The 122,399-nt window shown below is 37.8% G+C and overlaps 1 protein-coding gene across 4 annotated transcripts; it reads left to right on the top strand.

Annotated features, from left to right (window-relative positions):
• Window positions 1-1,342: 1,342 nt before the first annotated feature.
• TMEM65 (transmembrane protein 65) lies at window positions 1,343-65,520 on the top strand. Of its 4 annotated transcripts, none has more exons than XM_063079824.1 (8): window positions 1,343-2,144; window positions 19,529-19,609; window positions 45,426-45,470; window positions 48,694-48,761; window positions 54,236-54,290; window positions 55,151-55,193; window positions 57,221-57,326; window positions 62,891-65,520. In XM_063079824.1, the coding sequence occupies exons 1-8, from the start codon at window positions 1,859-1,861 to the stop codon at window positions 62,990-62,992; spliced, it is 786 nt and encodes a 261-aa protein (XP_062935894.1). In that variant the 5' UTR covers window positions 1,343-1,858; the 3' UTR covers window positions 62,993-65,520. The 4 variants fall into 4 exon arrangements, with proteins under 4 accessions (XP_062935894.1, XP_062935896.1, XP_062935895.1 ...); XM_063079826.1 differs by lacking the exon at window positions 62,891-65,520 and adding an exon at window positions 55,557-55,673 and having other exon boundaries at window positions 57,221-57,294; XM_063079825.1 differs by lacking the exon at window positions 19,529-19,609.
• The last annotated feature ends 56,879 nt before the right edge of the window (window positions 65,521-122,399 follow it).

The following is a 122,399-nucleotide window of genomic DNA, read 5'->3' as shown; positions in this document are numbered from 1 at the left end:
ACAAAAAAAAAAAAAAAAAAAAAAAATGCTTTCCACAGAGAGCATTCTTAATTGTCATTATTACACCACAGAGGCATTGCCCTGAAATTAAGAAACAAAATTGCTTTCCACATTCCTTTTAAATTAGAGCAGTGGTTCTTGAACTTTCATGTGCATCAGTATTAACTTGGAAGGCTTATGAAAACACAGATGACTGGGCCCAATGCCCAAGTTCTGTTTCAGGAGGTCTGGGGTGGAATCCACAACTTCGCATGCTCAGGGACTCACTTTGAGAACCTGAGTTAGAGCACTAGGAGGTTTTAGTGATAACATTCTTCCTTTTATTCAGTTATATATATTGCACTTATTTATAACATATCTAATACATACAAGGTTCTGTGCTGGGTGCAACTCTGGGTATAATGAGGATGGGAATTAGATCTTGATTACACTTAAGCAGATTTATTCTCTAAGTGGATTTATTCTCTAAGACAGGGTGCCTAAGTTCATTAGATAGTTTCAGGTAAAGCAGGGATCTCCTCCCTTAGCAAGAGATAAGGGAAACACCTTCATGGGCAGTAGACCCTTTGACCTGGGCCTAGAAAGATGCTTAGGGCTTGGACACGTGGAAATCGTGGAGAATCGCAGAATTCTTTCCGCCTTGGAGAGGAAAAAAATCCACAAGCAACCACCAGAAATAGTCTGTGGCATTCTTGCTTCTGGCTCCAGCATTAACAATCTGCAAGCACGCTGCTGGCATCAGAACGGGGAAAGGTGTTCTCCGTGTGGAGGTCTCAGTCTCAAACCCTCCTTCTTGGGAAGGGGTAGAACCGGCCTCGCCTTCTCTTTGGAGCACCCAGGGTGTGTGCCTCCGAGCCAGACTGTCTGGCCGAGGCCGCGGTGGGCGCTGATTTGGCAAAGGGCGCAGCTCGGGCGCTTAGTTCCCCAAAGGCCTGAGCAGGGCGCTGTGACCCCGCGAGGCCCCGGGTGGCAGCGCGCTCTCGGCCTGGCTAGTGCCGGGCGCGTGGGGCACATGATGAGCCCCAGATTTCGGCGTGGCTCTGGGGTGGGACTGATGACAGCTGCACTACCCGGCCGGACGAGGGGTCCAAAACCCTTTCTCCCTACTCGGGGTGGATCTAGCGATGGCAGATGCTAGCACAGGAGGTACACGTCCCCTCCTTCCACCTTCACGCACTGAAGGGGGTGGGGACGCGTGTGCGCGATCCTCCCCGGGGCGGGAGCATCGCCTGCGAGGCTGCGGACTGCGCCGGCGCGGCCCCGCCCCGCCCCGCCCCTTTCCCTTCGCCCCTCCCCTTTCCCTTCGCCCCGCCCCGTTACCCCTCACACGGCCACTAGGGGTAGCGGCGGCGGCTGAGGTCTAAGAACGCGGTTGCTTTGAGGGGCAGGACCCCTACAGAGTGCGAACGTGGGGAGGCAAGAGGGTGGGAAAGCCGGCGGGAAGGGAGGGCGGCGCCGGAGAGGGCAGCGCGTGGCTGACTCATCCCTCTGGAAGATCTGACTGACAGACATCCACTCGCCGAACCTGCCCGCCCGCGCCGCTCCTTCTCAGCCGGGAGGCGCCCGCCCGCACCACCCGCCCGCCCTCTCCGGGAGCTCTCCGGCCCGGCCGCCTCAGAGAAAGTTTTTCTCGTCGGAGGGGCCCGAACCGTCGCGGGCCTTTTGGAAGGGAAGGGGAGACGTAAGAGGAGGCGACAGCCACGCGGGCCCGCAGAGTGCATGGTGCCCGGCGCCTCGGCTGCCGGTCAAGAGGACCTCGGGGCGGGGTCAGGCTGAGCCCAGCTCCTTCCTCTCCGCTCCGGCTCGCCAGACATCGCCCTCCCGGACTGCCGCGGGGGTCCTCGCTCCTCAGCCCGCCATGTCCCGGCTGCTGCCGCTCCTGAGGAGCCGGACCGCACGCAGCCTGAGGCCGGGCCCGGCCGCCGCGCCCCGCCCGCCGTCCTGGTGCTGCTGCGGGCGGGGGCTGCTGGCGCTCGCGGCCCCCGGCGGCTCCCGGCAGCTGGGCACCCACCCCAAGAAGGAGCCCATGGAGGCGCTGAACACGGCGCAGGGCGCGCGCGACTTCATCTACAGCCTGCACTCCACCGAGAGGAGCTGCCTGCTCAGGGAGCTGCACCGCTTCGAGTCCATTGCCATCGCCCAAGGTACGGGGGGCGCGACGCCCTCTCCTTCCCCGCCGGTCCCCCGGAGCCCTCTTGGACCCTTGGCCTTGGACCCCCTCCGCCGCCGCCTCCGGCCCCCCGCCCGCCTGGCCCCGCGCTTGGGACGGCCAGGGGGCGGGGGGCGGGCGGGGAACTTTCCGCCTCTTGAGTGTCCCCAAGGCAGGTAGGACAGGCGCGGATCATGCCAGGCAGCCGGAGCCAACTTCTGGCTGGTTCCTCCCCAGCCTCAGAAGCCCGGGCTTCAATCTAAAATGCCAGGCGCCACTGTTGGGATTTTGTTTTGATTTGCCCTGTTTCCCCCTCCCCAGCCCTCCTGTTCCTAAGCCCTTGATGCTTTGGGGCGAACGTGCACCCTTGCAGGTGGCATGTCGTGCCTGCTTGGAGAAAGTGCTACAACTCCAACGAGCAGGAAGAAACTTTCTTGAACGGTTATCAAAGAAAGATGTATGGGTGCCCAAAAGAAGGGGTGTAGCTTCATAAGTCAGGGATGCTCTCAGCTGCTTGTTTCCACATACATCTAGTTGTTAAGCAGCTGAAGGAAACATTTTCTTGGGAGGCTGAAAGAATGGATCCGACCAGCAACTGCATGTACATACTAGCAAGCCCAAATAGGTTCAAGTTAAACTCCAGGTTTTGTTTCCCCGGAGGTTGAAGGAATGAAGTAAATAAGATACTGGGGGGGGGGGGGGGGGGGGTGGAACCTGGCTCTACGATAAAAAGCAGAATTCTGCTCAAAAGTAATTTAGAAAGATGAAAGCAAAGCTATTTTTAAGCTAATATGCTAAAATAGGATATTTTTAAAACAAGTGCAGAATGTGGTAGGTCAGAATTTGAGTCTAGGCGAAAAGGCTAAAAGTTCAGAAAATCAAGAGAATGAAAGGAGTGAACGACTAAAATGGATTCAGTCTTAAAGTATTTTTACTTTTTAAATACTGTTTATAGACAAAACACTTTGCTTCAATTTTATATTACATTCTGATATGTTTGAAAGTTTACTTTTTCTTCCCTAAAGTTAGTACCTACTTATAGGTACCTAAATGTCCTGTAGATTCCTAAATTTAGAGCACATCGATTTGAACGTGGCATTTGATTTGCCAGAGGTACTTGAAAGTGTGTCTTTGGCCTGTGTGCATGAACGGAGGAAAGGATCAGCCACCTCATATAAGCATGACTTAACCCCTACTGCTTCAGAAACTTTTTATTAGTTGTGCCTTTTGGCCACCTTTTTTTTTTTTCCCCCCTTAGTTCAGGAAATTGTGGACCAATTCATAGTGTTGGATGATTCTAGACACCGTTTCCCCACAATGCTTCTACAAGAAAATGTAACATCCTATCAGTTATTAAATGTGTAATCATGACATTATATGAAATCATAATCACATACTAGCATATTTGTAATCTGTATGTGGACTCAGGATGTGGTTTTAAAATACTCAATTCTGAAAATGTGCTCCTTGGAAAATCATATAGACAGTTGTATACTAGAACATTAATTTTTGGAATCTTTCTTAGTAGGCAAGACTTTTTGTACACACATTTTTGCCTTTTCTAAGTAATTTCTTGGCAATTCTGTATTGTCAACATGTTACAAGATTGGAGGGCCCTGTGAATATAATTTTATGGCAGTTCTTGAAAAGCATGCCCTGCAATATGATTGGAAACATTTTATCTTACTTACAATATTGTTTTTGCACCTGCCAGCAATATTGCAGTAGCAATGAAGATATTTTTTAATTTAACATATTTAATTTAACATAAATATTCTGGAAAGGACCCCAAAACTTCAGTCAAGGAAAATCATTATCATCAATTAGACTTAATTATGTAAGTTATATGAGAGAGAGGTCAGTAATTTAAATTGTCTTCTTTGTTTAGAAGAAACGGGCAAGGATATAAGAAACAATGTGGTAGTCAAATGATTATCTCTTGTTTATGAGGTGAAGATTTAAAAGCTTTAATCAGATATTTTTGCTGAAGTTAATGACTAAATTATTGCCCTTTGAATCAAAGGGACACTTAGAGGTGCTACTAATTTTTAGTACAGTCTTGGTGTTCACTCATTATTTTCAATATCAATACCTATAGTTATTATGGAGATAACTAGAATCATCACTTAGTAAATTACCTATTCATTAATCATTTAAAGTAAAAAGGGTTTTGCTATGTTAGAAATGTGTACAGCTCATTTCATTACTGAAATTAGCATTTTTTTCCCCAGTTAGACTAATGAAAAACTCCCGTGTTTTTCTTTTATTGTTGCTTTTTTGAATAATGTTTCTTTTTTTTTTTTTTTTCCTGGAAACTGCTCTGAATAATGTTTTGAAATACCCAACTAATGTACTAAATGTGTGTGTACCACATGCACTTTTTTTTTTTACTCCTTACCCCCATGCAGGTTTTACTATGTGCACTCTCTAATGAAATAAATTCTCTGATAAAAGGGCTGTTTCTTATTATAGAAAATCTTTTGTGTCCCTGGAAAGGGTGCTCATACAATCTAATGAAGAGTTTGGCTTTGGTGTGGGAAAAAGATTATTCATGCTTTGACATGGGAGTGGAATCTACTGAAATTTGGTACATTTACCCTCATCTTTCTTGTGTGTTTATCAGTAGGCATATGATGTAATCTGTGACGAGATAAAGCTTTAGAATCAATTTGTAATAGATAAGGCTGACTTCGTGGGATGTCTTATCATAGTAAAATAGCATATTATGATTTTTAAATTACAAACTGATTTCCTCAGTTTGTAATTTTAAAAAAGTGGATATTATGTTCTCAACTTACCTGCTCAATCTGATGTCTCTTCCAGAAACAGGCCATATTCTGCTGATAGTACATTGTTGGTTCATGTTTTTACATGTAGTACTGGCAAGCTGACGTTGTTACAGTTGCCTTTCAATATTAGCAAAGATTTTTAAAACAAATTTTCTTCCCAGTTACTGTAATTAATATTTCTATTTAAAATGATTTTTTAAATCTTTTAAAATATAGCAGTTTGGTTTTGAAAGGTGAGCAATGCTCATTGTATTAGTTATCCATTGCCATATAACAAATTATCCTATAACACAGTGGTTTAAAACAAGCCTGTATTCTCTCACAAGTTCAGAGGCTCAGGAATCCTGGAGCAGTTTAGTTGGGTATTTCTGTCTCAGGGTCTCTCATGAAGTTGAAATCAAGCTTTCTGCTAGGGCTGCATCAGTCATCTGAAGTCTTGACTGGAGCTGGATGATCCATTTCCAAGAAGACTCAATCACATTGATGTTGGCTGGAAGTCTCAATTCCCTGCCATATGGGCTTCTTCACAGGGCTGCCTGAGTGTTCTCAAAACGTGGTAGTGGGTTTCCTCTAGAACAAGTGATGAGAGAGAGAGTGCATGCGCATGCATGAGCACACATGAGTGCACATGCCTAAGCTGGAAGTCACAGTCTTTTATAATTCAGTCTTAGAAGTGACAGTCCATCTTTTTTATCCTGATACATTGTGGGGAGGGTACTACACGGGGCAAGAATACCAGGAGGTGGGAATTATTGGGGCCATCTATATATTGTGGAGATTGGCTTCCACACTTATTTAGGGGGTTGTAACTAATGCTCATCAGAGAGTTATGCAGAGTGACGAGCTGGCTATTACAGAGGTACAATGAAAGATAATGATTTGAAAAAAAAGGAGCTCCTTAGGGAATATTTTTGTTAAATGTGTACTTAACATATTTTAAAAATGATATTCTTTTTACATATGGCTAATAGGAGATATGTAGAGGTTAACAGAGCAGTTTTTCTATTAATGTTAGATCTTAATTAGCTTGCGTTTTTTGTTTCTCTAAGTAGTAATTGTATATTTTTTTCTTCTTTTTTTGGTAGCCGACCAGTACAGGGATCCAAACCCTTAATTATGTATTTTAAAATTTCCTTTTTACCATTTATCTACATCCGTACATGTTAACCATATAATTCAAAACTTTACTCTTGTAGCCCTCCACTTCTTGAGATTGTTTATTTAAAGTAGGATGAGGAGCTCTGTTTTAAGAACTTGCCATAAGGCGGGAGGGGCCTTTGGCAAAATGAAAGGCTGAGAAATAAAAAACTGATATTAAATTGGATATCTAGAATACTTAAATAAGATACATTATGGAGTCCCGATCACTAGGGATCTTGGACCTTTAACAAGAGTCTCCCCATTTTTCTCAGCCCACTGCTAGGGATGATCTGAGAGAGTAGCCATTTTGTTACGCTACTAGCCTCTGGAATGGATTGGGGATAATCTTGGTTTTTTGCTCAAAGCGAGTAAGAAGGCAAGAAAAATATTTTATACTCCAAATTAAGATACATGAATGAATATATTTCAGTGCCTTGATTGAGACAGTAAAGGAGAAATAAGGGAGGTATAGCCCCAGCTAGGCCCGGCAGGAGGGGAAGAACCAGTATGATGATATGAAGTATGAACAGAGGAAGGAGGTGTGAGAGATCTCTTATAAATCAAGAGCTTCTATACCTTGGCCTATGGAAGTTAAATGAAACTTCGTTACAATCAGTTTTTTTTTTACCAATATAGAAAGAACCTAATTATAGCAGTATATTCCAACAAACTTAATTCTGAATTCTTTAGAGTTACTGGGTATGTTGGAATGGCCTTATTACTAGGGATTACTGCCAGTAGAAAACAGATAATCAAATAGGATTTTTTCTTCCATTATAAATTGAATATATGCTATTTTAATTATCACTCACATATAACTTGATGTTCAGAGTTATGTGTGACTTAAAATAATAATCATTCTATTATATCTCATGATTTGGGGGATCAGGAATATAGGCAGGGCTTAGCTAGATGATTTTGTTTCATGTAGTATCTGTTGAGGTCGTTTCATAAACTTCAGCTGACAGATGGGCTGTTAGAAGGTCTGCACTTTGGTGGACATTGATAGAAGGCTAGGCTCAGCTGGAACTGTTGACCCAAGCAGATGTACATGGGCTCATCAGCATGACAGTCTTAGGGTGGTTGTGATACTTAGATGATAGGGTTCTCAGAAAAATGTTCCAAGAGGGCTAGAAAGAAGCTATAAGACTTTGTATTAGTTTCTTATTGCTACTGTAACAAATTACCACAAATTTAGTGGCTTACAACAACACAGACATATTGTCTTAACATTCTGAAGATCTCAAGTCCAAAATGAGTCTTAAGGAGCTAAAATCAAAGTGTCAGCAAGTCTCTGTCGTCCTGGAGGCCGAACGGGAGAATATGTTCCTTCGAGCTTTTGGCAGTTCTTGGTTCCTGGCCACATCATTTGAATCTCTGCTTTAGTTGTCACATCATCTTCTCCCTCACTGACCTTTTTGCCTCTCTCTTATATGGACCGTCATGATTACATTTAGGACCCGCTTGGATAATCCAGGGTAATCTCACTTTCTCAAAATCCTTAAATTAATCACACTTGCAAAGTCCCTTTTGCTATATAAAGTAGTATATTCACAGGTTGGGGGATTAGGATATGGATATCTTTGGGAGCATTTATTCACTCTACAACAGACTTGTTATGACGTAGCCTTGGAAGTCCCATTATGTCATTTCTGCTGCATATTGTTGGTCAAGCAAGCCGCTGATGCTAGTCCAGATTCAAGGGAAAGGAAATTAGGAGGTATTACAATTATTAGGTGACCATATCTAATAATTGTTGTTTGTTCCTTTATATCAGTACATTAAAAAAAAAAAAAGATTTTGTTGGAAATTTTTTATTACATCTTTATTAATTCAGACCATTGACATATTAAGGTTTTTTTTTTTTTTTTTCCTTTTTTAATACTTAAGCCCTTATTTTGAACATTTGCTCTTATACTGGGTGCTAGTACAATGATTCCTTTTATATATTGAGATGTATAGGATTCTTTCTTCTGTATTAGGATTTCTCACCTTTGGCAATATTAACATTTTGGGCTGGATAATTCTTTGTTGTGGGGGCTGTCCCCCACACAGGGTATTTAGCCATATCCCTGTCCTCTGCTCACTAAACCCTCCCACTTGTCCCACCCCAGTTGTGTCAACCAAAAATGTCCCCAGACATTGGTAAATGTTCCTTGGAGAAGATGGGATGGGAAGTGTTGGAGAGAGGGGGTAGTAAAACATTCCTGGTTGAGAGCCATTGCTTTATATGAAATGCTGTGGGCTGTTTTCCTTTAGATGCTCTGCCTTGTCGCTCCTCTTTTCCTATCATCCATTGATACTTGTAATTATCAGTGTATTCTCTTTGCTTCTAGTTCATTGCTTCGTTTTACAAATATTTGTCTCTGGATCAGGGCAAAAGGGTAATTCCTTATGTATCTATCAGACTTCTCACCTCTAGCAAATAAATGGACTTTGTGGTAACTGTTTTCCTTGATTGTGTTATCTCTTCACTTTGAAGCTCGTGACTAAATTCTAAATATTAGAAACCTCGAAAATATGGCTCCCAGGTGTTAAATAAAAATTATCATAGGCCTTTGTTATGGACTAAGTTCTTACACTAGGCCCCAACAGACCAGACTGAAAAACCAAAATGGAGTCACCCCTGCTAAGTTCTATATAACTTAGGTTGTGGTAAGAGATAACTGCCAATCCAACAGGCCAGTTTAAGTCTTAAGTAGGTATGATAATGAAATTTCCTCTGCTTTAATCCTTACATGAAAGAGTTAGCCTGAAGTGACCCGATATTAACTAATCATTTATTTTTCTATTGTTCTGTCTCCTGTCCCCACCTTATAAGGAAAATAACTTTGAAATAAGCAGTCTGCTTTTTGTTCTTTGTTTCTGCTTTTTTCATCCTTTTCTGTCTATAAAGCCTTTGTTGTTTGTAATAAACTTGGGAGCACTTCTCTGACTCTGTCAGATGGTTTTTCCCAGGTTGATCCTCACAATTGGTTCCCACTAAACTTTACAAAATTATTTCTGCCTTGATATCCTTAATTGTGGTCAAGACAGAGAAGTCAAACATTGCTATAGTTTAACTCACTTATAATTAATTTGATGTTTTCCATCTCAGTAGTCACTTATTGCTTATTTTTTATAGCACTTATAACAAGCAAGTTTTCATAAACAAATTTGTGGATAGGAAAATTTCAATAATATAAAGTCAGTAATTTATAGGGTCATATAGAGGGTGGGATGGAATAAAAGGTAATGGATGATTCTGAATGTTGGTGATGATCTGATATTGAACCATTATTAGTGGAGATTGTTTTAGTTTTTCCAAAAATAGTGATACGTTTGCATAACCATGTTTTTGTCTGGTTTCCTTTTGTCTGAATATAAAATAACTGGAACAAAGAGAAACTAAATCCCTGAGTGCAGATTTTATTAGCATCTTGTTCAAGTCAGCTGAATTAATTAGTATGTAGCTTTATAGGAATCAAGACTTGTCTTTGACTCACAGGTTTGTGACTACTTTAAGCTGATGAAAACAATCACGTAAAAACAGGTAGTTACAGGTTAAAATTACCTCAAATGATCTGGTAAATGAGAAGCTCTTGTAGACAAAAGACTTTGCAGGTAACAAAATGTCATTCCTCTTAAGCTCTGAAACATTTACTTTTTTTGTTCTGTTTTGTTTTGCTTTTTGGTGGCTGGCTGGTACAGAGATTGAACCCCAGACCTTGGTGTTTTATCAGCACCATGCTCTGACCAACTGAACTAACCGGTAGCATATTTGATGGTAGCATATTTGAACATATTGCATTTTTTTCTTGCCTTAGTGAAAGTATAATGAGCACAATTTAGCTTCTACCAGATGTCAGAATCCTTACATACAATATTTTAACACAATAATTTTCTTTGGGGCTATTTCTATTTGTAGACATACTAGTCATTACACCACATGCCTTCAGAACACTGTGCTGTTTCAGTTGGCATGCTTGTTAGACTCTGTCATAGTAGTAGTGAAATGTGTTGGGCTTAGTCTGCCCCTCTCCCCTTCATCGCTCTCATACTATTCTATTCTCATTCATTGCTTGTGGTTGTGGAAAACTTTTCTGCTTCATTGCATTCTGGCTTTTTTTCTAATGTCTGCTTTCTGCTATTTGCCACTCTTCATAATGTTTTTAATTTTCTTCTTTTTCTTGTGTTTTTTCTCTTTTTTAAACCCCCACTCCTACCCACACCCTCTCTGTTCTTCTCAGTAGGGTTTAATCTTGATAGACATTTCAAGGACCACGATTCTCTTTTGTCTTTCCAGTTAACCAGTTGCATCTGTCACATTACAATCAATCTTTGACTCTTCAGCTGTCACTCTGAAGATCTTCCTTATGAGTAGTTTTGTTAACATCTGGATTATGGCTATTCAAAGAATCATTGTTTTCAGCTCCTAAAAGGTAATTGACTGAGGCATTACTACTTATGGATCTTAAAGTTTAAGGGAAATTTAAGGTAGAGTGATGTTCTTACTTGGTTTAGTTTAGATTTTCTATCTTTTTTTCTGAGTTTTAGGGTATTATTTAGTATAGTGTATTTGTAGTTTTAAAATTTAAAAAACATTTGTAGTTTTAAAATGAAACTGGTATTTTGTAACATATCTATGAATTTCTATTGTATAATCTTATGAATTTCTATTGTATAATGGTTTTTATATTTTATGGAAGACATACTACTGCTATGCTTTTGCTGCTGCTAACACCATCTTTCCCACTATTACTTACCAATTATTGAGTATTTGCTGTGTGCCAGACATACCGAGCTGAGTTTTCATGTAATTATTTTGTTTACGTCTCTTGGAGGGTGAAGGAATTATCTCTATTTATAAATTAAGAAACTGAGGCTGAGAGTAGCTTACCCCGGATCCTTCAACCTATGTGTCAGAGTAGAGTTAATGACTTAGCATTGTCTGACTCTAAAATCTCTGTTCTTACTATTGTGTCTTTCTGGATATCCATACCTGGGATTTTTAACACATGTTGGGAAAAAAAGCACCTCAAATGTGCAATAAAAGTAAAATGTTCTGGTTACACACAGATATCTTAGTTTATCTTCTGTATGTTTGCACAATATACAACATTCAATACAAAAACAAATATGGCATTGTTACTTTGAAAATGAGGGAAATCAATGTGCAAACAAGTTAATATACTGTGTAAAAAGTTTGGAAGAGTCAGAAAACTAGTATTTGGGACTTGTAGCTGTCGTAAATCTCTAACCTTGATTCTAATTTTCCTTTAGATCTTTGAGTGAGATATTTATTTATTTATTTATTTATTTATTTATTTATTTTTTATTTTTTTACTATCTAACATATAATCCTTTGGAAGGCTTTCCAAACTTTGAGTTGATTTTTAGCTTTCTGGGTATTAGGTACTCGTAAGATAACTGTATAATGATATCCAATGGTTAATTGGATATATGGACTTGAGCTCCAGAGTAAGATTCAAGTTTGGGAATCTGTCCCAAATAGGTAGTAACTAAGGCCAGTCAGAGTAAGTAAAGTGAAAGGAGAAGATCCCAAGAAAGAACTCTGAAAAATGCCAATGCTTATTAGAGGGGAACAGGACAAAGAACCAGAACTAGAAGAGTGGCCACAGAGACAGGAAAAGTAACAGGAACAATGTCTTCCAGAAGCTAAGCTAAGAAGAGAGCATTTCAAGAAAGAGGGAGTGATCTGATGTTTTAGAGGGGTCAAGTAAGAGGAATATGGGCGGTAGTCCATTTTAATAACACAAGAGATTGATGTCTTTGTCAGAAGCAGTTTCATGATAACAAAATGGGGAGAAGCCAGATTTTAGTTGGGTGATAAGGGAGTATCATTAAGCAAGGATTCAACCTCTCTAAAGGGAACTTTGGATATAGAAGGGAGGTGTTGGGCAGCAGCTTGATTTTATCAGAGACTCTCTTTTTACTCATAGGCCAGAAGTCTATGGTACTAGTATACTCATTCTTTACAGATGGTCCTGTGTAGAATTCTAGTTCATCGGAGGCATTATTCTTTTTTTTTTTATAATTATTATTTATTATTTTTTATTGTAACACAGTTGATTGTATATATCTGTGGGGTACAGAGTTGAATATCATTACCAGTGTGCAATATGTGATGCTCAAATTAGGATAATTAGTATATTCAGCATTGTACAGTGACATCATATTTCATGGCCCTTTACTAATTTCTCCCTTCCCCTACCCCTTCCCCTTTCACACCTCTGGTAACCTCAGTTCTGTTCTTTCTTTTTGAATGGAAATCATCATGTTGAAGGGATACTTGCACCCCCATGTTTATTGTAGCTCTATGTACAGTAGCCAAGAGTTGGAACCAACCTTAAAGTCCATTGTTGGATGACTGGGTAAGGAAAATGTGGTATATATACACAATGGGATACTACTCTGCCAAAAAAAGGAATGAAATACTGTCATTCACAGCAGCATGGATGAACTTAGAGAAAATTATGTTAAGTGAAATAACCCAGGCACAAAAAGAGAAATACCATATGTCTTCACTCATAAGTGGGAGCTAAAAAATAAACAAATACATAAAAAAAGAGAGAGAGAGAGAGAGATACAGCAATCACAATAATACATTGAACTTTCAAAAGGAGAGAACAGTGGCATTATTCTCACGCTGTATGACTTCAGATTTCCAGCCTTCTACTTCCATTCTGATCCTCAAAGCATTTACAAATAGAGAATTCTTCTTGTTCTATACTTTGAGATGTTTTATAGCAGGCTGACATTTTAACATCTTTTCTGTAGCAAGCAACAGTTAACCATCTTATAGTCATACATCTGAGGAGGTAATCTTATTCCATTTCTGTAACATCAAAAATCTCCTTAAGTGCTTTCACATAGTTTGAGGAAACTTAAAAGTGATAACAATTCATTATGAAAGCTTCAGTATCACAGGTAAGCAGATCATACCCCTAGTTAGCAGCTTGTGTAGAAAATGTGCAGGACATTTAGAGGTAAAATCTTTTCATGGTAAGCTTTTTTGATAAGAAGCTTATAGATGAAATGAAATTTAAATAGAATATGCCAAAATTTACGTTTGCACTATCTGTCAAATATATAGATAAATGAGCAAAATCTAGTTTATATTTAGATAAATTATCAACCACCTTTTGTTTTTCTGCAGTTTCATTAAAATTTTCATTGAAATTAACAAGGTGATTTGAAGCTTCATTTTTTAAAGTAAAGTACTTAAGAGGTAGAGAACAATTTTGTTGTTGTTGCCGCAATTTAGGTGCATTCCTTTATGTACTATAGGAAACATGACTGGCAAGATCTGACAGAATCAACTGTACACTGTAAGGGACTAACACATTCGTTATAAAATTTTCCCCTTTTGCTTACTCACTTGACATTTTAGTTGCAACCTCTGAATCAGAAAATGTAACCTTACTCAGTTTCATAGAGAAATCAAGTTAACAATACAATAATGCATGTTTGATTGTATGGTATGCCTAAGCTAATTCAGTGGTCACTATTGGAGCATTACCTTTAGGGAGACAAAAAACATTTAATTGATTTAGAAGTATTTACCTGTCTTATCCTGGACTTGTAATATTTAGTCTCCGTATGTGCTTTCACATCCTCTTTTCCACATTCCCAATCCCAAATTCTTTTCTGCATATTGTATAGTATGCGCTGCTCAAAATCCAGTTGTATGAGTTCTTCCATTGGTCATTAAAATAACACAGTTGTTTCACTTTATGTTTCAGTGCTTTCCGGGTCATGCTGGCATTTGTATTATCATTCTTTTCATTTTCATTATCTAATCTTGTAGAAAACATGGTTACCATATTCAATGATAAAAAATAAACTAGTACTATCTCAATACACAGTACAACAGTTATTCCCCAACCAAAGTCAAAGATGGATGGTTAGTGTTCACAATTACAATGCACTTACACTGTACATTTAAGTGGCATCACAAGGAGTGATGTAACAACAGATGATCCATAACCATGAACTGCAAATCATGGTTGCCAACATCAGTGGTCAAGGAAAAAAACACAGGTCAGTGATAGCAACTGAGGAAGGAAGATGAATCTATGCCAGGTCCATTTAATATTAAAAACTGTATTAGGGCTGGCCTGTGGCTCACTTGGTAGAGTGTGGTGCTGATAACACCAAAGCTACGGGTTCAGATCCTTATATAGGGATGTCCGGTTATCTCACTTGGGAGAGCGTGATGCTGACAACACCTAGTCAAGGGTTAAGATCCCTTACCGGTCATCTTTTAAAAAACAAACAAACAAAAACCAGTATTGATTTCAGCCCATATTTGTGAGGCCACTGTAGGGGGTTTGTACTTTCCCCTCAACTTTCTGCACCTGTCATCTAAGAAGGAAATTTTTGTATTTCAGGGAGGGATTTCCTGAGATGCAGGACCTTCAAGTGCTAAAACTTAAGTCCTTCCAGGTCATTCTTCATGCTGTACAGAGGACAGTATTTTTACCCTTCTCACAGACTAAGGCTTTTTATTCATAGGAGAGATTGGGAAAAGGATCCAGGTAGAGTTTCGTGTCCCTCCTGCATAAGTGCTGTTTCCCTCCTCTATGTCCCCACCACAGTGGACATTTTCTTAGGGCTCTCTCCTGTCTTCGTGTATGGTGAGATTTGCAGTGAGAGAACCTGCAAGAAGGTGGGGATTCCCCCAATTTATGCATCCTCTAGTGTCTTCATACTGTCTCACCAACCCTCATTCTGCCTTCATCTGTTCCCCTACCATTCTCGCTATGCTCTTCTTAGGGGGTCCAGTTGCATGTATCCCAAGTAAGCAAGTGCTAATGTCTACACTGTCCTTGCAGGTGCCTGCCTCTCTTTTGATTTAGGGGCAGTTGTTTGCTCTGTGACTTCAGTTCTCCAATGGGTTCGAAATGTCATGATTTGAATTGAGTTTGACTTTATTTCATTGTAAGGATGGGACAACACTCCTTGTAGCTCTAGACATCCCATAGTGAAAACCAGAACCCTGCTTACCAAAGTTTAATGTACGTACATCATCTAGGAATCTTACTGAAATGCAAATTCTATTTTAGTAGATTAGACATGGGGCCTGAGATCCTACATTTCTGACAAGTTCTGAGGGTCTCAATGCTGTAGGTCCAGGGACTATTTTTGAGTAGCAAGGTTATAGAAGGTGTTTTTTGTTTTTAGGGTGGGAAAGAGTTGAAGTCATATAGATAGACAAATTTAAATTGTGAAGGGAAACAGGCAGACATTTAAAAGTGATAATGTAAGATGGGGCACATTTTGTGAATTGGTGGAATTTAATGTTAGAGTGTGAGTAAGATCTTATGGTTTAAAAAAATGATACCCTAGAATTTTTTTTTTTTTCTGTTGAAGATGTCTTAAAGATCATCTTCTTAAAGATGTTAGGAAATAAGTGAATTATTAACACCGATTTTATAGTTATACAGCAATCACTTTTGAGAAATAAAGGCTGTGTAATAGATGTATTCCTTTTTGTTCATCTTCTTCTACTGTCCATTGGTTAATCTAATTTCTCTAGTGAACTCTGCCCTCAGTCATACTTTCTTCTCTCTGCTTTTCTTTGTGCTGTGCTTTCCCCCATTTAATTTTTTTTATTACTTTAAAAATTTTGAAACAGTCTCAAATTTACAGAGAAGTTTCAAGTTTAGTATAAGTTTTTTTCTTTTTTTCTCTCCTGAATCAGAGAATAAGTTTCTGATACGATATCTTGTCATCCCTGTCATAGGTGCAATTCCTTGGGAAGCAGTCTCTGAGACAAAGATTAATATGCAAGAAATTTATTGGGTAGTGCTATTGAAATCCTTATTTTAGAAAGGGAAGAAAGGAAGCAGGATTGGGCAGAGGTAGAAGTAAAGTTGTGATAGAGTCTCAGTGAAAGCATCAGCTGACCTTGTGGGGAGTTCTGGAGATGGGATGACCCTTCTGCACTGTCCTGAATTGAGCAATAGGGCTGGGCCTCTACCTCTGTGAAAAAGAGCTATTGGATGATTGGATGTGGACTGCCCTGGGCAGGGTGCAGAGCCTTGGGGAGGCAGCATTCTTCACTATGGCAATCCCCCCAAATGACTGACCACTGAAGGTCTTAACAGGACTTCTGGGGTAGCTAAGGATCTGATTGTGCACCACAGTGTCCACCACAACTGGACTAAATTGGTGTGTATTTCATACAAACAAGAATATTGTCCTGAATAGCCACAACATGGATAAATTAGTACCATCTAATACTCTGATGTCATTCAGGTTTCACCAGTTGTCCCAATAATGCTCCTTTAAAGCAAAAAGATCCAGACCAGATTCACATGTTGCATTTAATTTTTACATATTTTTAATTTCCTTCCATCTGGAACAGTTCTTCAGTTTTTCCCTTGAGTTGCATGGCCCTGACAGTTTTGGGGATTACAGACCAGTTATTTTGTAGCATGTTCTTCAGTTTGGGTTAGTCTCTTTCCTCATGAATAGATTTCAGTTATGCATCTTTGGCAGGAATATCGCAGAAGTGATTTTACGTTCTTTTTCATTTTATCATTTGGCTTAGGATTTCAGTTTGTCCCTGGCAATTAACTTTGAATATCTGACTGAAATGGTGTTTGTCTGACTTGTCTACTCTAAGGCTACTATTTCCTTTTTGTAATTGGTAAGTATTTTGTGAGGTGGTACTTTGGGTCTATGAAATGTCCTATTCATCAATCATTCAATTTATTTATATTGATATTTACTCATGGTTTTCTGTTCTTTTCAATGGGTTATAATTCATTACTGTAATTTTTGATCTTCCAGCTGTTCCATATTTGGTCAGTAGCAACCCCTTCAGGCTGGCTTCTGTGTCTTTTTGACATATCCCCATTATTCTGGGAGTATTTCCTGGCCTCACAAGATGTTCCAGGATAATCTTGAACTTTTCCTGTGCTAGCCCTAGAATCAGCCATTTATACAAGGATCTCAATTCCATGTAGAATTGTATTTAGAAATGAAGATCTGGGCATTAGGTGTGCTCATAGCTATTAGGATGTTGCTGTTCCCAAGCTCCTACAGTGGACAGACCTAGTAAATAAATGAATATATATACTTATACATAATATGTATCATTTATATACCTGACTCTGTGTATTATAAAATGAGAGTTCATAACAATCTCTCCAGTACTAATCCAACAACATACAGGGCACATTCTACTTTTCTCAGTTTCTGTTTTTCTAACTCCATTCTCTGATGTAGAAATACCTGGCTCCTGTTATCCTTAATATATTTATTTTTTTAGTCACTACTCCTATATGTCACCAATGTTCCATCACCACCACTGCCAATATAGTCCTATACAGATGACCTTCTCACTCTAATGTTGGGCACTGACACCCTGAGCCACGATCACCTCTCCCCTGCCATGTGGAAGCCTTTCTCACCTCAGTTGCATTCTGACACCTTGTGCCAGACTGACCTCCCCTGCCCCCCATGTGTATACTCCCTTACTCTGCTTAAGCTCTGAAACCCTATTCTAGGCCATTGTCTCCTGCAGAGATACCTACCTCACTCAATCCTACCTCATGGTTTTTGAAATGAATTTTATGGGAAGGAGTCTGTGAGACAAAAATTAATATGTAAGAAGTTTAGTGGGGAGTGCTCTTGGAATCCTCACCTTAGGAAGGTAAGGTAAGGAAGCAGGTTTGGGTAGAGGTATAAGCAAAGTTGTCATACAGTCTCAATGGAAGCCTTAGCTGACCCTGTGTACTTACTTAAATCTTCCAATGCTTTAAGGCCAAACCCAAACCATGCATCTTTTTGGAGGCTGTCTTCCACTTCTTAGGGACATAATTTCTCCTTTCTGGAAATTTATGCCGTATTTTTTAGTTCTCTAATCATTTCATGTCTGTTTGTTCATCCTACCGAACCATGTGACCCTTTGAGATCAAGGGCTATTTTCTGCAAGTTTTTTTTAAAAAAAATAGCCTTTAAGAAGTTGTTTTTGTTGTTGTTGTTCAGTGATGGATGCAAAGGCAGATTTAAAAAAACCTGCTAGCCAATTTATGTTCTCTTTGTTTTTAAACACAAGATTTGATCATTGAACCCTGCTTTTTTATAGATTAGCTACTCTTTGGCTGATAGTTGAATGATAGTAAATTCAAGAAATTCAAGGGGCAAACATTTAACTTCTAAGGGAAAGAATGTTATTCCCTTTTATTTTCCATTAATTTGTATATGTGGAAAAAATAATGTATATCAAATTCTAATGCCCTAATTTTTGTCTGGATTTATTTCTTTAAATAATTGATTTTTCATTATTACTGGCAGTTCCGGCTTTGCATGATTCCCCTATGCATCAATTTCAGTAACCATGTTTTAGTTAAATAACATCAGCCCCCAAAAATATGGTTCAAATTTCATTGCACAGTATACTAACTTTTGAATAATTGTATAAAGTACAAACTTTATTGCTGTTCCCCACTCCACAAATCACTGTATAGAAAAAGATGTGCATTATTATCATGACCAAATCACATCACTTCTTTTAGAGTCCATTGGTCATTGTGCATCTGTTGTTCAGTTCACACACAGCTTGCCAAGCTTGTGGTTGTGTTTCCTCCTGGTCTCCCAGTGACAAGCCCATGCAGTGTTTTACAAAAATGGATAATCAAAAGAGAATTGACGAAAAATGATGAAAGTGCAGCCAAGAAACAAAGTAATAATGCTGAAGTAAGTTCCGATCAAATGTAAATGGAGTATAGAAGAAATAGCTGATTCTAGGAATGTTGACACTGCCTTTGAACTGCTGCCTTTTGAGAGACTCCAGATATGCAGCCAGAGGAGCTTAGGGAACGTGAACTTATGGATGTAAATGAGGAAAGTGAGCAGGTTGTGATGAAGTTTATATTATCAAAAAGTTTACATTAAAGGAACTCTCAGAGATATTTTATGACATTGAAAATGTAAAGGATAAATGTAAACTAATCCAGACTTAGAAAGGAGTGTGACAGTTCACCAAGGTATAGCAAAGATACTTGCTCCGTATTGAGAAATTATACTAGAAGAAAAAGACTAGCACTGTTCAAACTACTTTTGATAAGTTTTTACAAAGAAATGAAACAATTTAATTATCAGTGTTTCTAATTGTTTTAAATTGTAGTATACTAAATTTAGTTTTACTATTTTCATAATTTTCCTTAGTATTTATACATGTCAGTAAAAGAGAGTTTTTAATGTTTTGACAAAAACTTTTAAAAGTTATAGAACAAATGTAATTTTTCCTTTTGGTTATTAACATTGCTTTGCACAGTTTTAGCTTGCATTGTCAGTTTTACAGCACACACTACTGTGCAAAGCATGGACTGCCTATATACTAGCATGTGGCACTTCCAAAATTTCATGTACTTTTTAAAATTTGTACGTATTTTATTTATTGCTTGAATATCCTTTGATTTAAAAATATTTTTAGCATGCAGATATCCCAAACCTGAGATTGCCATTGTGAAGCGTGCGAAGGAGGTATCATCAGCAGAGACCCCTGATAGTTTTGGTATAGTATAATCTTACGGTATTGTTTGTCAGATGTTTACTAGAAGTAGTAAAGCCATCTATTTGATATAACTTCTTGCTTGTTTGAAATAGAATGCTTTTTTAAAAAATTTTTTTGCACTAGTGTTTTTAGGCTGTCTATAGAATATTTCTGTTATCTAATCCTAGACTTTATGGATATGGTGGAATAATAACTGTATGCTTAACTAACTGAAGGATTAAATTTATGATATTAAGAAAAGACAAAATCATTTACATTTAATTATATTTAAGTGTAGTGTATTTTACAAATTGTTGAAATAACCATAGCAAGTACAGCATAAGAAAGAACAAAAACAAAGACTTTCTTTAGGATGAATGAGTAGGAAAAAAGGACCACACAGAGGGAAACCTTTAGAATATTGCAAAGAGAAACTGTATTTAACTAATTGAACTTAAGTAAACATTCAGTATATTAAAAATACATTCTTGACTAGTTTGAAAGCCTTATGTAAGTTCATTTAAAGGCCACTCTTCAAAGTTTTTTAGATTTAGCTTCCAAACAGCTTGATATCTAACTTTGGTTGCATGCTGTGGTGGTGGTTGTGGAACTCTGTGTGTGTGTTAGAGAGAAAGAGAGAGAGAAATAAAGATTAAAATAAATATTTATCAGTACCTATTTATTTATGATTACTATTTAATTGAGATACTTTGCCTAAAAGTATAACATAATGTATGAAAAATAATCCAAAATATTTTATGGACTCCTTGTAATTTTGTAAGGATAAACATTAAATACAACTTAGACTGTGTATATGGTGTCAGGAGCAAAAACCAAGCTGTAAGAACTTCAGGGAAATACAGAGGCATAGCGTGTGTGTCAGACACACACACACAAACACACATACATTACACTGTTTGCAAAAACTCCCCAGTACACTCTACTTTGCCAGTTATAATTCTAAAATTAAAATTAAATTTCAGTTTCCATGTAGAAGTTAAATATTTAATATAAATGTGTTTTGAAGAATAATGTTTTAATTTTGAGTTATTAGCCCTCATTTTTAGGATGATTTAGGGAAAAATAAATGATACTTATTCTATACATGATGGCAAATGATATCACTAGGAGGTAAGGTACTTCTGAATGATAACTAAACTAATAGTAGGACTTACCTGTCAGTGCTCACCTTTTGAGACCCAGTCTTTAGTTGTATCCTTCTTTATTGTAGTATGCTTCTTCATGAATGTTTAGATAGTACACCTATATTTTTTAAAAAATTTAGTATGGAATAAAGAGAAATATGGAATCAGAATTTTAGAGCTTGAAGGGATTGCAGAGACTTAAACCCTGCATTTTGTGTAACATGAAACTGAAACCTAGAGGGTCTCTGACATGTTCACGATTTGTTGACTAGTTGTATTTCAGAGTAGGGATTCATGTGAAGTCCTTTGGATTTTTAGTTCATTGCTCTTTTCAGTATAATAAATTTCTTCAGTGTTAGCAGTAGAGAGTAGCTCTAGACTTCTAGGGTATCCAATTATTCTGAAGCCCACAGAAACCATGTAATACTCCCATTCAAAAAAACATTTCACTTGGAGGGCCAGCCCATGGCTCACTTGGGAGAGTGTGGTGCTGATAACACCAAGGCCATGGGTTCGGAACCCTATAAAGGGATGGCCGGTTGCTCACTTGGGAGAGCGTGGTGCTGATAACACCAAGTCAAGGGTTATGATCCCCTTACCGGTCATCTTTAAAAAAAAAAAAAAGTTTCATTTGATAACCATGATGAGTCATTTGATTTCCTTCTCTTTCTTTTAACTTTCATGGATTTTTGAAAATGATGTATCTGAAAGGGATTTATTTCTTAGGAAAGAAAAAAGGCAGTTTGAAAAGGATATTAGTGTTAAAAGTTAATTGCCGTTTTACTTCAGTTTCAAATATTAGTCCATGACCAACGTTTTGACAATGTTTTATCTATTCTCGTGTGATTCTTGGTTCTTATGTGTTTTTATATTGAGAATTTATTAATTGAAAGAGAAGTAGAACAAGAGAATGAGAATGTGGGTTCTGCACCCATCTGTGTGTTGTTGAGTAAGTCACAATATCTCTGTGCCTAAGTGGCTACCTCTTCACAGTGAAGAATTAAGTTAGAATTTCTCAGTGGGCATGCTACTGGCGTTTGGGCCAGATAACTCTTTATGAAGGATTCTCTTGTGCATTGTAGGAAGTTTAGAATCCCTAATTCTTGTAGCATTTCCCCATTGTTATTACATCCAAAACAACCCTGCATTTCTGAGTGTCTTCTAGGAGGAGGTAACACCACATGTTGAGAACCACTGGCAGATGGTTTCTAAGAATCCTTTCAGCTGTAACATTCTATGCAAGAACTCTTACTGGTGAATAAATGAAAGGCAAAAGAGTAATGTATTGACTGAAAAATCTCTGCTGCTTCCTAGATATTAAGCAATTTTGTTTTTAAATGAATGCCTTTGGGGGATCTGTGTAGCCATACTCACAGATAGATCTGTCATTTATAATGTTCCAATATAAATTATTTTCCAGTTCATGTTAAGCTTTCCATCTATAACATTATACATACCTATATGATTTTTTAAACTAAAAGGTATAAAGTACTATTTCTATACCTAATAAGTAAAAGAAACAAGATCTGACTAGTTTTTAAAAGTTGTATGTTGTTTTAATATCTTAAGCCTTAAAAAAAGGAATATTATTATATATTAATTATTTTCTATGTCTATCTTCCATAAGCATGAAAGAAGGAATATAGTCTTTGTGTTAAGTAGTATATATAATTGTTCCAAGTCAACAAGATAGACATGTAAAAGCAACCACACATCAATAGTATGTTTGATTATCCTAAAAAAAAAAAAAAAAAAAAAACCATGAAATGAAAGATATAAGAAAAATAAGTTATCATACTGCAGTATTTACTATAACTTAAACCAGAGTTAAGTAATGGGTTAGTACATTAACATGGTTGATAAAAGTGGTGATTAATTGAGCACTATAGCTTTCCTCATTATTACTACTGGCCAGCTCCTGTCCTCAGATGTTATGCCACTGGCCTGCACTAGTACATGAATCTATTAGTTGCCTCTAGATACCAGTCTAGGTTGCAGTGAAGCCCCAGGTCTCATAATAAATTCTCCAGAAGGTTAATGAGGTGACAGAATTAGTTCTTATAAGATTTAAGTAGAATTTCTTCTCTACATAATATATATGTGGCAGAAATCATTTTTTAAAATTTAATTTAATTTTATTTTATTTTTCAGGAATTTTAACATTGATACACTGTTATATAATGCAGAGTCCATACTCAGATTTCTTCAACTGTCCCAGCAATGTCCTTTATAGTAGCCTCCCTCCTCCCCACCATGATCTAATCCAAAATCCCACCGTGCCTTTAGTTGTCTTGTCTCTTCCATCTCCTTTAATCTGGAGTGGTTCCGCAGTCATTCTTTATCTTCCTTGACCTTCACATTTTTGAAGAATGATATCTGGCCCTTTTGCAGTATGTTCCTCAGTTGGTTCATTTGATATTTCTTCATGATTAGATTCAGGTTAAACATTTTTGGCAGGAATACCACTGAAGTGTTCTTCCATAATTTACTTAACAATCTGTTATCACACAGATATTTTAACTGCTCTCACTGGCAAAACCAGGCAGAACCAAGGTATCTGAAGCCATTAATCCAGATTCTTCCTCCTTTTTTTTTTTTTTTTTAAATTTTATTTTGTCGATATACAATGTGGTTGTTATTGTGGCCCATTACCAAAACCTCCCTCCCTCCTCCCTCTCCTCCCTCCCACCCAACAATGTCCTCTCTGTTTGCTTGTCGTATCAACTTCAAGGAATTGTAGTTGTTATATCCTCTCCCCCCACCCCCCGGCATTTTTTTTTTCTGTGTGTGTGTGTGTGAATTTATATATTAATTTTTAGCTCCCACCAATAAGTGAGAACATGTGGTATTTCTCTTCCTGTGCCTGACTCGTTTCACTTAATATAATTCTCTCAAGGTCCATCCATGTTGTTGCAAATGGCAGTATTTCATTCGTTTTTATAGCTGAGTAGTATTCCATTGTGTAGATGTACCACATTTTCCGTATCGACTCATCCGATGATGGACATTTGGGCTGGTTCCAACTCTCGGCTATTGTAAAGAGTGCTGCAGTGAACATTGGGGAACAGGTATACCTTCGACTTGATGATTTGCATTCCTCTGGGTATATTCCCAGCAGTGGGATAGCTGGGTCATATGGTAGATCTATCTGCAATTGTTTGAGGAACCTCCATACCATTTTCCATAGAGGCTGCACCATTTTGCAGTCCCACCAACAATGGATGAGAGTTCCTTTTTCTCCGCAACCTCACCAGCATTTATCGTTCAGAGTCTTTTGGATTTTAGCCATTCTAACTGAGGTTAGATGGTATCTCAGTGTGGCTTTGATTTGCATTTCCCGGATGCTGAGTGATGTTGAGCATTTTTTCATATGTCTGTTGGCCATTTGTATATCTTCCTTAGAGAAATGCCTACTTAGCTCTTTTGCCCATTTTTTAATCGGGTTGCTTGTTTATTTCTTGTAAAGTTGTTTGAGTTCCTTATGTATTCTGGATATTAATTCTTTGTCAGATGTATATTTTGCAAATATTTTCTCCCACTCTTTTGGTTGTCTTTTAACTCTGTTAATTGTTTCTTTTGCTGTGCAGAAGCTTTTTAGTTTGATATAATCCCATTTGTTTATTTTTCCTTTGGTTGCCCGTGCTTTTGGGGTCGTATTCATGAAGTCTGTGTCCAGTCCTATTTCCTGAAGTGTTTGTCCTATGTTTTCTTTAAGAAGTTTTATTGTTTCAGGGTGTATATTTAAATCCTTAATCCATTTTGAGTTGATTTTAGTATATGGTGAGAGGTAGGGGTCTAGTTTCATTCTCCTGCATATGGATATCCAGTTATCCCAGCACCATTTGCTGAAGAGGCAGTCCCTTCCCCAGTGAATAGGCCTGGTGCCTTTGTCAAAGATCAGATGGCAGTAAGTGTGTGGGTTGATTTCTGGATTCTCTATTCTGTTCCATTGGTCAGTGTGTCTGTTTTTATGCCAGTACCATACTGTTTTGGTTATTATAGCTTTGTAGTATAGCTTAAAATCAGGTAGTGTTATGCCTCCAACTTTATTTTTTTTGTTCAGCATTGCTTTGGGTATGCGTGGTCTTTTATTATTCCATATAAATGTCTGGATAGTTCTTTCCATTTCTGAGAAAAATGTCTTTGGAATTTTGATGGGGATTGCATTGAATTTGTATATCACTTTGGGTAGTATGGACATTTTCACTACGTTGATTCTTGCAATCCAAGAGCATGGGATATCTTTCCATCTTCTTGTATCCTCTCTAATTTCTCTCAGCAGTGGTTTGTAGTTCTCATTATAGAGATTTTTCACATCCTTGGTTAACTCAATTCCTAAGTATTTTATTTTTTTGGTGGCTATTGTAAATGGGCAGGCTTTCTTGATTTCTTGTTCTGCATGTTCACTATTGGAGAAAAGAAATGCTACTGATTTTTGTGTGTTGATTTTGTATCCTGCTACTGTGCTGAAGTCATTTATCAATTCCAAGAGTTTTTTTGTAGAGGTTTTAGGTTGTTCGATATATAGGATCATGTCATCTGCAAACAGGGACAGTTTGACTTCATCTTTTCCAATCTGGATGCCCTTTATTTCCTTCTCTTCTCTGATTGCTCTGGCTAGGACTTCCAACACTATGTTGAATAGGAGTGGTGAGAGTGGGCATCCTTGTCTAGCTCCTGTTCTTAAAGGAAAAGCTTTCAGCTTTTCCCCATTCAGGATGATATTGGCAGTGGGTTTGTCATATATGGCTTTAATTATGTTGAGATACTTTCCCTCTATACCTAACTTATAGAGGGTCTTTGTCATGAATGAGTGCTGAACTTTATCAAATGCTTTTTCAGCATCTATAGAGATGATCATATGGTCCTTGTGTTTGAGTTTATTAATATGGTGTATCACATTTATTGATTTGCGTATGTTGAACCAACCTTACATCCCTAGGATGAATCCCACTTGATCGTGGTGAATAATTTTACGTATGTGTTGCTGTATTCTGTTTGCTAGTATTTTAGTGAGGATTTTTGCATCTATATTCATCAAGGATATCGGCCTGTAGTTTTCTTTTTTGGTTATATCTTTACCTGGTTTTGGTATCAGGATGATGTTTGCTTCATAGAATGAGTTTGGGAGATTTGTGTCCGTTTCAATCTTTTGGAATAGTTTGTAAAGAATTGGTGTCAATTCCTCTTTGAATGTTTGGTAAAATTCTGCTGTGAATCCATCTGGTCCTGGGCTTTTCTTTGTTGGGAGCCTTCTGATAACAGCTTCAATCTCCTTTATTGTTATTAGTCTGTTCAAATTTTCTACGTCTTCATGGTTCAGTTTTGGGAGCTTGTGTGTGTCCAGAAATTTATCCATTTCCTCCAGATTTTCAAATTTGTTGGCGTATAGTTGTTTATAGTAGTCTCGAATCATTCCTTGTATTTCATATGAATCAGTTGTAATATCGCCTTTTTCATTTCTAATTTTTGTTATTTGAATCTTCTCTCTTCTTTTTTTTGTTAGCCATGCTAATGGTTTGTCAATTTTATTTATCTTTTCAAAAAACCAACTTTTTGATTCACTGATCTTTTGTGTTGTTTTTTGGGTTTCAATTTCATTCAGTTCTGCGCTGATCTTAATGATTTCTTTCCAACTGCTAACTTTAGGTTTGGATTGTTCTTGTTTTTCTAGTTCTTTAAGGTGAAGTGTTAGGTTGTTCACTTGCCATCTTTCCATTCTTCTGAGGTGAGCATTTTTTTTTTTTTTTTTTTTTTTTTTTTTAAAAGATGACCGGTAAGGGGATCTTAACCCTTGACTTGGTGTTGTCAGCACCACACTCAGCCAGTGAGCGAACCGGCCATCCATATATGGGATCCGAACCCGGGGCCTTGGTGTTATCAGCACCGCACTCTCCCGAGTGAGCCACGGGCCGGCCCCTGAGGTGAGCATTTAATGCAATAAATTTCCCCCTTAATACTGCTTTTGCAGTCTCCCACAGGTTTTGGTCTGATGTATCATTATTTTCATTAGTTTCAATAAATTTTTTGATTTCCTGCTTGATTTCTTCTTGCACCCATATGTCATTAAGTAGAATGCTGTTTAATTTCCATGTGTTTGTATAGTTTCCAGAGTTTCGTTTGTTATTAATTTCTAGTTTTAATCCATTGTGGTCTGAGAAGATACATGGGATAATTCCAGTTTTTTTGAATTTATTGAAACTTGATTTGTGACCTAATATGTGATCTATCCTGGAGAATGATCCATGTGCTGATGAGAAGAATGAATATTCTGAGGTTGTTGGGTGGAATGTTCTGTAGATATCCGCCAATTCCAATTGGTCTAGAGTCTTGTTTAGATCTTGTGTTTCTCTACTGATTCTTTGCCTAGATGATCTGTCTAATATTGACAGTGGGGTGTTCAGGTCCCCTGCTATTATGGTATTAGTGTCTATTTCCTTCTTTAGGTCTAATAGAGTTTGTTTTATAAATCTGGCTGCTCCAACATTGGGTGCGTACATATTTATGATTGTTATGTCTTCTTGATGGATCAGTCCTTTTATCATTAAGTAGTGTCCCTCATTGTCTCTTTTTATGGTTTTTAGCTTAAAGTCTATTTTGTCAGACATAAGAATAGCTACTCCAGCTCGTTTTTCTTTTCTGTTTGCATGGTAAATCTTTTTCCATCCTTTTCACTCTTAGTCTGTGTGAATCTTTATGGGTGAGGTGGGTCTCTTGTAGGCAGCATATAGTTGGGTCCTCCTTTTTGATCCAGTCAGCCAGTCTGTGTCTTTTGATTGGGGAATTTAAGCCTTTTACGTTAAGAGTTGTTATTGAAAGGTGTTGATTTATTCCTAGCATTTTATTGGTTGTTTGGTTGTCTTGGGTGTCTTTTTTTCCTTGCTTTCTGATTTACTGTTTGGTTTCTGTGTTTGTTGGTTCCTTAGGTTGTAGATAGCATTTTTGTTTGTTTATTTTCTCTTCGTGAATGCCATTTTTATTATACTAGTGGGTTTTGATTTTTCTTGGGTTTTTATGGCAGTGGTAATTATTTTTCAGGAACCAAACCCAGTACTCCCTTGAGGATTTCTTGTAAGGGTGGTCGTGTGGTAGTGAACTCCCGCAGTTTTTGTTTGTCTGAGAAATATACTGTTTGCCCTTCATTTCGGAAGGATAGCCTTGCATGGTAGAGTATTCTTGGCTGGCAATCTTTGTCTTTTAGTATTTTGAATATATCATCCCATTCCTTTCTAGCTTTTAGGGTTTGTGATGAAAAGTCTGATGTTAGCCTGATTGGGGCTCCCTTATAGGTGATTTGACGCTTCTCTCTTGCAGCTTTTAAGATTCTCTCTTTGTCTTTGAGTTTTGCCAATTTGTCTATAACATGTCTTGGAGAAGACCTTTTTGGGTTGAATACGTTTGGAGATCGTTGAGCTTCCTGGATCTGAAGATCTGTGATTTTTCCTATACCTGGGAATTTTTCTGCCACTATTTTGTTGAATATGTTTTCAATGCAATCTCCTTTTTCCTCCCCTTCTGGAATACCCATGACTTGGATATTTGAGGGCTTAAGGTTGTCTGATATCTCTCTCAGATTTTCTTCAATGTCTTTGATTCTTTTTTCTTTTTTTTGTCTGCTTGTGTTATTTCAAACAGCCCATCTTCAACTTCAGAGATTCTCTCTTCAACTTCCGCAAGTCTGCTGGTTAAACTCTCCGTTGTGTTTTTTATTTCACTGAATAACTTCTTCAGTTCGGCAAGTTCTGCTACATTTTTTTTCGGGACATTGATTTCCTTGTACATTTCCTCTTTCAGGTCCTGTATACTTTTCCTTGTTTCATCATGATGTCTAGCTGAGTTTTCTTGTATCTCATTCTTCAGTTTCCTTAGAATTATCACTCGAAATTCCTTTTCAGTCATTTCAAGGGCTTCTTGTTCTATACGATCTAGAGCTTGAGATTTATTAACTTTTGGTGGTGTACTTTCTTGATTTTTTTGTATTTCAGGTATCTTTTTTTTTATGTTTATTCATTGTGGCAGGGGGTTTCACAGTCCACCGGTTTGAGACTTGACTAACTAAGATGTTGCTGTGGTTCCCAATCTGGTATGGCTACCTCTGTGACTGCTCAGTTGGCTGGCAGAAATCATTTTATATGTAAATAAAATTATAAAAGCACAGTCAAATGCTTTTATGGGTTCTACCTAAGACATGTATTTTTAAAATAATTAAAAATTCTTTTCACAGTTAAAGTCTTTATTTAAAAACAACTGTTAATTACAGTTTACTAAATTAAAAAGTTCTTTGCTGTTCCTAAACAGTGTTCATTTTTCAATTTTGAATGTCAGTTTTTGTAAGTATATTACTTATTCATATTAATTTGTTTCTTTTAAAAAATATTGCTGTGTAGCTTTATAAACTTCTTTTGGTGCATGTTAGACATTTTGACATTTAATATGATTTGCTTAAGTTATTTTGCATATAGCATGGTTTGCATTTTAAGTTTGTATTCTTTAATGTGTTATTTTAAGTAAGTTTGTGTTTTTTAATGTGTTTTATATTTATATTATATATAGTGTATGATAAAGTTTAACTTATGCACTTGAACTTTTGGTTCTGTTAAAAGACTAAGCAGTTATTTATAATGTTCAGAAATACTGAGACTCTTGGTCCCCAAATTGTTGCTTAAACACACTAGTTTCATCTCTGTTCTTTTCATAAATTTCTTAGGCCAGATTGTGATTTGTGCTGCCAATTCTACTTTCTATACTTTCTTGGGGAAGTTACTGGGGTGGGCCTGGAGTCAATATTAGTCCACTTAGAGGGAGAAGGGAGGGAGGTTTTGGTGATGGGGAGCAATAATCAGCTACAATGTATATCGACAAAATAAAATTAAAAAATTAAAAAAAAATAAAAAATATTAGTCCACTTACATTTCTTCTACCAAAGTTGTGATTTTCAACTTAAAATGCATCTCTTAGTAGGGATAAAAGAAAAACTTTAGACATATTAAATTTAGCAGAGTTTGAGCAAAGAAGCAATTCATGAATTGGGCAGCACCCTGAACCAAAAGAGGTTCATAGAGCTCCACCCGGCAACGTGGTTTGACAGTACTTATAGACAGAAAAAGGAAGTGACATGTAGAAATAGCCTGACTGGTTACAGCTCAGCATTTGCCTTATTTGGACATGTCTAAGCAGTTTGCAGCCTGTGATTGGCCAAGACTCAGCTACTGTTACAAGAATTTACTCTTAAATTAGTTTACAGGTTGTTTAAATACCAAGTTAGGTTGCACTTTACTATGTACAGAGGCAGCTTTAGGCCAAGTTTAATTTCCTCCTTTTGGTCAGCCTCTCCATTTTGAGAGAATGATCAAAACTTTGGGCTAACACTATTCTCTATCACCATGATAGTGGACTTGTTTGGGCTCAATACAATATAGAATTCACAGTTCTCAACATCAGGTCACCTCAGTGTTTCTTTATATTCTTTTTGTGTTTTCATTATTCTAACCATAGTGAGACCATATGATGTTTAACAGATGGCTACATATGAGCATTTAAGACTCTTGAGAGGCTATGGCACACCAGGCAGACTATTACAGTGGCTATCAGGAAGATAATACTAAGAGACTGAAGTATACTTTTAAACAGGAGCCCTCACAAATTTAACCAGTCAAAATCAAATATATCAAAAAATGAGCCAGAATTGGAATCTACTTGTTTGGTCCAAATAGTTTGTTAGTTGATTTCTTGCATGTGACTTTCTACCATGCCAGATGTATTTATTCAAGTGCAGAAGGAGGTGTTAGCTATTGTACACACTGCCCCCTGTTCAGCCAACAGATAGTCCAAAGGGATCATGTTATCTTAAAACTCTGGCAGGAGAATTTAAAGAAGTTTTCTGGGTAACTATAGCTTTTGCAGTAGAGTCAGCTATCGTAGATAATGTTTGAGACAGGTTTTTAAATCATAACCTCATTTACGTTTATACCAAGCCGGGGAAGGAACAATCTACCAAAAGAAGCCCATTTAGAGGGATTTACACCTGCAGACAAATTTCTCTTTATTCTATAGTGCAGATTAAGAGATGTCAACCAATATTCGGTTTCCAATTCAGATGCTGTTTGCTTCTGGGGGGTTGTGGGGAGGAACTTCCCTGGTCAGCTTTACCTTAAAGCTATACCTTCGATGGGTAGAGTCTGAAGAGTCTGGAGGAACCCTCTTGCACTAACAGATGTAGATCCAAGACTTGAGGCCCTAAAGTTTTGCGGCAGAGAAGAACTTGGTATGGTCCCTTCCAACAGAAGGATAGTCTTTTTCTGGTGTCATTTCCAAAAGACCCAGTCTCTGGGTTCTAGATTGTGAAAGATCTGGTTGTCATCAGTTAGTGGATAATGAAGGGCTTCTTTTACCTGATGTAAATATACTTTGGCATAATGCAGTTGAGCCTTGCAATATTGTGGCATGTCAGTGTTTGTAAGAGTGGGAGATATATGCATGAGGTTCTATTATCGGGGGTGTAGGCCTTCCAATAACTTTCTTTTTTTGATGGCTGGCTGGTGTGGGGATATGAACCCTTGACCTTGGTGTTATAACACTGTGCTCTAACCAACTGATCTAACAGGCCAGCCCCCAATAACTATTTCATAAGGGGTCAATCTATGTTTTCCAGTGGGAGTGGATTTGATTGCCATCAATCAGTAATACCTTTGACCAAGGCAGTCCAGTTGATTCACTTTGCTTTGCCTAATGCCATTGTGTTTGTAATACTGTGTTTAACTGTTTTATAACTTGTCCAGTGCAATGAGTACCTCTATCACTGGAGATTTCTTCAGGAATGTCCCATAAGGGAAACACATTTTCTAATAACCTTTTAGCTATTATTATAGTATTGGCCGTCCTGCATGGGAAAGCTTATGTACAACCAGAAAACATGCATTCATTGAAGGTGGCAGTTGAATGAGTTCAATCGGTAAGTACTCAAATGATTCATCAGGTACTGGAGATGTATCACCCCCTTTAGCAATCTTAGAACAGTCACCTCACCAATTTTTTTCATAATTTGGACCATTTAATTTTTTCCATAATGAGTGATGGAGTGCAAAGCTTTTAATAGTGGAAGAAGCTTTAAGGACTTAGGAAGGACCAAGCAGCTGTCAGGCTCTCCGTTAATTTACACTTAACATTGGATTTACATTTTTTTAAGCACCAATTTTCTTTCTCTAATTCAGGTGGCTAGCACCACTTATTTATTAAATAGGTTATTCTAGGTGATTTGACTTTGATAACCTATTTGTTTATTAAATAGGTTATTTTAGGTAATTTGACTTGGATCAGTCTTATGGAGTTCATTCAAAGTCCGTATCTTAATTTCACTGCTGGCTGACTTAGCGTGAAAATCTTCCATAACATTTCGTTGGTATTTAATTAATTCTTCTTCTGCTTGATGTTGGGTTAGCAGTTTATGAACCAGTTTCTTCATTAGAATTCTGGGAATTCTTACCCAGTCCAATGGTATGATCTTAAAGTTATCAGAAACCTGTACTTGTCAGAGTCCTTTCCTTGAATATCCTTGACAATGAAACACTTTAGGCTTATCATTGCTCAGGAAAGTGCCAGAGTAAACAATTAACTCTCTGTGAATGACAAGACTTAAAATGGCCATGACTGAATATTTGATGAGTGTTCATTAAATAATGATGCAATTGACAAAGAAATTCAGTTATTTCTGTTGCATATAACATTTTAAGATAATAACTAGAATTATAACTGATAGCATAATGCCAGGATTATTATATTTCTATGAATTTCATACAATTTCTGAAATACATCCATGCAAGTATAATTCAAATAAAGCTTAGCATTACTTATTATTTAACAATACTTCCTGTATAATTTAGTATATCAAATAAGCCCAATTGGTTTAATGTCTTTCTTTTTACAGGGAGAGCCATCCTTTTGAGATGTCCTAAGGGTCTCTCTGGAAAATCACAAAGTTAATTTGAGGTTAAGAAAAAGACTTAGTTTAGAATTTGATTTTGGGAAGTTTGTCATAAATGTCAAAGTTTTAAAACACTTGATCAAAATAGGATCACAGGTCAGTGTGAACATAGTCATTCATTTAATCAAAGTGATAATTGAAAAACTTCAAAGGCGAATTCAAAAAGTTACAGAGTTATAGAAAAACCTTAGTTCTTTTAGTAGACAGGACTGTTTTCTTAAGTAATCAAAAACCTGATAAAGGCAACATGGAGCACAAGAAATTATCTTAGTAAAACACAAAATCTTTGTTTCCTAGGCCTATGCCTAAAAGGCCAAAGAAAATCTTTCACAATTTCCTATGAAGAGCAGACCAATACTCCAAGTAAACCTTGTTTTAACACAGGGGACCAAATTCTAGTTTTGCATCAATGTACTTTTGATATTAATGCTCAATTTTTAGAAAAACTTTTAATTTTCTTCTAATCTTAGCCAGTTTGATCACACATAAAATTCGTTTCATAGGATTCATCTTCAAGAAGTTTTCTGCAGCTTTCTTATCCATTCAGTTTTTGTCCTATACTTTTTCTCTTCTCATTTTGGAATAACCAGTCATTCTACTTTAGAACAAAAGTTATTTTCTTTTCACCTTAACGTAAAATTTTCTTATAATTTATAGCTTCTCCTTACCACATCTTAACCTTCCTTGTATACAGATGCTTCTTAATTTACCATGGGGTTATACCCTGATAAACCCATTGTAAGTTGAAAATATGGTGAGTTAGAAATGAATTTAATACATCTACCCTACCAAACATCATAGCTTAGCCTCGTCTACCTTAAACAGGTTCAGACCACTTACATTAGCCGATAGTTGAGCAAAATCATCTAACACACAAAGCCTATTTTATAATACAGTGTTAAATATTTCATGTAATTTCTTGAGTACTGTACTGAAAGTGAAAAGCAGAATGGTTGTATGGGTACTCTATCTAATTTCTACTGAATGCATCTTGCTTTCTCACCATCGTAAAGTCAAAAATTGTAAGTTTAACCATCATAAATCAGGGACTGTCTGTACTTGCATGTAGAGTTGTTTCCCTTATTACTTCAAGTAACTTTAGTTACATATATTAATTAAAATACTTAACCCGTAGTGACCTTAATTTCCAATGAACACTAGGAAGCAAGTGATTGTGAACTATCTGTCACACCAGGAATCCGAGGATTGGCAAATCTATGAATCATAATTTCTAGACACTTGTACTTTCTCATAGTACACTTTGTCAGTGTGTTAGAACATATTTGCTAACAGTCTTAAATATCTATAGTCTCTCTGTAATAAGAAACTATAGAGAAGGCATAATTTTATCTCTATGCTCTTAGGTTTTTATGGCTAGGTCTGATAATTAAATTGCCATTTGTATAGATTTCCCTCAACCTCAACTTTCCATTCTTCATGATAAGAATATTGAAACCTTCTGGTTTAGGGAGGACATCTCTTACATGGGGATTTTATCTTAAGTATATATATATATTTTTCTTTTTAAAAGGTGACCAGTAGGGGGATCTTAACCCTTGACTTGGTGTTGTCAGCACCACACTCTCTCAAGTGAGCCACAGGCCGGCCCTTTCAGTACATTTATTTAACTCACTTGTTTTTAATAATTATGCTTGAGTTGCTCGTGACAATGAGATTAAACAGTTAGTCATTATTTTAAGTTATTCTTCTTGTTGACAAATTTTGTAATATAAAGATAACAATAAGCTTATTTTACTAATAAACCTAGGAAGGAAAATTTATGTGTCTGTATTATATTTAATGCTGACAACTCTGAGGATATGCCTATGTTAATCAAATGAACAATATTCTTATTTACCAGAGATTACCCAAGTCATGTGAATTTGAAAAGCATGATGGATTAATTCTTATTCTTCTGAGAAAATACTTTATTTATGTAAGTGTTTATTTTTCTTTAAGTGAATTAAATAAGGTTTGGGCCCATAATTTATATGCATAAACTTAGTATTCCTGAAAGTGGAGTCCCAGACTCCTGGAGTTCCAGACTCTTTAGATTTGGGAGAACCCATTTTCAAAAGATACCTACCTGAAGCCTCTAACTAGATTCAATCCACTTAATTATCAGATCCAATTCAATCCTGGACCCAGTCCAATATAAATTGCTCAAATAAAGTTGGAGAGCTCAAAATGCAAGTTCATGGAGCTCAAATTTGAGAGAGAACTCACCCGTGACCCTAGTTGCTGTGAGAGATCAGTGGACACAATGGGCCTTGGTGTGTATCTTTGCTTGGTTGCTTGGTGTTCCTGGGGGTTGCTTAAGGTCTACCTTAGATCTCACTTCTGACACCAAACTGTTAAAAGAGAAAACTTTAGACAAATCAAATTTAGCACAGTTTATTTGAGCAAAGAAGTTATTCATAAATTGGGTAGTGATTTGAACCAGGTGGGTTCAGAGAACTCTATCTAGCAATGTGGGCAGGCAGTGTTGATAGACAGAAAAAGGAAGTGATATACAGAAATTGGTTACAGCTTGACATTTGCCTTATTTGGACATGTTTGAGCAGTTCACAGCCTGTGCTTGGCTGAAAGCTCAGCTGCTACGATTAGTTGAGACTCAGCTACTTGTAACAAGAATATATTAAGTTAGGTTGCAGTGTGTTTACATACTAGTTAGGTTGCAGTTCACCTCATATGGAGATAGCTTTAGGCTAAATTTAATAGTAGAGTAACTTATTTAAGAAAGAACTACATCAGAAATTGCTTATTCTTAGAAATATTTTAGAAACTTCTGTTAATATTTGAAGATTTTTTATTAAAAAGTTTTGGTTTTTTTTTTAAAAGATGACCAGTAAGGGGATCTTAACCCCTGGCTTGATGTTGTCAGCACCACACTCAGCCAGTGAGTGAACCGGCCATCCCTATATAGGGATCTGAACCCATGGCCTTGGTGTTATCAGCACCACACTCTCCCAAATGAGTCACGGGCCGGCCCTAAAAAAGTTATTTTTTAAGAGAAATATAATTAAACAAAGAAATAGTCAGGTTAAATCTTATAATGAGCTTCTTGTGCCTGTCCTTACTTTTTGTGTTGGAATTTTGTCAATTAAAATAAGTTTGCAATTGGGACTTGGAAATTTCTTTTAAAGATTTTGTTTTTTTTAAATTACATTTTACTTACATTCTGAAAACATGAAAATATTTTTTATAGAGTGTAACATTAAAAAAATAAAAATGAAGCAAGATGGGAGTAGTTTGTTATGCTTTTACTGAGAGAAACTTTGCAGAATTAAAAAAATCCTTAATAGTGCATATCTGTATATATTTTGATTCAGTAATGCCAGTAATTCAGGAATCTGTCCTAAGGAACTTTCAGAGGAGCACAAAAAGAGTTAATTTTATTTGTAAATATGAAAAAGAATAAGTAATTTAAGTATCTAATTTTCTTAAAAAATGTAAGGATGTGAGAAAATATTCACTATATAATGCTTTGTAAAAATGGCAGAATACAACTTTGTGTATACATCTCTATAGAAAAATGATGGAAGGACAATACATAAAAATGTTTATATCTGAATAAATTATGAGTGATTTTAATTAACTTTCTGAATCTTATTAATCTTGTTAACTTTCTATACTAAGTGTGTATAACCTTCAAAGTTGAAATATGTGACCTATTCCTTGAGGTAAACCAAAAGAATTTAATATTTTAAATGTTATTTTAAAACTTTTACTTTAAAATTCCTCTTATGTTAAAAAAACAAACTCAATATTCTTTTCCCTTTAATATATATATCTATAAACATATAAATACGTAATATATATAAATTATGCATATGCATGTATATATAAATATGGCTTGTTTAATGTAAGATGTTTGCAGTAAATTCCTATTATAGCAATCAATTTTGACTGAAAAGCAGAATGAAAGTAAAGGTTTTGTTGACTTCTTAAAAGTAGATATTTTATTGAGATTCATGTCTTTGAACATGTTCTCTAGTTTGTGACTTCCCCAGGATTTTAGTTTCACCTGCCCAAGTTTCTAGAAAGAAGAGCTCAAATTTAAAATTCGTGAATTTTGTTATAAAAGATAAATTTGGTGACGGAAGATAGGAGGTAAATGTTGCTTTCTCTCTTCTTCAGTTAACATTATCAGAGGTTACTATCTTTTATATTTTAATATTACCATATTTATTTTTGTGTCATTTATTTTATTGATAACTTTGCTGTGAGTACATACTTACTAGTTTTTGAAAACAGCAAGGCATAGGGTCTTTTTCTTTTTGAAGGAATTGTTTTGAGAATCTGCTTTCAGGAAAGTAGGGTAAGGATTTGGTAGTTTCTGAAATAAACTTAATCTTCTTCGCTAGGGAAAAATGTGATCCAGTAAAAGACATAGTCAAACTAAGAATCAAGAAACCTGGGTTTTACTCTCAACTGTGCTTCTTGTCTTTTCTTGCTCTTGGATCCCTTTCTTGGTCCTTATTGCACTTTCTTCATAAATTCAGAAACTAATAATGATTTTAAGGGTAAAAGTGGTATTTGGAAATGTGATATATCAGATGTCATAAAGAACAGAAGTCAGATGTAATATATGTTGTAAGTCTGTAAAACCAATAACAGTTTTGTTTTTTGGTGGCAGGAGCGGGGAGGGGAGCAGCAGGGCTGAGTTCCTCTTGAGAGTGGAAATAGTGTCTCAGTATCTGGCATGTTTTTCCGTGAACTTGCATCTCCCTTGCTAGAAAGTAAATGCAAAGCATAGGGGTATGAATTTGCTACTGGCGGGTAGATTCTTGTTATAAGCATAGTTGTTTTCATTTCAGTTTCTCATAGGTTGATTGTCCAGTGGTAAATCAGTTAAAATCTGGAGAATTTTTTAACTTTTAATTCTACTGTTTGGTGTTCTTAAAGCTGTTAGTACATTTCTTTCCCTCACAAAATAGTGTAGTAATAATTAGCACAAAGATTCTATTTACTCTCTCAACAGGGTTCTCTTAAAATGTGTACCACAAATGATAATTTCAAATGTTTGTATTCACGCTAGTGTAGTAGTACAATAATCCTGTAATCCTGTCATCTCAGACTCCAAGCCTCAAGCATATGCATTCTTTTATTCCCATAACAGGCACTGAATGTAAATTATAGTTTTTCCTGATTAAAAAGATAAATGAATGGCCAAGTAAGATTTCAAGGTGATTGGAGTGCAGTTAAAAATGGCCACAACTACAGACAAGAACTAGCACAAGACATTGTATGGCTAGGTTGCAGGCAGTTGTTATATTCCCAGAGGTTCTGTTCTAAAACTTGCTTGTTGTATGTTCCTGAAAAGTGCAATTTGAGTATTTTCTATTTTATTCTAACTTTAATATAATAGGGTAAATTTTAGTATGCCTGTTAGAGCACTGGTAAAAATATTTTAATATTCATATATGTCACAATTTAGTTATGAAGTATTCTAAAATGTATTTTGGTAAAACCTACTTACCAGATTCCCCGGGATTAAAGCAAATGTGAGCTTTAAAATGGAAATATTTTGCTTTTATATGGTTAGAGGTCATATGGTCATTGCAGTAGTATAGGCTCTATTCTAGTATTACTGCCCCAACTATGTGTCCTTGGAAAAGCTTCTCCTTAATCTTAACAGTCAAAAAACTATTCTTGATTACCTTCTAGTTCAGCAAAAAGATAAAACGTGATTAACAGAGATTCAGTTTATAACAACCTACAGTTGGCCAGTTTTCTCTCCCACCAGATGCCACTTTAGGTTAAAAAAAAAAAAAAAAGGTAAACTGATAAGTAAACAGTTAGGAATTTATTTTGAAATAAACTTTTGGAACATGACTAGGACTACATAAGCCTTTACTTCTGTGTTTACATCAAAACCTGGGAATCTTCTGGCACAGATGGAAATGATCTCGATGTCTCTCCATGTCTCTCTCTCTCCCCTTCTCTCTCTCTCCTTCTCTCCCTCTCTACCCGCCCCCCCACCCGTGTTTTTCTCAGGGTGCTTAGCACTGTGCTGTGTATCTTCATGCAGAATGGAGTCTGATACACAAGTGTCAAGTTTAGACCACTAGATGGCTGATCAACAAAGCAAACAATAAGGGGCTGAAAAAACCCAGTCCATATCTGAGTCTCCTTGTGTGGCCTGGGAGGTCCCATTTAAACTTTTTAATCTCGTCTTAAAAAGAGATTAAATCTGATTAATCTCTCTTTTTAAATTTCTGAATTTGTTCCTTATCTTTTTTTCTTACTTTCTTCTGTTTCTCATTTCTCCCCTTTGCCTTTCTTTTGCTAATCTGATTTCCCCCTTTATTTAAATGAATACAGTATAAAACTTAAATATTTGTACAATACTTAACATTCATATGCTGAAATATAACAAGTAGCTGGATTTAATGCATTTTTATTCCTGAAATGAGAGGGGGGGAAAAGCCTTAATTTATGTTCTCCTCTGACCCTCTTCTGATTTCTTTTTTTATGTGACAGGGCCACTCAGTTTTATATCTCTTAAATAATAATTGAGCTTTAAAGCAATGATTTTAGGCTGGCTGGTTAGTTGAGCTGGTTAAAGCGTGGTGGTGTTAATGCCAACGTTCAGGGTTTTCTCCAAAGATTCTAATGCACTATAATATTCTGAATCATAAAAGAAATATTTTTTACTCAATATTACTTTACTTAGGAAGTAACAGTATTTTACAAGCTATGACACTTTTTCTGATTGCTTTAGTTATTTAGAAAACTATCTGGAATACCTCATTCTTTGTATATTCTAAGTTAGAGTTTTATTTAATAAAAAATGTAAATTTGCTTTAAATACTTTAAATTGTTTCCTCTAATATTTCTGGATTATGGATGCAAAGCAAAATGTTGAAAAATCTTATATTTAAAAATGTAAAGCATTTTTCTTGTTTTCAGGATTTGTAATAAATATGCAGATATTTTGTATCTGGAAGATTGTCTATACATAATAACGGAATATATTAAATTATCAAGGAAAGATAGTAGGAAAAGATAGTCCCATTTTAAATAATTTTCACTTGAGTTGATACAATATAAATTAGCCGTTTGCAGCACCTGTCTTATTTATTTTCTGGTAGAGACTTTAAAATATAAAACGATGAGGAAAGAAATCTTGTACGTAAATATTATCTCATAGATTCTGGTAGATAATTTCCATACCCCATACGTTTTTAAACATGGAATCCTATTAAGAACAACTAGTTTTTCAGTGAGAACTATCTAAGAAAGGGAAAAATGTAAGGAAGGTTGAGTGTTAGTTATTTTTGCCACTATTATGAAGAAACACATATTCTAGGAAAGCAGAATATTTATCATTCAGTTAAGGATTATTGTGCTATGTTCATGAGGGATATTAGTCTGCAATTTTCTCTTTTTTGTAATTTCTTGGTTAGGCTTTGTTTTTAGTATTATTCTGTCCTCATAAAATGAATTGGTAAGTATTTTCTCATCTTCTAGTTTATGGAAGAGCTTGTGAGTTTATATAAAATTGGTAGTTTTCTTCTTTAAATATTTTGATAAAATTCACCAGTGAAATCATTTGGGCTTTGAGGGTGTGTGAGTGTGTTTGTGTATGTGTGTGTAAAGGTGTTTGGTAACAAATTTAATTTTGTTAAACAGAGCTATTCAGATTTTTTGTTTGTTTCATCTTATATCGTTTTGGTAAGTTTTCAAAGAATTTGTCCATTTCATCTAAGTTGTTGAATTTGTTGGCATAAAGCTGTTCATAATCTCTTATAATTTTATTGTCTGTAGAATCTGTAGTGATGTCCTCTCTTTCATTCCTGATCTTAGTAATTGATATTCTCTTTTTATTGATCGGTGTAGCTAGGGGTTTATTAATTTTGTTGATCTTTTCAAAGAATCAACTTTGCCCATTTCCTTCATTTACTATTTTATTGATTCAGCTCTTTATTATTTTCTTCTTTCTACTATATGAGGTTTATCTGCTCTTTTTCTAGCTTCTTAAGATAGAACCATAGGTCATTTATTTTAGACCTTTCTTCTTTTTACTATAAGTATTTCAGGCTGTAAATTTCCCTCAAGCATTTATTTAGTTGTATTCCACATTTTTTTTTTTTTTTTCTTTTTGGCAGCTGGCTTGTACAGGGATCAAACACTGGACCTTGGTCCACAAATTTTGATGTATCATATTTTCACTGTTATTCAGATTGAAATATTTTCTAATTTCCCTTTTAATTTCTCCTTTGGCCCAAGTTATTGAGAAAATATTTAATTTCCAGTTTTTTTTCTAGATATCTTATTGTTACTGATTCCATTTTAATCAGGGAATATATTTTTCTGTTTTAATTATAAATTTATTAACATGTTTTGTGGATCATCATATAGTCTGTTTGGTGAATATATATCATCTGTACTTAAAGCAAATGTGTATTCTACAGTTGTTGGATATGATTGTATAAATATCAATTGGATCAACATGGTTGGTAGTGTTGTTCAAATAATCCATATCTTACTGATATTTCTGCCTAGTTTTCAGTCAATTACTGAAAGGGAGGCTTTTATATTTTTAAGTATGATTGTGGAAGTGTTTATTTCGCCCTTTAATTCTGAGAAATTTTGCACTGTGCAATTTGAAGCTTTATTATTAGGCATAAACAAATGGCTGTTATACCTCTTGATGAACTGACTTTTTTATTTTGAAATATCCCTCTATTTCTGGTAGTACTCTTACTCTTTAAGTCTACCTTATCTGGTATTAGTATAGCTACTCCAGCTGTTATAAGCTTACTGTTTGTGTAGTGTATCTTTTACCATTGCATTTTTATCCATTTTGATGATCTCCACCTTTTAATTGAAGTTTTTAGCCCATTAATGCTGAACGTAATTATTAATATGGTTGGATTTAGGTTTACTATTTTACTATTTGGTTTCTGTCTGTCCCTCTGTTCTTTTGTTTCTCTTTCCTGCATTTTTTTTAACTTAATTGAATTTTTTTAGAATGCTCCGTCCCAAGCTATTAGCTTTTTAAATATGTCCTTATATTTATCTGTATGTGTGGTTACTGTAGGGATTACAATATGCATTCTTAACTTTTTGCATATACTTACAACTAATATAGTACCACTTCATGTACATTATAGAAATATTTCAACCTAATTACCAGAATTGGTCCATTTTCACCCCATTTATCCTTTATATTTTGAAGTCATATGTATTGTATCTACATATGTTATGAACATATTGACAGTGTTATAATTTTTTAGTTTTAGAACTTCTTATTGGTTTTTCTTTATAGTTTCTCTTTGTCTGCTGAGATTTCCTGCCCTATCATTCACTCAAGCATATTTTCATTTATATCTTTGAATATAATTTTAACTGTTCCTTTGTCTGCAAATTCTAATGTTTGAGTCACCTTAGGATTGGTCTCTGTCTATTGTCTTTTCTCCTGAAAATGGGTCATATTTTCCTATTTCTTTGTGAAATAATTTTAGATTGTATCCTAGTTACTGCTGTGATTATGTTGTAGAGACTCTAGATCCTGTTTTATTAGTCTGAAAAGTGTTGCTTTTTGTTTGTTTTAGCAGGCAGTTAATTATCGGTTGCAAACTGCAATCTCTGTGTCTTGGGGGGCAGCCCAGATCTTCATTTGTTTTACTTTTAGCTGTGATTTTTGGAGTTTTCCTGGCACATGTGTGATTCACAAGTCAGCCATAGATTTACGCTGAGTGTACACACAGAATTCAGGACTCTTCCTTTCTGACTTTATCCTTTCCAGGATTCTCCCCTCACTTTCCAGTGGCTTTGGTTACCTGATACCTGGTCCTGTTTCTTCAGGCAGAAAGACTAAAGCATTTTTATCAGAGTTTTAGTTGCTCTGCATGTTGTGATTGAAGCCTGTCCTCAGGCTAAAAGCTGCAACAAACAGGTAACTAACTCACTTAGTGCCATTCCTTCTTTTAAGTGTTGATTCCCCTCTAGAATCAACCTGTTTTTGTTAATTTTCCAGTGCTTTGAGGTAGTTATTTATTTATTGTATTTTCGTCTCTAGTTTATAGTTGTTATAGAGATTTGGTCTGATAAGAGGTTACTCAGTCATTATTGGAAGTAATATGGCAAATGTGGTGTGGTACAGTCTTAATGGTTATCTCATTATTTAAAAATATCCAGAAAAGGAAGGGAGAAAGTGTGATGTATATAATTCTCATTCTCTCTCTCTCTCTCTCTCTCTGTCTCTCTCTCTCTCTCTCTCTCTCTCTCACACACACACACACACACACACACCCAGTAATTGAAAGAACTGTCCTGTTAACTCCATAGTCTACTTGATAAAACATTAGAGCAGAGAACATTTACAATGTAAGTGTAGACCATATGTCAGAAAGAAAAATTTTAATGTCAAGATATATATGTGGAGAAATAAAGCTTGTGGCGTTTATTGTAATGGTTTTCGGCGAGGTTATATTAGCAGCAATTACATTTTAGAACCTTTATAGGTTGATGAAAACTTGGGCTTATTTTGAAGTTCTGTTGTGTATTGTACAGCCAATGGTTTTTTTCTTCTGATGTGTGTTTTGTTTTGATTCAGTTAATATAATGAAGAAAGTAATTTAGTGTCAGAGGCCTCAAAATGATTAATTTATAATTTAAAAAATTTCTATGGATACTTTCCAATAAAACTTCCACTTTCTAAGAAATGTTCCTCTTATAATTCCTCTTGTGCTACTTAGATTCTTGGCGAAGCAGGAAGCAGAATCTGTGCTTTGATATTACTTTCATCTCTGTGCCAGTGGTTTTCCTCCCTGCTCTATCTCCTTTGCTTTATATTTTTCTCTAAACATTTTTTATTACTTTTAATTTTTAATCCTTTTGTGTGGTAGGAAAGAAAGATTAGGAATATGGATCACATTATTTGATTTTTTCCCCCTCTTTTCTACTGCACGTTATCTATTTGCCTAGCCCTTATCCTTTCTTTTTCAGGGGTTGTAGAATATTTTTAATATTTGCTCAATGTGTTGGGAATTTGTAGAAATAAAAGCAAGGACTCTATATACTCTTCCTCTATTGGGAAGGCCCTGCTTGTTTAATTTTTAGGTATTTCAAGATGTTCCAGCCAACTGACAAGGACTTCTCCTCACAGTGTCAGAACTGTAGTGACAATAAGAGTAATGCAGCTAACAAATAGTTCTGGCATGTAACCACTTTTGCATGTTTACTTCACCAGAAAATTATCTGGAGTACAGTGGTATTCTATATTCCTAGCTAAAAATTTGGAAAACCATTTGCATGCTTTCCAAGTAGATTTTAAGGTAATAGTGCTAATCAAAGAATGGAGAATATACTTTAATAAAATGTGAAATTCTACAAAGATTAGTATATCTTCATTTCTTAACTCATCTAAAAAAGGAAAAGCAAAATTTAAACTTGTATTCTTAGAACTTTCTGAATGATATGATAATTAATTAAACTCTGGGTTTTAGTGTATTTCTTATTATAAAGCCAATTTGATCCTATATGCTTTATTAGGGAAATACCAGTCACAAATATGGGCCATATTCATTTTTTGTATAGATTATCAGCGGAGATTTATTCGGTTTTTACTTTTCTGTGTGTGTGTTTGGTAGCTGACTGGTACACGGATCTGAACCCTTGACTTTGGTGTTGTAACACTGCACTCTAACCAACTGAGCTAACCAGTTTACTTTTTTAAACTAAATTCTTTGGTCCTTATGTTATCATAAATTATAAACAAATATTTTAGAAGATGTATATATACTTTGTAATGTGTTCCTTGAACAATCTGGTTGTACTAAGTCTTTAGAGTAGTGATCCACTGCATAGGTTTTTCTTTATAAGTTATCAATTGTTGGATTGGTTCAGGATGAAGAGAGCAGAATTCTCTAACTTTTTATCATAGTTTACTTTTCTACTTTAACAGATGGTGAGATGGTTATTGTTATGAGACTAGGTAGATTGCTTCTTGTAATAATTGTTGAATTTTAAATATGATTATGGCATTTAAAGATGCTTTGGCTTATACTTGGGAAAACTTTGTGTGTTTATATGTTATACTTGTAAATAGTTTATTGCTGCTTGTGATTTTGAATACCATGTGACTTTTTTGGTTGTTTTATTGTGTAGAATACTCTTTATTATCCATTTGTATAGGTTTCAAAACTCAAAATATTTAGTATATTATCAATGGAGATTAATTAAGGAACAGAATGCAATCCAGTGAAATCATTGTTGTAATACATGGCTTTAAAAATATTACCTTCCTATTTTTAAAGGATATCTAGGTTTATTTGAATATTATTTTTTTCCACTATCAATGATGTTTGTTTGTACATATATTTCTTAAGTCATCTAGGGTTGTCATCTTAAAGAAGAGTAGCTATATTTCTGAAGTGTTTTTCTACTGTAGTTAATACAAACAGGTCCATTTTTTAGATGCAAGGACTTAAATCGAAAAACAAAAAACATGATTTATCCAGGGCTACAGGGCTTGCAATAGGCTTGTAACTAAAGCTCAGTTTTGTTTGCTAGCTTTGTAATTTAATCCATACCAATTAATGTTTTCTGTATTGATAACTTTGGTCCATTAACCTAAAGGTAATTTATGAATTAACCCTGATATTCTGTGACTTTGTAAATCTGCTGGTATTTTCTTCATTGTTATTTTAAAAAATTACAGTAACTAATTTTTGTACCACACCCTTTTTTTCCCCTTTAGAAAAATTGGAAGCTCCACCACCCACCCCAGGACAGCTGAGATATGGTAATGGTTCTATATTGTTAAATATATGTGCATCTATCTTTTGGACTTGAAATAACTATATCATTCATTGATATCACAGAAGAATCAGTAAATTAAATCTTTCCAGATAGAGTGGATTATCCCATTTATTATGTTGAAGCATAAAGTTTATAAACTTGGTTTAAGATATATTACAATACTATGGAATATCTGATACTTTAAAAAATATCTAACATTGTAAAAATATTGTTATCATCTAGAAATTGAATTATACTTGTAATAGAAGTTTTCTTAATTCCCAGGTTAAAGGATGTATTTACTTCCCAGGAAAGAGGATGTGTTTGAATTTAAGCTGGGTAACCACAGAGCTAGAATTTCTAGGCTCAAGTCTAGGAAGAGCCGTTCTCTGGTGGAGAAAATACTTCTGGCTAGCTGTTTGTAATAATGAAAAAAGTAAAGTTCATTTAAAACCACCAGGAAGAAGAACATCCTGGTGTTCTTTCTTTTCTCTGTTATGACAGGAATAAATATTCAAGGACTAACACTGAAGTAATGTAAAACAGTTTGGATCTTATTGTAAAGACAATGGAAGAAAAGGATTATTTAACAGTATAGTGAATTTGAGTAGGTTGTAAATCAAAACTAAATATTAAGTGTGATTTCCTAACAACTGCTGAATTATGGAATAGTGTTTCCCAAAGGAAGTTGAAGACATCACAAATTTGTAGGAGATCATTACATACTGGAGAGCAAATTTATGTAATTAAAAGAAAACAACTAAAAAACCCTCGTGTAATAGCGAGTTCTTTTTCTCTCACAGATAGAATGTAATTTATGTTAGAAATTTGTAAAAGCTTTCCTCAAATACAAAAGGAATTTAAGAATTCTTTAAACTTCTCATTCCAGGTAATGTTTTCCGATTCTCCCAGCCTAGATTCATATAATCTTATATCCATGGCACCGTATAGTACTATTATCATTTTTTTTTAGGTTTTACTGAAATTAACTGTTCATATGGCTGTGTTATCATAAACCCCTTGAGGGCTGCCTTATTTATATCTCTAGTGCCCAGTACATATTTAACTTTTTGGAAAATTATATTTTGTCCTTTGAGTTAAAAATAAATTTTTATTTATAGGACATATTTGCTTAGGTGTAAAGATAAAAACGTGATATTATCTTATAATTCAAAGTGATTATTGTAGCATTGTACCTTTGGTTTTATTGACAAAATTTTTAGTAGGATAGCAATCAGTGTTATCTTAATTTAATGGCCTTAACACCTAATTTTAAGATATTTGTAACTGGCCAGTTTTAGAGGTGCCATCAATTTAACCCTAAAATGTTAAGTAAGTAATCCCAGCCAATTTCATTGTTACTTTGCTGTATTTTCCTTTCAAAGGCAATTTGGAAAATCATTTGGGAGACTTCTCTTCAGAGATATACTTAAGTAGCTTTCTCTTTACTATAAATGTTTCCTTAAGTGAATTTAAAAATTTTTATTACACTCTTTTGTCCTATTAAATTTGAATTATATTTTTGGAAATAGGATTATGCATGTTTTGGAAGCTGCTTATTATAAATTTTGAGTGTTTAGTAGTTAAGCAAGCATACTTAGGCAAAAAGTGGTAAAATTAAAGCTAGACTCTTTAATTGAAAAATTCCATTTCATTAATGCACTATTTGATCAAAGTTTCTTTATGAGCTTTTAAAATAATATTTTTTATAATTAAAGATGCTGCTCTTGATCTTAGACATTATTGCTTAATAACAAGAAATCTGAAATGACCTATTATATACCTATTATGTAATATTTTATATAACTTACATAATTGTAATAATATATGTAATAGTATATATTATTATACTATATGTTATTTTCCCTTAATTTTAGTCTTTGATAGTAGTTGTGGGTAAATGTACTTCTTTTGCTGCTTATTAGTCTTCCGTGATTGGTGCAGAACTCAACATAGTAATATTAAATTTTCATAACTTATGAATTATATTTTAATTATACTTCCTGTGGACTTAACTGCACTGAAAGAAAAAAACACTGAAAAATCACTGAACACATATAATCAATTGCTTTAAGAGACTGTTTTTTTAATGTAGAATAAAACTCAGAGTTTTGATGTTTATCAAAAAAAGTCCTCAGGTGAACTGATGTTAAGTGTGTACTTCAGCAATTTCACAGATTAATTAGAATAAAGTATTTTACCTATTCCCAGCTTTTAATGTTTGATAGTCTGCCGTCAGTTCTTTCAATATGGCATTCTCTTTCTTTCCAAGTTAGTGGTCCTCAACCTAATTAACTGATATTTACTGAGCATCTACTATTCCATAGGCATTGCGCAATGTGCTGAAGATGCAACTATGAAAAAAAAAAAGGCCAAATGTATACAAATGATATAGGTATAAATGATATAGATATTAGTTCTTCCTAGTCACATTTCTAATATCTCAGGTCATTCAGATTATGCACCAGATAAATGAGGTTAGGTATGCCTTTGGTAGGAAACAGCCAAGTAACTTTTTGATTTAAATCAAATATTCATTGTTGATAGTTCCGTTAGTACTTAGTGATATTGATGAATGGTGAGGGGGGGAAAAAAGACTGCATATAGATCTCTAATATAGATGAAATGATCGCCTTTTTCTAACATTAAAAAAAAATTGGTTAGTGAGTAAAAGCAACTAAATAGCCTCCCTGAAATTTTATTCAGGTTATTTTTTATAATTTCTAACACAGACATCAATTTTATATCAGTCTTTAGGGATAAGAGAAAAACAGATTGATGTCAGTAGCAATTAATCAGGTAAAACTTGGTACTCATATATATTTATTAATTTGTTCTTCCACTAACTGTGTGTGTGTGTGTGTGTGTGTGCTTGTGTGTGTGTGTGTGTGTGTTTGTGTGTGTGTGTGTGTGTGTGTGTGTGTGTGTGTGTGTGTGTGTGTGTGTGTGTGTGTGTGTGTGTATTGCCAATAAGAAAACACAAAAACCTAACAGGATTATTTCTGTGTTATGTATATTTTTGTTTTGTTTTGATTTTCCTTCCCACTATAGCCTCTACCAAGTAGTTAAAATTATAGCAGTAGCAGAATTCACTGGCTATGGGGAATGAAAAGCAAACTCTAAAGATTATCAAGTCTATTGAGGAAACTTTAATCATATGGATGGTATGTTTTTGTCATAATAAAGTTGTATTTAAAATATATTTTTCTGTTTTTGATGTTTTTCAGTATTCATCCACAATGCGATACCTTTCATAGGGTTTGGCTTTTTGGATAATGCAATTATGATTGTTGCAGTAAGTTCTTTCTCTCACCACTTTTATTTTGAGTTAACAGAGAAATTAATGTGGTCTATATTTTCTTAATAATTTGCATATTGTAGTTATAAAGTTTTAATCAGCATCATAATGAGCAAGGCATTTTTTTACTAAATTTCTTAGTAAGTAGACTGTAGCTCAATTTTAAGGCATCATATATATTAATCATCAAGACTTTTGATAAATCATTTAGACAAAGACTTTTTGTACATGCCCTTAAACAAAGCATTTGGGGTTTATATTATTCTGTTCTAGTTTCAACATTCTTATTAAAGAAAAAAATATGTACACTTTTCTGATGTTATTGAGTTGGTAATTGAGTTGGTAATTGTCAGCACATATGAGGGTACTTCAAAAAGTTTGTGGAAAAATAGAATTAAAAGATAATACACATTTTTCTGGGAACTTTTGAAGTACCCTTGTATATAGGTTATTAGGTTAGTTCCTTTTCAATTTTACCATGCAAAATTGTTTTAACGGGTGTTTTGATGCACAGTTTTGCCTTTAATATAACTATTTAACCCAGAGGTGCCTAACATTTCAATTCAGAATACTGTGAATATATCCCCCTACTGCCTTTGTTTTATTGTAGTGTTAAAAAAAAAGTTCTTCTTTGCTATGGTCATTTTAATGTAAGAGTGCTTCTTAAAAGTGTTGCTTAATCTCAGGGGATGGCTGATTTACCTTTCTTGCTATTACATAACAGCTTTTATTCATGGATATCAATATTGGGTTCATATCCTAAGTCAGAAATACATTTATGATTAAAATTCAAGTCTTCTATAGCTGCCCAGGGCTCTATTCACTTTTCTCTTGTTTTTTTTCCAAATAAAATGGGTTGATCATAGTTCAGTTAAGAAGGCAATTATCAACTTTCAGTATACGTTTTTATGATATGTGAAGTAGTTTTTCCAGATATTAGCAGTAAATGAACCGAAGGTCTATTACTTATATCCTGGGAGGAGAAAAAGGTGCCAATTATTTATTTCCGGATACCAATTTAGAAGTTCTCAAGTAGGGTTTTTATTTAAACTCAATTGAGAAAATCAAAGTGCTTCATAACACAAAACTTTTCTGAGCTAGAGCTCAGAGAGTTTGTTGTAAGTTTTTAAAAAGTCTATAAATAATAGCTATAGTAGCTATAGTGTAGCTACACTGTAATATAGGAGACTGCTCAAAAAAAGTAGAATGATTTTAGTATTGTTGAATGTCAGGAAAATACATATGAGAAATGTAGGGTTTCCTATTGGTGTTTTGGAGATCATGTGTATTACAAATAGACATAAGTAGAAGATTTTGTTTCAATAAGGGGATTAAAAAATTAATTCACACTGTATAGATTTTAAAATTTGTTTAAAGATTATCTAAAATTGGTTCATTGAACAATGTTTTTGTTTGCTATATAGTCTAGCCTTATGTTCAGATTGATGGGGATCAGATATCCAGAAAGTCCAGCCATTCACCTAGTTGAGGAAAGTTACAGGGTTTCCACAGCAGGAAGGTATTCTGCTATGTAAACATTCACAGAAGATGCTCTACCATGCATACAGCTTGAAGGTGATAAGAAACATTGGAGAATTCTTTAGGAGAGTAGTCTGACAAGACCAGATTTCTAAAGGTTGACACAAATTAAAGTGTGCCCTAAAATATAATTTCAGAATGCCAGTTTTTTGACTGATTATGGTGTTTTCCTAACATGCATATAAGAATAAAATTAATGAATTTATATATCTGTGAATGTGACAAATTTATTCAACTATGTAGAACCACACTGCCTATTCTGAAACTATTAAAATCTGAGTTGGCTAGATTATTTTAAATAGTGTAGATCAAATCTAATTGTAATGAAAACCCCTTTATGATGAACTTATAAGCTATAGTTAAGATTTGAATAGATTCTTGGGTAGATTGTCTGAATTAAATCTTCTCTGTGGCACATATTTCTTTCAGTTTTACACAATTTTATTTTATTTTTTTTTTAAAAGATGACCAGTAAGGGGATCTCAACCCTTGGTGTGGTGTTGTCAACACCACACTCAGCCAGTGAGCCAACCGGCCATCCCTATATAGGATCCGAACCCATGGCCTTGGTGTTATCAGCACCGCACTCTCCCAAGTGAGCCACGGGCGGCCCGAGTTTTACACAATTTTACATGGCGTTTATCGACATTTAGTACTCATACTACCTACCATCTTAATAACCTCCCCCACCCCAGCCTCAGTAGAGCAGACCTTAGATATTCAAATGCTGAAACACGCCTTTGCTACAGGGAAGGGTTGAGATGATTTATTTTGCATAAAGAGGGATGTAGGGGGATTTTGAAGAGAGATCAGAGTAGAGAAACTGGATATCTTAGATTCTGAATATGACCTTCACAGTATGGTCTTACCTTTCTTTGAAATAAATATCAAAGGAACAATATCTTGGTTTAAATACAGCTCACAAATCAAACCGAAGTAAACACCCACAATCTTGAGTCAGATTATTGTAGTACAGTTGTCTCTTGGTATCCATGGAAGGTTGGTTCTGTGAACCCAGAAGGATACCAAAATCCACGGATGTTCAAGTCCCTCATATAAAATGGTATGATATTTGCATGTAACTTAATGCACATCCTTCTGTGTACTTTAAATCATTTACTTATAATACCCACATGGATTCAATTCAAGTTTTGCTTTTCGGAACTTTGTGGAATTTTTATTTTCTGAATATTTTTGATGTGAAACCCATGAATATGGAGGTCCAGCTGTATTGTTCATTATTTTGTGCTACACAGGCCTTTGCTTCATTATTAGTATAACTGAATGTGAGCCATTTTTCCAGGCCTGACGTGGTTGACTTTAAACTGGTAATACCTTCTGTTTACATTGAAAATCCACTTTCAGGGACTTATCACCAGTTTTTACTGAAATTAATGTTTTAAACCATTGACTTCAATACGTGGTTAAGAATAATAGGCGTGATAAAAATATTATCCTGTGAAAATTGCAAATTAATTCAGAGAGAGTCAGACTTTCCACTGAGGCTTTGTAATAGACTGCTGAAATTAAAGTACATGCTGGTAAATAATATAATCATAGAACCTATGAAAAGGGAAATAAGTGATCATCATTATCTTCAGAATGTTTTTCACCTTTTTATATTTTTTTAAACACTCCCTCCTCATGTTGTGCAACAGCTATGACTGTTTTAGGATAATAAGATAAGGAGATTCTTGATTGTTCTTTTCTGTCATGCCATAGACATTTAATGTTTTTCTTCTTCCTGTTAGGTGTTCCCTCCTGGCTGCTATCCTAATTGTAGACATAAAAAGAAATTCCTATATAACTGCTTGTAATAGATTTGACCTTTTTTGTGGGCTATTCTTCATAGTTTTTTATTTTTATATTTTTGAATTGCTTTTTATAACTTATATTTTAGTGGCTATTTTGGATTATTGTGTTTACAATTTAATTAGGATGGAACTTATTAGAATTTTAGAGTAGATTAACTGTATTAAGGTGATGAACCCAGGTATAACTTTGAAACAACAAGTATTAGATTTATTTATAATTTCTACCTCACCTGTTGATGCAAAATTTGATTTAACTGTGGAACAAAGTAAAGAAGGGGATAGTCCAGTGCCCTCATACCATCTTTGACTTTATATGAGGTTGTCATGCTATTAGAAGGACCTTTTAGTGTCTTAAATTCAACCAATGACTAAGTACTTAAATACTTGTTAAATACCTGTATTGCAGAGAGCTTCTTCTTGGGTTATTGCCAATGATTCGTTGCTTTTCAGGTTGCTGTATTTATTTATCATGCACTGTAGCTGTCAGGTGTCTCTCTTCATATTGGTGTTTGTATTAGTTTTCTGTCTAGTTAGTGTGCTTATAATGAGATACCTGAAACTGGGTATTTTATAAGAAAATGAAATCTATTTCTTACAGTTTTGGAAGCTGGGAAGTCAAGGTCCAGGGAACGCATCTGGTGAGGGACTCTATAGAGTTCCATGGCGATGATGGCAGGAGTCAGAGATCTTTCATGTGCTCTCCTTATAAAGCCACCAAACCACATCCAAGACAACTCATTAAACCACCAACCCATTACTCCGTGAATACATTAATTTACTCATGATCCAATCACTTCTTAACAGCCCCACCTTTCAAATACTATAATAAGATTCCCCACCCTCTTAACACTGTTATGGTGGGGATCAAGTTTCCAACACATGAACTTTTGGGAGACATTCCACCCATAGTCATGTTCTAGTTTTTTTTGCATCCATATATGATGCACATTTTCTTTCTTTTTCTCTGTGCCTGTTTTTTCCTTTTCTTTACTTTCTTTTTCTTCAGAAACCCATTTTGGGGGGGTACCTTTATGACCTTGTAATTTTAAGTGCCCGGGAGACTTTTGTGCATTAGGCTGTTTGGTCCGTATTTAACAAGAAATACATCTTAAAGGGGTAGAACCAAAAGTCCTAAGGGCAAGAAAATTGAGGAAAACTTAATTCAGCCTTTTCTTCAGTTTTGTAGATGATTGATGGGTAATGCAATATATCTGCATAACAGGACATTCTTTTTTTTTCTCCACAAATATTGAGATTTGAAAATATTTTTAGAAAATTTCAAGCATCAGTATTCAAGAGAGCACTTGAAAATTAAGTCCACTTATGGCAGCATTGCTCAATGATTTGAACTTAATTAGCATAATAGGTCCTAGGATTTCTTTTTTATTCTATGTAATAACCCATTAGAATAGTTTTTCTTCATTTCAGTTCTTATTTTGTAAAATGGAAGAATATCAGCCCCGCTTTTCTTCAGTGGAATGATGATGTTATAAATGTAGAAAGTGTTAAACTCAGTCAGTAAATAAAGTCAGTGGAGATAGAATGGGGCCTTATTTTTACTGTAGATCTATTGTACTAATGCTGTTGCTGCTTATAAATGAATCATATGTAAGTTTCAGTACTTACTGGTTAAAGAACTAAGTGTTATAAGAATAATTTTTTAAACCCAGTTTCTCTAGAAACTGGTTTAGTCTGTCTTTTTAATCTTTTGATAAAATAAATAACAATAGTATAGATGTGTCATTCAGAATTTAAAATTATGTGAGTTTGTTTTCTTTGTGTTCAAAGAACTTTAAAACATTTTTTCCTGTGGTAGAAAAATAGAAATTCTAGATTCTTAATAATGAATTGTATTTCTATGTATGTTGCTATTTTTTATTTTTATGAAAGCCTAATTTTAATGAATACAAGGTTATTGATGTTATTTCTGTATGAATTCATATATTTATTAATTAAGTGAATTACTACATTATATGTGCATGTTTCTGCACATTTTATATATATAATTTTGTTGCACTAACATGTTGATATTTTATCTGTTTTTATTAATATTACTATTCTTTCATAGTCACTTCGGCTTTAATTTTTAAGGTTAATTTCTTTCTAATCATTTTTCAGGGAACCCATATTGAGTTGTCTATTGGAATTATTTTGGGAATTTCAACTATGGCAGGTACTTAATAATAGTAAATGTTATTATTTCATTGTCTGTATGTTTATAAAACATTTTAGTAGGTTAGTTTCAGAAGAGGATAATTTATATGAATGAATTTACTTACTGAGATGTCTATTAGGTTATCTTCTTAACCGATTCTAGTTTTGTGTATGTAGCACTTCTTTCTGAGAAATTTTAGGTATTTTATGTTAGTCAATGGGTAACGATACTCTTCTATATTGACTGTTTAAACAAGTTTTTCTGGTAATGTTATCCCAAAACCTTTGTACCTTTTGTGTTTATTAAGTTGCTTATTTTCCAGTTGGGTAGAAAAATCAAAGAAGGAAATACAAGATCGAAAGTCTATCTTCTTCTCCCTCAATTACCACTCTGTTCTTCATGATGGTGAAATTTGGGAATGGTTCTATGTTCTGTGTTTTATTTATTGTATAGACAGCATGAAGCAGATGAGTTAATGAAAGAGACATTTTTGACTTTCTTGAATTTCCAAGTTGTATATATGGCTTTACTATTAAACTTCCAAATATATCCAAATTCCCCTAAACAAATGTTATATGAAAGATACATCTACAAAATATTGTGCAGGTGTTTTAATATTGAAATCAAAATTGAAACTAGCTGCCATCACAGAAAAAACCTACTACTTAATGGAGGTAGAATATTATAGTTTCAGAATTGTGTTCCATTTTGAAATCTTGAGATTCAGAGCTATTCAGTGAGTTACTTTGGATATAGTTGTAGTTTGAGAGATGTGATAACTCTTCCAGACCAGGGCCTTATTATTACATAGTGATGTATTATATTGATTTTTCTGAGGTTTATGTAACAATTCACTTTTTTGTTTTTCAAATATTTAGCTGCTGCTTTGGGAAATCTTGTGTCAGATTTAGCTGGACTTGGGTAGGTTCATTCATTTATTCATTTGTACGTGCATGTACTACCTGCTATCTTTCTTTTCTCCATTGTCCTTTAATTGAGAAGCTTAAAAAAGTGATACTTATTTTCCTTTGTGTTCTAGAACTAAATTTTTTAATTTAATATTTCTAAATGAATAGTACTAAATCTTTGGGGGGGCACCAAATATAGATGCCTGTATTGTACCCCAGTCATGCAGAATTAATGTCTACGGAGATGGGGCCCTGGCATTGGTGTTTCATAATTTTTGCAAGTGATTCTGATATATGGAAAAATTTGTTCTAAAACTATCATAATGTAAGCAAAATGACATTGTCATTTACTGAAGTATTAATATGTATTTTGTAGACATTTCCAAGGGTACGACAGGATTAAAAGCAAGAACCCCCATTATTATTCCACCCACCCTTCTCTCATGAAGCCATAACGTAAGGGATATGACTGAAATTTGAGGATACTTACTGGGTATGTTTTTTAGAGAGTTGAACTTTCAAGGAAATACTTGCCAAAGTATGTATGGGTTTGGTCATTTTTTGCTCTCTCTATTGCATGTGGCAGGAATGATGAAAAAAACTGAGGTTGGCTACTTAGAAAAGACCAGCTTTCCCTCTTTCTCTCTTTCCATTCTCTCTTCCAAGTATAGACAGCCTGGGCTGCTTCTTGGGCTTAGAGAAGGCTAGGGAGTATAAGTTAGGCCAAGCTGGCATTAATTATTATGATAAATATGCTCTCTTTTGCTCTTTGACCTTATTTCTTCTTTCTTTGGCTCATATGAGTGGTATGTTTTGAGGTATGGGTTTTGGCTTAGTAGAAGTCTACTTAGCCCTATACCAAAGGCAGGTTTGTAAGTGATCTAAACCTCTATATTAGAGTTCTGCACTGGAGTTTGGAGCCAAAGCCACTATTAACAAATTTTCTTTGTTTTAGGGCCATGACAAGAATTTTATATTCCTGAAATTCCTGGCATAAATCTATCATGATATCACCTTTCAAACATTCCATTTCCCACTGTCCAACTTTAAATTAATAATAATAATAATATAGCTACTGTATAGCTTTCTGATATATTTAATAGAACCAATGGTCTAATAGATTTTAAAGTCATTTAGTTTTGGATTGTATCATAAAACAATTATTTTTTGTCAGAGATGAGGATTTTGCTGGGAGCCTTTATGTTTAAGAATTATTTCTCCTCTTTTTTTTGGTAACCTTAAATAATAAATACTACATTTCATGAATTCTTAGATGCTCATTTTTTTAGAACTTAACATGTCTGTTATCAATATCCATTTTATGATTGATGGTATGCATAGGTTAATTGGCTAATTTTTTTCTTTCTTATAGCTCATAAAGTAAGATTGTATCCAATAAGAGATGGCAGCTTAGATTTGATAAAATACTTGAAGTTGGCCTGAAAATTCTAGGCTGTTTTTCTTAGTATACCAACCTGATGAATTTTGGAAACTTGCTTTCTGATAAAATTAATTTATATCATATGTTAAAGTACTTTGCTTTGAATTTGGAATACCTTTAATTGGTCTCTTAAAAGTAATGATAGAGAATAATTGCTCAATTTACCTATGAGTTAAATATGTTAATATGAAAATATTTTTAAATTGTATATGTTTATACACAATAAAAATAAAAGTTGTAAAAAAATGTTTACGCCATTTCTAGAATGCCAAGTACAGGCACTTATTATTATTAAATTATCTTGCTTCTTTTTGTAGTAATTACATTTTACTGTCTGAAGACATTTGCATGTCTCTTAAAAACCTATATTCTGGTTGGGGGTTGGGAAGAAGACACAACAATCACAACAATTCCTTGATTTTGTTATGACATGTGAACAGAGATGATGTTGATGGCAGGGAGGGGAGATGGGTAGGGAGGGAAAGGAGGAATTTAAAGGGATATGAAAATCAACTATATTGTATATCGATAAATTAAAATAAAAAAATAAAATAAAATAAAAACCCTATATTCTGTCCTCTTGTCTTGTTTTTTTAAAGACTTGCAGGCTACGTTGAAGCTTTGGCTTCCAGGTTAGGCCTGTCAATTCCTGATCTAACACCAAAGCAAGTGGACATGTGGCAAACACGTGTTAGTGCACATTTGGTAAGTAATTTATATGGTTTATGATAATGAATTCTGGTAGCCAGAGCAAGATACTATATAGTTCAGGCCCCTGAGAAATCTGAGATTAAAATTGATTTGAGTAGAGTTATTAACAAAAATTTTCTAGGCCTTGGCAGTTTTCAGAAGAGCAGTAATTTGTTTATTGACTCCTTATTTTTTTTGTATTTGATTTAAAAAAATTTTTAGACGATTCAGTTAATATTAAGGAGTATCCATTATGTGCCGGAGACTGAAGGGCATAAAATAAATAATAAATTACAGTTATCTTTGAGGTACTTGTTTCGGTGCAGAACTAGATGTGTAAACAATTATAATTTAGTATAATATATGCAGTAATAGAATTCTTTTTTTTTTTTATAAAAGATGACCGGTAAGGGGATCTTAACCCTTGGCTTGGTGTTGTCAGCACCACGCTCAGCCAGTGAGCAAACTGGCCATCCCTATATGGGATCCGAACCCGGGGCCTTGGTGTTATCAGCACCACACTCTCCCGAGTGAGCCACGGGCTGGCCCTGCAGTAATAGAATACTGCACAAGAAAAAGCAATAGTACAAGTGAGGGAATTAATATTTTGTGGGGCGAAAGTTCATTTGGTGGAAAGATTTCTTGGTGATTATTGAATTAAGCTGATTTTTGAATTGTTGAGACATTTATTAGATGAACAAGAGAATTACAAGTATACTGACTAGCAAGTAGAAGAGTGTGATTAAATAAAGGGTATATTCAGAGAAACACAAAAAAATTAGGAGTTTCAGGAATGTAATATGTAGTAATTGTGGGCAGAAGCAGCAGTAGAAAGCAGCATTGGAGAAGTAAGCATTGATCAGACAGGAAAGACATTGTATAGGCTACACTAAGGAGTTTGAACCTCATAACTAGGTGATGGAGAGCCAGCAAAGAGTTTTAAATAGGAAGGAAACCGGATGGATTATGATGCCACCAACTAAGTCAAGAAAAGAAGGAGGAAGAACAAATTTGTAAGGGAAGATAATGAGTTTTGTTTTGGACATTTTGAATTTGAGATGCTAGTGGGACATTCCAGTGGTGATACCTAGCAGATATTTGGATTCAGGTTAGAGAGGTCTGAATTAGAGACGATGAGTATCGTCATTCATACATTCAACAAATATTTATTGTGTACCTACTATATGCCATATACAGGTCTAGGAGTTTTGAACACATCAGTTAACAAAACAAGGTCTTTTTTCTTGTGGATCTTACATTCCAGCAGGAATGGGACAGACAATAAACAAATCTGACCAATAAAATATTTACTATATCAGAAGTTCATAAGAGTTTTGGGAATAAAAACAAAAACAGCAGGGTAAAAGAGACTGGGAGTGCTAAGATGGAGGCAGATTGCAGTATTAAACAGGAGGGTCACTGTAAGCCTCACTGAAAAAGTAGGTGATAGTTAAAACGATGGGAGAAGGTGAGACTGTATAGGGCAGTGGTTCTCAAAGTGTGCTGCCAGGACCAGCAGGATCAACATTACCTGAGAACTTATTAGAAAAGTAAACTCTCAGGCTTCATCTTAGACCTGTCTATTGCTGTGTAAAAATTTACCACAGACTTAGCAGCTTAAAACAACGCATATTTATTACCTCTCATTTTCTGTGGGTCAGGAGACCAGGCACAACTTAACTGGGTCCTCTGGAAGGCTGCAATCAATGTACAACTAGGACTTGGTTCTTCTCTGGGGGCTCAATTGATGATGAATCCATTTCCAAGCTCACTCAGGTTTTTGGCAAAATTAATTTCCTTATGTATGTGAGGGACCCAACTTCTGGCTAGATGCCTGCCAAAGGTTGCTTTCATCTCCTACAAGGCTCCTTCACCATCTAGAGGGCACTTGCAGTTCCTTGCCATGTGGCCTTCTCCATAGGCCCTGTCACAACATGGCAGCTTCCTGCTTCAGAGCCAGCAAGGGAGAGAGAGAATGGGTTTGCTGGCAAGATGGAGGCTTATGCAATGTAACATATAATTACAGAGGTAGCATCATATCACCTTTTCTACTGTTAGAAACAAGTTAGAGCGTCCTGTCCATGATCAAGGGGTTGGAGGTGGGGAGGGGAGGGTGGTGTGTGTGGAGATTATGCAAAGGCTTGAATACCAGGAGAAAGGAATCATGGGTGCCTCCTGAAAATCTGTCCGCTATAGATTTACAGAATCAAAAATTCTGGAGGTGGGGCCCAGCAATTTGTGTTTTTACAAGCCCTCTGTTTAATTCTGCTGCATATTAAAATTTGAGAACTATTGATCTAGATGGAATGTGCAAAATTAAAGAACCCTAGAGATTATCTACGAACTCATGATCTTATGGAAGCTTGCAAGGGAGAAGTTTTAAGAAGCAGTGAGTGGTAATCAGTTTTTCTTGCTATAAAGAAATCAAGTAAGGGTTCTGAGAAATTTTTTTCTTTGGATTTGGTACATAGTTGCTCATTGGTAATCATTCCTGAACAATTTCCATGGATGGATAGGAAAGGCAAAATCAAATGGCAGTGGATTAAAACATTAATGGGAAGTGAAGAATAGAGTAAAATATATGATCAATGTATTTAAATTAAGTTGAATTTGTTTTAGTGAGGTTATTAAAATAAACCTGTTTGCTGGAAGTAAATAGAATTTGTACATGAAAAATGTCCAGATAGAGCAAAGAAATATACACATAGGTAAGATGGAATTAAATTCATCACTCATAACTTTAAATGTCCAATTTAAACTCAGGACAGGTGCTCTTGCACAGAGCATTTTGGTCTTTATACTATAATACTTTACACTTTATTTTAATCATTAATGTTAAAGAATATTAAAGTTCTTTGTTTTATACATTATCAGTTCGGAGGCTCTTTTGTTGCTTTTGGGTTGCTAATGGTAGTAGTTAGTAGTTATTTTTTCTTAAAGGAGAACATTTGGATTTTTTTTTTATATCTGAAATTTCCAGTTATTACTGCCCTTTAAAATTTGAGTAGTAGAAGAGTCACTACTATACTAAGAAAGTGTTTAGTTTTCAATTGAAATGTGGAAAGAGTGTGTAGATAAAAAATGAAGAACTATTTGCTTATAATGGTTTTTACTTTATAAAGGATGAAAAGTCTTTTAAGGAAGAGGAATGTTAATTTTGGACTTTTATTTTCTATGTGTCCATATTCTGCAATTTGTAGATAAATTGAAGTGAGACTAGCTAGCTGACATCAGCCAGAGTTGTTGGGGAATAAGGATATTCTAACAGTCCAGCAATTTGGCTTAAAATTTTAGCATTACAGTTGGTATCAGAAATTTATTTTCCTGGAGTCTCCTCTTCTCACGTAATTGACAATTCTGTTTTCTTCCTATATTGTAAGCAAGTTCAATTTCCCTTCGTCTTTGGCAATAGCACCTCAGTTACTAAAATTATATTTATATATTTACTGTATGTGTATTTGTGTGCTTTGGTAAATCCCCCACCAGCATATGGAAACAATGATTCTATTCCTTTGTTGACTCTGCTTGTTTTATGTTAGAATCAGATCTTCTACTCTGTAACATAATATTTTGATTACATACAGCCTGAAGTATTTGAAGGTAGTAGTCAGCCATCTACTTATGAAATAAGCTAACTCTGAAATTTACCCATAACAGCATACACACAAATCCACCTTGCAGGTTCCAGTTGAAATTGGTTGTATTTTAAAAACTCATTTGTAATTTGGTTGTTTGAAACTTAGAGAATGTCTTGTTGTAAAACAATATTAGAGATGGACTTGTTTTCTCAGATTAGCCCCAAAGTAGTTAATTGTAAGAACCTAGAGTATCATAAGCCCTAATAATAATATATGAGTAACTTTTTACAATGGAAAAATTGTATTTCAGGTCCTGGATCAGGGAGTCCAAAAAGGATATCACTTCTTTCCTCCTTACCTGCCCTATTGACTTTATATATCTCATTGAGATAATTGTGTCAGAACTCACTGACTGGGATTCCTAAAGTGAGGGGGAGGAAAGCGTTGGTTGCCCTGGAGGATAGTAACAGGCATTCTAACAGAGTGGGTAGGAAGTGGAATTGGGGCCTATTTGCAATGGTCGTTCATGTATATGGGAAAGTCAGAATATAGTCTCTCTGTGAGTATAAAAATGCATACAAATGTTGAGATCAAATAAGAATCTAGGGTTAACTTTATCAGCATTCGGAATAAAGAAAATTTCTATTTGTTAAAACTCTGGAGGAGTGAGAGTGATACCTTCTAAAATTTTGACATAATGAAAATGACAGGTTTGACTATTAATATAAAGCATGGGCATACTGTTACCATCACCACCACTGCCACTAACAACCACAAAAACTCCCAAAATAACAGAGTTGAAAAATTTTTGTGCAAGCTATTGTCAAACATTGAGGTCTGCTATTGAAATTTGTTATAAAAACTGTAGGATCTGGTAGATAAATGGACAATGTATAGGAAAAATTCTGTTCAAGACTATAGATTATGTAGCTATCATAACATCTGTAAATATTTGATAGAACTTATTTGTCTTTCTCTGTATACCTAACTGGAAGTTCCTGGAGGACAGAGACTGCATCTGATTAGTCCCTATCTGCCTAGTGCACATAGCACAGAGTTTGGTACATAATAGATTCTCAATAAATGTTTGTGTGATGAATTAAAACTTAATTGAAAAGTGTTTAAACTTGATAATTGTAGGAATGCAAATTTTAAAAATAATTTACAAAGATAAAATTTTTAAAATTTTCATGATATATGTGAGGTTGCAGAAAAATTGGTGTGCATATATACATACATATATTGAAATGTGGATATATGTGTGCAGTTTTGTCAAGTGTGGACAACATGACAACACATATGAAGATGCACAAATATTAATATTATTTTATTTCAAAATAAATCATTGGGAAAGAACTATACACAGAAGTGTTTGTTGTTTTATCACTAATAATGATGAAAAGGTAGCAATGGTTTTATATGGTAAAGAGAGCTTTAAGTAAATTATAAATTCATCAATTCAGTGGAATTTAGGTCTTTATATTAAGTTTATGGAGCAGTTTGGAAAAGAATTTACTGTAGCATGTGTGGCTGTGGGTGATGAAGTGAGGCAGGCAGAAAAGAAAGATATGTTTACATAATGAATATATCTACATATAATTAGGTATACATGAGATAAATGTTGAAAAGGAATACAAATCCAAATATATCAAGAGTTACTGGTGAGATTTTTTTCTTGCCTTCCTATCTTCTGTTATTAAAATATATGCACAGTTTTTAAAAAGTATTTTTCTATTTGAATATTTCTTTGATGTTATTTTTATGGCAATTTAAAAAATTTCTTGGTTGCTTTGAACTTTAAATATTATTTGTTCAAGGACATTTTTGTAGCTTATTTTTATATTTAATATGTTCTTATTTCTAGTTACTATGATCAAAAGAAATGCAGACACAGTTGAATTTTATAGTACATAGTAATTGTGTGTTATCATAGATATTAAGCAAGAATACCTTTTAGGGATATAGTAACTTTTTAAAAAATGTTCTCTTTTATTTCCTTAGGGCAAAGCTGTTGGGGTGACTATTGGCTGCATTCTAGGAATGTTTCCTTTGATTTTCTTTGGAGGAGGTGAAGAAGATGAAAAACTGGAAAAGAAAAATTAATTCTCTTAGAATACCCATAAAAAGATGTAAACTAATGTACCTCACTTGTTAAATATGCTGTCACAACATTTAGGAATTAAGACAGTAACATTGTGTAGATATGGGATCAAATAGTTCAGCATGTATTTTGGAAAACACTAACTTATTGTGGCTTGGTGTTCTTAGGACGTCTTTTTTAAAAACTGTTCAGTATCATTTTGTGTAAATTGTTGAAATGCTTTTTCATCAATGGCAGTCAACATTTTATCTTTTCCTTCTCTTTCCATATGTCAAAATATTATTTAAGTATCAGTCATTGATGTACTGTACTGACTTGGGGTTTGCTTATTTGTTACTTAACATGTGTACATGCATGAGAGCATTTTTTTGTTGATGTTGTTCCCTGATAGTAACAATTTAATCTTAGGATTTTCCCAAATTACTTAAGATGTTTAATATCAGTTGAAGATTTTTTTATTCTCTTTTTGGCAACATCAATTTTGTACTGTTTCACAGTAAACATTTATAATCATATAATTTCAGTCATTTTCTTAACTCACATCTATGCAGATGCAGATTTTAAGTATATATTATTTTAATTTTCTGACTATACTGTCTTCACAGGATGAGCAATTATGTGGTCTCCCTAGTACATAAAACCACATATGCTAACAAGAGTTCTTATCTCTAGTTGATTTTTTTACCTTTAATTTCCCGATTTTGAATAATTGCATCATAGATTCTGACTTCTGAGGAGAAGAAAATGATTATTTTACTGTCTTTTAAATGGGGATTGCAGAATTAGGGTGAACTAAAGGATTTGACTTGACTCTTGGAAATTAAGAGGCTAAAAATTCTTTTTTTAGAAATGTGAACTGTCAAGAAGGTTTATGGTGTAAGTGGTGAAGTAGAAGTGATATTTGAAAGGTTAATGAGAAACAAATTATATTGTTTTGTAAGGATTTATTTTCCCCCAAAGTATCATCATCTTATCTGAATGGAATGAGTCTGACTATTTCATACTCATAATCCTAATCTTCGTTTTATCTTGTTTAGTGAATTTTATTTTTTGATAATTTATTTTGGGGTGAAAACTAAATGTTTTATATTTTGCTTTTTTGCTATGTAGTTTAGCCAAAAGTTACATGAGGAAAAATCCTTTTTCCCGTTTTTAGTCTTTTTTTCTTTTATAATGTTTCAAGCATGTTCTAAATTAAAGTTACTTATTTGTCTTCTATATCTGACTTAAGTATTATCACGTCTGAATCATAAATTTTAATTTTCTGAACTCTCGAAATTTTTAAGCATGTGTTCTGTTACACATGCTAAAAAATAATTACTTGTAACAGAGTAATTAGACACATCATGGAGGAGAGGAACTGAAATTATTGATGTTGCTAAATTGATACAAAAGAAGACAAACTTGTAGGATGGCTGTATTTATGACAATCTTATTTTGACGTTTTATTTGCACATAACTACTTTGAGCTCTTATTTTTAGAGAAGTTATTTTTTTTCCACAAGGCAGTTTGTCATAAATTCCTATGCACTTCAGAATGATTTAATGCTATCTTTTAACTGTAGACTTTGAGAGAAAAAAGAAAATACACCATATAATACAAAAATCAATACATAACATTCTTATTATGCATAAATAATATGAGCATTCTCACTTGGTCAATTCAGAATTATTGAACTTGAGATCTTAAACATAATTATGGTTTGTATCTTCCACATAATAAATACCGCACACAGACACCAAAAAGAATTTTTTAAAATTTCAGACTTATTGAGTTTATTTCAGGATTAGAGTGGTTTAAATTTTTTTCCCCCTTTGGTAAATGTGTAAGTGCTTTTGTCCTTAACTTGTACATTGATTGCAGTCTTTTCTGTTTTCTAAAAAAAAGTATTTTTATTGTGGTGCTTAACTTTTCTTCTTATTAATTAAATCCCATATCCAGAAATCTTGTCTGTGAGTTTAGAAAGGGCTTTTGATTATTGGTTTCCTCTTTTTGCTCTTGAAAATAATTCAGTTATACAGAATCTGTCAGTTTAATTGAACATCTGCAGAATTACACAAGGTGTCAAAACATGGAATATGTAACCTTCACAATGAAAGATATTTTAATTTATGGGCACAATAAAAACTTGAATCATTCAGGTAATTAATTTTTTTAAAAATGGAGCCCTGTTGTCCTTAACTGAAAGTATACATTTTTTCCAAGATCTCGTTCTACCCTAGTATGGTGCTTTGCACAAAGTGATTTCTGAAGAATGATGTCGACTTCACATGATCATTGTTCCATGTTACTTGCTACAAAGAACCTTATATCAGACTGAAACTGGAACTCTTTGTTTCTCATATTAGCACAATAACTGCAGTTAAATGCAACATAAGCTACTTTAGTATTGTTCGAATTGTCCATGTATTATGATTTATTGACTTGTCAATGCATGTAAATTGAGTACATTTTGTTGCCACTGTGTGTTAAATGGTGACCAATGTTTTTACAAAGGAATTGAACAAATATCTTTTAAGAATTTTGGAATGTGGTTTTGATTTTGAAATTTGATTTTCTTACTAATATCAGAGGGCCTTAGTTATTCTGTCACTAAAGGAAATAGAATTAATAAATGCAGATTTGTTACAAGGTGGTAGCAGTGCCACTGACAAAGTAAATGAAACTATTATCATCTCCCTGAAATCTACACTTGAGATACAAAATAACAGAGTATGAGAGGAGTGATCTCACAGAAAAGCTTTAGATAGAGAAATTGGCATAAATCAAACTGATGGGTATTTACAGCAGAGATATCCAAGCCATTTACATAATAATGCCTCATTTACTTTATTCTTTTTCTTTAGAAGGTAAATTTTGGAGGCAATGGAAGTTTATATTTTACATCAAAAGTTTGTATAAATCATTTTCAAGTGAATCTTACAAATTTTAGAATTATATTTTCTTGCCATCTTAAAATAGTATATTAAATATAATCTAACCTTTTTCTTAGTGGCTAAGCATCATCTTCATGGACATTATTATTATGCTGTAATGCAGTACCTTTGGTATCTAATTTTTGTAGTTTTTTATTTTCCTCCCATGTTTTTGCTGTTCTTGCTTCTGGCAACTAATTTTAACCCTTTAATCTTCTTTCATAGTTGTATGGACTTAGAAACTAAACAGCCAGTCTTATCATAAATTGGGAAACATGAGAAAATAGGCTATGGAGCTTGAGCGAGATGATAATGAAGATGATCATGATAATCGTAGTGATAACATTAGCTATTTTTTATTGAATACTTATTTTTTGGTATATACTATAGTATACACATAATCATGTTTAGTCACCTTAGTAACAACATTAAGTTGGTGCTATCTTTATCCCTGTTTTATACTGGATGAATTGAGGCATGGACAAGTTAGTTTGCCCTATGTCACTACTGCTAAGTGGACTGAAATCCAGCTTTGTCCTTGAGTAAAGCCTATGAGTAAAGCCTAAGGTTTGTTGTGTGCTTAACTACTGTGCAATAGGGACATCAATTGCACGGACTTTCTGAGGTCTGTTCTCTGCTTAGTTTCCTTTTTACCTCCAGATTCATGGAGTCATTTTCTTGTCTATAACCTAAAGGAATTGTACTTATAATCTCCACGTTCATTTAACAAATCATTCATTTTATATTGCATACTATTTGCTAGGAATAGTTCAAAGCACTGAATGAACAACCAGAATATCCATCCATCATGATGCTTATTGTGAGGGGTTTGGGGGTGTCCATGCGTCGGTAAAGGAAGAGAACACAAGCAAATATACACTTAAGTATTTTTTATGTCAGATATTAGTAAGTTCTATCGAGACAAATGAAACAAGATAAGGGGGATAGAAAGTACCAGTGGTCATAAATGGGGGTGGTCAGGGAGACCTGAAAGAAGCAAGAGCATAAACAATATAGGTATCTGTGAAGAGAAGGTATTGTGCTAGGTTCTAGAAAGTTGATAAGAAAATCTCAGACATATGGAATGTATTTCACTTTGGAATGCCTTGTCAAATGTTTTCTTGCTTGTTTTGTATTACTAATGTTGTCTGGATTAAGCCTTAAGATTAAAACTTACTCCTTGCATATTTACTGACAGTAGAAGAAAATGGTCCAGAAGCATGGGGAAGTTACCCTGGAATTCAAAGTCTGTAGATAATCCATCAGCAGATAATTTAAGGTTTGCTGTGTACTTATAATGAAACCTTACTAACAGATCACTTGTTTTTACCAAAGCAATAAGTGCTATTGGTGTATGAGTTGTAACTAACACTTACATTAGTTTTTTCATCTCTAACTTTTAAAAATGGAGTCGTAGTTAAAGCAAGGACATGTAATATTTGAGTTTTGAAATTTCAGGACTTTTGGGGTCTTATGCTGACAAGTATATCGAACACATGGTGTTTTGTATTGGTTTTCCTATAAAATTTTATGACATCAAACGTGCATGCCATTTATATGTCCAAATAAGTTTATGAATTAAAGAAGTTTGAAGGCTGGTCAGTTGCTCAGTAGGTTAGAGTGTGGTGTTATAACACTAAGGTCAAGGGTTTGGATCCTCATAACCAGCCAACTGCGGGAAAAAAAAAAATTTAGAAAAAAGAAAAAGTTTGAGCACATTTTTTTTATTGGCATGAAGATTAAAAAGCTGGAGTAGGCATCTAAGAGATACATAATTTCCCCATAACAAGTTAAGCTTTTTGGTTAAATGAATGAAATGTGAGAATGATGAAGAGTTAAACATAAACTACTTTTGGGGGAAGTTGGAGACAACCATCAAAAACTGTAGGATAAAGCAATTTTCTGTGAGAATTGTGAAATTCAGTAGAGACAGTGTTTTCTAGTAATATGAAAGCTGTACACTTGTACCGTGCTTTACCATTTATAAACTTACAAAGATGCTAGAAATATATGGGATCTAAAAGAGGTAGTTGAGTCAAAGTTGTGAGGTACTTTAATTAGAATTAAGGTTTTTCCTTCTTGAATGCCAACCCCCAGACCCCAATTCCTCCTCTGCAGCATGTTGGTTCTCCTGTATCCCTTTCCCTTATGTGCCTTTCTTCTCTTCCTTATTTTTTTTTCTTCCCCCAACCTCAGACTGATGGAAATATAGTTTTTAGAGTGCATTTTATGTCCCGCACTATTACTTTAAGATCATGTGAATCAAATATTCTCTCTATTCTTCCGCATCCCCACTTGGGACGAGGAGAACAAGATCTAAATTAATTTAGTTTGTTCTTTTATTGTTAACAGCTTTAACTGTTCTTTCTAACATATTGGCTCAGGTAAAGAGCCCACATTTCATAAGGAGAAAAAGATCTGACTGTGCTTTAAATGTCAGCTCCACAAAGGATGGGATCTCGTCTGTCTTGCTTCTCTATCCTTAATGCTCTGTACAGTGCCTGGCACGCAGTAGATGTCCAATAGTTATTTGTTTGATGAGTGATCATTGCTACCCACATCACTATGATTTTCTCTCTAGTTTCTCGACTTCTGGCTTGATTCCCAACCCATTCTGTATCAGTACTAAAAAACTATATCACTTCCTATGTCATATTCCATATCACTTCTGAACTTTATCACATTTTGCTTCAGGCAGATTGGTTAATCTTCAACTGGAAGTTCTCTAAGCCATTGTTTATAACAGATAATCAAACGCTGAATAGAAAATACAGTATCTATATACATTCCCTGTTCTACCAAATATCAAGGAAACAAATACAGTCCACCCTCTGTATCCGTGGGTTTGGCATTCATAGATTAAACTATGGATGGAAACTATTTGAAAAAAAATTGTGTTTGTAGTGAGCATGTACTTTTTTTCTTGTCATTACTTCCTAAACAAATAGTATAACAACATTTACATAGCATTTACATTGTGTTAGGTATTTTAAATAATCTAGAGATGACTTAAAGTATATTGGGACTGGCTGGTTAGCTCAGTTGGTTAGAGCATGGTGCTGGTAACACAAAGGTCAGGAGTTTGGATCCCTGTACCAGCCAGCCACCAAAAAACAAATAAGTAAATAAATGAATAAAGTATATGGGAGGATGTGCATAGGTTATATGCAAATACTATGCCATTTTATATTAGAGATTTGAGCATCCATGGACTTTGGTATCCAATCCCCATGGATATCAAGGGGTGGCTGTATTCCTTTGGCTGTTGGTTTGACATGATTTAGTCTTAGCGAACTTGTGTTGGGAGCTCACAGTTACCACTTTTCTTTCAGTTTAATCAGCTCCAACTTTCCCCCCTGAGGATTAACATCAAGTATACTGGTCTACAATTTTCAGAATCTATCTACCCCTGTCTCTTTTTCCTTAACATGGCATTATTTACCCAACTCTGGATTTAATGGTACTTTTACTATTCTGATGATTTCCCAAACAGAGTACAGCTTTGTGATTATATCTCAAATTCTTTCAATAGCATTAAACAGATTCTAAAACTTTTGGCCTCAAGTACCCCTCTACACTGAAAAAATATTGAGGTCCCCAAAGAGCTTTTGTTTATGAGGGTTGCATAAATATTTACTGTTTTAGAAATGAAAACTGACAAATTATAAAAATATTTACTAATTTATTTTTAAATAACAGTAAAGCAATTACATGTTAACATAAATGCATTTTTTTTTAAATTTTATTTTGTCGATATACATTGTAGCTGATTAATGCTCCCCATCACCAAAACATAAATGCATATTTTATGAGAATTAATTTTCAAAAAGTAATTTAGTGAGAAGAGTAGCATTGTTTTATATTTTTTTGCGTATCTCTTTGTCTGGATTAATAGAAGACAGCTGGATTCTCATCTGTTTCTGTATTCAACCTGTTAGAGACATTGTTTTCTTTGAAGTAAATGAAGAAAATTCAGCCTCACACAGATAGGTAGTTGTAAAAGGTAGGAATATTTTAATAGCATTTTTATATGTCTGTAGATTTATTCTTAGGCCCTGTACCAAAACTAAACAAGGGGTAGTTTCGAAAAGGTTATTTGGAGTGTAGAATCTGAAACCATATCTATGAAATTTCGCATTGCGTTACATAAGAATTCATTGGTCTACCTTGCACCTTGAAACTTTTTGCCATGCATGATTTTGTAACATCATGCGTTTGGCATTTGGAAACTACTGACCCACTGAGTTATGCAGATCTTCCAAATGTTAGTACACTTTGCCATATAAAATTTTAAAAATCAAGTTTAATATGACCAGCAATCTTATTTTAAAAAACCCCACCAAACTCCGAAATATTGAGAAGCTGTCAAGTTCAGGTGGCAGATACACGTTTTCTAAAATTCTTATTTTCACTTGAAAGCTTAAGTTTTATCATTGGCAGCAAATATTGTTAGTTTTCCTTAATATCTGTCAAATACACACATCTAAATAGCTAGTTTATCCCACAACTCAAAACAGCCTCACAGTGCTTTAGCTCAAGACAACCATATTTTAGTATCCCCAGAAGTGCACTTTTCCCATTTCTTCATACAGAATACTAAAAAGACATTTACTTGAGTCAAGATTTAAAATAAATATTTTTCATTGCCTTATGAAGGACATTGAGTAAAACTTTTTTCCTCCCAACTGCAAGTGCTTTCCAATGAAGAATACAATGACTACTCATGCCTTGATTCATTCTAAGATGCTGGTGCTCTTACCCACCATTGCTTTTGCACCATTGGTTAGTATGTCACTATAGTGAAAAAGATAAATAATGTCTTAATATATTATGAAAATCTTTTGACCTCACAGACTCCCTAGAAAAATCAGAAGTCTGCAGACCATACCTGTACACTTTGAGAATTACTGCCTTGAACTTTCCTAATTAGTTTAACTTGGGTTTAGCTGTAAGTAACAAAACCTCAAAATAATGGTAGCTGACACAAGATAGAAATTTATTTCTCATGCAAAATTATTGTGGCATGTTGTCCAGGGCTGCTATAAGGTCAGAGGCCATGATTCCCATCCTGCTTCAAAATGTACAGCTTTTATTCTTTTTTTTTTCTTTTTAAAGATGACCGGTAAGGGGATCTTAACCCTTGACTTGGTGTTTTCAGCACCATGCTTACCCAGTGAGCTAACCGTCCATCCCTATATGGGATCCGAACCCATGGCCTTGGTGATATCAGCACCACACTCTCCTGAGTGAGCCACGGGCCAGCCCCTACAGCTTTTATTCTTAAAGTCAACTAAAATAGCTGCTTCATTGCAGCCATTACACACACACTCTACCCATGAGGAAGGAACTAAAAAGAAAGGTAAAGGGTTCGAACCAACCTTTAAGTTGCCACATGTCACATCTTATTGGTGAGACCTTCGTCACATAAGCACGCAGAGCTAACAGAGAAGCCAGTAAATGTCTTCATTCTGTATGGCTGTGTGTTTAGCCAAAAACTAGAGGAAGAGAAATACATCTTGGTGGACAACTAGCTGCCGGTCACAATCCACCACTTTGACTACCAAGTATTCATGCCTCATCTTGTTCCCATTATGAAAAATATCCTTCCACAAGGGCGTGGGCTCAAGTTTCCATGCAGTGACTGCATTTAACTCTGGAAATGTACCATTCTCTCTGTCTTAACGTGGCTCCTTGGTATCGGATAACCTACAAATGAAAAAAGTATCTGCCCCTACACATTCAGTATGCAATAATTTCTATTCAGAAAGGGAAAGAAAGGCCAACACAACTGTCCCTAGTTCCTAGCAATTGTCAAATCCACCAGCAGAAAAGCTAGATAAAATATAAAACTCATTTAATTGAAGGCAGTAAAAATCTACCCAAGGCAAGACCCCAAAGAATAGTGGACATTTTAGAGGAGTGAGCTGACTTCTTTGGCTGCTTTTAGCTTGGGGGCACTTGTTAATTCTGGCTGCAGGCAAGAGGCTGGTAATTTTAGTTCTGTACTTTTAAAAGCTTGCTTCTAGGGGACAGAAACCAAGAGTAGCCGTATGGAGGAGCCGCAGGTATGGGTGATTTCCCCTCAGAAAATTTGCAAAGTTGTGAAGCTGTTTATGACAAGACAAAATTAAGCAGAAAGCCTCATAAAGCAAAGATTAAAATATAGGATTTGCCAGAAGGAGGGCCTCTGGAGAATATCCTAGATAAACATTAGAAAACTCTGAGGGCTAGTGGCAAATCAAATATAGAATAAACCTTATACAGAGATTTTCAACCCTGCCTTGATTTATCATGATTCCTGGTTGGGTCAAGGCAGTCACTTTTTATTGCCCTAGCAGAAGGATGATACCACCAGAAACTTGTAACATTTTTATATATAATGCATACAAATTAAATGAATATTACAAGACGTGCCAGAGGACAGGACCACATGGCCAAAAACTAAGAGAAAAAAAGACACGAAAAGTAGACCTACAGATGATCCAGATATTGGAATTAGTCGATAACTCGAAAATAACTATGACTATGTTTGAGACAATTGTGGATAAAACATAAGGCAAAGATTTTCATCAGAAAATTATATATATGTATAAAAAGGCATTCTAGGACTGAATACAGTATCTGGAATTGAGAATACATTATATAGATGTAATAGTGGATTTGCACAGCAAAAGATCAGATTAGTGAACTGCAAGGCAGGTCAATAAGTAAATACATTGAAGCATGTATTGGAGGCATGTGAACACAATGCAAAGGCTTTAAAATGAGAAACTGGAGTCTCAGAAAGAGAAGAGAGAGAATGGGGCAGAAGTAACATTTGATCAACTTCAGAAAACTAAAGCAGGACAAAGAAAAATAGAGTCACACTTAGGCACATCACAGCTAATCAACTGAAAAGTAGATGAAGAAAACATCTTAAAGACAGCCAGCGATGGGGGGAGAGACATTATTTTCAAAGAAGCAATGAAAGGACTAACAAGTGACTTCCCCCATAGAAACAATGGAAACCAAAATGACTATAGAATAATACCTTTAAAGAGCTTACAGAAAATAACTGCTGATTTAGAAATTTATATCAGCAAAAATATCCTTCAAAAATGGAGGTGAAATGAAGCTGTTTTCAGACAGAAAGTGAGAGAATGTGTTGCCAGCAGGGTTGCAAACACTAACCAAAAGAAAGCTGGTGATGTTATACCAACATCAAAGTAGACTTTAAGGTTTGCCTTCTTTCTTAATGCTATCTTTTTATGAAAATAAATTCTAATTTTAAGAAAGTCCAATTTATTTATTTTTCTCTCTATTATTATTGCTATTTGTGTCCTATATAAGAAATCATTTCCTACTCTAAGAACATGAAGGTGTCCTATAATGTTTTCTTCTAAAAGCTTTATTTTACCTTTCACATTTAGATCTGCAGTTCATCTGGAATTGATTTTTATGTATGGCTTGGGGCAAAAGTCAAAATCATTTTCTGTATAGATATTTAAATTGACTTAGTATCATTTATTGAGAAAACTGTCTTTTACCAATAGCTGTACAGTGCCGATTTTATAGTAAAACAAGTGTCTGTGTGTAGCAGGCAGAATAATGTCCACCTGAAAGATGTCCATACCCTATTCCCTGGAATTAGTGAACATGTTATATAACGTGGCAGAGGGACTTTGCAGATAAAATTAAAGTTATGGCCTTAATGATAGATTATCCTGCATTATGAAAGCAAAAGAGGAGAGTAAATTACAGAGATGCAGCAGAAATAGAGGCAGGCATGATTTGAAGCATGAGAGGGAGTCAACTTGCTGTTACTGGCTTTGAAGATGGAGGAAAGGAGCCATGAACCAAGGAATGTTGGCAGCCTCTAGAAACTAAGAACAGCCCTCAGCTGACAGCCAGCGAGGAAACAGAGACTTCAGTCCCACAACCACCAGGAAATAAATTCTGCCAACAACCTGAATTAGCAAGGAAATGGATTCTCCCCTAGAACCTCCAGAAAGTAACACAGCCCCAGGAACACCTTGCCTTTGGCCTTGTGAGACTCTAAGCTAAGAATCCAGCCAAGCCCCCTAGACTTTTGACTTACAGACCTGTGAGTTAATAAATTTGTGTTGTATAAGCCGATAAATTTGTATTGTTTAAAGCCGATAAATTTGTAATAATCGGTTATGGCAGCAATAGGAAACTAATACCTGATATATGTGAGGTTTTTTTGTTTTCTTTTTTTGATTCTCTTGCATTGCTCATTTGGTTATATTTGCACCAATTAATCTAACCTTTAATGTCTTAATTAATGTAGTTTGAGATCTGGTAGTATAAGTCTTTCACCTCTTTTTTTTTAGATTGCTTGTGCTCTTTTTGGCCCTTTGTGTTTCTCTATAAAATCTGAAATCAGCTTGCAGAAACTCAGCCTACCTCCCCCAAATTCAAAGACAAAAACAAAAGTAAACATACTGGGATTTTTTATTGTAACTGCATTGTATCTCCAATTCAATCTGGGAGACTTGACGTTTTTACAGTATTGAATCATCTACTCCACAAGCATAATTTGTCCCTCCAATTATTTAGATTGTCTTTAATTTCTCTTAGTAATGTTTTATAGTGTTCAGTGTAGAAAACTAGGTTTCTAGATTTATTTCTAGGTATTTATTATTATTATAAATGGTGTCATTTAAAAATTTGATCTATTTATTTATTGCTTCTGTATAAAAAAACAATTTTTATATCAACCGTGTATGCAATGACCTTGCTAAATTCACATAATATACCAATAGCTTATCTGTACATTCTTTCTTATTTTCCACATATACAACCAATAACCTCCTAATTGTCATCATTTTATTTCATCTTTTCCAATCTTTTGCCCTTTTATTTACTTTTCTTGACTTAATACTTTGGGTAGGCTTACAAATACAGTTGGTAATGAGCATTCTTTAAGTGTGTGGAGGGGGAGTGACATCTCAGAGTAAACGTTTTCAGTATTTCACTGGTAAGTACAGGTTGAGCATCACTTATCCAAAATGCATGAGTGTTTTGGATTCTGGGTTTTTTTCTAAGTTTGGAATATTTGTATGATGCTTAACAGTTCAGCATTCTTAATCCAGAAATTCAAAATCCGAAATGTTCCCATGACCATTTCCTTTGAGCATCATGTCAGCACTCAAAAAGTTTTGGATTTTGGAGCACTTTGAATTCAGATTTTTGGATTAGGGATACTCAATCTGTATAGTATTTGCCATTGATTTTTTTTTTTTTTAATAGATCCCTCTTATCAGATTAAGGAAATTCCGTTCCTAGTTTGGTAAGGGTTTATTTTTAACCATAAATGAGTGTTGAATTTTATAAAATGGTATTTCTTTATCTATTGAGATAATCAAATACTTCTCTTTTTAATTGTTATGTGGTAAACTATATTGATTTTTTTTAATGTAAAACTACATTTGCATTCCTAGTATGAAGCCTACTTGATAGTGATTTATTATTCTTTTTATATGTTGATAAATTAAATTTGCTAAGATTTTTCCCAGGATTTTTTGCATTTGTGTTCATGAGAGAGACTGACCTTTAATTTTCCTTTATAATATACCTGTTAAGCTTTGGAGTACCAACTTCATAAAATGAACTAAGTGTTCCTTATTTTCCTATTATCTGGAAGAATTTTTGCTAAGATTGATGTTACTTCTCCCTTAAATGTTTGGAAGAATTCACCAGGAAGGCCCTCTGGGCCTGGAGATTTCTTTATGGAAAGATTTTTATTAAATACTTAATTTTTTCTATATATATATATATATATATAGGATTATTCATGTTTTTTCATTTATTGTTTTTGTTCTGGTAATTTGTATTTTTCTACAAATTTTTTCATTTCATTAAAATTTTTAAGTTTATGAATAGTTCTTTATAATATTCTATTATTATTTGATGCCCTTCTTTTAATTCCTGATATTGATAATTTATTCTTCTCTCTGTTTTGAAAGTCTTCATCTCCTTTTGGTTCACCTTACTTCTGTGGAGCAGTTCTCCAGGTAGTCCCCTGAGAGCCTGGGGTTGTTCACTGGGCTTCCTTCCCCAGTTGATTCTCAATATCAATCCTTGTTTCTTTTATACCATGAGATGGCCAAAACTCTGCTTTGCTTTTCAGAGGCTTTTTTTCCATGCCTGATTTCTTAGTGTCCTGTCCCAAACAGCTTCAGAATTTAGCAAATCATTTGAGGAGACACCTGGCCAAGAATGTCCAGCTCAGTTTTCTCCTTTCTCATCATTTTCCTGCTCTCTCAATTCTTTGCTTTTCTCTAGCTCCATGAAACTTCCCAAAGTTCTCCTGACGTCTCTACCTCTTAGTAGCAGTACTTTGCCTTGGCCCTTTGTATGGATCCTCAGCCTCGTATCCCATGCCTGGAACTGGCAAATGCTCTAAGGAAAAAAGTGGCTGTGAAAAGTTGTTTTGTTTCTCAAGTTCCCAATTTGCTAGTTTTTATCATATTCAAGTTTTGTTGTTTTTTTTTTTAACGGCTCATTTTGTTGATCTCTGTGGGGGTATTGATCTATAGAAAGCTACTACATCAGTAGTTTTCAACTTGGGGATGATTTTTCCCCCTCCCCAAAGGACATTTGACAATGTCTGGAGACATTTTTGACTGTCAACTTGGGGTAAGTGGGGGATACTAGTGGCATCTAGTGGTTTAGGCCAGGGATGCTGCTAAACAACTATAACAGGACAGCACTTCATAGCAAAAAATTATCTGGTCCAAAATGTCAGTAGTTCCAAGATTGAGAAACTCTGCATTACAATGTTTTGATTCTCTGATTTCAGATATTTTTCTGATTTTACATTTAAAAGATCTTAAGTGGCTTACAAAAGGTATAAATTCAAGTTGATGATCAATGAGTTAAATGTTAGTTGAAGAGAATAGGCATGGGATTCATTAGTTCATCCTTGTTTATCCCCCTAGGACATATAGAAGATAACCTGGTAGAAAATATATAGTTAGAAGCTAAGAGTATTGGTCTTAATTTCAGCTGAGAATTTGGGATATGTTTAGAAGTTATTTACACACAGATATTAGTTGAAACTATTGTAATATATAGATCTTCTCACTTTGTAGAGCATAAGAGAGAAGGGCCAAAGACAACTCTAAGGGTGGCAGGAGAGTGGGCTGAGGAGGAGAAACCATTGGTGTTTAAAGACCCAATTTCTCTATATGATCATCTCAGTAGAGTCAAAAATTCATTGACAAAATCTAACAAAAACTACATACTGAAAGAAAGTGAGCCAAAACACCGGGTACTGATCAAGCTTTATTAAAGGAAAAGAATCCACCGGGCTGCCTTCAAAGTGGAGGACAGCACCAGGTGTGGGGATGGGAGAGCTTATATAGGGTGCCAGGGCTGGCTCATACAATCAAGGAGGGGCATTATGCTAATACAGAAGCTATGCAACCATGGTGGAGAACTGCACCCTTCCAGAAGCAAAAGGGTTTCTGTTTCTCAAAAATCATGAGGTTTCTCGTAAAGGGAAGCGGGGAGGAGTTGGGGCCATTTTGTGCTTGGCCTTGCCTAAAATGGCGCCGGTTAGGTTCAGAACCTATCACACACATGATAAAAACTTTCAGCAAACTAGAAATAGAAGGGAGCTTTCTCAACCTAATAAAGTGCAGCTGTGAAAAACTTACAACTTGCTCGTCATGCTTAAAATTAAAGACTAAAATGCTCTCTAAGATCAGGAACAAGGCAAAGGATGTATGCTCTTACCATTTCTATTTAAAATTGTACTGGGTGTTCTAGCCAGTGCAATAAGGCTAAATAAATAAATAATATCCAGATTAGGAGGAAAGAGATAAAACTGTCTTAATTTGCAGATGACAAAATCATCTATGTAGAAAATTCTGATTAATCTGCCAAAAAGCTACCAGTACTAATAACTGAGTTTCTCAAGGTGTCAGGATATAAGATCAATTTAGAAAAATTCAATTTTACTTTTATATAGGAGCAGTGAGCAATCAGAAATTAAAATTTAAAAGTAGTATCTAAAATAAATATTTAAGAGTAATTGACAAAAGATATGTGAGACTTGTTCACTAAAGAGCAGAAAACATTGCTGGGGTAAAGAAATCCTAAATGAATGAAGAGACATACTGTTTGTATATTGAAAGACTTAATATTGTTAAGATATAATTTATCCTCTAATTGAATTATGTATATTCAATACAAACCCAATCAAAATCCCAGCAGGCTTTTTAAAGAAATCGCCAAGCTGATTCTAAAATTTATATGAAAATGCAAGAATCTAGAGTAGCCAAAACAATGTTGGAAAATAACTAAATGGAGGATTTATGCTATCTGATTTCAAGATTTGTTATAAAGCTACAATAGTCAAGACCGGGTAGAAATAGACAGTATATGGATCAATGGAACAGAATTTGTCCAAATGGGACCAAGTATATGTGATGAATTGATTTTCAACAAAGGTGCCAAGGCAATTCAATGGGAAAATGATTGTCTTTACAGTAAATGGTGCTAGAACAAATAAATATCTATATAGAAACAAACAAACAAAGCAAACCACAACCAAAAAAAAAAAAAACTTTAACCCTTACTTCACACCAATATACAAAAAGAATTTCAAAATGGATCATAAATGTAAATATAAGAGGTAAAAGTATAAAACTTCTTGAAGAAAACATGAGAAAATCTTAGCAACCCTGATTTGACAAATGTTTCTTAAATTGGACACAAAAAGCAAGAATTATAAAATAAATAAGTAAAACGGACTCAAGCGAAATAAAAAAACTTTTACTCTTCCAAAGATACTGTTATGAAAATGAAAAAGTAAGCTACAAAATGGAAAAAAAATTTTGAAAAATGCATATCCAGGAATGGACTTCTATCTAAAATACATAAAAGTCTTATAAATGAATAATAAAAATACAAAAAATAAAAATGTGCAAAAGACTTGAACAGTCACTTCACCAGAGAAGATACATGGATGGCAAATTAGTACATGAAAAAATGCTCACCATTAATAGTATGAAAATAAAAGTCAAATCCACACCCACTAGAATAACTAAAATTGAATGGTTAAAGTTGAAAAAACTCACATCAAGGGCTGACGAGGATGTGTGACAACTGGAACACACACTGCTGGTAGGGATGTAAAATGGTATAACCACTTTGGAAAACAATTTATCAGTTTCTTAAGAAGTTAAACATATGCTTATCATATGACCTAGCCATTCCACTTCAAGGCATTTATGCAAGGTATATTTTATAATACTTTGAGGTATTGTGTCCACATAAAGACTTGTGTGCTAAAGTTTATAGCAACTTTATTTGTAACAGCACCCAAATAGAAACAACCCAAATGTCCATCAACAGGAATATGGATAAACAAATTATGATATATACTATATAACCTAATACAAGTTAGCAAAAAAAGAAACTATTGATACATGTAATAGTTTGTATGGATCTCAATATAATTTTGCTCACAGAAAAAAGCTAGACAAAAAGAGTAAACATTGTATGATTCCATTTATGTAAAATTCTAGATAAAGCAAACTAGTCTATAGTGATAGAAAACATATCTAGTTGTCTCAGAATGATGGAAGGGCAAAGGGGACAAAGGCAGGGATTATAAAGAGGTCACAGGGAAACTTTTGAGTGTGATGGATACATTCATTATATTGACTGTAATTATAGTTTCACAAGTGTATACATATGCCAGGACTAACCAAATTTTACACTTTAAATTTTTGCAATAAAAAATACCCCTAAAAAAGAAAAGCAAATAAAATTCTACTTACCACTATCACTCCACATCCTCTGAGCAGGAAATTATTTCTAACTCTCCTTTGTTCCCAAATCATCTTTTTACTTCCATTATAATACTTATCAGATGTCTGTTATCTATTATCCCATAACTTTATGGCTGAAAATAGTGATTTATTATTTCTCACATTTCTGTGGGTTGGCTGGGCAGTTTCTCTGCTGGCCTTACCTGGGCTACTCATGTGACTGCAGCCAGCTGGTGAGTTGGCAGAAGCTGGAAGATTTAAGGTGCCTTTGGCACAGATGGCCAAAAGACTGAGACCTCACTTACTTCATGGTCTCTCATCATTTCCATGGTCTGAGTATTTTTTTTCAGTGTCCATAAAGTTTTAGTGGAACACAGCTGCACCCATTTTTTTAAAATTGAGGTATGACTGACATATAAAAAAAGCTGTACTCATTTAATATATGTATCTTAATGCATTGGAAGATAAATATACACCCGTGAACCCATCACCATGTACAATGCCCTAAACTTAATCATCATCTGTAGGGAACCCTTGTGCACTGTTGTGAGAATGTAAATTAGTACAGCCACTATGGAAAACAGTATGGGGTTTCCTCAGGAAATTAAAAATAGAATTACCATATGGTCCAGCAATCCCACTTCTGGGTGTATATCCCCAAAATTGAAATCAGGAACTCAAGGAGATGTCTGCACCCCCATGTTTATTGCAGCATTATTCATAGTAGCAAAGACATGGAAACAACTGAAATGTCTGTCAGCATATGAGTGGATAAAGAAAATGTGGTGTACACATACAATGAAATATTACTCATCTTTAAAAGATGGAAGTCCTGCCATTTCCTACAACATGAATGAATATGGAAGATGTTATGCTAAATGGATTCAGACAGACACAACAAATACTACATGAACCCACTTAGGAAATGAAAATAAACTCATAGAAGCAGAGACTTGAATGGTGGTTACCAGGTCCTAATGGGAGGGGAAAAGGGGGGTGTTGATCAAAGGGTATATAGCTTCACTTATTCAAGATGAATAAATCCTAGAGATCTACTGTATAACATCAAGCATATATAGTTTACCACTGAACGAAGCAGGGTTTAGGGTTACCCACCATGCATTCATGACATACCTAACCAATTTTCCAATATATTTATTGAAAAAAATCTGCGTATAAGTGCACCTGCGCAGTTCAAACCTATGTTGTTCAAAGGTTTGTAGTTTATTGTATTGTGTACTTAACCAAGTCTTTACATGGCAGTTGGGTCCCAGAAGCCATGAGGCCTCATAATGCTTAGGTTCCAGACCTTACACTATGTCAGTCCTGCCACCTTTGATCTTTGGTCAAAACAAGCTTAAAAAAAGAAAGCTAAATCCAAGGGGATGGAGAAATTGATGCCACTTTTTGATGTGAGGAATGGCAATGTCATACTGCAAAGGGATGAGGACACAGGGAGTCATTATTCATTGGAGACCATTATAATAGTCTACCCTTCCAAATTATGGCTTATCATGGGCATTATTGGCACCCATATCCCTTCCATTATGTCATAAGTTCCTTGAAGGTAAGAATCAGATCTTACCTTTGTATTTCCTGTTGCAACTATCATAGACCTTGCACTCTATGAAAGAATGTCTTGAAGTTTTCCCGGACAAGGGAAATAAAAGGTAAGGGGCACGGAGAAACACTTGAGGATGCATCCTTGTAGTGGTAGGGTAGAAAAGATACATTCCAAAGCATTTGAAATCATAATCTCCAAAGCTGGCAAAAGCAAATTGTGATTATCGATTAGCCATCAGAACATCTTCATAATAATATTTTATAGCCAAAAAGGTAAGGGCAATACAATCTCCAATTTTATAGATGAGAAGCGTTTAGTAGCTGTTTTATTAACTACACCCAAATACAGCTCTTTTGATTCCAATTTCTAGGTTTTTTTTTTTTTTTTTTTTCCTTCTTCAAATTTTAGAACTCTAGGGTGATATGTTTGGCAATTGAAGAGGGGTTTGATAATTTAGGAGTATTTAATTTACATAGTAAACATTCTGGTGATTGGTACAATGCTTTTAGTATTTATATTTCCCTGCACAGAAAATGAAAGATTTTAGAAGGACAATGCTGAAGGTGCTTAAAATAAACTTTCCTTGTTTATTTCAAGTCCTTTCTATTTCTGAGCAGTTAAATTTCAAGAGAAAAAATATGTTGTAGAGCAGCTGTGCCAAAAGCTCACTCCAAATTATTTAGTCTCTGCTCTAGAAATTGCAGCCAGTGTTTTGCCTATCTGCTATTAACACATTACCCTTTACATGCCATCTGATATTTGGCATGTTTTATAAACATACTGAAAGCTCTAGGCTGGATCCTGGCTACCTTCAGGTTTTATCTCCTGCAATATTCTTCCCACTCATATAGCTAATAAATAGTTTAACTAAAATTCAGCCTTTCTCTTTGGCTCTGCAAAATTTAGAAATCAAAATGCATTTTAGAACAAGTATTGTCTGCCCCCACTCCTACTACTATGTGTTTGGTGTCTAGCCATGAACCAGATTGTAAGGGAGGTGGGTCAACAGAATCATGAAATCCAATTCCTTCCCTTGAGGACTTATAGTATCAGAGAGATGGGCAGTCTGTAGGTACTCTGCAGGCAAGAATTCTGTGCTTCCAAGCGAGTGACCCACATAGTTCACAATGTTGCTGTCAACTTCTTGGAATGCATTATATTATACTTTTCTCTTTACGTAATTCAACATATTGGACAGTAAAATCATTGTGACACTTCATATTAGTTAATCTGTACTCTACAGTAAGACTTAATGTAAAAGTAACCTTTTAAATAAAAATACTGAATTTTTCCAATTCAAGGGCAAGATATTGGTTCAGTTTAAATTGGCAAATTAAATTCTCCAAGATATTATGGCTCCCTGTGGATACTACTAACACATTGTTTTACATCAGTTGTGTCATGCTGAGCTCCTGAACTCTGAGCTCCTAAAATGCGAAAGCTATTCCTGATTCATTTGTTGTGTCCTTGGTATTTATCACAATACCATACTACCAATTATCCCTCTTTTAGTGTGGTTTTAAAAATTAGTATCAGTATCAATTTTAAACTTCTGAAGGCTTGATTAAAGAGTTGTAAATTCATTAAAAAATAAAGGGATAAAATTAAACTACTCAGCCATCTTCAATGCTCTTTTTAAGCCTTCAGCCTATGAACCACTGATAGGCCTTTGTCTGGCTACTACAAGGCCTACTGCGAGGCTAATGTCTCGAATCCTGCTCACAGCACCAATTGTCTAGCTCTTAATCCTGTTCATGATGCCAATGGTAAAGCGAGGCGACCATGCTGGTTGTCGTGGCTCTTTTACCTGCTGGTAATCCTGCACCGACTGGGTTGATGGTTGAGCTAGGGCTGGGTCTGGAGCTCCCAGACCCCTCAAGCCCATTCACAGACTGGGTCACAAACCCTTCACATGCCAGGCTGGGTCACCAGACCCCTTCACGCAGGTCTCTGAGCTAGGTAACCAGCCACACGGTCCTTGGAAGCTGCAGGACTGGAAAAATGTGGCAATGCAGGGCGGGCACCCGAGGCAGTAAAACACCAGCCAAAGTGGCACCATGCAGGCATACTCACTCCACCCACACAATGTTTACTGAACTGCCCCAAACCAGCTCCGAGGTCAGGGGAGCCTAACCAAATTGTTCCATTTTCCCAGCAGCCTTTCAGTCAGTCACATAGGGAGATATATTTTAACAACTGAAGTCCTTTGATTTCCTGAAGCCATGTTAATAGTATTTGTCATTTGGAGTCAAACAGATCTAAATCAATCGGTTCTTAGTAGTGGGGACTTAGACCTGAGAATTAACCTCTCTGAGCTCTCTGAGTATTCCTTTTTATAAAATGGGGACAATAACAGCTTACAGGGTCATAAGAATTGAGATTTTACGTGTATATGACTGGTAAAAATGCATGGCATATAGAAGGTGCTCAATTAATGGGTGTAGTGAAGACAGTAGTTTTTAGGACTTTTTCTCCTCCCTTAGATTTGGTGGTAAAATATTTGGGGAAAAAATTGGAACCTGTTGGATATTTTTGACCTGAGGAATAATGGGAAAGTGAGAGCATTCCACTTTCTCTCTCTTTGGGCATGTATAGTGTGACTTAATTATTTTAAGTATTTAGTTCTCAGTCCGTCAGACACATCTTTGATGAAAGTTAAGTGCCAACCAGAAGATAACCCAGTATCTACAGTATCGTTGAAATAATATTTAAATCTAACTTCTAGGACCGGCCAGCTGCCAAAAACAGAAATATAAAAAAACTACAACAACAATAAGAACAAAACCTAAGTCCTAGATTTTCTGCTTACTAGCCATTTGATTCTAGGTAAGTCATTTCGCTCATCTGCAAAATGAGCCTCCACAGCATTATTATTATCTCACAGATTTGTTTTAAGATTGAATGAGACATTGCAGGGGAAGTGGCTTTGTCATTGGAATAGCTGTTATCTTAAATTACCATAACACTAAACATCCAAAGAGGTGAAAATGGAGGCTTTCATTTGATGGAAAATTTTAGACATCCCTTTGTTCACATGCAAAAACTAGATCATCCACCCTCCAACGGATTCCTCAGAATTGGTTAAGAGGAGATACTTAGTCTCCCTGTGCTTATTTCTTCACAGGCCATCCCTTTTAATGGTTTTTGCCTCTCTCAGTCTCTAGCCTGATTTCTCTTCTCCCCACAGGCTGTATGTATCTACCACATATTGTTTATGATGGTTGGGTTGGGTGGGTGTAGGAGGTGATGGTAATGGTCGGGGGGGGGGGGGTGAAGGAACTTGGCATTTGCTGGGTCCCTGTTCGAATCTTCTTCCCTACAGAGAAATCAACCATCTAATAATTTTATTAGAAAACATTTTTCTCCTGCAGGGAGAGACTTTTTTTTTTTTTTTTTACAAAAGATGCCTGTGACTTGGTAGCTAGGTCTAATTCTGGGGTGTAAAATTAGGAAGCCCATTGTTCCTGCACACCTAACCCATATTTCCACCCTAGCCTTTGTCAGCAATAAGACTGCTATTTTTATTTTCACCTAACTGGCTTATTTGTTTTTCAAAAAGTTCAGGTTTCAGATGGGAAATAGTGGTATTCTTTATTACTCCATTGAAAAGTAAGGGCTACTTATCCAGGACTGATTCCTTGCAGACTGGTCTCTGAAAAGCTTCATAGAAACCAGCTACAGCTGAGAGTTTGAGATGATCAAACCAACTGATGGTAGAAATTCGGAAGTGGCGGTTTAGTTGGGTTGATGCTCACCCAGCCAAAAATCAGGGTAGTAGACCTGGGCTGCATGCTGAGGTTCTGCCATATCATACAGTTGCAACCTCCAAGGTTTGACCCCAGCCTCTTGATTTTGCCAACTGCTGAGTGCTGAGATAATGACATAAGGACGAAGGCCAAGGTTCTTCCCATATTGCTGGGACCACAAGGTTGGGTCTCAAGCCCTTGATCACACCACGTGAGGGGCTCACTCTCTCAGTCATGCAACTTAAAAGCCTCACATCCTGAAGACTGAGTTTTCTCTTTCAGTACCAAAGTTTGGCCCTACAAGGTCCTTGTTCAAATATGACAGGCAACAGAGGTCACACACGTGGAGTGGTTCTTATCTCTCATAATTATTTGTCTAGAGCTTCTGATTGACAAAGAAATTTCATACGGATTACCCCATTTGACCATTACAACAATTTTGAATATACAGGTATCCCTTACTCCATTTTACAAGCAAGGAACTTGAATTCTAAGAACCTCAAGGTCACATACAGAGGTTGTTCTCTGATACCCAGATTCTTGGTCTCTAAATAATAAGCTCTTTGCTTTGTAACCCTTTTCTAGAAGTCGATAATTCCATAAACATCTATTGGGTCACACAGAAATGCCTGATTTCCTTGTCGCTATGGGAATAGTTAAATGTCTTGTTTTCCAAAAGTCTTTTTATTAACCTCAGATGGCAGTTCCAGTGATGGATTTTGCTTTAGATAAAAATATTCCAATCTTCTCTGCCCTCAAGAGTCTATTTTTTCAGTAGATTTTTCAAAATAACAGAAAAGCTGAAGAAAAAAGAATAGGTATTAAAATCAGTAGCATCAGGTGCTTCAGAAGTGGTCCTGCAACTGAAACATGAAAGAATACTAGGTTGAGATGGATCTAGAAAAATGGAAATCTTATAGTCAGAGCCCAAAGGAAAGACTGGATAATAGCAAAGGAAAGGTGGAAAAATCAGAAAGAAGATGCTAATAGAAAGAGCAGTACACACATGAATACACACATGCAGTACTTTAAAATTTTTTCTGGCTAATAATATATTAATTCAGTCTATTAGTAAATTACCTCTTTACAAGCATTGCTCAGTCCAAAGAGAAGTTGTGGGTGTGCCGGGCAGTCAGGCCACTTTCAGCACTCTCAGGACAGTCAGGGACCAGGAAGGACTGTGATTGTTACAATGCCTGAAGTGTATCTAGACTAGTGTAGTTCACAAAGCATCTTTACTCACACGATCTCATTTTTGTTTTACAACCCAACCACAGCTGTCTCCATTGTATAGAAATGGGCAGAAAATAATGACATCAAGGTCCAAAGTCAAAATAGTCTCTTCTTCCAAAAGCAATTCATGGGTGGTTTTAAATAATCTTGTTGGGGATGCAAGCATAGCTGCAGGATATAAAATGTAAGTGGGGAGTCTTGAAAATTTTAATATTTTAATAAATACACAGGACCTTCCAGAGCAAGATTATGGATGTATTTTCATACTAATATTGTTGAGAGAGGAGAAAATTTCTAGACTGAATCAAGGAAGAGGGTTTAGAGAGTGAAAGCTCAGGGCTTCGTGGAGACACTAGGTTGAGAGAGAGGAGAAAGAAATGGAGGCAGAGGAAGAGGCTGAGGAGACCACGTAATGCAGAAGATGTTCTAAAGCTGGTGGGTAGAAGAATGGAAAGAGCACTGGATTTGGGGCCAGCAGACCTGAGTTTGAGTCTTGGCTCTGTTTCTTAGGTAACATTGGGCGAGTTGCTTAACCTTTGTGAGCTTTGGGTTTTTAATCTGCAAAGCAGGCACAGTAATCCCTACCTCGTAAGGTTGTAAAGAGAATTAAGAGAACCCAAATGAGGGGTGTGGCAATGTTCGTGTTCAAGAAATATCTTAAATAAAAAAGATGAATGAATCAAGGAGAGTTATTCTGAATGGCCTCAAAGATCCCTTCCAGCCTTAAAATTCAATTACTCTCCAAGCCAGGGAGAACCAGCAAGAAAGATGATCCCCAAGATGTCATGACAGGCTGAGCAAGCAGCACAGTGTGTCACACCAGATGCCTGGTGGCCTGAGATGTCCAGTGTGCAAACCAAGTGCTGCACGTGTTTGGGTGTTGGTGGACTTGCAGTCTAGAAAAGAAAGGAGCCCGTTTTTCTGCAGACTAACAGAAATGAAAGAATTTAAATTTGGAGTGAAAGTGGGGTCAAACAAGGAGAGTGACTCAATGGGTTGGGGCTAAATTAGGAGAGGGACTTAGAACCTCAAAGGACAGTGATGGAGAGATGTTGCAGTGGGGACTACAAAGAGGATAAGACTTGATACTTGGTATGTTCCCTAAGGTGCTCACAACTAAATATAGCACGTAATGGGGCCAAACCTGGGTTTCTGTCCTTTGGCTTAATATCAGAGGGGGAACAGTTAATATCGGAAAACAAGGAGGGTGGGGACATGACAGGATTCCAATGTGCTTTCTGGGATACTAGTATGCTCCTTGAGAATCCTAGCAAAAGGTCTTTCTGCCATGTTGGCTGCATTGAGGGGGCACATGGAGGGAAAGTGGCATTGGTGACTCAATCTCTGTTCTCTTCATGTTCTTTTCAGGAATGTGGGGTCAGAGAAAGTTAGAACTGGTGTGTGTTAATAAAAGATGTCTCTTTTCCAAGAATCTTGGAGTAAAATGTACCCTCCAAAAAATGCACTCTATTTTTGCTATAGCTCCCAGTACTCTCTAGTGCATCACTTTATAGCGATTTAAGAATGAAGGCCTTACAAGACAATGTTCAGACTCCAGGCTATGATACTTAGATCCTTCAAGATCTAGCTCCCACCTGCCACATCCTCCAGCCTTCAAGCTTCCCTCAACCCCTGACTCCTTCAAGTTCAACTTTTATGAGTCTTCTTATAGTTGCCCAAAAATGCCATGGTCTTTATCCCTCCATCTCCTCATTGATATTCTCACTGCCTGGGGTAGCCTTTCTTTCCTGCCCACCTAACAAACTCCCACTCATTCTTCAAGTCTCAGCTCCAAGGTCAGTAAAAACCTTTTCTGATCCCTTGGGAGAGTGTAGAGTCAAGTGCTGAACTGGGTGTTTTTAGTACCTAGAGAGTACCTGACTTACAGGTGTGCTCAATAAATATTCAAAGGAAGAGAGAATAATAAAAGCTAGTGTCTACTGAGTTCCTACTGGGCACTGTTGTAAGCCCACTACCTGCATTACCTCACTTAATCCACACTACAACCCTGTGAGGTAGACTACCATCATCCCATTTTATTCATGAGGAAAACAAAGCTCAGAGAGCTCAAAAATTAGACCACAGTTACACGGCTACTAAGTAGCAGTGCTGGTATCTGAACCCAGTCTGACGCCAGAGTACACATTCTTGAGGACAGTACTAACCTGCGACTAGTGGGGAAATAAAAAGGAACAGAAGAAGGGTAGTGGAGGATCCGATGCTTTACACACATTCATGACAGTTTATTCAGCTGTTTAGTCTTCCTAAGCAGTGAAGCAACATGCCTTAATGGGTAGTCTAATATAACACCTTTCAGCAAGAGACGTTTTGTGATTATAACATTGCACCATTTATTTTTCATCTTCCAATGTGTCCAATCACGAAGTAGAGTGTAGGTTTTAAAGTTAAGAAACAAACACGCTCTCCAACAAATACTATTTTCCTCCCAGAACTATCTAGAGATGCATTCATTTGGAAAACAAGCGAGTAATGAAAATATAACATTTTTTTTTCCCACAAAAATTCCTACGTTACATTTTAGCTCAAGACGTATGGCTTCTAATTTCTTAGAATCATTCCATGTTGTATTCAGGTAGGTGGGTCCAAGGGTATCAACTCTAAGCTAGAGAACAGCTCATCCTGATAGTTTATTGTAAAGCTTCCTATAGGTCAGGTAGTACAACTTTACATTCTACCAACACTTGTGAAGCCCCCACCCTGTGCTTGTTACTGCACTTGGGCTTGGACTGCAACAAAGACAAGACATGGTCCCTGTCCTCACAGGCTCACAGGCTGGGGGAACACAGATATTGTAACACAATGACTGCAGTGTTATGAGTAAAATAGTAGAGGGAGGGTAGAAGCAAAACAGGAGGTCAGCTCAAGGGGGTGTCAGGGAAAGTCTCACAGAGCTGGAGAGTCATCTCATGAGCCTGAACAAGTACCAGACATCATTTTTAGGGGCTTACCCCATGGCCCCGTGTTGGTGTGAGCCCACTTGCTTTGGTCACACAACTTTAGCTGTCAATGACACTTAGTCTTTTAAAAAGCCAGGTAGACAAATTTTAAGGATTTTATGTGTCCTGTGATCTATACCTACTTCTGATTATATTTTGGACCTCAATCAGATTACCCTTGGGCTATTCTGTTTGAATTTTGTTCCAATTGCCTTTTTTTTTTTTTTTCTTGTCGTTTTTTCGTGACCGGCACTCAGCCAGTGAGTGCACCGGTCAGTCCTATATAGGATCCGAACCCGCGGCGGGAGCGTCGCCGCGCTCCCAGCGCAGCACTCTACCAAGTGCGCCACGGGCTCGGCCCCCAATTGCCTTTTAGGCAGAAGCCCAATTAGTGCATGTTGGTGGGTTGCTGGGAGGTGAAGACAAGCTCACTGACTATGCATGGAAATAAAGAAATTGTTGGTTGCATTCCCCACTGAAATAATTCTTGGCAGGCATCTGTAATTTCTGCTGAAGTTCAAGATTACACATGGAAAAAAATTTTTATGGCGTATGTTGGGTTTGATGGCTCTCTTATGTGGTTTCTGGGCTGCCTGTGACTTGCTTTATCTTATAGACCATGGCAGAAGTGGTGCAGTGCCAGTTGTAGGCCTCAGTCTTAAGAAGACCTAATGACTTCTGCTCTTGCACTTGGGAACCTTAAGCTGGCACATAGGAAATTTGTTGCTGCTGAAGAGATGATATGGCAGGTCCACATGGGGAAAGAGAGGTGCTGAGATTATATGGAGAGAGAGAGAGAGAGAGAAAGAGAGAGAGAGAGAGAGAGAGAGAGAGAAATTGAGATCCAGCTCGCCCAGAACAATAGCTGGTCCCAGGCCCAGCTGACTGCAGTTAAATGCAACCATATGAATGACTACTGATAAGACCAGCAGAAGAACTGCTCAGTTATACACTAGACCAGATTTCAGAATTGTGAGAAAACTAAATGATTGTCATTTTAAGCCACTAACTTTTGGGGAGGTTTGTTATGCAACAATAGCTAACCAAAACAGAAGTTGGTACTGGGCTATGGGTTGGTACTGGGCTACGGGTTACTGCCATAATAAGAACATAAAATATGTGGCCTTGGCTTTTGGACTGGCTGGTGGGTGGAAGATGGAGCAGGCTCAAGGAGTCTGTTAGTGAAGGCTTGAAGGGCGGTAAGGAATTGGTATTGGCGTCTGGAGAAAAGACAACCTATGTGATGTAGTGGTTGAAAGTTCGGCAACATGTTGACTGTGGGAGATAGAAAATGTATCTAAAGATCTTGGGGTCTGACTAAGAGACTATTTCCAGACAGAATGCTGAAAGTGCCAACTGGCTTCTTTTAGGCACAAATAGAGAGAAAAAGATCAAAACTGAAAGTGTCAATTCAGGGAAACTTTTCAACCAATGACTTACTGAGCTGGAAAATAAAACTCTTTCTCATCCCCAGCTTTCCCACTCTGCAAAAAGCCTACTAAGATTTATAGAAATCCTACATAGTTTTGAAGAGAACTGTACTAGTAGAAACACAAAGAGTTGGACTAATAGGGACAAACAGTTCAAAATGAAGAGGCCTCTAGTCTATTCTTTTAAAGGCAGGAAACAGAATGAGAAAGCTATTCAGCTACAGACACAGGCCATTTTTTATGGAAAAAGAAGGAATAATGAGTAGGCCAAGAACCATGGAGAACCACTCCCAGGGAGCAGCATCTGTAGAGCAGGGGGAATTGGTGATATGCCTGGCTGGATTTCAAAATTGTGATGGACCAGCAACTAACAAGCCTTTCATTCTTTTCCTTTTTGAGGGGAGTGTCTATTATGATTAACTTATGCCTGACTACTGGTATATGGGAAGAAACAACTGGTCTCTTCAGTTCACAGGCCTTCAATCTAGAGGAAATAAACCTGAGTAGCCCCATCTACACCTGGACCAGATTCAGATGACAAGATCTTGGACCTTATGTCTGAGACTGTGGCCGTGAAATAGGGTGAGACTCTCAGGGGTCTTGGGAGAGGGCACGAGTATTTTGCATGTGGGTGGGTTGTGAGCCACTAGGAACCAGAGAGCAAACTATTGCAGATTGTTTTATTGGTGGCTGTTGGTATTCACACCCTTGTGTAATCCCCTTCTCATGAATCTGGTCTGGGCTTACGACTTGCTTTAACTAATAAAATGCAGCAGAAGTGGCTATGTGCCAATTCTAGGCCTTAAGAAGTACTGACAGCTTCTGTGTTGGTGCTCTTGTGTGCCCTGAACTGCCATATAAGAAATCTAACTACCCTGGTGGGACTACTATATGAACAGGCCTGAGAAAAGCCCTGCCAACCCAATAACTCAGCTGATCGCAATCCCCAGCCAACCCAGATGAATTCAACCAAGATCAGCAGAAGCCTTGTCCAACTAAGCCGTCTGGATTGCAGACAGTGAGCAAATACAAAGGTGATTCTTTTAAGCCATTAAGTTTCCAGGTGGTTTGATACATAGCAATAGATAAGTAAATTAGGCTAAACTAAAAAAGTTGATCCATGAGCATGTAACTAAATTAGCTACGTTATAACAGTACCTCATAAGAATCGGAATGGAATTCTTAATGGAAAATGAACTTTTGGTTTGACTGAAGTTAATTGACTAAATCAACTCAATCATGATCTAAGCATAAATCACAATTGCAAATGTTGACTCGACAGAGTAAATGGAGCTGGCTCAAAATGCCGATTACATTTAGCATCTGCTTGGAATTTAGTGTTGGATGTGCATGAGTTTTAAAATCAGGAAAAGGAAAAACCATCAAGTAGAGCCTAGAGATTTGTTTATGCTTTTTAATGCCAGAAACTTCAGATTCCTTTTCTTCTTTGAGGGAGGAAAGTATAATTTGTAATTTTGCACAGTTGAGAAAAAATTGTTCCCCCATCCCTCCAAATGTCTCTCCCTGCCTTCCAGCCAAATAAAGAATCATCGAAGCTCCTCAAATAAGCCAGAGTCTCTCATTTTTCTCTGCTTTGGTCATGTTATTCTTTCTGCTTGTGTTCTTTTCCCCCATCCATCCTTTAATTTCTAAACTACATTCACTTTGCCCATCTGGAATATGTGTAGGGAAAGCTTCTACTTGGGCAAGACCTTTTTGACAACTGTCCCTCTGTGTCCCCAAGCAGGCTGATCACCCCTCCCTTGGGACACCACTCTATTTTCACCTATGTTAATTGGCTGTACAATTACTGGGATGGTTTGTTGGCTTGTCTTTTGCTTCTCCTAGATTATAAACTTCCACTGGAGACAGAAATCCTACTGCGATGATACGTATATGTGACATTTATTGCATGATTATAATGCAGCCTAACATCAGTGGTTTTCAAAGTTGTGGTTACATATTAAAAGTGCATACTTTCAACTCCCAACCCCAGATAGTCTCATTCATTTTGGGTTGGAGGACCTGCATGTTAATAAACACCTAGGTCACTGTGATACAATTGTCAAGTGACTCCATTTTACAAAATAGTGGCCTGCGTTCCTCGTGTCTCCTCTTGCCTCTTGGTGCCTAACTCTGGGCCATTTCTCTCCAATAAAGGAGGAACCTGGAAGGTGATTAGGTGAAACTCAAATCAGGAGAATACACTTGGGTAAAAAAGTTCTGTCCTGGAAGTTGAAGGTGCAGAGTAAAATAATAATTATTTCTTGATGTTATTTATTCCTATTTTCCCTGACTTCCTTTTCCACCAACAGTCAAGAGCTGGCCATGTTTAACGTTATGCTGATTGATTCTTTTTCAAGGCACCCTGTGAACTGCCCTTCAAGAAGAATTCATGCATCTGGAAATTGAGTTGTAATGAGCTTATCTGTCAGCTGCGTTATGTTTCTTCCGTCAATCTCCTCTGGGTAATAAATCCATAATCATTGAAGGCAAGTGCTGTTCATTACATATGTTCTTATAGCCTGGTCTAAAGGCCCAGACTATCTGAACTGGCAGTAACAACAACTACCATTTATTTACCATTTGGGTACTATGGCTGGGCTCAGTGTTTTATGTCCACTTTGTCATTTAATCCTCATCAACACCTTTGAGATAGGTTGTACAGATGAGCAAAATGGCCCTCAGAGAAATTTAAATAAGTTCTCCAAGAGGCAGAGCTAGGATGAAATCATTTGTCTGTTTAACCCCAACACGTAGATTTTTGAATGACACTGCAGGCCAGCTCCTTAGTAGATGCCTGGTATTTTACAGAAGACAGGTGTTCCCTGGGATTCATGGCTGATAGTATCACAGCCGAATTTCAGATCCAGGACTCCTGACCCCCAGCATCATTTTCTTTTCATGATCTCACACATGGAAAAAAAGGAAAGCTGAGCACATTAATAATTAATTTTGATAAAAAGAGAAATAAACAGAGAGTGAAAGAAAGAAACCTCTGATCTTCCTTTACTTATTCAAATAATTTGAGAAATTTTTTATTCTTCCAGCAATCATTTAAAAAAAAAATACCATTTCTTATAGACATGTAGTAAAAATAAATAAATAAATTTAAAAATACTTACCAAAAGGCTAAATGATGCTGTTATAAGTGGCCTTGAAACAGATGATCTGAGTCCTGCCCTGTTTCTACCAACTTTGTGGATAGTGCTAAGATAGTTATAAATTCTTCCGGGTTCATTTTGAACATATGCAAACCTCCTGAAAACCTTGTTAGACCCATTCAACAACTGTGAAGCCTTTTTTTTTTGGGGGGGGGGGGTTATTTAATTTATTTTTAAATTTTAATTTATTTAACTGAGAACTGGGGAAAGGTAATAGCTAAGCCACAGGGGAGTACTTTAGTCAAAACAGGCTGGTTTTATGAACATCCAGGTTCCCAGCAGTTTTTGTGGATATTAACACGTAAACCAGAGGCAGAAAGTGGCATAAGCAGTGTCCTGAACAGCAGAGACTGTGGCTGGACGAAGCAGAGAGAACCCTGGGTCAGCCCCAGGGACCTGAGTCTACTCTTAGCTCTCCCTGTGACTTGTGAGATCTTAGGCCAAGCTCTCAACCCATGTGAGCCTGGTTTTCTGTTTTAAATTATGCTAATATTACCTATCCTGTGGGTGGAGGTGAGAATTGGATAAGAATGTCTGTGAAAGAACTTGTCCTATGTAAGCTGTTCTGAAGTTGAGGTTCATCTGCCATTTCTGCTGCCCTATTCATGGTTTATCATCAGAGCTTCACGGCAGGTGTGATTAAATGTAGTCCCCTGTTCACAACGGGAAGGCAACCAGCACTTAGGGGAATTGTACTGCGGAATATTTATTGTAAATGAGAACCTCAAAGAGATTCCAAACCTAGCAGATGTCACCCTTATTCCTTGTGTTCTGACTATTTAAGGCTAACCTGTTGTGCTAGTTTGAGGTCACCATTGCTTGAAGTGTGGGGTGCATTCCACAGGATGATTTGGGGTGTCACATAAACAAACATTTTTATGTATGATTAAGTATTTTACAGTGCATTTTTTAAAAGATTCCTTTGAAAAAAGTAAGTAAAAAATGGACTCAATTAAAAATGTATAAAGCAGATAGTAATACTAGTACAGGTGGTATAAGGATATGACAAAGTCATTCAGGTAGAACATGAGTGACTAGTGCTTGGGATATAAGTTAGAATATAAGTTCATAACTTTTAAAGCAAAACTCATGGAGCCAGATGTGTTTCAGGATTCAGAATATCCCATACACTACTTGACACCCCAGAGGTAACTGGGACAGCACTCTCAAACCAAATACGTTATTATTTCTGCAGTAAAACATACAAATATTCACCATAAGTGGGATAAAGTCTATAAATATACTCACATGAATTCAGGCCAAATTTTGCAGCCAAGTGAATTAAAAAATATATTGTTTCTCAGATGTTTTTGCATTTTGAAATTGTAGATAAGAGATTTTTAACCTATAGTAAAACAGGCCAAGATAAAAAAAGAAGTAAATTTAAGGAGCTTGACCTGGGCCATACTTTACGTTTCGGAAGCATTTTTCTTCTCATTATCTTATTTGTGAGGTAGGTGCTCCCATATTACACATGAGGAATCTGAGGCTCAGAGAAGCTAAGAGACTTAGCCAAGATCACACAGCTGGTCACCAACAGGACCAGGATTTGAATCCAGGTTCTCTGCCTCCAGATTCTTGGATCTTTCCATACATCCACACGTCATGCAATAAGCCCTGAAGAGCCAAGGTTGTAGAAGCTGAATTCTTGAACATGTTCCTTGAAAGCAGAAATGCTTCCCTCCAGGGAAGTATCTTACCAGACTGTAATTTCTACTGAGAGGGCTCTGGCAAGAAGGATGGGAGTGGAAGACAAAACCTTGACCTTTTAATGTTGAGCTACAGATGTGTCTAAGGTGGCTGAATTAATCTCTTTAGACAGTGCCTAAAACCCAGCCAAAATGCTTGTTATAGTCCAGTGGTATTTCAGAGGAACCATTGCTTGCTACTTCCAGAGATTCTAATATTAGTAGACATTTACTGAGCACCTGCTATATGCCTGACACTCCTCCCCATAAAACCTTGGGGTGTTAGTACCATTCCCTTCCCCTAGATGAAAAAATAGGGGTTCAGAGACATGGCAAAGGTCACACACCTGGTGAGTGACAAGTCAGGATTGGGCCAGGTCTGATTCTATGGAAGAGCCACACTCTTACGCAGGACCCTGCACAGAGCAATGGCAGATCCCTTGATTTCTGATCCACCCATGGGAGCGATACCTTTTCTCCAACAGCAGGCTGATGGTGAGTGGGTATGGCCAGTCCCCCCATTTTGCAGGTCTCATGTCCCAGAAATCCAAGTGCAAGTTGATTCAGATGCCTAATTTTGATGGTGCAGCCCCTCACAGTAGGGAAGTAGCAGGAGCTGGCTGCATTTCGGGAAGCACAGCAGATGCGTATAATTGGAATGTAAAATGAGGGTGGGGTTTGGGGGAAGGGTTGGGGGCAAAGGTTAAATCATGAAGAGCCTTGTTCTCACTGAGGAGGTTAGATTTTGTTCTCTAGGCAATGGAGAATCACTGACTGATTTTGAGTAGGGGAATGACGTAATATTTCCATGTGTGTTGTCTTATCTGGCTTAGAACTCAGGGGCTGCTTCCTGGAAGAGTTAACCTGTTAACCAGTTAACCTGAGGCACCCATGTCCTCTTGAGTGCTCTCCTGACTGCACCCCGCCCTGCTGTCATATATGCCCAGCTGTGCCCCGCTCTGCTGCAAAGGCCAATGCAACATTTGACTTTCTTGCCCTGCTGTAAAGGCTAACAGACCTGGAAATCTTCCCACCTAGATGGAAGTTATAAACATATAAGGTCACCTCTTACCCCACTGTAAAAACTGGAAGAGTAACAATATAGAAGAGACAGCTCCTCTGTGTTTGGGCCTCAGCCTTAGTGACACAAGTCTGCTGAGCTGTTGCTGGCATCAATAAGCTCTGCTTCCGGCTACAAGCCTTGGTGTCCTGCCTCTCCTTGAGATTCACTGTAACACACACTGTAACACATTGTAACAAACCTAGGACTGAAAGGATGGATAAGCTGTCACCAGCAGAGACAGCTGTTCATCCAGGGCAGAGGCAACTGTGACAGCAAGGTATAGGCACAAGTGTGTCCAGGATCCACAATTACATGAATCAAAACAAACCACTTTCTCCTGCTGAACACCTACAGTGTGCACTGTACATAGTTATCTCTTTTAATTATCGCTTTTAATTATCACAGAAGCCCTGCAAGAAAAGTCATAGCTCCTAAGACATGGGGGTGGGATTCACACCCATTCCTGCAGACCTCAAAGCCCATTCTCTTTCCATCCCACAAGTTGCCTCTCCCAGTGGAGTTCAGTCTGGCTCAGAGCACAAGGGAGGTGGAAGAACAGTGCAGGTTCAGAAGGAAATGAAAGCTGGAATCAGATTTTAAAGAGCCTTAACAGCTTAGAGACTGTTCCAGAATTGGTCTCTCTGGATCCCATTACTGCTTTCAGACAGTGCCCAAACCCCTAGTAGGACTGCGTTAATCAGAGTGAGATTATTGGGTGGAGAAGAGGAGAGTTCCCAGGGAACCAGTATTAATTCCAGGATTATTTCCCCTCGCTTGCTCACTGCTTTTTGGCTTTGCACTTGTCTCTCTTCATTTTTCTGAGTCCGTGTACTCTGATGAAGTCAGAAGTTATGAGAAAGAACTCCAGGAGCAGGACACACTGCAGCTGCTGTTCAGAAGCAGGCTCAAGGACCCAGAGAAATTCTGACAGTTGCCCAAGGTTTGGTGAACGGGGCTGGATCCTGGCCTAGGCCTGTGGGGACATAACCGTCCATAAGAGCCCCCTCCATCTCTCTGCATCTTAACAGGTGTGCCGCCCTCGAGTCCAGGTGCTGACTGTCCCCTACTAATGGACCCAGTTAGGGGGCAGCACGGCGGGGGACCATTAAAGCATGAATGAAGGTCCGTTGATAGCATTGGGACCTCCATACACCAGGAGCACCAAAGATTAACTTGGGGGGTGGGTGGGGTGGTTAGAGCTAAACGTATCAAAGGATAGATATATTATAGGAGCCAAACTGGCCTCCCCCAACCCTCTGGCATCATATCAATTAAAGTGAGACTGTGGGGAGGAGAGCTGAGCACCCTGAGAACCAGGGCTAACCTGAGTCCCCCTTAGCCTAGCCCCAGAGCAGGTGTGACCAGGATAAAAACAACTAGGGGGCCTTTAAAAAAAGAGACATTGTCAAAATCCAAAGATGTCATTTTTATGGGTTTTTTGAGAAAGAACAGTGGCTGTTTGCATATGTGCCATTTCCATGAAATGACCAGAGCCTCTCAGTTATCAGTGTACATTTGACCCAGTTTGCTCTACACACAGATTTCTTTCTTTATGTCTTTGGGCACAAGGTGTGTGAGGCCAGAGTCTTCCACCACTGAGCATCTGGGGTGCGACCCCTCCCAGCTCGGCTCCCATCTCTCTCTCTCTGTGTTTCCAAAGGCTCTACAATCTTGCCCCTTAGATGGTGCTTTTGCTCACTCCAACCCCACCAATCAAGAGATTTCTTTTCTTGCCATCTCTAAAGACAAGCAGATGGACTCCTCTGGTTTGAAGATTTTTTATTCTCAACTAATCACAGTGGGGACAGAGACAGCAGAGAGACCAAAATAACAAGCACAGGAAGGTTATAATGTTTAGAGAATCTTACACAATCTGTGCTTTCACAGGCCCTCTCCTGCAAGTGCTGACAGTGCAGCCCAGTAGAAGGTGTTGGACGGATCCGGGTCCAAATCCTGGGCCAGCCACTTACTAGCTGTGTGACCTTGGGCTGCTTAACTACTTAACCTGTTGCTTCAGTCTTCCCTCTGGAAAATGGGGACAATAATACTTACCCCTTGTGAGATGACACATACCCAGCAGCTAGCCTAACACCCAGTGTGTAATAGGTGCTCACAAACAACTTTTTTTTTTTCCTAAGGTAGTATTGAAAAGGTCCTTGGACTCCAGCTCTCTATCTTTGTTCCCAAAGGTGAGGTCATCCCTTTTCCAAGATGACCACTTTCAAGCTTGGGGGCTGCAGATGGAATATGCAGAGCCCTAGGCATCAACCAGCGTCTTTCCTGCGCCCCACCTGTCTACGGCAGGTGATTTGATTTGTGTAGGGGCCGGTACCCTCCTCAGGGCACCCCGAGTGCATATAAGTAAAATGTCTCCTGAGAGCAGTGCCTTGTAATTCTCCTTTCTTACTGAAAAGTAAAAGCCAGCTGTTCTACTTCCTTCTTACATTCTCTCCCCCATCTCAGTGCACTGAACTTAAGGGCTTATCCTTGCTCCTCAGGGCAGGAGGCAGAGATACCCAACCTCTCCATCTTGGAACGTGCTTCGTATTGAAACTGAATTTCTTTGGATCCTTGACCATTTCTGCAACTCTGAGGTAGAGGTTTCTTAGAGAGCAATCTGGCCAGAGCTTCAGCATTGGCTGGAGGGTAAACCACTGCCCCCATCAGAGTGGGTGCTGGTGAGTCCAGCAGGGCACCAGCACTCTGTTTCAGAGCATCCGTGTCCATGGCATGCCTGCTACTCCCAGGCTCCCTCGAGATTTCCCTCACACGTGGGCTGCCACACTTTGAGTCCCATTTAGGGTTTGGGATTGGGTTAGGGTTTGAATCCCCACTATCGCTCAGCAGAAGTTCTCTTGGAGACGTATGCATCTGCCCGCTTTTCCCTATAGCACTGTTATTGGTTATGCGGAGCTACTAAGTGGGAAAGATACAGGCATCACCCCATGCACTGACTTAACAGTATTTGAAAAGCAGGAAAGAGAGACTGAAAGGGATCGGCAAGTGGAATGTTTCCCTGGGACGTGGATGAAAAGTTTCCCTGTGGGAGTTGAATCAGGAAAACCCACACACAGAGGTTGTGAGTAGCCAAGCAATTATCTGTTGATGAGAAACCAAAGAGTCTGGGCCCACAAGAAACTGTCCTCAAGGCAACTGGGTGTAATTAATCCCAAGGGGACAAAGCAGCAATCTTTAGAACCTAGTCACTTGTAGTTTATGGTTTGGTAAAAGAATATGTGAACCAAAGGTTGGAGAATAGAAAAAAGAAAACCCTCGAAGAGCCAGGAGCAGGATGAGCTTTTCAAACACCGTCCAGTGGAGAGTGTCTGCTGCCCCATGGGGCATCACATTCCTATTCTAGGGTTGATTTATTCCAACGATTATGTATCAATCTACAAACACCCCAACTCGGCATCTCCACCCATCGGCAAGTGTCTGATTGTAATTTTGATGTCCAGGAACGTGGTGTACAGGGAAAGACAGTTCAGAGGTGCTGAAGTGGGTAACTAGGTCTGGTTGGCAGTTGTAGTTATCCTAAACTAACCAACAGGCTTCTTGGCTTGTAGAACAGTCTCTAAGAAGCGGGGCATGCCCTGTAAGCCCCGAGGCAGATGCTTTCCTCTGAGACCCCACCTGATCCCAGTCCTCTGCAGCACGTTCTCACACTGGCTGTCCACAGAAGCTCTGAGGAGCAAGACACTCACTCTTCCTAAACCGATAAATGAATTTGGATGTAGTTAGTGGTCCCTAATGAAAACAGCAATCCAAGGAGACCAAAGTCATTGTTAAGTGTAAAATACAGGCTGGCTGGTTGGCTCAGTTGGTTACAGTGTGGTGTTATAACACCAAGGTCAAGAGTTTGGATCCCCATACCAGCCAGTCACCAAAACATAAAACAATGAAAAATGAAAGGGTTAAGGTTATTACAAGGTAATGCTCAAACATGTAGATTGAAGGAGGGACATCAAAATCCCAAGGAGCACCCAATCTCTTTCCTTCTCGGAGACAACTATGTAAATCAGTTTCCTTTTCTTCTATTTGGCAGTTACCAGTGTCCAGAGTGGACATGACATGATCCAAGGAGCTGCAATATTTATCAATATTCACTAGTGCTTTTCTTTCCCTGCCAACTTCTTTTTTCTTTTTGGAGGAAAATACTTCACTTAGAAGTGTCAGCAAATCAATTACTTTTATACAGGGCATTTTACTTGCTCAGGATGAGGCTGGAAGATAAATTATATGAGACATGGTTTCTGCCAGGGCCGCTTTGTTCTTCTGTGCAGATCGTGCACTGCACAACCCTGGAGTGTGCTATCCACATTGTACTCTATGCAGTTGTCTCCCTCCCCCCGGTTGTTCAGTGCAATATGTGCCATATGGGGGTCCCTGGCATATCCAGGGAGCTTGTAATATAGTTTGGATGTGAAGGTTACGGCTACATTGTGGAGCTGTCCACAGTGCCCCAGATGTAAAACATCTTGCTAAGTGTAGTTGCTGGGACTGACAACTGCAGATTCCTTTTGTGGGTGATTTGGTGCATATCCATAAGAGGAGAATTCCAGTGAAGTGGCTAGAAATGAACATGTGGAAGGATCCTGGCTATGGGAAGAAGCTGGAATGTGAATGAGCAGAAACTGGCCCTGCCTCACCTTCAGGAGCCACAGTGTCTCTTTAGGCAGGATTATGGACCATGCTCAATTTGGATAAAGCGTGACCTCTCAAGGGCTGTGGCTCTTCCCTCCCTGCCACTATTGAGTGACACCTTAAAAGGCTGGAAACAAAATTTCCCAAAGCCACATAAAATGAGTCAGCATGGTTAATCTCAGCTTGTCAGATGATGTCGTAGATGAGCCTGGGCGTTGGGAAAAACTAATGGACTACTCATTTGCTAGGGCTGCCATAACAATATACCACAGAACTATATTTTCTCACAGTTCTAGAGACCAGAAGCTCAAGATCAAGGTGTCAGCAGTGTTGGTTTCTCCTGAAGCACCTGTCCTTGAGTTCTCGCTGTGTCCGCACATGGTCTTCCCTCTGTACACACGCATCCCTGGGATCTCTCCACGTGTCCAAATTTCCTCTTCTTAGAAGAACACCAGTCAGATTGGATTAGGGCCTACCTTAAGGGCCTCATTTTAACTTAATCACCTCTTTGAAGGCCCTGTCTCCAAATACACGAACATTCTGAAGTACTGGGAGTGAGGGCTTCAACAAAGCAATTCAGGGGGCGGGGCTGGGGGGACACAATTCAGCCCATAACATAGACGGCCAGAAGCATTGTAGGGAAAAGGCAGCTTGTGCCCTAAGGGAGGAGTGAGTGGCTGCCGGATGGTGGACTGCACGATGCCAGACAGAAATCTAAACACAGGTGCATCCAACGCTGTCCAGGAAATGCAACACCCAGCCTTCCAGTCTGGGGCCTTGAGTCTGAGTCAAACCTGTCTGGAGGAATGTGGTGGAACAGGAGTCTAAGGAATTCGTGAATATCATAGCAAGACAAAAGAAGATTTCCACCTTGAGACCATCTGACCAAGGTGGATGAATGGAAAAGGGCAGGGTCCATATTGAAATTGCAAGGCTGCTGGCCCCAGAGGGCTGCCCTTCTGAGACAGCACCAGTCGGAGGCCACACTCACGGTAATCTCTGAACACGAGTACGCACCATCTCTAGTAGGGTGGAGAGTTAAGTTGAGGTGACATGTGTTTAACCAGTGATAGATGTTCAAACTCAGTTTGTTGTATTCACCCTCCTTCATGTGGTTCTTCTCATCTGTGTTAAAGCAGTGATATTAATAAGGACATTACGCTGATTTTGTTTAAGCACTGGAACTATGCTAGGGGGTTACACACCATGCATTACCTTCATCAGTCTGTACAACCCTTTGAGGTGGTTTTAATTGACATCCAGGACTCAGAGGCAAACAGGAAATAGGTGTCATCTTCAGGATTTGGATCTCACCTGTTCCACTCCATGGCCTGTGCAGATAACCTCTTGGCTGTGGTCTAGTGCAGAAAGGCCTGGAATGCAGGACCCGAAGGCTGGAATCTCAGCTTACCAGTAGCCAGGCAGCCCACCTTCACCTCTGGCTGTTCCCCTTGTGTTAGAAAAGGGACCCTGGTGGAGATGGGACCCTGGAAGGCTGTACAGCTCCCTAGACTCACTAAGCAAGGATCATATTTGAAACAGTTGAAGTGTATCTCCTCTGCCTGCAGACAGCATTGGGTGGTAGTGGCGGTGGGAGGGGAGATTAATTGGTGCCTTTTCTCTGATTCTGCTTTCAGTTTCTTTGGTCAGAGAAATTGGATTACTCATGAGGTTGAGAAAGGGAACATTGGTAATGAAATTTAAGGAGACGGATTGCACTTGGATGTTCAATCTTTTCAATGCTAAGCCATTGATTACATTCTGCCTGTTTGACAGGGATGGATGGCTGAGGAACTGAGAATTTCAGCTCCATTTCCAAAGGACGGCTTTTCTTCTGTCTAAACAAATCCAAGAATAATCACTAATTAACTTCTTTCTCTGGAGTCTCTGCCAAGAAGCCAACTATGATGGGTTTCTAGAGCTCAAAAAGTCATAGTATGGAGATGTTGGCGGGGATCCGCCATGAGAGGAGGGCTCAGTCCTTATGACTGTTGATTTCTACTTTAGAGATGCTCAGAAATACAGGATAAGGATAGTTTCTGGCCACTAGTAGGAGATGCTATTTATATATTTTTAAAAATGGAGAAGATCAAGTAAATGCATCTGGTAACTAGATGGACAAGTCTTTGAAAAGTCAGGGAATTGAGTTGCCTTGATGATGTGTTACATATTTAATAGCAAAACTCAGTTGAAACATTTTAAGAACTTTCCCCTAGTATATTGGAAAGAGTATGGATTGTCAACCAGGAGACCTGGTTCCTAGCTCCACTCTTTAGCGATCTGCTTATCCCAGTGCACAGCAGGCACTCAGCAGACATGTGTGGCATGAATGGATAAATCATGAACTAGATGCAAGACCCCATGTTTATCTGCCTCGGTTTTCTCATGTTAAACTTGGATCAAGCTTAACCTCTGGGCTTCTCAGGATTGTGGAAAGGATCGGATGGGAAAACTGATTATACCAGCAAACATGTTTCAGCACTTACAACATGACAGTCACCATTCTAAGTGTTTATACATCTCGTCTCTTTTAATCCAAACAGTGATTTTCTAGATCTATAGCAAAACTCCTCCAAAGTGTGTCTGACCATCTCTAATTCTTCTCTCTCCTGTCCTCCCTGAATCCAGTGATGTTAGTGTCATTTTCTCATTTGAACCACTTGCAGTCAGGCCTTTATTCCCACCCTTCACCAAAAGGGTTCTTGTCGAGGTGGTCAATGACCTCCACATCCCTAAGCCTATTGCCCCTCTCTGCTCATCTGTTAGGTCTCTCTTTTCAGCATTTGTCCCAGTTGATTGCTCCCTCAAGCCAACTGCTGTCACCACAAACCCATACCTCCTCATATCCTACCACCCCCACCTGCACCCCCAGTTTTCCAAGATTCTTAGTGGGGAGGACCTCTCAGCAGTGGGGTCCCTTCCTTGGCTTTTTAGGGGGACTTAACCTCCATCCCACCTCACCTCAGAGACTTCATTGTCAGACGTAGCACACTCCCCTCCTCCAACATGTCAAAGTTTAAAGAAAATGGAAAGTCACACACTAAGTAGCACAACCCCCTGGTTTGACACATGAGACACCAAGGCCCCAAGGTCACACAACTAGCTAATGGTAGGGCCAGAATGAAGCCCCCAGCCTCTTGCCTTCTGGCCTAGTACTCTAGAAAGCAACATCTCCTGAAAGAAAAAGTACAAATAACAATCCATAAATCAAGGCTATGAAACTGCGCTTCCAAATTTGCACTCCGACTTTCAAATAATTTAGAACTTAAAGTAATGTTTGAAAAGTATCTGGAATTTCACATTTTCTATAGCTAATAAAAAATTTAACTTTCTGGATGGGTCTTATTGTCATCACACTTAAGCTATGGCTGTCAGGCGCCCAGTTGTTCTTTTCAATGAGGAGAAGGTGACCCTGGAGCATACTGTCCAAGGGCAACAGAAGTATTAGGATAATTCAAGTCAAGTGTGGGGCAGGGTGCACTACTTTTGAGCTTTTTTTGCAGGTATTCTTTGACCTGCTTTCAAATATATTGTATCATTTATTGAGCATGTACTATGTTCCTAGCATCAACTGGTTAATTTGACACATTATGACATGCAACACTCACAAAACCCGATGAAGCAAAAATAACTATTGATCACCTACTATGTGCCAAAACCTCAACATTCATTATTGCTAATCCTCACAAATCCCCTCATGAGATTTGTCCCCTCATGAGCCAGAAACCCAAGTCAGAGTTCCCTGTCCACCACTGGTCCTCATTGTAAACGTGATCACTATTTTGACTTTACACATGAGTACACTGAGGCATGGAGAGATTCAGTGACTTGTCCAAGAACACACAGCAGTGGAGAGTTGACCCCAGAGCAGCCCTGCCCGTCCACTTCCAGTTCCACTAACTGCTATGGCCTCCTTCATTTCTTCCACGCAGGTCAAACTGGGAGCATATAGGTGTCCACGTTTCTGAAGCAGACTGCAGGTCTGAAAAATCCCAACCTGATTGTCTGAGATAGTTCCAAGCAGTTCTGCAGAGGGACCATGGCACTTCCGAAGTCTAACTCGGGCCATCGGTCTGGGTTGGGAAGCTGGGGCTCCTGAGTCTTCCTCAGAGTCCGGTTCTAGTTCACTGTCCCCAGGAAATCACTTTCTCAACAGTGGGAAAAGTATTACTCTAAGTACAGAAGCCCTTTTGAAAGCCCCACAAGAGATTGTAAAAAGCTCTGCATGTTGCTTATAAACAGATCAGGAGAAGAAAAATGAGGGTGGCCCTGTCCCAGAGAAGAAAGGTATAATTAACAAGAACAACAAACAAGAAGAACTGAGAACAAAGCCGATTTTCCATTTTTTGTGTGTTTTGTTCTGTTTTACTAAATGATTCCTTTGTGTCAGTGCTTTACTACAAATGTAGGCGAATGTTCATTTCCTCCCCTAACCACAGATTTTACCCATGTCTTATCGTATGTCAGAAAGGAAGGATATTTACTATGTACTGACTAAGTGAAATAGTCAACTGGGGGCACCGGATTCATCTGCTCAGGTCATTCTCCCAAAATCCAGTGAGGTTAGCATCATTTTCACCCTCGTCCCATCCTCTGATCTCCTGCTGGGGACACCCATTGGTTGAACTGAATTAGAAGCCAGAGGACCATGGATGACCACGTCTCCCCGGGCATTGGGGAGGCAGAGAGGGTGGAGAGGGAATCTGGAGGTGAGATCTGAAGGGGCAAATGGTGACCGTCCACCCCTGTGCTCCTGCTAGGAGCTCTAAGGGGTGTGACAGTCAGGGCGAACTGACAGGGAACTTAACCTGGCTTTGGACTTGGCTCACTGATGCTGCAGGTGAAGATTGGGCTCGTTAGCAAGCCCAGGTCCTCCCATAGAATGTCCTCGGGATCCTCCGAGGGTGGAAAGCTGCACTTGCTTGTGGGAAGCTATTTGATCGAGTGGATAGAGTGCCAACTAGGAGCCAGGAGACCTGGGTCCAGGGCAACTTTTGCCATGTGGAGTGTGTGACCGTGGACAGGTCCCCCTTTCTAGGCCTGATTCTTCATCCATGAAATTAGTGGGTTTGACCTGATTAAGGGACCTAAGCCTTCCTTGTACATCTGAATCCACCAGGAAACTTTAAAAACCACCCCGCTGCCTGAGCCTTACCTCCAGAGCATTCCACTTGGCCTCGAGTGGTCCTGGGCACTGGTGGTGTTACCAAACTCAGGTCTGACTGCCCACCCCCTTTAGAAGGAAAGAAAAGACTCAGAACTCAAACAGTTGGTGTTAGAAAAGCAGATGTATTCAGCTGAAGGAGACGGTAGGCTATCCCATCTCAAAGACTTAGATTTACTGTGGGTTTTTTAAAGGAGGGGTTGAGGGAATGGAACATGGGAGGTGAAAAGCAGGAGAGGAGGAGATGTGAGCTATGGAGAGTCAGTGTCTGAGTCAGGTACAAGGCCTCATCTGGTTTCTGTTCTCATTCTTGCTGTTCTTACAGGGCCCTGCAGGATTTTGACTTGCTCTGGTGTAGAACCATCTTTTCTGCAGTCTTCTGCATAGTTTCACTTTGCAGAGCTCTGGCTGACTTGGCTGGTGCCCAGGGTCAGCTTCCAGTCATTTGGTCTTGATCACTTCTCAAAACTCTCCAAGTCTCAAATAACTGTTAGCTTTGCAAAGTACTGATTAGCTTATCAACTTGTTTTCCTATTTAGCAATTAAGATAAGAAAGGGGATGGGAAGGAAGAGTGGAGAGACAAAAAAACCTGTCCTTTTAAAAATACCCCCGCCCCCTCCCCTTGCAGCCTGGGCGGTCTTAGGTCCCAACATGGCTTCAGTCCTGCTCACTCCAACAGTTTATAAACATGCCCTAAATGATTCTCATGTTTGGCTGGGATTGAGAAACTCTGGACTAGACCACCACCTCCAGTTCTGGAATTACACCTCCAGGGACTAAGGTCTCTTCAGTTCTAAAATTTTACTTCTCCATAGAAATAGCACAGAAGGAAATAAGCACTGTATTGAGGATCTGATGGCACATTTGTGATATTTGTTTATTCCTCACACAGTCTCTAGGTTGTCATAGTCACCACACCCATTTTCTTTCTTTTTTTTGCAGCTGGCCAGTACAGGGATTGAACCCTGGACCTTGGTGTTATCGGCACCACACTCTAACCAACTGAGCTGACCAGCCAGCCCCTACCGTACACATTTTCACAGTTGAAGTAATTGAAATCAGGACACTTTGACATTCCTTCAGCAATATTTGCTGAGTACCTACTGTGTGTCAGACACCGTTGTAGGTGCCGCGGACCCACGATGAACAAAACAGACCAAATCCCTACTCTCCTGGAGCTCACGTCCCAGTCTAAGAGATGGATGATTAGGGCTACCCGAAGTCCCTTGTGTGCCTGAGATCATTAACTCTTGTTAATTATTTTTAGCCTGTCTTTTCACTCTCAAAATTTCCTGGTTTGAATATAAAATGATATTCAATAGATAATAAACAAAAAAATGAACAAAGTAGATGGTGATAAAAGGCATTAAAGAAAACAACCACAACATCGTCTTCTAAAAATAATGCCATGACTCAAAGATAAACATTTCTCTCTCAATATATGTAGTACATTTTGACAAAATACTGTGGTTATTTGGGAGAATGGCTGCTTTGGATTGTCCCCTGAGGAGGGGACATGTGAGTTGATGTGTGATGGCATGCAGAGACCCGGGGGTGCTGTTCCAGGCAGTGGGAACACAAGTGCGAAGGTCCTGAGGTAGCAAATAAGCCTGTGTCTGAGAGAGGAAAGATGGTTACTGCGGCCAAGGCCCAGTGAGTGCCTGGAAGACGGCAGGAGATGAGACCTAAGAAATGGGCAGGGCAGGTCTTGAGCAGCCACTCTCCCAAATAACCACAGTATTTTGTCAAAATAGAGAGAGACAGAGCATGAGAAAGCACATGCGAGAGTGAAACACGAGAGAGAAATGCATATCGTGGCATTTTTTTCAGAAGACAGTGTTATGGTTGTTTTCTTTATGATTTTTTATCACCATCTATTTTGATCATTTCGTCAGCCATGGGAGGGTTTGGATCCCGTCCTCAGGGCAATGGGAGGGCTTCAGAAGGGCTTAAGCTGGGGAGAGCCATGATCTGATTCAGTGGTCATCAACTGGGGTGATTTCACCCCTCCCAGAAAACATTTGGTAATGCCTGGGGACATTTTTGGTTGTCACAACTAGAGGGGAGGAGCTACTGGAATCTAGTAGGTAGAGGCCAGGATGCTGCTAAACATCCTGCACTGAACGGGACAGGTCCCCTCCCCCCCTCCCCCAACAAACACTTATCCTGCCCAAAATGTGAAGAATGCTCAGGTCTTTAAAAGATCACTCTGCACGGTTGGTGGGGATGTAAAGCGGTGCAGCTGCTATAGAAAACAGTATGGTGCTTCCTCCAAGATTTAAAAATAGAATTTCCATATGATCCAGCAATAACTCTTCTTGGTATATATCCAAAAGAATTGGAAACAGGGTCTTAAAGAGATACACCCACGTTCATAGCAGCATTATTCGCAATAGCCAAAAGATGGAAGCAAACCTGAATGTCTATCGACGGATGAATAGATTAAAAAATAAAAATGTGGTATATACATGTAATGAAATATTTTTCAGCCTTGAAAAGAAAGATAATTCTGAGACTTGATACAACATGGATAAAACTCGAGTACCTTATTCTAAGTAAAATAAGCCATTCACAAAGAGACAAGTATGCCATGATTTCACTTATACGAGGTACCTAGAGTGCTCAGATTCATAGAGACAGAAGGTAGAACGGTGGTTGCCAGGGGCTGGGGGAGAGGGAAGTGAGGAGTTGTTGAATGGGTGCAGAGTTTCAGTTTTGCAAGATGGAAAATTCTAGAGATTGGTTGCACGACAGTGTGAATATACTTTACGTTATTAATCTGTACACTTAAAAATGGTTAAGATGGTGCATTTTATGCTGTGTGTATTTTAACACAAATAAAGAAAAGAAAGATCACTCTGGCTGTTGGGTGGAGAATGGACTGTTGGGTGGCAGCTATAGAAGCAGGGAGACAGTAGGTTACTGTAGTAATCCAGACTAGAGGTGATGGTGGCTTGGATGTGATGGGTAGCAGTGGTGAGAAGAGAAGCAGACAGATTTAGGCTATCTTTTGGTCGTAGAGCCAAAAGGACCTGCTGATGGTTTGGAGTTGGGAATTAGGTGATGTGCCCAGGGTCACTCGGCTGATAAGGGGGGAGCTGGATGTGGACGCATGGCTGACTCCAAAGCTCACACTCTCACTTCCTTTCCAAGCATCCACACCTTCCAATACTTCATGGACTGGACACCTCACTGGGACAGCATCTGTTGCCATTTTGGTCCCTTTCATGCTATTGGGTAAATGGTAATCACTGTACAATACTGACTTCTAAAAATGCCCCAACATGTATTTCTCAAAGCCTTAAACTTTAAAATACTGGTTTTATTTCAGATTATTGCATACTGAGCTGGTCTTTCTGCCAGCAGCTCACAGTTACACTGAATCATTTGCAACTGTGCTTTTGTGTGGCTGTAACTGTGATGGGGGCACTGCAGAAATGTGCCTGTGGTTTTATGTACAGCCTGTGGGTTCAGATCACAGACCTTAATCATGCTGGCAGCCAAAACTCTTCTAACACTGCAGAGATCCCTTTCAACACCTGGTGGGGGCAGCCAGCAAGGGTTGGTCTCCTAGAACCTTTTGTTTTCAGCTCTCTTCCTTAATGTTCAGGTTGCTAGGAAACCAGACAAACAGCAGAGAAGGAGCTTTTGGAGGTCGCCTGAGGCCCAGCTGGTGTTACTGGCTGCAAATTGCCATCTAGCACTAGTGGTTGCCAAGGCCTTCTGAAGAGGTTGAATGCTCTGGTTATATTGTGTAGCCAGTTTGTCCTCTTTCTCCTGGACTTTTCTTTACCTGGCCAAGAAAAGGCTCTCAGGGAAATTCGCCAAGTCTCCAACTCTGAGAGGCTAGTGGAAACCATAGTCCTCTGTCCTCAGCAACAAAGCAGAGAACTTCTGCTATCTCTAAAGAATACATCTGCTGAATAATAAAGGTGTCAGCAAGTGTATGTGTGTCTTGAGGGGTGGGGAGAGTAGGGAAACCTAAAAAGCTCTTGAAGTTATTCTTTTTTAAAATAATTAATTAATTAAGTAATTGGTTTTTTGGTCAGCTGGCCAGTGCAGGCATCTGATCCCTCGACCTTGGTCTTACAACACCCTGCTCTAATCAGCGGAGCTAACCATCCAGCCTATTTATTTTAATTGACACATAATTGTACATACTTATGGGGTACAATATGTTTTGATACATATGTGTTGTACAAGGATTAGGTCAGGGTAATCAGTGTATCCACCACTTCATGCATTTATCATTTCTTTGTGGTGAAAACATTGAAAAGCCTCTCCTATGACTATTATGTAATATACCAAACTTAACTGTTAACCATAGTCACCCTACTGTGCGATAGAACACCAGAACTTATTCCTCCTGTCTAAGTGTAATTTTGTACCCATGGGCCAACCTCTCCCTGTTTTCTCTTTCCTCCTCCCCTTCCCAGTCTCTGGGAACCACTGTTCTACTCTGTGCCTCTATAATATCAACAATTGCATTCTTTTTATGGCTGAATAGTATTCCATTGTGTATATATAACACATTTTTTTTTAATCCATTCATCAGTTATTGGACACTCAGGTTGATTCCAAATCTGAGCTATTATAAATTGTGCTGCAATAAACATGGGAGTGCAGATATCTCTTTGACAGGCTGACTTCATTTCCAGTGGTGGGATGGCTGGATCATATGGTAGGTCTATTTTTAATTTTTTGAGCAGTCCCCATACTGTTTTCCATAATGGCTGTACTAGTTTGCACTCCCACTAACAGGGTGCAAGTGTTCTTTTTCCCCCCGACATCCTCGACAACACCTGTTTTGTTTTGTCTTCCCTCCGCCCCCCACCCCCCAGGGGCCACCCCCCTTCACAGACTTCTTTTTGTTACTAGTTGATCCAACAGGAGTGAGGTGGTACCTAACTGCTGCTTTGATTTGCATTTCCCTGATGATTAGTGAAGTTGAGCAGTTTTTCGTATGCCTGTTGGCCCTTTGTATGTCAGCTTTTGAGAAATGTCTGTTAAGATCCTTTGCCCACTTCTCAATTGGGTTATTTGCTTTTTTACTGTTGAGTTGTTTAAGTTCCTTATATATTCTCGATATTAACCCCTGTCGGATATAGAGTTTGCAAATAAATATCTTCTCCCATTCTGTAGGTTGTCTCTTCACGCTGTTAACAGTTTCGTCTGATGTGCAAAAGCTTTTTGGTTTGATGTAATCCCACTTGTCTATTTTTGCTTTTACTGCTTGTGTTTTTGAAGTCTTATTTAAAAAATCCTTGCCTGGCCCTATGTTGTGGGTCGTTTCCCCTATGTTTTCCTCTGGTAGTTTCATAGCTTCAGGTTTGACATTTAAATCTTTAATCCATCTTGAGTTGATTTTTGGGAAGAGTTATTCATTTCTTTTTTTTTTTTTTTTGCACTGGCTGGTATGGGATCTGACCCTTTAACCATGGTGTAACAACACCTCAAGAGTTATTCTTAAGACTTCCCCTCCCCGCTTTCTTCATATCTGAGTTTTAGGTAATTGATGCTGTTGATATAAAGCGGTTGTTCTCAAACTGTGGTCCTTGGACCAGCAGTATCAGCATTGATCCTGGGCACAGGTCCAGCTGCCTGTTTCCTTTCAAAAATAAACCACTCGGGGAGCAATAATCAGCCACAATGTATATCGACAAAATAAAATTTTTTTTAAAAAAAAGGTACCCATTTTCACTAATGAATCTTGTGTATAGCAAAAACAAAGAATTTGAGGCAGATAAGCATGAAGGGAAGAGTGGTTTTTATGTAAAATTAAGAATAATAAAGTTTCATTGTTAATATCTACAAAATAAATAAATAAATAAATAAACCACTCAAAAGTCAAATGTTGGTGAAAATGGAAGTCAGCTTTTGTTCAGGAACACCCGTGACCTGAGGAGAGATGTTGGGCTGACCCATCTCTCTAGTAAACCTGAAAGAGAACGGCCAGACTAAGGCCATCTCAAAGTCCCAGATTTCCTGAGGGATTTCTTGAGAGGGGGCTGAGGGAATGGAATGTGGGAAATGAAAGGCAGGAGGGAGGGGGACCTGCAAGTGGCCAGGTGCAAATTCGTGCCAGGGCTCCATCTGGTCTCTGCTCCCATCCTTGCTGTTGTCTCAGGGTCTGGGTAGTACGTGTGAGTCTGCAGCTTCAGGCTGGCTAGAATACAACATTACATTCATGTAAATAACGTCATCTTGTCCCATAACCAAGGCTAAAAATATCACATAACCATGGGAAAAGAGGGAACTCAGAGCAATGCATGCCAAGAAAAAAACTGTCCTTCTAAAATTTGCCTACAGCTCAGGTGGTTTTAGGTCCAAACATGGCTTCAGCCCTGCTCACTCCAACAGCTTCACCTGGGAACTTGATAGAAATGCAAATTCCCATGTCATACCCCAGACACACTGAATCAGAAACCTGGGGTTGGGGCCCAGCAATCTGTTTCAACAAGTCCTCAGGTAATCCTGATGTGCACTCAAGTTCGAGAGCCACAGAACTCTCTCTGGAATCCAGATTTGCCAACTGAATGACCTCAGCAGCTTATTTCTCTTCCAACAGCCTCAGCCTACCAGGATGAGAGAATGCAGGCCAAGCACCTGACATACGGTCAGGAAGCTGAATTGATTCTCCTCGAATAAAACCCGTTTCTCAGTGGCCTATGGTTTGTACCAGTTGGTGGTAAAATATGCGTTCAAAAAGAAGTGCTTCTGTTAAAACTTAAGGCTACGATTTTAGTGTGACTTTTCTTATCTCAATATAAAATCTGAATCACAGCACTTTCGCTGTGATTCAGAATCTCCTCTTCTCAGAAGAAGAGGAAGCTGTGTTCACGGGTATCTATCCTTTCTGCAGCTTGAGGCATCTAACAATTCTGCTCCTGGTGACTTTGCACATGTAAGGGCAGGGAGACACAGGTTCTCTCCCTGCTCACAGCCCCTCAGGCCCAGAAAACCCCTGGATCCAGTCAGATGCCCTCCCCCAGGGGACTGACACATGCTTCTAAGATGTCCAGGACCCCGGGCACATTGTTCAGACTTCTTCACCACCCAGAGAGCTGCACTTTGCCCTAAGGGGCAGTTTTTAAGGCCAATTTGCAGCTAGGACAAGGCCTATAAGCTTTTTTTTTTCGTGTCCCACCAGAAAACCTGATGTGAAGATTATTGGAAAGCGAGAGGAAAAAGAAATTATAGCCAATCCCTCCCTCCCTGAGCAGCTGGCCCTGTTTGCCCTTCACCTCTTACTTAACTCAGGGTGGACACTGAGATTCCAGAAATAACCACTGCTGGGCACTCCCTATGAGCCAGCCAGTGTGCTAAGCACCTTATACACATCACCTTATTTAATCCTCACAAACACCCCCAAAGACTGCTTTATCCCCATTTTCCTGATGAGGAAACGGAGGCACAGAAATATTCATCACTCTGTGCATGCCTATGGTACCATAACTAGGACTGCAATGGAGGCAGGATTCAATGTTGGGGGCCAATTGCAGAGCATGGGAGCCACCCGCAGGCTCTGGTGCGATGCTGGCTGCTGTTGAAACTTGACAGCCCAGCATCCTGGTACAGCCCGGACATCCAGGGGGTGACTGAAGTGGCAGTGGTCTCAATGTGGATCGCTTATGGGAATTACCCAGGGAGCTTTAAAAAATACTCACATTAGCTGGCCAGTTAGCTCAGTTCGTTAGAGCATGGCCTTATAACACCAAGGTCAAGGGTTTGGATCTCCTTACTGGCTAGCCACCAAGAAAAAAACCCCCAAATCTCACATTTGGGTCCCTCCCTAGAGAGTCCACTTGTAATTGTACTGGGGTGTGTAATGGACTCTGAGAGTTTTGAAAACTCTTCAGATAATTCTAGTAGCAGCCAAAATCAAGAAACTCTGCCACAGATTTATTTATTTATTTATTTATTTATTTATTTATTTATTTATTTATTTAATAGAAAGATGACCGGTAAGGGGATCTTAACCCTGGACTTGATGGTGTCAGCACCACGCTCTCCCAAGTGAGCCACAGGCTGGCCCCTGCCGTAGATTTAAATGAGGTTTCATTCAGAGGTACCCGGGATGCGCTGATGGGAGGCCGCCCTCTGCCGATGGAGATTTGATTTAAGGCCCGTCCTGATGTAATCTTTTCAAAAAACAAACAAACAAACAAACATGAAAATAAGCCTCATCCAGTCCCCGAAACTTTCCACCAACATGGAAGCTGGCATTTCTACAAGCCAGAAGGGAGAGGGAAACTGCCACTTTCAGAAGAAATTTCCTAGAAAGTCTGACTTTGAGGAGAACATTTGGCCAATGTCTTAATCATGCATGCCTGTCCCTTTTTACCCCAACTACAGAAATAATACATTCTAAACACATCAAGCCTGTTTCTACAACAGCTTCTTATGTATTAAGGTTAAAAAGTACCCTGGTTTGGTAATAAAGTAGCGTGATTTTATTTTTTAAACTCCAGAGTTTGTAAATCCAAGTGAGTATTTCCCTCTTTAAATAAATCTATTTGAGAACTGAGACTTCTGTTTTAGTGATGTCATTGCTCAACATTAGGTGGGATTTTTCTTCCAGAATTGCCTTGAATTTGTATTAATAATAATAGTAATAATAATAAACATCCTGAGGTTATTTAATCACTGCCCTGCTCTTTGATCAAGTTGGATTGACTCCATTTTTTTTGATGACTTTATTTCTCCATGTGGCTCTGGATAAAGCTTAGCAATTTCTGATATTCACATCTAAAGTCAATGTATGTTTTTCCAGCAATGAAGATGTGCAAAAGGACGTGGCCAAGGCACTGAAGGGCTTACAGAGTTTGCAATATAGCGAATAATTAAGTACTACCTCCTTATTATCGGGTTGTCCTTATGTGTGATATTTTTGTCTCTCTAGCTAGGTGGTAGGCCCTTTTGTACAATAACTGTCTAAGGTGTCTTAGAAGTATCTCCCCATAATTCCTGTGCCTGGCACATGATGCAGTTTAATCTGTACTTGGTTAATTAAACAGTGGTCAGAGGGTCTCACCCCCAAGTGGGTGAACTTTCTAAATAGAGAATTCTAGGCAGAAAAAGATCCTTAGGACCAATTGCACAGTGAGTTGCCCCAAACACTGTTTTGGAATTGTGCTGGGGGTTGGAGGGGGGTGTGTATGAGTCCACTTCTGTGGCTTATAACATAAATACCTGAAACTGGGTAATTTGTAAAGAAACAATATTTATTGCTTACAGTTTTGGAGACTGGTGTCTTAGTCCGTTTTGTGTTGCTATAACAGAAATACCTGAGACTGGGTAGTTTATAAAGAACAGAGGTTTATTTGGCTTACAATTCTGGGACAGCTGTATCTGGCATGGGCCTCAGGCTGCTTCTACTCATGGCAGAAAGTGGCAGCAGCCGGCAGGTACAAGCAGATCACATGGCGAGAGGAAGCAAAGAGAGAGAGGAGGTGCCAGGGTCCTATAAACAACAAGCTCTCATGGGAGCTAATAGAGCGAGAACTCACTCATTACTCCCCTCCCCCAGGGAGAGCATTAATCCATTCATGAGGGATCCACTCCCATGACTCAATCAGTTTCCAACACTGTCACATTGGGGACCAAATTTCCACATGAGTTTTGGAGGGGACAACACATCCAAACTCCATCAGATGGGAAGTCCAAAATCCAGGGAAAATTCTGGTGAGGACCTTGGTGGGTAGTGACAGCAATGCAGAGTGTCACATGGCAGATGGCTGAGCAGAGAGAGAGCTTCTCACATGCTCTCCTTTTAAAGCCATCAGAACCATGTCCATGACCACCATTAAACCATCAATGGATTAATCCATTCACTACAGTATGGTACTCACAATCTAATCACCTCAAGGCCCCACCTTTTAATGAACCATTATAGGATTTCCCATCCTCTTAACACTGTCAGTGGGGATTAAGTTTCTAATAAATAAAACTTGGGGGACACAATTCAATCCATATCAGGAGGATAGGCAAGTAGAGTGACTGCTGGCTGCATCGATGGCTAAGAAGTCAGCAAGGTACAAGGGGCCGGTCTTGGAGTCAGGCTGGAGGTGAAGTTCCAGTCCCATCAATCAATAACCCAGTGCTGTTATTTAACCCCATGTGCTTCTGTTCCGTCATCTGTGAAACTGGGATAAGAACATCTCACTTTCGTGGTTACTCCCTGAATTATTGTGTGTAAAGTACATGGTAAACAATAGATATTTTTAAATGGTAACTACTATAATTTAATTAAAGCATTGCCTGATTAACCCTTTCCTGCATATCTGTCTAGTGCAGAACAGGTACGAACCAAGTAAAGTCTTGTGCTTCGGCACTTGAGACTCACATTTATTCATTTAAAGAGACAGCAAATGTTTGTTGAGCTTCTATTCTATTCTATTGATCCCCTTCTAGGTCCAAGTACTAGGAGGGTTCAGAACAGGAGAGTCCCCATCGCAGACACCCACACACTTGGCATCTGGAGTTGACAAAGGCAGGCAGGTGGGGTGTCTACCAGAGTCATAGACTGTAGAGGGGATGAGGCCCTTTAGATGAACCTACTGAGGAGCAGACCTTCTGGAGATCACCGAAAGACACGCTCAGCTGGTCCACCCCCTGCCATTCACTTCAGTCCCCCAAGTTAGGGGGAAGGAGACTTAAGGCCTCCTCCCATTGCTGGCAGATAAACTTGACAAGTGGATGAGGCACTCTTCTTGTTTTTTGTTTTTGTGTTTTGTTTTTGGCAGCTGGCAAATAAGGGGGCCTCTTCTAAACTGAGATTTGCAGTGCACTGAATTGCTTGCCTCTGTTGGAGGGCTACCAGTGCCACAGACGGAAGCCCTGGTTCCATGTCAGCCTCTCCTTTAAATCGTTATTAACTTCTCTCTTTTCTGGCAGGTGTCTGCTGGGGTTCTGACAAATGTTTCCTCTGATCTATATGATGAATCCAGATCAACAAAAGGAAAGAAACACTTTATATTTTATCACCACTGAAAATGTCTCAATTGTGTCTCATTGGGTAACTTTTCCCTGACTTTCACAGGGATCCCATGAGATTGGCAGGGGTTTCTGATGTCACTTCACTGACAGTAGCTGGGTACCAATGACAGAACTGGAGACAAGCTCCTGGGAAGCCAGTTGCCTGGAGGTGGCCCTGGCCTTCTGGGGCGAGTCTGTATTTCTCTCAGCATCAGAAACTTCTTGGCAAGTGTGGCAGTGGTGATGCTCTTTGTGTTTTTGGTTGCATGTGTTTGGCTACTATTCATGACTGTCACATGCTGAAAGGTCTGGCGGTCTCAGCTCTGCTTTCAGGAAGGAAGAAAAGGTCTTGGTCCAGCTTGGGCCACAGTTTTAAGGGGAAAGAGGATGACTTTGAGCAGAATATTGAGGTGGCCACAAGAAACCTGGTAGTGTTACCAAACCCAAGTCCAGCTGCCTGCCACCAAAATAAAGCAAAAGACCCCAAAATCAAATGTTGGTGAAGAAGAGAGTCAGCTTTTTTCAGGAATACTGGTAACCTAAAGGGGAGGGTAGGCTGACCCATCTCTCTGGTAAATCTGAAGGAGAGGGTCAAACTAAATCCATCTCAAAGTCTCATATTTATTGAAGGGTTTTTAAAGAGGGGGTTGAGGGACTGGAAAGCAGGAGGGGGAGATGTGATCTGGGGGGCTATCTCCATCTGGCTTCTGCTCTTGTCCTTGACAGCATCTTGGGGTCCTGCAGGATTTTGATTTGCTGCAGGGTGGAGTCAGCACAGCTTTATTGATGTCTTCCTTGGTTTCTCAGGGTCTGCATAGTACGTTTCTCATAGCAAATCTGCAGCTCTAGGCTGACTGGAAAACAACTTTATATTTATGTAAATAATGTCATCCTGCTCCCTAACCAAGGTTTAAAATATCAAATAACCATGGGAAAAGAGGGAACTCAGAGAAATACATGCTAAGAAAAAAACTGTGTCTATTAGTCCATTTTGTGTTGCTATAACAGAAATACCTGAGACTGGGTAATTTGTAAAGAACAGAGATTTATGTGGCTTACGATTCTGGGACAGCTGCATCTGGCATGGGCCTCAGGCTGCTTCTACTCATGGTGAAAAGCGACAGGCAGCTGGCAGGTACAAGCAGATCACATGGCAAGAGAGGAAGCAAGAGAGAGAGAGAGAAGGTGCCAGGGTCTTTTTAAACAACTCACTCATTAATCCTTCTCCCCCAGGGAGAGCATTAATCCATTCATGAGGGATCCGCCCCCAATGACTCAATCAGTTTCCAACACTGCCACACTGGGGATCAGATTTCCACATGAGTTTTGCAGGGAACAACACATCCATACTCTATCACTGTGTTTTTAAAATTTTCCTAAAGCCCATGTGGTTTTAGGTTCCAACATGGCTTTAGTCCTGCTCACTCCGACAGCAAGGAAAGGTGAGACCCAGGGGATTGTCGACAGGGACTCTTGTCCACCACGAGAGAGCCCTTCTGCACCTCTTCGCAGCTGGGACCACATGTGTGCGTGTGTGCAGGGCTTGTGTTACTGTCCTGGGGGACACTAGTCCCTCATGAACAAATCCCAAATCCAGTCGGAAGAGAATTATAAGCTCCTTGGAGTTCCAGATCCAGGACGGTAGCTTAAGCTTATTCAATGCTCTTCTTGTTTCACTTCTACAGGACGAGGTTTTCCTTGAGCTTATGGAAGGACGAGAAAGAGACCCAGGTCCCAATCAGGACTCCCCCTCCCAGGGGGTTATGAGCCAGGTGGGAGTCACTCTGGTCTTCTGCAGGACCTACCAGCTTTGCAATGCCTCATTTCTCAGTGTTACGGAAGATTGCTGAACCAGGGAGTCAGAGGGATTGGGTCTGAGTGTCTGCTCTGCACCAACTGCCCACCCAAACTTGAGAAAGGCCCTACACCCCTCTGGGCTTTAGTGTCCTCACTCTTCAGTGGGCATTGTAACCCCGTCCTATCTCCCAGTTGTAAGAATCCAATAGAGCAGTGGAGAACAAGCAGAGACACCCTGCAAACCAGGGCTTTTTCACTAGGCATCCTGGTTCCATTCTATTAACAGACAGAAGAGAAGTTCTACTTTTTCTCCCCTCAGTGACAGTGCCAGAATTGGAAATATTTGCTCCTGGAGTTGAAACTGGTGTATCTGAGTACTGAAGGCTGGACAGGGCTCTCTCATGTCACTTTGATCATATTTGCTGCAGTGACAATCCTGCTCTCCCTACGTCTCCCCCAGTGCCTGTCCCCACACAGAGTGTCTGTCATTGATTTTAACCCTTTGGGACGGTCACCCGGCTTTTCAAGGTGACATGCTGGGTGGGTAGCTCTCTTCTTTCCCTAATAACATGTCTGCTGAGCTTTTTTAGGATGGACACCTTGACTCTTTCCATTCATCTTGCAAAAAAAGAAGTCCTAAGTTGGCTGTTGATGGTGATTTGCTTTGATGCACAACTTGTGTCTGTGACTAATCCCAGAAGTGACAAGTCATTTCCTTTTCCCTTTTCTAAAAAATGACTAATTTGGACAGACAAGAAAAAAATCAAAGAAACAAAAAAACCCCCTAAGTCTGTAAGAATTGAAGGATCACTTGCCCAGTCTTCTCTCTAGAGGAGCAGAGAACTGAGGAGCGGCCAGTATGTGCTGGGTTGAGTGAGAACCTTGGCAGCTGCCATGCCCCAAATGTCCCCTGGGCCCCATAGACTGAGCCTTATCAGGGCAAGGGTAGGAGAGAGGGGCTCAGAACTGTCCCTACATTTGTAGCTTGTAACACTCCTAACTGGAGGGTTAACTAAGTTGAAATCATATACTCTCACCTGCAAGATGGGAATGATTTCTGAGGCTTGACTTAGTTTACTAAAATTGTTTGACGTTAAGAGGAGTACATGACATTCAAATTTTACCAAGGTAAAATTTTTTGATTCGCTTCATCTTGTATCTTATAAGATAGATGTACAAACCTTGAAGAACTTCAAAAAAGCACAGCTTCCTCTATTACCTACTTGATAACGATAATCTAATACAGCCCCAGTTTTGGACAACCAAAACCACAATTATTAACATAAACACACTGAGAAACTGTGTGGCTAGCACTGTAGAGATGGGGGCCTGCCCGTTTCCTGTTTTCAATAAAGTTGGGGGAAGGATGGGGTAGACATTCATATACATACGAAAAACAACACATGAAAAATTTATTAAATGCCAAATAAGGGGTAAAAAAATCAAGTGTCATAGGACCCTTCGAGGAATGAACAGAAGCATTTGAGTTGTAAGAATGGGGAAGCTGACTCAGAAGACGGGACTTTGAGAATGAAACGTATTTCTACTCTGTTAAGAGAGAATGGAGGAGCAGGTGATTCCAGGCAGAGGGTCATGTGAGCAAAGTCAGGGAGGCTTGAAAACACATGGCTTATTGGGCTGGCCAGTCGGCTCAGTTGGTCAGAGTGCAGTGTTATAACACCAGCGTCAAAGGTTCGGATCCTCATACTGGCCAGCCACCAAAAAAACAAGCAAACAAAACCAAAAAAACATGCATGCTTATTTAGGAAGTAGCAAGTATCCCAGAAAGGCACAAGCAGAATGAAGGGGGTAGGTGATGAGAATATTGGCAAGACATTGAATTTGAGTCAGATTAAGGAGAATCTTGAAGATCAGTTAGATGCAGAAACATCTACAATAGGACAGTTTCTTGATTAGATCTGTATTTAATAATAATGATTATTATCAAGTGGCGTTGTCATCAAGAGGAAATGATTTGGGTGAGCCTGGAGGCAGGGAGGCCAATGAGGGAGACCAGCTGGCTCGCTAGGCCCGAGCTAAGGGAGGGTTGAATGTGTGCACAGGGCTTAGAATCTACTAAGCATTTCCATACATCTATTCCAGTCATACCTGATGCAGCAAACCATGCCAGTAGAAAAAGTAGTGTGTGTAATTCCACTTACTGCTGAGGAAAATGAGGTTTGTATTAGCCCGTTTCTGTTGCTTATAACAATATACACAGAACTGGGTATTTTATAAAGAAAAGGAAATTTATTACTTACAGTTTCAGAGGCTGGGAAATCCAAAGTCCAGGGAACACATCTGATGAGAGCCTTGGTGGTGGAGACAGAGATGGCAGGGTATCACATTGCAAAAATGGTGGAGCAGAGAGAGACAGATTCTCCTTCCTCTTCTTTTAAAGCCCTCAGAACCACGCCCCTGACCACCATTTTTAATCCATTCACTACTGCATGGTCCCACAATCCAATCACCTCTTCAAGGTTCTACCTTTCAATTATCGTAATAGGATTTCCCACCCTCTTAACAGTCACAGTTTGGATCAAGTTTCTAATACGTAAAACTTGGGGGACACAATTCAAGTTTCAATGAGTTTGGGGGGGACATAATTCAATCCACTACAAGGCTGAAAGTGGTGAACGTACCCAAGAACTTGACCCTGGCCAAGTGTGTTGTCCACCATGCATTGGAAAGCAGAGCAAGGGACATCAGCACCACTGCCAGCCTTGTCTAGCCCTTCTCCATCTGTGTCCCAAATTAGGATCACAGCCTCCCGGGTGGTCTCCTCATGTGCTCCCTGCCCATCCTCCTATCTCCATGTAATCCCCTACCCATCAGATCCTCACACATGGGCCAGGACCAGTTTTTCCAAAAGTTAATTAGACTCATTACCCTTTTTCTTAAACCCTTCAGCAGTTTGCCATTGCTCTTAGAATAAAAGCAAACTTCTTAAATGTCCTTCAAGACACTCCATAGTCGGGCCCTGCCCACCTCTTCTGCTCCATTCCTTGCTGTCTTGCCTTCTGTCACTCCAGCTCCCTTCAGTCCTACACCCACCCCGCCCCCCAGCCTTTGCACAGCCCCTCAGTCCACAATGCTCCTTCCGTCCTCTTGGCCCAGTGGACTCCACCTCACACTCCAGATCCCAAACCAAGTATCAGCTCTTCAAAGATGCCTTCTGCCAGCCCCTCCAATGAGATCAAATACCTATCACAGGTTCTCCTGAAGCTTTTGCCTCTCTTCCCTGGCAGCTGTCATCATTGGAATTTTGCAATAATGTGTGT

The sequence above is a fragment of the Cynocephalus volans genome, chromosome 15 (genome assembly GCF_027409185.1).
Source record: "Cynocephalus volans isolate mCynVol1 chromosome 15, mCynVol1.pri, whole genome shotgun sequence".
Classification (NCBI taxonomy): domain Eukaryota; kingdom Metazoa; phylum Chordata; class Mammalia; order Dermoptera; family Cynocephalidae; genus Cynocephalus; species Cynocephalus volans.
The sequence above is the reverse complement of the archived record's forward strand: the minus strand, read 5'-3'. Positions and strand labels throughout refer to the sequence as shown.

Excerpts from the sequence above, each read along its gene's own strand:
- TMEM65 (XM_063079824.1), top strand. The coding sequence starts at position 1,859 with ATGTCCCGGCTGCTGCCGCTCCTGAGGAGCCGGACCGCACGCAGCCTG. Across the intron at positions 54,291-55,150 it reads GGGAATTTCAACTATGGCAG|CTGCTGCTTTGGGAAATCTT; the intron begins GTACTTAATAAT and ends TCAAATATTTAG. Across the intron at positions 55,194-57,220 it reads TCAGATTTAGCTGGACTTGG|ACTTGCAGGCTACGTTGAAG; the intron begins GTAGGTTCATTC and ends GTTTTTTTAAAG.